The sequence below is a fragment of the Penicillium expansum genome (genome assembly GCF_000769745.1).
Source record: "Penicillium expansum strain MD-8 chromosome Unknown contig302, whole genome shotgun sequence".
In the NCBI taxonomy this organism is placed as follows: domain Eukaryota; kingdom Fungi; phylum Ascomycota; class Eurotiomycetes; order Eurotiales; family Aspergillaceae; genus Penicillium; species Penicillium expansum.
The window spans coordinates 1-135,633 of record NW_015971363.1 but is presented as its reverse complement, the minus strand read 5'-3'; the positions used below and the strand labels follow the sequence as shown (position 1 = coordinate 135,633).

Genomic DNA, 135,633 nt, shown 5'->3' with positions numbered 1-135,633 from the left:
GGTTATGATGGCGAGTGTCCACGATACACCAATCTGGTAGATTGATTTTCCATTGCTAATACGGGTCTCCAAGCAGGTGATCTGTTGACCTCCATTTTTGTATTTGAGCCTGAGACGAATCACTGCATCGATGTCGGGGACGCTGTAGGCGATCGCTATGACGTAACCGTTAATAAGAGCCACATTTTTGGGATCTTCGGGTCTTCGAAGCCCTGAAAGGGATTTCACCCATCAAGGAAGTGTAAACGAACATGGTATTTGCGAGAAAACACTGTCGCCCAGTGTTTGGGTGATTGTGGGAATTTGCAGTTCGATGGCTTTCATGGGACAAAATACCGACAAATCAAGACTGCACGGATCGAAGGTCTTGGTGAACGCTTTGTATCCGTACACCAAGAGGTCCACATCGATGAGCACATCTCCGGCCACTTCGGAGTAGCCATCAAAGATAATGCTTATGGACTTATTGCCTGGTGTTAATGCCGCATGAAAGTTGTTCACGGTCACTTCGGCACCGTCGGAACATTGTGTTAGCCCGGTGGCTTGTATGAGATCCTCTGCTTGTACAAGCTGAAGAGTCTGGAGGAGGACAAGGGTGAGAGCTCCGAAAAGGGAGCCATTCAGTTGCATGGCGACAAAACGAGTGAGTGTCAAAAGAGAAGATGGGAGTTGCTTTCTTTTTCTTTTCCTTGATTTTCCTGATATCATTCAACTCCACAGTACGACGTAAGCGCTCTGTGGAGCCAAGAGATCGCCCAGGGTCGCGCAATGAAACACAAGACTCTCAGGCAACCGCCATTCACACAGCGGATCAAACTGGGCTTTATTATGTGTGTGATGTACCCCGTACTCGTACTCCATATCCGTACATTAATCGTGATCAACAATGGCCTTCCCCTATTATTATATGGTACCTTGGTCATCCCAGCCTCTTGCCCCTCTACACTGCCCCAGCCTCCCAAGAGTCTGGATGATCATACAAATTGCAGAAAATCTCTATTTCGGCTTATTTTCGCAGTTTTTCCAGGCACAAGGCCCGGGAATCAGCTAATGCAACCTGAAAAACTCTTGGCCGCCACCGGTCAGCACGAGGCCCAGACTAGTTCCGCAAACAGCCATACAAACCTCTCGAGGTCAATATATCCTGAACTCTATCTTGAAGCAGATGGTCACAATTGACACATTCCACGGAAACACTTGGCTTAGAGTTTATGTTGTACACAATAAAGCGTTCGTCTGGTCTTTCCGCGAGCTTCCAGATTATCAGCAGATCGTTCCCCTTTTAGGAAACCTCAAAAGGATCTGATTTCCTAAATTTAGAATGGGTCATTGTTAAAACCACTCATGTCTCTTATTGGACAGTGTAAAACTGGTAATAATGTCCAACCAATAGAAATGATCTCACATCTGTAACTTAAGGGGGAAACTGCGATCTAGAGCTACCCCTTCCATTATTTTAATAAGACTATGGAGAAGACTAGACCACGCCAATGTGCTGCGAGAATTGATTGGGTATGTTTTTTTTTGGTACTCCGTACTCCCTCCGTATGTTGTACATATATTCAAGGCCCCGGATTTCAATCAACTTGGGTTCCTCCCACACATCGCTAGCATCAAAATATTTCAATCATGCGAAGTGGGGAAAGGAGACTTAAGCTCTATTTCTATTCGCTTGATTAATCAGACTTACAACTGACAATCCCTACGATCGCTCACGTCTATGTGAATATATACAAAGCCTAGCTTTCTGCTACGTACAACTTGGTGAAGCGAGACAGTTCATTCAAAAGATGCACTACGGAGTACAACAAATCGCCATACCCTCAAGTCAACTTCATTTGTCATTAGCGACAACATCAAATATCTATCGGAGGAATTGAGCACCATGAACTCCCATTATACCCGACATATCTCATTCGTCTTCAATATCATGTGGTGCTGATCTATACTCTGCAGGGCCATCTTGTGGCATGACGTAGCCACCAGCCCCAACTCTTAATCGAGAACGAACGGCAGCAAAGGGACGATCCGACGAGCTATTTACGCCAGGTGATATCATATTTAAACGGGGGTACGAATAAATGTCACTTGGTTGCCCAGCTCACTATGCATTGCTACAACACATTCGACCTGTCATCGCCAAGCGAACGAGGAATCGCCACCACAAAATCATTATACATGCTGTCATAGCAATGGCTGTGTCCTATGCCTATCATAAATCCCTCGTAGCCTTTCTCCGTCATCTTTTCAAACCAAGATTCCGCCTGAATTCAAAATCGATGAACCGTGTTTCTTCCCACGCGAATATGCAATGAAATGGGTATTGTCGCAACCAGAGCACTTTGTTTTATTACCACTGTCAAAATACAGGAGTTTGCTTATTAATCCGAGTTATTTTATACCCTACATTACGCGTGAGAATAATACTCAGTCGTTCTTCAATCTTCAAGGAACCAATTGTTTAGGCGTTACGGACCGCCCAATATTCACATGTTGCTGCGCTCCACCGATAATTGATTCGTGTTTTTCTTCTTCTAGATATGATGTTTACATATAAATAGAGATCTAGAGTGATAATATTCGGGCTTTTGAGACATTGAAGTANAGGGGGGGGGGGGGGGAGATCACCCAAAGACGGGCGAATAACTTGCGAACTTACGCATCGCTAACTACTCAACACTGGGTCAGCATACTGGATGTTTTTGTGCAAATTAAAAAATAAATCCATGAAAATGCACGTCAATCTATCCAGTGTCTATCATCTGTACAAGGCCCACAAGTAACTCTATATATATATCCCCATTCGTAACCGTATTGCAAACTTTCGTCTCTTTTCACCGCAAGGCTAAGCCCCAGGCGCAGCTGAACCACTGTTCTCCTCATGGTATGATGTCTGTTTAACATCGTTGCGGAACTGCTCCTCCTCTTCTGCGAGGGCAGCCTTGAGCATCTTGTTTGCTCTCCAGACGGGTTTGCAATCAAATAGGCGGTTGACATTCTCAAGAGGGATACCACTGGTCTCGGGGATGAGGAAAAAGGCGAAGAAGAATGCCAAGAATGACAGTGCAGCAAAGAAGAAGTACACGCCGTAGTGCATCTTGGCGAACATTTGTTCGGTGAAGCGAGAGATGAGGAAGTTAAAGAGCCAGTTGCTCGCAGTTGTGGCGGCCTGAGCCAAGGAACGGAAATTGGGGTCGAAGAATTCCTGATAGCTTGTTAGGAAAAGGTCAATTGAGGATGGTAATGGGCAACGACTTACGGAATTAATAACCCAAGGGGTACCATTCCAGGTAGGGGTGTAGACTGCAGTCCATAGGTAGAAGAAGACGATGGCCGCAATGCCTCCACCGTTCAGAGACGTGCTGGGGTTATCTTCGGGCTTGACAACACAGATGTAGGCACCGATGACCCACATACAGATCGATCCAGTCACGGCACCAACAAGGAGCAGATTGCGCCTTCCAAATTGGTCAACCAGGAACAGGAGCCACACGAAGGTCATAATGGCCTTAACAACACCGAAGATACCGGTCATCAGGTTAACGGTGTTGGAGTCGACACCGATCTAAGGAATATAAGTTAGCATCATTGATGAACAATTAGAAACGCATTAGATGAAGCGTAGTCATACCGATCTGAAAATGGTAGGCGAGTAATAGTTGATGGCATTGATACCAGATCCATTTTGCCAGAAGAAGAGCATGCAACCCAACATCAGACGGTACATGACGCTCTTGTTAGTGGCAAGAGCCTGGAAGGGCTTCCAGAAGCCAATACCGATAGTAGTCTTCTGATTTTCAAGAGCCTGGTCGATCGCAGCCACCTCTTCGGTGATATACATGTCGTCGGCTTCCAATTGGCGAATCCAGCAAAGATTATCCATCGCTTCGCGGCGACGGTCCTTGAGAAACAGCCAACGAGGAGATTCCTTGATCCACAAGGCACCCACGAAAAGCAAACCGGACGGGACGAGTTGAATGGCGAAGGGGATGATCCATTGTTCGTGGTCTTGAGGCATGTGTTGCTCAACACCATACTACCATGTCTGGTTAGCTTTGAATGCAAAGACGGCACGAGGGGAGACAAAGACCAGCGAGAGGGAGGGAGACGCACGTTAATCCAAAAACCTAACATTCCTCCTATCTGCCAGCCAAGCTCATACAGACCGACGAGCCGTCCTCGGATGGCAGGTGGCGATAGTTCGGAAAGATATATAGGGATGATATTCGAGGCTACGCCGGTACCCACACCGGACAGCACACGGCCAGCATACAGAATGCCCAGCCCTCGAGCACTGTTAGCACCGAGCTGTAGTCCAGCTCCGAGAAAGAACACGGTGGCAGCAACAGCCAAACTCCATTTGCGGCCGATAAAGTGACCGAGGGCGTATGTTCCCAGGGCGCCGAAAAAGGCACCAGCAATGAAAAGTGAGACGATGTTCTCGCTAATTAGACTTTGTTGTGTGGGAGACATCTCGTCGATGCCGAACTCCTTCCTGAAAGATGCGAGTGTGATAGTTGTACCGATGAAGGCGCTGGTATAACCGATCATATTGGAGCCACATGATGCAATGCCAGCGAGTGCATATACACGCCAGTTGTAAACGGACTTGGGCGTTGGCCGATCCTCCGCAAGTGTGAGGATGCCCATGGCTGAAGAGATGACAGCTCAAGCTGAGTGAGATAGGATAGTATAGAAGGTCAGGTTGAGACGACCCAAAAAAATTTGCTCGAGGGCAGATGGAGGAAAGGGAAAGTCAAAAGGTGGTAGAACGGGGCCCTAAGTAATACCCGCTGTCCTAATGGACTGTGGGTGTGGAAATTCCCCAACTATGCTCCCCACAGCACCGGTCGCCTAAAACCCCATAGACCGGGGCAATATAATATGGGGTTCAGATGTGAGGCTACCACACGACGATGATTAGTTGCATGAAGATTTCCACGAGTGGGAACATAGGCCGGGGTAGCGTTTTCCCCGGACGAAACATTCAGCCGGAAAATAAGCTTTATATAGAATCAATCCATAGAATCCAACGTATATCAAACTAGATGAGACCACCCTGAATTTCTTGTTTCCTTCTATTAATAGGGGTTTCTTGGGTGCAGTAGATGTTAGATATGTTTATAAAATGTAATTTTGCTCCTATAACGGAGACGAGTTTTGTGGGTTTAGCCATTTGAGTTGAATGGGGACGCCGGTGAGGCCCATCGCCCCAGTGATGGATTATTTTCTCTCTACGGAATAGCAGTGCAAGCTGTAGCAGTGGAGAGACTGGCACAGCGAAATCCCGCTTGTTAAGTGAATACCCCGTGATTTGTTTTCCCCAGTTAGTCTAGGAGATGCATGCAAATGCATATTGTCTACAGGGGGAGAACCCTTAACCATGTGTGGAGCCGGGGGTTTGCCGAGCTCTCGGGCAGGCAAATACTGCACACCGACGAGCGAAGCACACCGACGGTAAACGGAAGAAGGGATAAAAGTCTATTTCATCCCCGACTTCGGGACACTAACCGAAGTAAGTTAGACAAATATAAAAAATAAAGAAGAATTTTCGAATTTTCAACTGCATTTGGTACATACTGTGCTGATAGGAGGAATCCTTCAACTTGCATCATGGTTTATGCCTACTTGGAATCCAACACTCCCACAATATCCCCCGGAAGTGGCGGCTCATACCCCCACGTGCCCAGGATAGTACATTCCAAGGTTTGCACTAAACGTAACTCCGGGGTTTACATTGCAAGGGCCGTCGGGACTGGATTACCAACAAATAGATATATACGCGCGAACGGGCCGATCTAATAAAATTATACTATTACTACATAACCATGATGTTATCGCTGGTGGTTTTTAATGACAACCTTGTAAGGACTATACAAGCTCTTTTCGGCCCGGTTCCGGCTTGGAAGGAGGTCGTGGCGTTGCCGCCGAGCCCTTGGTACTAAACTGTCCCGACGATATCCCAGGGGCGTTCAAGAAATTGTGCTTTTGAATGCACAACTTATCGCCCAATGGTTTTCCCAATAACCTTGGTAAAATATCTGATACTCAATGGAGTTTGCTGTGCGTTTGTGGGTACCTGTCTTCCTTGATCCAAAAAATCCACAAATCAACTTTTCGCTATAAAATCGACAGGGGCGTACGTGGCGTGGGGGGAAAACGTATTTTGTAATATGGATTGCGGGGACATGCTCAGTTTGGCTGATCTTTCAGAAATGGGACCGTTACATACCTGAGGCCCCTTAGGACAGTGCAAAACCTCAGCATTTGATTTTATTGACTGGCATATTCTAGCAGTTCTATCCCCGAATTCTCTCATATTGCTTACCCTTTTGGTGGTAGCTTCCAAGACGAAAGCTTCTGCTGCTCCAAATTTCAATAGAGCTTCATTCCTCGTGTCAGCTATGAGGTGCAAGCCTTGAGTTGGTCTATGCCTGTATGGTAGTCACATGCTATCCAGAGAGTGGCACCCCGGGATAGTGTTTGGCCATGGGATAGTGTTTGGCCATGCAGCTTCCGCGGCGGCAGTTTCCAGACTTCTCGGCATACGATTTGTTCTAATTGTAACCCTTGGCACGGCTTACACCTAGCTTGGAAGCGATGTTGAACGTGGGCAGCATGAATTTGTTGGTCGCCCCTTTAGCAGATTTGGGGTATCCTTTTATGATTAGGACTCACTACCCTATTTATGCAGTCGCTATATTGCAGAAGCATCATGCCAAGAAGCTTTCGGATTTGGGTGATACCAAGATTCCAAGGCAGTTGCAAAGCATCGCGGATGGAACACCTCTCGGCGAGTGGTCCTGGATATCGAGAATATGAACGATACCAGTGTCTTGGAAGATCAGCTTGCTAGAGGAACCTTGAGTTCTATCGCATCAAATATTGTTTGTGTATAAATTGTCCATGAGTCATTGTTGTTTTAATTGGAAAGTTCCAAGGTTGGAAGGAATGATACCTGAGGCATAAATATGAACAATTGTTGCCTGAGGCAGAAACACGTGTCTTCAACCTTTGGCGCTTCTTCAAGTCACGCTATGTCAACACGAACCGCTTATATCTCCTTGGACCTAAAACGCTTGGTTGTCAAAGTGTGGTCGAGTGTCTCGGGAATTTTGTGGATACGCCGTCTCCCGGATCATGACCACATATAAAGCGGGGCATTATTTCCAGGCGAGTCTTATCGGTTGAAGACATGAGAATCTCAGCGCGTGTCTAGTAATTCGAAACACGGTGTGTGAAGATCAAGTTTGTTTTCCTAGATTGTAAATAGCTATATGAGCTAACCATGTCCCGACAGACCAGCAGAAAAGCAAACATTGGAAGGAAGAATAGAACGCCTTCTCGCTCATCAAGATGGAGAACCGAGTGTCTCTCGGCTCTATCCAGAAGGCCGTCTGGGACGGGCGCTTGCCACTAGAGATTGTTCTAGCTTCATCAGAGAGCCGAACCTTTGACAAGACGGATCCTTATCTTGTATGTCCGTTCAAGTACGCTTGATATGCACAAATGCTGACATCCATTGCTAGATCGCATATCCGCGCATCTCATACCTCCCCTCGCTGCTACCCAAGCTTCGAGCTTTCTTCTCAAATTTTTTGATAGAGCCAAATTCCCAGTCTCATGATGGCTGGTTTGAGTTTGAGGGTGTCCCTCTGAAGTGGCACTACCCAATCGGGCTGTTATTCGACCTCTATGCAGGAGCAGACCCAGCCTCGAAGGCCGCCGCCAGAAGTAATGAGTCTCCCGAGAGCGGGCCATCGCTACCCTGGCGTCTGATATTGCACTTTAGCGACTGGCCGGATGACCTTGTTCGGCTTGATGCTGATGGAATGGTCATGAATGACGCCTTCATAAATAGTGTGAAGGAGGCGGATTTCTTACGAAACGGTACAGCAAAAGGCATCATGAGTCTCTCAAAAGAAGACTCGTCTGGTCTTTGGAATGCAGTTCAAGAACGTACGTCAAGCATCTTGCATTCTGTGTAGAAATTTCTCTACTGCATCAATGATAGAGGCCATTCTAACGCGAAGAAACACAGTCGATCTTTCATCTTTTCAGCGCATATCAAATGTCCTTCTTCCTCAGCTCTCACAACCATTCCGCAACGTCCCGATCAGGATTTTTCTACCACTCCCATTAGATGCCGAGTCTTCTTCCCTTAAAGTGGTACAATCGCCGCTTCCTCCTTCGATTCCAGCATTGAGTATGCAGTCAAGTCAGATGTTGAGCTCGCGGAGCGGTTCCACCCTCCAACCTCAAACGGTCGGGACTGTTTTGCACACATTGCTACCGAATCTATTTCCCAGCCGGAGAACCCCTGTCCTTGCGAAGCCCGTATTACACGGTGCTGTGATACCCATGTCTGCTACAATCGAGGAGCTCGTGAGAAGCTCTGCTTATGGAGATGGGTGGGCATATCTAGTCGTTCGTATGATGGGCTGAGCCAACACGACAAGGCCCTGTCTATTTGGCAATACACCCGCAGAGCTTCTGCTTTCTTTGATTTCCACTATAAACTTTCATACCTATGATACTCATCGTCAAGAGCTACAAGGATACCCATTAAATCCACATAGACAGGCCTAAAGTAAGATAATTGGAGTTTTCCCAAGTTGTTAATGGTCTATACTGAACATGCTTTATATATACACGACTTGGGAGCACAACCAAGAATAAAAGAAATTTTAGTGAAATAAGACCATAGCGTAACTAAGAGCAACGCTAGCGCTATGCAGCGAGAGGACGTGAGTGAGAGAGCCAAAAAAAACAAAACAGACAAGGGGAATATAAGAGTAAAGACAAAAAGAGAGCGAAAATCAAAGAGCAGGATGTCGAATTAGTTGGTATATATCTTAACAAGAAGAAGAAACGATAGACGGAAGATCCAGGGAAGTGGTTGACGCTCTCGATCCCCAGATCGAGCAATCTTCACCTTCACCAACCAAAGTCGAGCCCGCTATCTCACCAACGTCAGATCCAATATCGACTGAGTCGATAGTTGTGGCTAGGCTCCTGCGCTGGTGCAATGCTGGTAGCGACTCCAGTCTACCTGCATTATCAAACCAAAGCACACTGGCTGGGTTTTTACGAGCCAAGTCTATTGCTGTCTGACCATCTCCTTTGACTTTGTCGTTGGTTGGTGTTTCCCCAGAGTCTTTGATTGAAGGATCCGCGCCTGCATCTAACAACATTTGGAAAAGACTATGGCGGCCTCGCTCCGCAGCTAGATGTAAAGGCGTTCTGCCGTCAGATGTCTTTGAATCAAGTGATGCACCATTCTTAATGAGCAGCAATACTAGCGACTCGCGTGGCATTTTGGCAGTCACTGCCATATGAAGTGCCGTCTCGGCCTTATGAGAAGCGGTTGGAGTGTTGATGTCAGCCCCGTGGGACAGGAGCAATGAAAGGAAAATGGCAGTCTTTTCAGAAAATGGATCTGGGGAGTTGAATGCATTGATTACAAGATGATGCAGAGGTGTCAAGCCGTTGCATGTTGTTGCCTTCGCACTGAAATTAAATTCCAGTAGTGTTTCGACAATGTCAAGACAGTCTTGGTTGAGAGGAGGCGTGATGTGAAGAAGAGTTTCTCCCTTGGCAGTTTGAACATCAAGTCTTGCCCCCTGGTCTACCAGGAACAAAAATATTGGTTTGTTTCCACATGCGGCGGCGGATTGTAATGGTGTGTAGCCTTGTGAGTTACAAGCCTCTATGTTTGCACCTTGTTCGAGTAGATGTGCTGCAATAGAAGTCGCAGAAGGTGAAGTTGCACGGGCTTGCTTGTGAAGCAAAGAGTCACCTTCGCTATCCCATGCATTGATGTCTGCCCCTCCAATTACCAGCAAATCAAATGCAACCCAATTACCCTCGGAAGCAGAGATTTGTAGCGCAGTAGTTCCTCGGGAAGAGCGGGTTTCTAATTGAGCGCCACGTTCCAGTAGAAGGGCCACAGCTTCACAATTGTCTGTTTTGCAAGCAAGTTGAAGGGCAGTCAAGCCGTCTCTGTTTAGCACGTTCACGCTAGCACCTTTCTCCAAAAGGAAAGCCAGAATACGTGGCCGTCTCAATTCCACTGCTATATGGAGCGCAGAGTTTCCAGTAACAGTGTTTTGAACATCCATGTCAAATCGACTTTTGATCAAAAGTGGAACGGTTGCTTCATCATGGGTTGTCCCAATAGCTAGCTGAAGAGCTGTCGCTCCCTGGTTGGTTGGTGTTCTCGAGTTGACTCGTCGGTGAAGCAAAAGCTTGATCAATTTCCGGTGTCCTTGTTCCCCGGCCATGTGTAAAATAGTTTTACCATTCTTACAAGTCGCATTAATGTTGGCTTTGGCATCAAGAAGCAATTCGGTCATTTCTTCATTGCCTTGATATACTGCACAATGCAGAGGAGTGATGCCAAGTTGATTATCACGGTCATTGAGGTCGGCGCCTTGTTCAATCAAGCGACTTGCCTTTGCAGTGATGCCAAAGTAAGCAAGCACGTGCAGAGAAGTCCAGTCGGGAAAATACTTTCCAAACCCCAACTGCTTCGGCAGTTCTAGTCCAAGAGTGCATGATTCTGTGCTGGGGGGTCGTCTCCAGCAAAGTTTGTTCAAGAATGCTCGAATAAGAACTTGTGTCGCCTGTTCATCTTCGCCAACTTCGCGGGCGTGGTTTCCCCAATAAGTTGTGGCATAGTCGAGCAGTTTTCCACGGGGCTTACGAGGGCTTGTTCCTTGATTGACGTAGCAATCATCAATCACTTCATCTGGGGTTATTATTGAGAGACAAACATCTGCAATATGGGCTTTGGCGGTTGGAAAGAATACTCGAGCTGCCGGTCCACTGAGGTATTCCTTAGCCGTCCCGTGGACCAAGTGAACCGTTCCATTCATGGCATCAATGGTCAGTAATCCGGCAGCTTCATAAAGTATGGTATGCGCAGAAAAAGATGACTCTTTTGAAGTGCCGTTGCCTTGTAGCTCAAAGCTTGCTGCGAAGGTTAACTCTGAAACAGTCAGAGGCCTCTGAGCATACAATGTCCAGTAAAGACAACGACTGGCGAAGGGGTTCTGGCTAACAATGCGGGTCATAGACTCGCCGTATGCATCGCTTAAACTCTCGGGTAGATGAAACAAAGACCTTTGTAGCAAGCTGCCATCATTGCACCGGGATAAAATATCAATTTGTAGCCGGGCCAACAAGAACCTAAGTCAAAATAGTAACACATTAGCAGGGAAATTCTTGAACGCCGAAAATCAATATTGCTGCAAGGGAGGTGAACTCTTACAAGCCATGTGACTTCTGAGCAACTTGCTGAACAACAGCAAACTTCAACTCAGGGGCGTATTGCTTCAACAAGGTGCTTAGTCCTCCATCTTGCTCAATGCGGGATGATGCGTATGTTTCAAGATCCCTACGGGTAGCCAAAACGGATATGTGCTCGTCCTTAGGTGCATATTTTGCTTCTCGTGTCGTGACAAGAAGTTGTGCATGATCCGGGAGTTTTTGAAGACGATTCAAAATCCGTTCCTTCTCCACGTGCATGTCGATTCCATCGATGACGAACATAACTCGCGAGAATCTGTTGACCTCGGCACGAATAGCATCTTGATATGTTTTTGCTGAAACCTTTCCCTCCGCAAAAGATTTGGAGTTGTACAATGAAGCAGAAGTGTGGGATGGTGTTCTTTTCCGATATACAAGCTGCGCAAGTATCTTGTCGAGGAAGCCTACGGAGCTTATGTTGTCATTTGTTTCATCATGGCCAAAAACAAAGACCACTGCCACATCTGAAGATGTGAATGCATTCTGCAGGCTATCGATGATGGTGGATCTAGAGCTGTGTTAAAATCTCAACCCTGTTTCATTTTGTGCTTGACTCACGCGAGGAATGTCTTTCCAGCGCCGGCTGTTAATCTGATTAGCTTTGGTTTCGATCTGAGTGCATCATTTGGAGGAATGAAGTACCTGGCCCAACGCAGTAAAGCGTTCTGCTGCAGCCAAAAAGCCACTTCGTATATGTATCATTGTTGAATATCCACTCGCATGTTCCTTTTTGTCGTCTATTGCAGAGGTCTGCCAGCCTCATGAAGCTCTTGGTAGTCATACGACTTGTGATATTGTGATAGTCCTCTGCTTTTGGTGTGCTGGCTTTTATTGAATCTGAAAAATTGAGGTTTAGCCAGAGAACCAATTTGAGGGACATACTTGCTCCAACTGACCGGAGTCCATCTCGTAGAATTGCCGGAGTACACTTCGGAGTTTTGTTTCGACCCGGGATTTCTCTCTGTGTAAAGGAATTGAGTTTAGTCTTGGTCTATAACCTGGGACAGTATAGGGACCGCTGGGCACCACATACCGAGACTCGGGTTGCATGGTCAAAATCATCATAACCTTGAAATGCTCCAATCTGGGAATGAAGGTGTTTTCCAACAAGCGCTTTCTGAAAGATCGAGCGCTGATTCCACCCGGCTGAAAATATATTTCGATTGACATAATCGTCGACTCGAAATAACGGGTCACTTCGTCAAGGTTACGCAGACGCGATGGATCCACGACCCATTTATCCTCCGACCAGTTTAGTTGGTCTTGAAGTCGACACAGCAGATCAAGAAGCTCACACATAATCAACATAGCTCGCTGTGCACCTTCTTGGGATTCTCTATTTCCACCGAGGCAACGCATGACTGCCCGGATGGACCGAGCAACTCGGGAAAGGCGAACCCGAATCACAGAGCGATCGATCATTATGGGAGGCTTCATGAACAAGAAAATGGATATATATATCAGAATAATGAAAACGCCAAAGGTGACATACACGCAGTCGGAGATACAGAGTAGACAGTGGAAAGAAAGCTGAGGCACGCGGTGTTAGTTTCGAAAAGGGCTGCGGAAACCCGGGGCAGGCTGTTAATTCCATAGAATTGTACCACTCCTAATGGAGTTAGCACATATTGTTGGACTTTGGAGGGGCCGAGTGACGAACCCCTGTATGAATTGTGATAGGAAAAATAAGCACAAAGAGATATGATAGCCGAAAGGGGATGTTCCTGTACGTTGTAGCGCCCACACCCACTGATGGCGCGACATGAAACATACTTTAGCGCCCCTACTTCGTGTTGCAAATAACTGTGGCCTATGAGGACAACTTTTATTACTCTTCGGGTCAAAGCAAGCAACACAACCTGAGCTGAAGCCAACATAATGGACTGGGGTGGAAAGGCGTTAGCGCCTGCATTTCAAAGTCTTCCAAAGTTGTCCACGGGGTGCGGGGCCCCGTCCAGTAACGATGATAGTTTAGCCGCTGGGACCTGTGATATGTGCACTTCCATGCATATCACACACTTGACCGCTACAAACGTCGAAATTGCAGAGAGACTAAGTTAATAATAGAGAAAACCACCACCCCTGTTACGTACAACATATGATGTATGTTGTATTTCCCTAGATCCGGCGTAGGAGGGGTAGATATCCGCAGACGAATGCCAGCATTCCCAGCCATCATTCTTAGTCATTTTCTCTTAGAATTTTGGAGATTATGCCTTATGCGAAATACTAGGAGTAAGACAAATTATTCTGGGATAGATGTACTTGGGATGTATTTATCGTTATGAATAAATTCTCAAGGCGACTAGGATAGCGCGAGCCTTCCACTGTCTGCCGGGTATTCCTCTCATTCTAACTAGTAGTCAAATAGATAACATAGACAAAGGAAATAAGGATAAAATGGCAGGATAAAGCAAAAGAAATTCGTGGTAACACATCGTTAAGTTCATAAAGTGCGGAAAAGAGTGCCACTCCTCTTGGTCATGCAACCACGGGTATCGCAAGTACAAAGAGCAAAAGGGAAAACAAAAGGAGTGAGAAATATTCAGACTTGCCGTGAAGGGCGCCAACAAAAAAAGATTTCATATCATATTGGCTCCATTGAAGGTGAGCTCAGCGCCACTGTCTCGACCACGCTTGAGAGCTTTGGCCAGCATAAGCTCTCGCATCCAGTCAATACGTTCCTCGCGTGATTTAACAGCAAAGTGGTGAGACTTCCCACTATTCAAAAACATGGTCTTGCGGTCAACAAAGCCGCTCCCATTTGGCGTGGGAATCAGGGAGAATGAGAAGGCCGACACATCCCGCGGGTTAGCACTGCGTTTGAGGACAGTCTTCCTGAATGCCGCCGTCAGCTTGGACCTCGACGCAAGTGAGGAGCAGGCTACTGCGTAGTCATCGACATCAATATACTCCAGCGCCTTTGAATTTGTATGAGTTAATGCATCATCGTCATGCATTAGGAGCTGTGTGCCCTTCAACGTAAAATGATGATCTTCCCAGTCATGGCATACCAATTTGGTCGTCTTCCGTTTCTTCATCCATCCACTGTGCGTTATGTCGTCTTCTCCACGTCTGTTGAAAGGGAACAAGGTATTGTTGCGCATTTGAGGTGGACGGGGTGTTCTTTGTAGGTCCTCTGGGGTTTCAATTGGACTCATGGCACGGCCCTCTTTTAGAGGGTCCATTGTGGCGACGTTCTGGATAGAAGGAGGTTGCCAAGTAGTCTCTGTCCTGGTTGAGAATGGCCGAGTGATTGGCTCCGCCGCAAGATATTTGTTATTTCCAAAACGCATATTTGGAGGCACTGATTGCGACTCCTCTCGTGCTACTGGCCCAATTTGAATTGCAGTTACTGGCACATCCACATCCACATCTGAAAATGGCGTTTCCGACCGATAGCAAGGATCGACTCGGTAGTAGTCTGCCGGTGAAGCTGCCACTTCACGGGAGATGAGTTCTTGTCCGCCAGGGACAGTGGGGCGATCATAGAAATGGTTTCTTCTGGACAGAATAGAAGGGGTGATAGTACGTAGGGCTGACATGTTTTCAGTGAAAATAGATCCATCGCTGGAATCGTGCATGCTCGGGATTCTGAGCTTGGGTAGGTGCCGAAGATGTTCAGCAAGTGTAGGTGTCACCTTTGCTGAATCGCAAGTCTCTGATCCAGGCGAGGAAAGCACTCCTCTAGAGGGGGTTGCAGATTGATTGGCTGTCTGCAATCGGTTGAGACTCTGGAAGTTCAAAAAGTTTCGCACATTCTCTTGAGGATCTCTAGGTTTTACGTCTTTTAATTTTTCCTGGGAAAGTTGGTAGGCGGATGGTTTACCGGGTCCCATTATATCCGAGGACGCGACGAGCGAGGGGGTAACTCCGGACTTCGGAGACTTGAGCAGGTTTGGGGCTGTCTTCGGATTTCCGGGGTCTCCTGCAACGATACAGCGAGAGCCGAAATGGTCGAATGGCAGATCTTGAGCGAGACGAGCAAGTCTGTCTTGTTGCCTTTGCCATTTGCCACATTCTTCACCCTTTGGGCATTGATGCAATTTGGGTAGAAGCTGTTCGATGGCAACAATAGAGACGGAATCACCAGGAACAAGGTCAGTTCTCTTGCGGGCATTGCCATCCGAGTGTTGGCGACGAGCCCGAGGCTTCACGTTACTTGCTTTTTTATCTGAAGTGGAGCAGGAGTGGTAGCTACTGCCTGAAATCACTGATGTTTTTCGAGTGGATGCCGCATCGCTAGAGACGCTCGAGTTGCGCGAGTGTGAAGAGGAAGTGTCTGTGCTAGTGAACACACCGCTGTCTCTAAGTTTTTTGATAGAGCTCATCACTTTGTGTCGCTTTCCAAAAGACACGATGTCAAGTTCTTTAAGATCTTCGGATTGAAGCTCTAGCAAAATAGAGCCGGAGATGTCGTTGGCCAAAAATGTATCCACGATATCATCTTCGAGCCCAAGACTTTGCATCCACATTACAACCTCTTCGGGTGTCCAGTCCTGGGGCCCAGTCCGACCAGATACTAGGGCCTGTCTAGCTATGGGTGTGGGCTGTTGGGGCTCAGGTGTTGGCCCCGACGAGCGGTTTGGAACTGGTGTATCCCTTCGGAAAGGGTCGAACTTTGAGGCTTTGTGATGATAAGGGCCCGTAGTACTAATGGGTGTTTGCTGGAACATTGGGTCGATGTCTGTGGTCGATTGGAGGTCAGACCCAGTAAACGACCCAAACAAATGAGGGCCACTTGGGCCTCGAACATGGTTGTCATCAATATGGAAATGGAAAGCTGTTAGTCCAGTCGAATTCGGGGTTGTAACATTGTCCGGGGTCGACACTGTGGATGTGCTCCCAGTTCCAAACTAAAGTGAGAAAGGATCAGTACTCATGTTCACAGCATAGTTCAAGACTCGAATGTCACTCACAGAAGCCACACTTCTCATTGGTGAGCTATCTGAGTAGCCATGGTACCCATCGTCCTCGAAAATCTCTGTCGCCTCCGAAAATGGCCGATGGATTGTGGTCTTTGGAGGGAAAAGTGGTAGGGGTTCCTCTTTCTGGTTCACTAGAAAGTTCATGTGATATGCATATTGTGTCTCCTTTCTTGTGTTAGATATTTGAGGTATTTTACAAGAGATCCAACCAAAACGAACCATATTGTTGCCGGAGGTCGGTCTAGTTCGAGTCGTGGCGCTAGACTTCGTACTGTTGGAAGTGAAATCACCAACAGTGGAATGACCAACCCAAAGGTCTTAATGAGACTGGGCAACTTGTGTTGGTAATTGCGGGGCCAAGTATTCAAGAACGCTAGAATAATATGATAATTGGGAACAAGGTCAAAAACGAGTAATTTGGGTGTTGGATGAGTTTATGTACCAAGTTATCACCTGGGAATTGTTACCTCTTCATCTGTGGGGCCAGTAAAATCGCTCGGTACTGAGTACTTCGGACGATTTCTCAAATTTAACGAATTACATTTGCAGCTCAGACAACAACTGGGGGGCATGGCTCAGCGGTAAGCACTGCGAGGCGCCCATGATGATGCATCTAGGTGGCCGACAAGCTAACCTGGGACACTAGCTTGGAAGGCTGGTGGTCAAAGACCCATATTTTCATTTAGTAGAACCGGGTTGGGCGAGATGCAACCCGGTTCACATCGAACCTGCATGAGGGGTTAAGTAAAGCGGGTGATGGCGGTCTGTGAGAGGCTACTCATCACGGCGCTACTGCTGTGACGACAATCTTGGCAACAATTCCACGGGCTGGGGAGACATCCCTAAGAATTCCTGGCGCGTAGAGGAGTTTCGGGTTCAGCTCTATAAATTGGTGGCATCTCCTCAATGGCTCAAGGGGCTTGGGGCCAAAATAAAGTCCATGGAAACAGGGGTGTTTGGCATACCAGTTTTCTTCGAGTTGGAACGCCTCAATTCGATAAGATAAAATGATCTGTTGGAAGCTTACATATGTACTCATAAACATTACCAGGAATTTCAGTGTATGTTCCCAAATTAGCTCCTTTGACAATATTAACTTGGATTTCTACCCAGTCAGGGATATGGCTCGGGAAGGATTCAAGTGGTCAACAGTCACACAATCACGCGTGCCCATCCGCCCATCACACTGCAGATCATTATTTCTTCGGACTGTCTTCCTAAAGCGATTAATTGGTCCATGGGAATATCGAGTTCCGTGCAATAATATATGGAACGGAGCAGGCTTCAAAAATTCTTGGATGGTCTTATGGAATATTAGTCTGTCACTTATTATTATTTTAAAAGAAATAAAAGGCAGCCCCCCCCCCAGGTGTATATAACAAAATTAAAATTATTGTACATTCGCATGCCTCGAGAACATCGCAGCGGAAACTATTCGGGTATAGCGCATTTCGATCTATTGAATTTGTAGGAGATCCGCCTCATGCGGTGGCTACCCCCCGTATTCTTGACCTCCCAAACTTGGGATCGGTCATTGTTCCAATCAATCTCCGTACTCCGTAGTAAACTGGATTCTCCTGGTCTCAGTTGAAATTGGATTCTCATTTCATTTCCTCTACGTACAAAATAGAAATTTCCCTACGTCGCTCTCTATCTATTCTATCAATGGCTTATGTGACAGTCCTACTTGAAGCCAAACTGAATCACACCGCGTGCTCATGCAGACCAGGCATTTGGCATACTCGGGCCAAGTTATTTACTCTCCATAACGTACTTTTATCCCAACCCTGTAACCCCCAAGCATATTTTAGCCTTGTGAGGCCGTGACATGGAGTGATATGATGAGATCTTTATTTGATCTAAGGTCGGACAAAGATTGAAGAAAGCAATGCTTTCTATATCTGGTCTGTGGCTGTAAATGCACTGTATGACTTCCCGTGTGAATCCAGTTGTGTTTGGAAATCCCCTTACTTCTCACTCAGCATAAGTGACTTGGTGGCGCCGGTGAGAAATGCACTCGATCAATCTTAAAAATATGTTCTTTCTATCACTGACCGCACTTTGATATTTCATTTGCATGCCCCGGTCTTTCGCCTCTTAATGAACAATGTGGCTCAGATGAAAATCTACATATTCGCGTGCATCAATTCTCGTCTTATATCACGTATAAGAACTGATTGTCAGGTGGAAATATTGTATTGTATTCCTCTGCGGGTGGGTCTTCCAGCCTTGCATGGTGTCATTATTCCATGTGTATCATGCAGAACTGTTTCCCCATCAACATCTAGGGCTCGCATATATAGTCCATTTTGCCCTTTTCAAGGAGGGCTCTAACCCACTTTTGCTGTTTGCATCTTGACTAGACACATGAATACGGGCAAGTAAACTCTTCGCCGATGAATATACAACATCCTCGTGGCCCAGGGTGCACGTGCCCATAGCACAGGTCATTTTGGGCCCATGTGATGACTTCTGGTATGCTAATGTTTGATTGGTCCGTGGATTATGCAGGTAGCCTCGAAATTTATCTTGGCAACGGTCTATATGCTGTGCTTAGGGCACGATTACAGATGCTTTGTTGTGTTAACTCTCACAGTAGCAACGCCTCTCTTGGAAAGGAACAATGTTGATTTTGGTTCTACTCAGATCCTTAGGCAAACGAATGTACTGGTATTTATTTGTACGAAGTACATATTAAATGTGCTCGTCATAATATAACTAGACGATAGTTCCTGGGAAGACAATAAGCCCAAACATCCTCTGGTATTTTATGGCCCAGCTTATTATCAAGTACCCAGACATGATGGTACCGATAGTAGTTTAACCCTGGGTGAGTATGAAGTGATACCTGGACGCAATCAAGACTACAATTCAATATGGGCCGGGGTCACAGCAGGCCAGCCTCAATTGGGTTGATCGACCCAATGCTCTCATAAAATATGCGTTATTCCATTACCCATAATTCAATGAATTATCGCGCAAACCGCGACTCATCATTTCCCTATTATTACTATATGTGTCTAAATTAAGCACATAAACAATCATGGCTAATCTGATTCATTCCAAATTTAGAAGAGTAAATTTAGTTGGAATCGAAGTACGGAGTAAATCCTTCGTACATACCTCGTAGGATCCGGATCAATGAGGACCTTGAAGGATACAGGCTCTACCTGGGGATATTGCCCTGATTACCCCGCTCCAATTGATACTAATTATGTCCACGGGTCATTTTATTTGTTTTTCGGCTGCTAATTATGAGACAATTAGTCTACAGTTTCCCCTAATAACTCCCCATCTAATTATTAATAGAACTTTTGAGGGATTTTACTCACCCGATCTATCAAAAATAGGGAATCATATGCTGTCTCATTTTCAAGAACAGCATAATTAACCTTAATTAAGGCGCTTAAGTGTTGCTAATTAAGGATCTTTGCTATAGATGTACCCTTATCACAGTCCGAGCGTCATCCTTGGCGCATTAGTGTTCCCCGTCCCTGCCCGGCCCGGGCCCACGGTTGGCTATGAGTCCACCGTTCTGCACGACACCGATGACACTAAAATTTAGTCGACCTTAGGGCTTATAATCAATCAGCGAATCAGGAGCTGAATTTAGAAGCTTGGCATGCAAGAGCTGCTTCTTCATCACAGTCTAAATCTGCATGGTGTTCACCAACCATTCAATTTTCGGCCAATACCATCCAATTGTGTCCAAATACCCCTACTAATTCGGGTTTAGTGTGGAAATTGCCTGACTCGCAAAGATGGGCTGGTCACCTATCATTCTGGCGGTATCGATTTTTCCAACTCCAACAAACCAACAACCCCGCTTTCTGTAAGCGTGGGAATATTCCAACACGAGTGAAATTTCGGATCTTGTTGGTTGGTTGTGACGTGTGAGAAAATGTTTGTATGTTGTAGAATTGGGATCATCTTTTGATGTTTTGTTAGCCAGATATAGTCTGTAAGTTTAACTGGCTGAAAGTCTCGACGTCGAAAAAGCAAAATTGAAGTGAGTTCTCGGTGAATAGCCTATCAGCGTTGGAATGTGCCGTGCCCAGAGTTGCACTAAGTGATAACTGAGGTGCTTGAGAGTTGGTGATTACCCCGAAAGAGTTGGGCACTAGCAGGGATAATTCGCAGGTCCGCTGTAACTCTCGTGCATCATGGGGCCCCCAGTCGTCCTACCAGAGATCACTATCTGGTAACTGCAGACGCCGCTCGAGAGGATCGGCCCTGGTTACCTATCGTCCGTCACTCTTTGTGCTTGCACCCCTGTCGCGTCCCAAATTTAGTTTGAGGACCCGGCCAACAACTCGTGCCTCGAAATTGATTTGCCGCTGGGGTTGTATTCCCCACCTAAAGTTCGCATATTCTTCCGACTCGAACTAGGCTCCTCTACCGCTTCCAACAAAATTAGAACCATGCATGCCAGGGCTGCTGATCGTAGCTCAGACATATAACTCGCCGCATCCGAGATCTCAAGATAAAAGATATCCTTTGTACCCGTCTCGAAGCAGTGTGTTTTCCAATTTGTTTCCATCTTCCATTATATTATATCCTTAATAGAGCCTATAAGCTGCCGGTTCAGCTTTGCCATTGCGCCGTCTGTTTAGTTGCGAATAAGGTGGCTGGTCCTCCTCATCAACTATATTATTCTTTCTTCGGCCGTGCCGCCCGCCCCGCCTTCAATTACTTCGATCGCTTTAGCCATTGATTGACCTTTGCTTATCGTCAATACTGGATATTGAGGATCATATTGCGAAAATGTCACTTTCAAACGCACCTGGTGTCGCTTGTACAAGCAACGTACATTCTCCTCCGGCGGAGATGCCTCTCAGTGGGCCGCGCGACAGGTCTGGACGATCGCACAAAAGATCTCGCTCTGGTATGAACATCCATAGTTGATGGTCTACTGTATTGTTTTGGTTATTAACATTGAAAATCTGCATAGGTTGCTTCACCTGTCGCCTCCGAAGAAAAAAGTGTGACGAAGGTCATCCCGCTTGCCAAGCCTGTGCGAACCTCTGCATCAAATGTGAATATAAACGACCCGTGTGGTGGAGCAATGCAGAGCAAAGAAGGCAACAAAAGGAGCGGATCAAGATTAAAATCAAGGAGACCAAGTCATTGGCGCGAAGTGGCTCCCTTCATGGTACGTCAGCTCAACTTTGATTAGTTTCAGTATCCGCCTACCAGGCTCTAACATCTTGCTCAGAACGTATGAACCACGCTCTCTCGTCGTCGCCAAGTTCTGGAGAAAACGACTTTAGCCGCCCTAACTATGCTGAGAGATATGATTCCAACCTCGCGGCGCACTTTTCGACTCCTGGATTCGTACCAATATCATATCCTTATGAAGTTGATGTCAGAACCGAACGCCAAACATTTGTGAACGATGTACCTCTGCGACATGACTCTTCGGTCTCAACCTTCAATGCGATGGGCCCGCCACAGCTTCACGCTACACTTCCCACTTTCCGGTCAGATGAATGGTTTCAAGAAGAATATTTTGACTCTTCCCGTCAATTCTCCCAGACAAATACATTCCTGGGTGGTCCAGGCGTTGGACAATCTCAGGCATCCTCCCTACAAGCCAGTATTCCTGTCAATGACTATGACCGGCCGCTTCTGGATCATTTCGTGGACAATGTCTTGCGTATGATTTTTCCAATCCTGGAGGTTCATCAGCGTGGCTCTGCACGAGCTCGGTCTGTTCTTCAGTCTCTGGAGACAAACAAGTCCTACTTCCATTGCTGTCTTAGTGTTGCTGCAATTCACCTCAAAACAACAAGTCGACTAAATGGTGAACAGATCGATCACGACATTATGCGTCATCGCTTTGAAGCCATTTCCGAGTTATGCAAATCTCTGAATAGGGATGCTGACCATGACCACATTCTGGATGCGACTCTTGCGATGATCTTCTTTCATTGCTCGGTTGGTGCGCCCGATGATTACCTCCCTGATATCCCCTGGAACGACCATTTCCAAGCTGCGTCAAACCTGGTCAGCAAACTGGATCTGACCAACAAAATGATTCCATGTGGTCCGATGCACACAGTACCCCCATTTAGCATGTCTTTAACCACCTGGATCGACATTCTGGGTGCCACAATGCTTGGGAAAACACCCCAGTTTGCTCACTCTTATCGCGCTAAGCACCTTAGTGGAACACCTTCTGGTCTCCGAGAACTCATGGGATGTGATGACCGTATTATGTACCTCATCTCTGAGGTTGCCTGTCTAGAAGCCCTCCAAATTGAGGGCCGCCTTGACTCTGCCGCTGTTTGCACACACATATCTGCTTTGGGCAGTCAATTGGAATACACAGAAGGTGCCGATACAACGCTAATGAGCCCGTACTCAGCGGAAACCGGGGCGATTCGCCCCGATGCGTTGACAAAAACTATGACTGCCATTTTCCGCCTTGCCGCCCGCATTTATCTCTGCGGCCTCATTCCTGGAAGTCATCGCAACCAGTCCAGCATTATTAATCTTGTCAATGCATTAACAGATGCCATGGCTTACATTCCAGCGGGGCCTTTTGGCTTTGATCGCTCTCTTGTTTGGCCACTTCTCATCGCTGGTGCTTTCTCTACTCCCTCCAGCTCATTCCGTCAAGTCTTGCATAATCGAGTGACTGCCTTGGGAGATCTTGGCGAATTGGGAAGCATTGGTCGCATGTACCAATTGTTGAATGATTACTGGCGGTTATCCGATGATCCTGTCAGTCCGTCCTTCCCTTCAGGACAGCACGCGCCCGAGGCAGGATATCAATTCGCGGAGACAAGGCAGAATGCTATCCCTTCTGCTCCTCTTTTGTCACCTGGCATGCGAGAAATCAAGAGGCAGCAGGTTCACTGGCGAGATGTCATGAACCGAAACGGCTGGCGCCATCTTCTGATTTGAATGTGTCGCAAGAGCAAGCTGCAATCTCCATGGTTTACGAGTTAAAGAGTTAGATGAATCAGTGGTTCCTCCCGGGCTCTTTCGCGATCTTGTTTATTGAAGAAATACTCGGATTTGCGTATATCCTACATAGTTGAGCGAAGAGTTGCTATTTTCGTTATTGTTTTCGGGCGTTTGCACCTTGCGTTGGATTATATCCCCTGACTGTCGCTTATGTGTTTTTGTGGCTTTTACGGGCATCGAATAGTAGTATACAGCTAGGTTAAATCAACTTTCTCTTCGGTATGGACTCGAGTTCTCTGTGTGTATTGTTCATACATTTCCTGGCTTCCAACGATCTCTCTTGAATTTCTTGCTCATTTGTCTCTGCGCTCATTCACTCTGCTGATCTAGAGATTAAATTAAAGATGTCCTCTTCTACTGACTCATGTCAATACCAAAATAAATATTCCTCAAGGGCAAGCGCCCGACCTCAACAGACAACATGACACCAAATCAATCCCACAACTCCCACAACTCCCACATTACCAGTCAGTATGGCCCGTTTCATAATGTGAGAAGCGCTCTTTGATAGTTATGTCCCCGACCAGCAGAGAACTTTGTGATTAGGTCAATGGGCGGTAAATGAACAAAAATAGCCTCCTATATTTGGGTTACGGCCATAGAAATGTCGAAAGCGATGCTCATCTGGCACTTGCATACTACCAGAGCAGATTTTGCGTCATGAAACAAGGGTCATGTCCTGCAACGATCCATTGTGGAGGTGAAGCATGTAAAGAGCCAAACATTGGATGATGCACGATGGTTCTTCAAAGGGTAGCATCAAGGGGCTGGTACTGGTGTAAACAAAGTCCTGCAGAACTGGTGTCTGCAGACTAACCGCTGCTCCAGGGAGGGTATGACTGGGCAATAATTGAAGCCACTGGCACCAGCGATTGATGAAACAATTGCTATGTTTACCCCGAGGTTTGTTCCGCTAGAGATTTGGCTGATTTGGGAATCCCACAGCTATTGGCACGTTGAGCTGGTCTGTTGTACAATATCGAGCCGCTAATGTCATGAATGCCGCGCGCTCTGATGGTAGCGAACCAGGAGGGGCGATGTGCCGCAAGTGCACGGTTGCTGAAGAAACCAAGCCGCCCGTCGACGCCGTCGCATAAAGAATATTTTGGGAATAGAGAAAGGCTGATGCTCTTGATTCAGAAGGCGCGCGATAATGCGGCCGTTGTTTTATCTCAAGCCTTCTTGGTTATAGAAGCGGTTATCATCTGCCTAGGTGGAGTTGCTGGTGTATATAATAAGACTCGAGTGTCCATCCTAATTCACTTGTCCATCGTTGTCAATACTCTTATTTTTTTCTTTAACTTGTCTTTCATCTGTTATCTTTCACCTTGCTGGTGTTCATTCATTCATTTTATTAACCAAGTGCTGGCCACTTGTATACTTTTTTCATCCAAACCAAACCATCCTTGAGGCTTGCAGTTTAATTGGGGGCGAATCTTCTCATTCTGCTCAGCCCCCTTTGTTAGTCTGTTTAGTCCCGACAGCAGGACTGGTGAGTCCTTCGGGGCCAAATACGCGATTGGCCACGCTAATCTGTTTTCGACTTAGTCGATCAACCGCGTATTGACTGATACCGTCCAGTACAGTACAGCTCTTACGGTTTTGTACAATACCGTCCACCTTTCGTGTCCTACTCTCCATATAGAAAAAGATCTCCTCGGCCCTCCTGAGTCTTTGCTTCTTGGTAAGACTTACTTATTTCACTCTTCGACCCTGTCTTCTCGATAATTATCCTGACCTTCGTCTCCAACTATACTCAGACATCTTGTCGTGTTTCTTTGATCAAGACGCGAGCGACCCGCTCTCGCCGATCCGCTCTCGCCCTCTGCTTGCGTCACTAGTACTTCCCTCCCAAGCAACCTACCTCAACCTTTCTGCGCTTTTTTTTCTCTTCCGACTTGCAAATACACCATTGAGCGAGATGCCGGTCCGAAAGCCTGATTTGCATCCGCTGAAGACGCCGAAGACCTTCATCTTTCCTTCAGAGATACACAAGGATTCCAAGACCCTCACCGTCGATGATATCAAGCGCGAAGATGGAAGCGCAACACCCATCACACCCCCACTGGCATACACCGATTTCCTCAACGCCTTGACACCGGTCTTCACAAGTCCTGTCAGCGCTGGAGGCTTTCCAAAAGTTTCAATCGAGAAAAGTCACCCGTCGCCAATTTCGCAGCCGTCTACGGCAACAAGTCCCGCACTCTCCTCCGGTGGGGATGTCAAGTTGCCTGACACGCCAACCATCTCCCTCCCACCCCCCTCCCCTTGCACTGTGAAGTCTGCCAAGGCCCCGCCTGCATTACGACGACTACGCATTCCCCAGTCACTCAAGCCATTTTCTTCAAAAGACTCCCCGCGAACTGCCACCCCGTGTAGTGCAACTCCGTACAGCGCGGGTCCCTATAGTGCGACCCAATGGAGCGCACTTCCTCGCAGTGCGGCCAGTCTTCGGTCGCCATTTTCCCCATCAGATTGGAAGCTCCGATATCTCGAGGCGCCGAAAAGTGCAACCACAAAGGCAGTCAGTGTCAGACAAGTCGTGACCCGCACGATTACATACAAGCGTACCCCGCTTGATCCCCCACCAAAGGGAAAGAGACGCAAGACTCAAGAATGTCGAGACGTTTGAGCTGGTATCTTGCTCTCCATTCATCATGTGCAGCGTTTTATCTTGATTTGATTTTATGTGCAATTTACGTTTCGGCTTTGGAGGCAAAGCGGTTCTTCAAAGATCCTTTGGGCTTTGAAAGCCATATCAGATACTCTTGCCTAATTTTGAAATCTATTAGTTGATCCTTGATGGCTCGACTTTGGCATATTCATTTATACAATCTGTTGTGAAAGTGAATTCCTTGCAAAGCGCCAGGGACAAGGGGAATTGGGGATACGGAGTTGGTTGGGTTTGAATTTACAATTATAGCGTTGTTGTTTGTGCGAGCGACATAGCAAAACTTAGTCTGGGAAACAAACTCGTGTTCTGTACTGTACTTTTCGTCATCGGAGGCTTCATTGGCAGCTTGGGGGAACACGATTTGGGCTCTGTTTTGTCTTGGCTCTTCTATATCAGGCGTCAACATTGGTCACTGGACCAATCTGGTAGCATTTACGGCGAATAAATTTTGGTGCATTCATGTCTTACTGCTTGTATTCTGTATATTTCTGTAAATTCCATTGGATAAAATCTGAAATTATACACCATAATAAATCACGAAAAAAATACATCGCCTTGATTGATGGTGTACGTCTCCAAAGTTAAATCATCTCTTAATACGGTACTTTTGTGTTATATGGAGGTCTATGAAGCTTAGTGTGAGAGCCTCATCTACCTGTGGGCTTGCCTCAGGTCGAGGCCTTGGGGCTCTGTGAGGCGGAGAATACCCTGCTCGAGTCTATCCTATCATGAGCTGATCCATCACCGACAACTCAATAGGGCTAATGTCCAGCCACATCCACGTGTCGTGTGCGTTCAACGGTAACTAATTATGAAGCAGGAAAATCCAACAAAGCATCAAACACCCGCGGGGAACAGGGGACAGGCCCACTAGCGTTGTGTCGGCTTACATTCTGATCTGGACAAGGGGGCTCTAGTGCGCTCACTGAATCTCGGAGATCTCATTATGACTGATCAAATGCAAATGCTCTAACGTATACATGTCTTTTTCATTACCTAGATTGTCAAGACATTGAAGCTACCTTCCATAGAAATCCCGCTGGTCCCGACTTCATAAGAATAGAGAAGTTCAAATACTAAGCTGTAATCCAATTGAAGTGTCTGGATGCACCTAGAGAGATTTTGTTATCATTGTATGACTTCACGGGACTCGTAGATAGACCCCTCCTTGTTAATCCGGCCCCCAGATCCTGGCGCCACGAAGAATATTTCAAAGATGCCTAGGGGACATTGAGCAGCCCGCTGAGGTTCATAGTATGGTTTAAAAGAATTTTTAAGGGCCTATACGATCTTTGTTGGCATGTTTCCTTGTTGAGGCTGAGAGCGCCAGGCGGTTAATTTCTTCCCGCCAAGTCAGCCCTCGGCCGCCACTGTCTGCCTTGCACCACACAACATACAAACTAGACATGTTAATGGACCAAATATCAAACACTGACTCGTAGGATTGTAGCTGCGGTGAGGCTCAGCGCATAGTCCCCAGCTTACAATATCCAGAGGTATAACTGTCTAGGCAGATGTATTTTGGTAAACAATTCAAACACAAAATTACACACCTACATACATCTAAATACATTGTATGTATCCTATGGCAATTAGATGAGACGAGTCGATCATAGCTTTCAAGGTTGAAGACACGGTTTACGCTATCATTTATTTTAATATTTTGATAGTCCCCCGCTTTTGAAAGACAGGAGATGGGGCAACTTTGAAAGTTATGAGTTTGCTTTTTGTATTCCGTGTTGCCCCTCCGTTAGTATAATGTCCCGTATCCGAAAGCGGGTTCAAAAATACCGAAGTATATGTACACCCATGTTCACCTTGATACTACAACTTCGATTCCATACATTCACCTTAAGTCAATTGAGTAATTATAATACATACAAAAATATTAAAGCTAATTCTAAATAAATTGACTAGCAAATAATTAGTCTAATTGATATGGCCCCCATCTACGCTCGGTTCAAGTCTGTTGCTCAATACATATTGTTACTGAATGTATTCATACATACATGCTCTTACGCAGTGATCAAGGATTAGGATCAGACTCAATCACGACGCTTAGAAGCTTCCCTCCTCTTTTCACATCAACTTAAAGCAAGTGATAAGCTCAGCTATGACTGACCATTGAGAACCACAAGAGAACACCTGAATCATTTTACTCAAAGTTACTTGCGCGCTGTTTCACATATGGCTTTGTGCCCGGTGATATCCCTGCAACCTTTAAGCGCCTGCGCTATTCCATATTTGTACTAGAAGTCCACATTTGCGGGCTTGGAGCCCGTCGAGCCCCGCTGTTGACCACGGTTGGCTCCTCGAAGCCCCTTGCCCAGACCCACTGTGGTGTGGGTACCTAGGTTCCAGCCTCCAGGTATTTTGTCTGGTGTAACGTGGCAAGCTTGAGATATTATCGCTCCGTACTCCGTACGGAGTACGGAATACAGAGATACATATCACAGTCAAAATCTAGCTCAATTTAACTTCACGTGGACTAGGCAGTGTCGAATAAGGTCAAAGAATCGCATAACTAGATTCCCATGGCTTGACACTAGCTGTATTGGTGGGCTTTTTCACAATGTCATCATTATACACGGAGTTCATATTCCCCCTTAGATAGTAGATAGCGCAGGGTACTCCATATCAACGGTGAGATTGATGATGGTGATGTCGGAGCAAAGGCTGGTGTGCCACCATGCAGTACCCTTGTAAGTACATACTGACCGTACTGTAGGTAGCGTGAAGACTCTTTTATTAGATGTCTATCTTAGGCTGCATGGTGAGGAAATGGGGATATTACAACCAATGATGACGAGGGAATAGGCGCTGTGGCTATCTGCATCAATTGACTAGCTTCCTTGGCCAGGCCGCGGTGCACCTGTGATCAAATATTTTACCTTTGCCAAGCGAATGTTCTAATTTTACCTTACAGCGGGAGTGAGGTTTAGCTTAATCCTGTAATGTTATTTTTGGAACTAGTTGGGACGCCAACTTCATATCACCCATAGTATTCCATACTCCCTATATATCAAACTATGTATCACAACTCTGGGATAGGCTGGCTAGCAAAGAAATGTCTGTTAATTTTACTTGATCCGTTTTTTTCTTTTCATTCCGATTGCTATACTATCAGTATTGTATTGCACACTACCCTATTAACCCGTGACAGCGGCAAAAGCTGATCAGCTTTTGACTTTCCGTAGCTCTTCATGGGGTTTTTTTTAGGGGTATCTTGTCCTGCTTTGTGCGCCAATCATTTCGAATATTCTCGGATCTGCCCGAACTTCTACCAGTAAGAGCTCCACGCCCTTGCGTGAGGAGTACCATCTATCCTTGAAAATCTATTCATAGGTGAGCCCCGTTCTTCGTCATGGGTGATTAAGGCCAATGTCCACCGTTCCAAGAATAGAACCCATCAAGTTATAATGCTTACTTCCTTCCATGTGGAGATATATTTGGCGCTCATCAGCTACTTCAGCCCTATGAAGAGATTCAATAGGCTTAACAGTGATGCCACGGAACATCCGAAGTGCATGCTATCTGCACCTCTGGTCAATCAATGTTTCTATTTCATTGGTTTAGGAAGGCGCGCCACGTTCAATCCCTTTGATCTCCGCTTTGAGGGGTTGAGGTTACTAAACTTAGCAATGAGGGGGTTCCGAATGCACATCTTCTGCCCTATACTACAGTTCCTGCGTCTTAGACGACGATCTATGCTACTATGCTTACTGAACCGACCAATTAAAGCATCAAGCTATGAATAGGTTGCATGTTCACTTTCACTAGTTCCATATCTCCTCAACTGACAAGTTACGCTGCTGCCGATTCCATCTTCCGTGAAACCGAATGACCAATCTACAGGTGTCTGATGCGCGAGCTATGTGACAGAACTGCAATGACGGATGCATCATTTCCAAAAATATCTCTTTCTGATGATTCTCCTCTTCTAATACACTCTTGGTGCGTATTTCCCCCAGTTGAAAGCCGTCCTCCATCTTTCTGTATGATACAGTATGATACAGACACCTTTGTTGACTCGGATGAAATCCTGATATGGAATAGAGAATCTAAATTAAGAGTCTCATCGGCGACATTATGCATGTTCGTCTACCTCGGAATCAGGACATATTGGAATGGGGTGGTACTAGTAACCTGGAGACAAAGATATCTTGCAGGCTTACTGCGTAGTCTACTCGCCGTTCACTCCGATCACACTAAGTATCCGGGACCCTTTTTTCCCCCTTTCAAGCTTATTTTGTTGCTGGCTTATGATATTTACAAGCTAATGATCCTTCTCTTTAGGTGACTCATATTCTATAACATATTGTACGGCTCGCTGCCGAATGAACTCACACTTTTGCGGTCAAAGATGCAAATATGATCATATCGAAGACGCTACAGGGATGAACTTGGACTCAAGCCATCTATTGGTGGTGGATATAAATAGAATGCATTTTCTATGCATGAGTGCGGGGTCTATCACACTCGCCTCGACCATGTGTCCTTACATGGAATGGGCCGCAAAACATGATCTATTTTTGCTGGTATCATGGCCCATTGAGGGATTTTTTCCCGGAGACTAATTTATTCTCTAGAACATAAAAGACCGGTTCCCCAATTGATAATAATTCTCAAAGAAGTTGGTTGTTATTGACTCTTGAATCGGTGCGGCCGATTTGGTTCTAAATATAGAGGCGGGGGAAACAAAGCCTGTGATGCGATGTGATGCGATTAATGTCTGTGACATGCCCCTGTACTCTGTGGCGAAGGTAGCGAATGACAACGGACAAAAGGCACCCTTGTTTAGATTGGTTGGGTATTCCACTTGAAGCGGGCAGGCAAAGGAAAATGGAGGGCGCATAGAGGGATTCCCAAAATCCCGTGATCGGCCCGTCTAAAGTCCTTCGTCCCTCATTCAGGTGCGGATTCGCTGCTTTCCCACTCAAATTGTTACTGTATCTCTTGTAATCCCTATCCCTTGAGCCGTGCGTCACCCTAAGCACCCTTCCGAGTCGATCGATTCCACATTCTGTGCACCGCCCACGCACAGAAAGCACGGTGTTTCTCTTCGATCTTGTCTATAGCCATGGCTCAAGCGCCCCGCACTTTCACACCAGACAGCGAGTTCGCTGAGCTCGAAACCCCCCATGCCCCCCAGGGTAGAAGTCTCTCAATAAATGCGTTGGCCCGGTTCGAATTCGAGGCAGGCAAGGGAAACGATGGCACTAAAATCCTGATGATTGAGTGGGAGGACGACGATCTCACTCGATCCATAACCGATGGGTCGTGGCATGTCTCTTGGGCCGGAAAGACTTCCATTCTGCCCGCCGATGAACGCCCTAGTGATAGCTTACGCCGCTTCTACTTCTTGCTCCCGCCCAATACCACCATCCCGCCTGTCGTTACGCTTTGCTATGAGCCGCGGTCCACCCCATCCAATACGACTGATTCCGCGGCCCCTCCGCCCTCCAAGCCGCAGGACTCTTTCCGCCTTAATCCCCTCCCTGCTATTTTCCCCCCTGAACTTGGTGCCACGGGGCGTGCAGCGGGCAAGAAGGGCGTGTTGCATACAATTTGGGCAAAGAAACGGCTTCGGGTTCTCGAGGCGGAGATTGCCGCTGAAACTCGCAACAACATTGAAGGAATTGCTCTGCACATGGCGATCCAAGAAAAGGAGTGGATCGAGGAAAACTTTGGAGTCGGGTCGCGTGCTATCGACTCGGTTTCCAGTAGCCATGACTCCGCGAATTCATCCTCCAACTATCCGGCCACACCGGTGTCGCCTATCAGCGGCAGGAAGCTGACCGACAAGCTCAAGGGACTCAAACTCCAGACAAGCGAGAAGGACCTGACCATGAATGATAGTATGTATTCTTGGTTCTAATTGCTACTATGTTTGATGTCAGTGAAACTAATCAAACTCAGGCTCAGCTCCTAATACCGCCCATCTTCTCTCGCCTCAATCCCCTGATGTTGCTGTCCCCTCGTTCAGCTCATTCCGTAACGTCACGCATGGGCACATCCACTCCATGCCGACACCAGATACCAATGCCACCCCAACTCCAAGCTCTCACATCAACCCCTCCGGACCCGAATCACTTAAGCCAGTTGCACTCTTCCCGCCCTCGGCTCTGCAGGAAGTGCAGAATAACAGCAGCCCCAACGGGTTTACAGCAATGGGCGCGGCGATGGGCGCAATCTCGTTCGCTCCGAGCAATGATTCGGGCGAGGAATTGTTCGCCAAGGCACTGAGCCCACGCTCACCGGATCTCCCTCGGAGCCCATTCTCATTCCGTTGAACTTGAATTTCTTATGCATGATATGATACCACACCATCTTTCACGACTTGCGCAATGATTCCCCTTCTGCGTTGCCAGACCATATGTCCACACTACATGCATCTATGATCATTTGTCTCTCTCTTCTGTTCTGTCCATACCTACGCCTCGGGCGCGTATTATGTCATATTCCTGAGTTTTCATCTGCTGTCATGTTTCTGTATGGACATGCCATAACATATCTATGGATCACATATGTACATAGGCGAATGTTGGATTCTATGAACCCCTCGAAAATTAAGAGAAAAAAAAAAGGCGTCTCCAATGATTTTCTTTGCAACAGCAAATCTCCATCTGCGTAGGCGACTAGTATAGAGAAAATAATAGCTACCAAGAGAAACAAGTAATCAGACGCAACCACCCCACACGTAGTAACCATATCCGTAAGACAAACACGAACGAAAGTAAGAGAAACATTCAACAACTCGAATCAGTTGCTCTTCTTATTACGCTGACTTCCCTGCCGACCCGACTTACCAGCAGTCGCAGTGGACGCACCGGAAGTCGTAGCAGTGGCAGTGGCGTCAGCGGACTCCTTCTCACTCTTCTTGCTAGTAGCAAAGGATTCATCTTCCTGCGCATCCTTGCGCTCCGCGTACCACTGTCCGGCCTGCAGAACCAAGATTCCAACGAGGACAAGCGCGAGAATAGTATTGCTAGCGGAGAGAACCTTGAGCGAGTCCTCGCGACCAAGGATCTGCTCGTTCTCGTCGGCGGAGGCAGCCAGCTCGGAGCCGTACTGGCCGGCAGAGGCGAGGCGCAGGCCCTTGACAATGTTGGCGATGTAGACTGTCACACCGCACATGTAGAGGACTAGCGACGCGCCGTCGAAGAGCATGTTTGATTCAGAGGGCTTGTAGAGCTTGGTGAGGAGGCCGGCGAGGCCGAGGAAGATTACGATGTGCAGGATGCGTGGGATGAGCGGGGGCGAGGCGTGCAGGAAGCGGAGGTGCGCTTCGAGATAGTCATAGTGCGCGGCCGGGGTCGTCACTGTAGACCACAGGATCGGGTAGTCGTAAGGGAAGAGGGAGAAGATAATGCCCAGGAAGAAACAGGTTGCTGGGTGGGCAGATTGGGTTAGCTCATTACAGTCTCGTGGCCTCTTTGCCGTTGGGGTGCTGAGAGATTGGCGATACGATAGACTTACGGCAGACGATGAGGAAAGTCGCGAACGACCCGCTTTTGAAGGCCATTGTGAAAATTGGAAAAGCAGAAGAAATTGGTTTGAGAGGGAAAAGAAGAAGACCAGGGGCAAGGCTGAAGTCCTACAGGTATCGCTAATCGCTAAGCGGGTGCCAAGCCCGGGGCCGAGAGATAAGGAGGTTTTTACAAATGGAAGTCCGAGCATTTGATGAGATTGAGATTGCAAAATTTGAACATTGGAATCTTTCATATGAGATTTGGGAATCGATTTTGATAAATAAGTGTATGATACAGATTTCAACGCCTTTAGCGCCGTTTCATAAATGATGCGAATAGTGGTATCTTCCAGAATATCCCGTAAATGCAAATGTACATAACAACATCATCGCTGGTATCGAGGCAATGACTCGTCTGCATGCGCCGTCCCGCCGACCAGCTGGTCGTCCTCATCAAAGACGGGCGCACTGGGCCCAGCGCTGGGTTCCTGGCTACTGGGCTCGCCTTGGGGTGCACTCGCCTGCTCCTGGAGTCGGTGACGCTCAAGCTCTTGTTTATCGTCCGCTGGTACACGTGGCTCACTGGGCCCAGCGTCGTTGGCAACCACGGTCTGTAAGGATTCCGCAGAGCGGACAGCATGCGGACCCCCGCTTGTATCTGGTGAAGGCACATGCTGGTAGTCTTGAAGATGATGATCATCTGGCAAAACCGGCGCGGTCGGGACCTCCATTGGTACTGTGGACGGCCCTGCCTCATCTTCATCGGGCGGTTGACTGGGTAAGAGAGCTTCTTCGTGACGTCGTACCCGTGTTTTCTCGTCAACGGGCTCCTCAACCTCTGGAGGCGGAACCATAGTGTCCATTGGCTGGAAATGTTCAGTGTATTCTTCAGGGTACTCCGCCCAGTCCGTCTCCTCGGGGAAATACCCCTCCTGTGTCCCATATTCCCCATTTGAGTGAGGCATTGGACTCGCCTCTGGCCACTCTTCCCCATCAACAGGGTTAAGTAGAATTGCAGATGCAGGAGGCGCCGTCTGTGACGTTATCGATTCCTCAGCTGTAGATGATTTACGTTTCGTCGCTTTCCCTCTTTGTGAATCACGCGTCCCAACCACGACTTCAAAGGCCACAGAGATCACGCCTTTTTCACGGCGGATTGAGTCCGTGTCTAAGATGTTGCCAGCCCAGTTGGCAGTAACGCCGCTCGAATCGGCCGGATTGAGGACCTGCCCACTGGGCGAAAACGTAGTACCACCGGAGACCATGTTGAAACGCGGGATGAAGCGATCTGGTGAGGTGATTTTGCCTCGTAGGTCCGTTACGACCTCCACATAGTACCGAAAATTGATCATGGCTCCCGGTACTCGCGTGATAGTTGGGAATGCGTCTTCGGGTATTCGGATCGAAGTCTTTACAATCGCAGTCATGGTACTTGGATCGACGATCAGCGGGGCGAATGTCTGCGACAAATCTTTGCGAAAAGTGCTGCTTGTCCGACTTGTTCCCAAAGTAAGTCCTCCAAGTCCCGTCCGCGATCGCGGATAGCAGTCTTCGTATACAGGCTTTTTCCCGGCTGCCGTGGTGCCGATGGGAATTGCAGGATGAAGGTCAATGCGACCTTGACGGTATAATGTGACCATGATTCCATGCGCACTGCGCACTTGTTTACAATGGTTGATCGTAACTGTGATGGGTAGGGTGTCGCCAGGGAGCACCCCGGCACGCAGAAGCTCAGCCTTTGCGGTGATGGTTTTATCGGAGATAGACGGGGTCGCACTGCGACCCTCGCTATTTTGTCCGCCCGTACTTGCGGATGAACTGGGATCGCTAGCGATTCGAAAGCTTTGGCTGCTTTCGCTAGGCCGGCTGGATGAACTGACATTGCTCGGTGAAGGGCTGAGCGGTGGTCTTGTATCTACGGATGGTGCCGCGCCACTTATAGGAGTATCGACCGAGGCTGTGTCCGGCCCTGGGGTTGCTTCGGAATTTGTTGACTTGGCTTTTCCCCTCGGTTTTGAGCGCCTTGAGATCGGTTCCAATGTAACTATACGAGCCCTGGGTGCAGGAAAGGGTGCGATGTCGATATTTTCTAGAAGATTAACCCGTCTTCGGCATGTGAGTGTAGGGTTCATGGTGGTCGGTCGGGTAAGGGTAGAGGTAAGTGAGTAGCCGATGATTCCGCGTTCAAACTGCAGTTGTCCATTTGATTAGCATATTTGGATAAAAAAGGAGGTCGCATCACTAAACGCACATTTATGCTGCTAGGAAGCGCATAAGGAGGAAGCCCCATCTCAAAGCGAAACTTGTAGATGCCCTCCTTCAAGCGTCCATCGCCACAGAGGACAACCTCATCTTCAAACAAGGTCGCTAATCCATTGCCCAAGTATTCTGCGCCTCGTCGGCCCCGCCCGGGTCCTAAGAATCCCAAGTCGGGGGTTGCTTCTCCTGCGGGAATCGCATTCTTGAACACTTTAACATAGCCGTGGAGACATACGACAATATGCGTGATGCGGACGGGTCGTACAACCGTCACAACGACGGTGCCTTTGATGATATCACCTGGGAAGTAGGAGCGCCATGGGTCATCCGGATCGATATAGAAGTCGGTGATGCCTCGATTTCTTTGACCGAGCGGGGAGCGAAACTTGGACAGGAGAGAGTTGCGATTCCGACTGGCCGGCAACGTAGGTTGGGTTGGAGGGTTGGCGGACATGACACACAGCCGCTGTTTACTGCATCTATACAAAACAACGTGGCAGGTGTGAGAGGAATGGGGATGATAAACTGCAACCGCTTCGGCACCGATCAGACAGACACGTCGGTATTATCTAGGGCAGCACGGGATGGCGGGGAATGGTCGGACAGATCAGTAGGCAGTCAGCCTACGTCAAGGAATCCAATCAAGCGACACAACAAGTATCAATCCTTTTGTCGAAGGGTTTGGCGTCCAGGACCGATGCACTGGACACGGTCTGATTTCAAAAGGCCCACAGAATGTATCCTCCACGCGCGAGAGAGGTTTCCCGGGTCCGAATAAAGGAATGGGGATTATGATCGAGGGCCACTGCACCACATTGTTTCTTGGGACATCGAAACGCGAGGCAGGATTTCGACGGTACCCCCGCCAGGAACTTGTAGCGTATCGGGATGCAAGGTCAGGTCGTAAGATAAGGGAAGTGGATATTGCCGGGAGAAATGAAAGGCTTGAAAGGGGCTAATAAGCCAATATCACGGGATACTGTGCTGCAGTCGAGAGTCTAGAACCGGATCGGGGGGTCGGGGAGTCGGAGACCGGGGGACAGAGAGGGTGAAAGGCGTGACTGGAGATGGCGCGAGATCCGGAATGTGGGACTCGAGAGAACGCACGAGCCAATATAGAGAGGATCAAAAGGCTTATACGGAGTAGTAGTTCAAAAATGGGGGGGAAGAGGAGATACAATAAAAGAGAAGGGGAGAGAGTGAGAGTCGGGAGTTCGCGATAAGCCTCCGAGAGAGGCGGAGAACGAACCAGATGGCTTTCGATTCGCGTGTCGCACGGTCAAGCTTCTCTTGGTGTCCAAGTGGCTCAACTAGTTTTTCCCCCCCTTTTTTTTCTGGGCAATTTTATGGATTATCACTTTTTTTTTTAGTCGGTACGGCATAAGGAAGAATAAATTTGACTCATGTTTCACATAATTTCCCCAAGGTTGCCATGTGCTAAGCAAACCTAAGCTTTTTCTCTACTCCGTAGTTTGCTGTAGTTCACAAAGACCCTCTCCGTCCACGTATTCGTCTCCATAACAGTCACGCAAGACACCCTCAACGAGGTGTCGATCTCCACTTGCTAATTTGCGCAAATACTCCTCTAGGATGTAGATATTATCAGTCCACTGCAGTGCTTGCTGTCGGAACCCCGCTAACTTCTCTCGGACCTGCTTGACATCCTTGCTATTGAGCGAATTGAGGGGTCCGGAGAGTTGGGCCTCTGTAGTCCGTACCCGATCGATTCCCACTTGGAGTTCAGCCTTTTTGGTCATGAGGAATTCTCTTTCGTGTTCCTCATCCGCCTCTTCCGCTCGGCATATGGTCTCAGCGACCAAACCCACTTCTATTTCGGCGTAAGACTTCCGGACTTTCTCCACCTCCATGGTCATCCGGCCCAACTGCTGCTCTTGTGCGTGTTTTTCATCGCTACTGAAACTCCAGTACCAATTTCCATTGCCGATCTTCTCCACTCGTAGTTGACCCTCATCAGTCAAAGCTTGAATGTATTCCTTGACCTGGATGCCATTGATGGATGCAATCGAGGGTAGGGTCTTCTCGAGGTCTTTGAGCGTGTGACAGGTTCCAGTGGCGCGGAGATGAGTCAAAATTAAGTCTTTTTTCTCGCTTTTGGTCAATTTGGGCTAGTGGTGCGTCAGTATGGAGTAGTCTCATTTAAATGATCCTAGACCCCCGGTGGAATATGCCAAAGCCACGTACCATCTTGCACGGACTGTCAAACGGGTTCAAAAAAGCTTATCAATCCACCGTTCACTCATTGGACAAATATGTGGCAGCTAAGCATTGGTGGAGGCGCAGTGATGAGTTCAAAGATCGGTAGTTCCCCTCCAGGGCTTGAGGAATTGCGTACCTGTCACGCAACCCTTGGAAACCCATGTGCCTGAGAGAATAGCTCATCTTCCATTTGACGCTTACATTTCCAATTCCAATGGTTTCTCTGTAGAATTACGCTTTTTTGCTTTTTTGCTTTTTTCTTTCTTTTTGAAAACTTTGTAAAATTATGACTCAGAAGACTACGAAGTACTGACGCTGCTCATGGCCTTATTGGGAGACTCAACACAAGGCTAGATTCACGCAAGGCTAGCTAAAGTCAGACCCAATCCAGCCAATTGCTGGAACGTCCTACTTGGGTTAGACATGTCAAGTGAGACAGGGTTCTGCTGCAACAGAAATGAAGCGTCACAACAAGATCTCGTCCCTGTCCCTGCAATAATTAAACCGAAGCTGCTGTAGGATACGCGGCATATCCAAGATTTTATTTTGACTCGGTGAGGGCTCTTGACACTCCTGTCAGCCGGCTAGACACTGGCTGGTTTAATCACCGCAAGTTCTCTCCCTGGAGGTATTACTCTGTGTATAGCTCCATTGAAGACCTTCGGTGTAGCAGGAGACACACAGGAAGGCGCAGCAAAATCGCTGTCTTACACATTAAAGTCTGACTTTTGCCTCTCTGCATGCCATATAGTGGTGGCAGGGACTGGGATATGTGCCGATGCCATGTGGAGCGTGGCTGTGCCACGGCAGTACATTGGGTGACCTGTTTCCCTTTCAAGCGGTTTGACTGAAGCTTTGCAAGATCGCGCGTAGCTTGATACAGCTGTAGGATTCAAAAGCCTCCGAGAAAACTCGGGCGCGGGATGGATGCAACCTGACACTTATCCAGTCATCGTCTTTCATCAATCTCGGTGTCGAAATCGGTTGTAACAGAAACAGAACGAGCCAATTTGCGCCGTTTTGATGTCTGACGGGCAATGCTGTTTGCTCGCTTCCGTCGTGCTGCTCGTGCTGCTGATTTACTTGTAGTGTCGCTCTCGAGGGCCGTCCTATCGTCCTCTTCCTCCGACAGCTCTTGTCCTTCAACCAGGGCCAGATCTCCGGTTTCTCCCAGTTCCTCCTTGGCCATCTCTTCGATCAGGATCCCCACCGCAAGCAATGCTGTCTCATCCATCGTCTGATGGTCATCTTTGCCGTTGTCTGCCGTAGCATATTCGTAATAGTCGGCCGCATAGGCATGTATCGTTTCAAGGAGGTCGGAGTTCGGGAGAGCTTGATCAGAGGGAAGATTTTCATGTGCAAAGTAAATTTTCTCCTCAGTTGATTCTGCCGGAATGTTCTGCTTGCGATATAGAAGCTCCTCTGGACGCAAACTTCGAGCATTTGCCAAGGCTGTGTCGCGGTATTGAGAAGCAACTGTACGGTGTGCGTGGACACCGCGGGGGTTGACACGACCTACTTGCAATTAGATTTCGTTCTTCTTGCTATATAACCTCGGCAAGCTTGGAAAACATACCAGCTACCGCATCATAGACGTTGGCGTGGCGTCTTGTGTGCCTCAAAGGCTTATCGTCCAGTTCTTCTTGCTTATCTTCGACTGACTCGACAAAGCTGTCTTCATCCAAGCCGGGTGACCTGGCAACAGACATACTTTAGGTTTGCCAGGAAGACCAATCAAGGTTTGGCAAATCAAACAGTGAAGTGCAGCTGATAGTGAACAAAGGTCGAGGGCCTCAAAGCTGCCAAATTCGATAAATGCGCCGGCGCAACTTTAATCCGGGGGGCCATGTCATAGTATCATTGAGTGCTCTCAACTTCACCATGCAAAAGCACTAGCGCTGATGAATGAATGAATTCCTATCTCCTTAACAGAGCCCTTGGGTCTGTAACTCCAAATGAATTTCATGTTGCTCAAACAACCCGGCTAGTGCACAACCTTGAGCCCGCTCCGGGGATACGGTTCTCCAGCCGCAGAGCAGCTGCGCCGACGGACCGGTCCGAAGACGATGTGGCGCCTTTAGATCAAGAGCTAGGTGCTACAGCGGAGGTATTTGCCCACAAGTCCGGCGTGAATTGTTTGGCTGTCGATCAGTTTGAGGGCCGATAGTGCGTGTGCAACCACTTAGCATCCGACAGTTGTCAATCTAACATGAGGGTAGTATGATATCGGGAGGTGCCGATCCATCAATTCATCTCTGGGACCTTGAATCAAGAGGCTCAGAGCTCGAACATGTTCACCAATCTTGCGCGTTCGTCAGCAAATCCTCCCACGCCGACGCGCATACACATGCGATTACCTCCCTCTCGATCTACCCGTTTGATCCCGTCCCATCAACGATATTCTCAACAGCACACGATGGTACACTAAAACTGTCGGCGCTACAATCGCCCTCTATCACACCCATCCATACATTCAACCTAGACTGTACACCATATTCACACTCGTTCTCCTCTCAGCCTGGGTCAACACTGCTCGTCGCAGTGGGCACATCTGAGCGGTCGGTGCGACTAGTAGACCTACGATCTGGACTATCGACACAAGGTCTACCGGGACACAATGGCGCAGTCTTATCAGTAGCATGGGCACCGCACCGACCGCATCTCCTAGCCTCTGCGTCGGTCGACAACCGAGTCATTATATTCGACGTGCGTCGCGGAGGTCACAACTCTGCCGTCGCTACCCTGGACATGGATGACCCAGTGGGACTAGTGGCCCCGGGAACTGGATCTGCACCGGTCTCATACGAGAGCCGTCCAGCCTTCTCCCGGCATGCCCGTGCCCACAATGGGCCTGTGACCGGAGTACGGTGGACCTCTAACGGCAGTCACATCGTGACGACGGGACAGGATTCCCGAATCAGAGTCTGGGACTCAGCGACAGGGGCCAATACACTTGTTCATTTCGGCCCTCGGGTCCGTAATAGCTCTTCCTCGCATCTAGCTGAACGAGCGCCCTTAATCGTGCCCAGAGGCTGCATGAATCCAGGACACGAAACATTACTATGGCCGAATTTCAATGAGCAGGATGATCGTGGTGAGATTTTTATGCTCGAGCTCCGCGAGGGGACACTCGTTAAGCGTCTCCGCGTCCCGGGTCTCACGGCTGGGTCGCAGAATTTCCGTGGTCGGTCGAGTGCCTTGAGCGCTGGACGTATTAATGATCTTGTCTGGCGAGGGAATGGCGCCTCGGGAGAGGGGATAGAGCTGTTCTCTGCGCACGGCGATGGAACGATCCGTACATGGGTATCTCGCGAACCGGACGGCGAACCCACTGAAACCGAGGAAGCAGCTCTGGCCGATCGCAAGAGGAAGCGAGATGTTCTGGACGAGATCTATCAAGGATTTCTCGGGCCTGGCCAAACCGCGCTACGGATTTGAAACGATTGAATAGCCCTACTCTACGCAGGAAGTCTAATAAGATTTTTCCGAATAGTATTGAATTGTTTTACATCTGACAAACGCCATTCATAACATCATGCACCAGATAGCGTGAGGTCAAAGAAAACCAGCCATCATTTCCGAAAAGCTGAAAGGTCTCATCAATGGTTGAGGAGACCCTCTACTCCTCCTGGTAGCGCTCAATCACACTCCGGCCATACTTGGAACGCTTGAAATCGCGAGTATCACCATGGCCAGCGTGGTGATTAGGGCCCATGTAGGCATGCTTGGCCTCGACGCCGGCCGGCATAGAGTCGCCCGTGCCGCTGATGACATCGCCGGACTCACCCACATCCCGAGTCGAGCGTGGCAAGTCGGTAGTGTTGTCAGCGACCATCGCTGTTGAAGGCTTGGCGATGCCTTCATTTTCGAAGCCGAGATTCTCGGCGCGCTGGTCTGGGCGTGGCACCGACGGGATGATATTCATGATGCCGGCATCGTTGGGCATGGATGTGCCTTGGGCAGCCATTTCCGAGAGAGTGCCGCCTTGGTGGGGGTCTTGCTGAACCATTTTGGGGGAGGTGGAAGTGGTTGGTGGTTTCTAAACGGTTTGATGTCCAGTGAAAGTTGAGACAATGGGGGATGAGTGAAGAATTTGGTTTGGGACGGCGTGGTTTGATTCAACTAGACCAGACTACACTGGTACTTTCTTATATTCTGCTCTGGGACTCAAGTCCTGTACTACTGGCACTGATGTCACAACGGTGGGCGTTGGCAACCCCAGGGATGATGGGCAATGATATCACACGGTATCGATTGGCTGTTCATATTAAACACATAGAACACATATAACAATACAATTAAGAATATACCGTCAAGTAACATGCATTACCAGGCAATGTTGGATATTGAAAGTCCATTTACCTGAAATTCATGTGGGCTTTGCTGTCAGAGCTTGAGGACAAACAGTGGCGAAACCATTGCCCACTTGTCATGAAGGGGATCTGGCCACCCTGCTGGAGTCTAGATGTTCGGGATCACGTACCACAAATTAAATCTGTGATGAGATTGAGTGTTGCACTGGTGATTATGAAACACTGCAAGTTACGATGTCAGAGGGCGGGTATCTAGGGGGTTGTGGTAGTTGTTACAGTTCAAGTGGGATAGTAGTGAAAAGCAAGCGAAAGTCAAGGCTTCAGGCTGTAAATGTATAATGTCCTTATGGGAACATTGGTCATTAAAATTGAGTCAAATGGGTGGGGTACAGAAATGTTGTACGGAAACAAATGGTTGTGAAGAAAACACAAAGGTCAGAAGCCATAACGAGTGACAAGAAACGAATGGTACACCAAAACACCTAGATCTGATTACAGACTATCTATAGGATGAAGGCGAGGACACCCATGGCAGCGGCAGCGGCCGTTACAATTCCCCCTGAGAGGCGAGCGGCACTACCTTGGAACATGATTCCGTGAGAGACAGAGGCCGAGGCGGACGAAGAAGGAGAAGCCTTTTGCTCGGCGGAGACGCCGGTGGGGATCATCTTGCCCATGCTGTTGGATGGGGTGGCCTTGGAGAAAGCGCCGTACGACGCAGGAGTAGCCATGGGGACATGCACAGCGATCTTGGAGTACGAGGGACGCTGGGCAGCATATGGGTCAGCTCCGGCGGAGGGCTGGAGGTAGCCGGCATATGGATCAGCACCAGTGGAGGGCTTGGTGTAACCGGAGTAGGAATCAACCCCAGTGGAGGAGGGCTTGGCGTAGCCGGCGTAAGGATCAGCCCCGGCAGACTGCTGAGGGTAACCGGAGTAGGAATCAGCCCCGGTAGAGGGCTCGGGGTAACCAGCGTAGGAATCAACCCCAGTGGAGGAGGGCTTGGGGTAGCCGTCGTAGGGATCAGCCCCGGCGGACTGCTGGGGGTAGCTGGGGTAAGGGACAGCTGCGGCAGAGTTCTGTGGATAGCTGCCGTAGACGGGGCTGGTGCCGGTAGAAGAGGCGGCCATGGGCACATGGGCGGGGATTAGGTTATCCGTGGGGGGGATGGCGTACGAGGGGTTCTCAGCGGCAGCGCTGGAGGGAGCGCGGGCTGGTGGAGCGTAGGCGTCAGCCCCGGCTGAGTGGGGTTGAGTGGCATAGCCAGGGATGGGATAGCCGTCGACAGCAGGAGCCGACTGATAGGCCACCTGGGTCACCTCCGCAGTTTTGTACTGGGTCTTGGTGACGGTGTGAACAACCTCATGCACCTGAGCAGCGCACTGAGGACCCTCGACCTTGTCCTCCGGGGAGTACTCAGCGGGACCGTCAGGGTGGACGTGGGTCCAGTCTCCCTTGATGGAGTGGTTGTCCTCATTGTGCTCATTCACACCAGTGGTAACGTCGATGCTGGTGGGAGCGGAGAAGCCACTGGCATCACTATCCCCAGACGGACCTCCAATAGCGGTACCACCTCCAACAGGGGTCTCACGGGTAGGAGCGTACGCACGTCGGCCGAAGGCAATGCTTCCAGCAGCAGGGCCGTTATTGTTGTTCTCCAACGAAGTGATCTCAGACTCGAACGTAGTGTGAGGCTCGTAGTGAGGCTCGTAGCTAGGGCTGTAGCTAGGGCTGTAGTGAGGCTCCGGGTGGTTCTCAAAGTGAGGTTCCGGGTGGTTCTCGAAGTGAGGCTCAGGGTGAGGTTCATAGTGAGGCTCGGAGTGAGGCGCATAGTGCGTCTCAGTGTGGGGCGCGAAGTGAGGCTCCGGGTGAGGCTCAATGTGAGGTGCGGGGCCGGCAGGGAATCCACGGCGACTGAAAGAGATGCTCCCGGCTGCAGGGCCGTTGTTGTTGTTCTTCAGCGAAGTGATCTCAGACTCGAACGTGGTGTGAGGCTCGTAGTGAGGCTCGTAGCTAGGGCTGTAGCTAGGGCTGTAGTGAGGCTCCGGGTGGTTCTCAAAGTGAGGCTCCGGGTGGTTCTCGAAGTGAGGCTCAGGGTGAGGTGCATAGTGAGGCTCGGAGTGAGGCGCATAGTGCGTCTCAGTGTGGGGCGCGAAGTGAGGCTCCGGGTGAGGCTCAATGTGAGGTGCGGGGCCAGCAGGGAATCCACGGCGACCGAAAGAGATGCTCCCAGCTGCAGGGCCGTTGTTGTTGTTCTTCAACGAAGTGAGCTCGTAATCGAAGGTAGTGTGAGGCTCATAGTGGGGCTCGTAGCTAGGGCTGTAGCTAGGGCTGTAGTGAGGCTCAGGGTGGTTCTCCACATGCGGCTCAGGGTGATTCTCAAAGTGAGGCTCCGGGTGAGGCTCGTAGTGAGGCTCGCTATGGGGCTCATAGTGTGACTCGGTGTGGGGCTCGCTATGGGGCTCATAGTGTGACTCGGTGTGGGGCTCGTAGTGCGGCTCCGGGTGAGGCTCGAAGTGAACAGGGGGCGGAGCACCACCGTGGCCAGGGGGGCCGTAGTTCTCGGAGCGACGGAAGGGAGCAAAAGCATGGGCGTGGGGTTGAGGGTAGATATCCTCACGCGTCACGCCGATGGAATGGTCATCCTCGTTGTGCTCAGTGACATCAGTTGAAGTCTCAATGTCAGTGGAAAAACTGAAGCTCTGGCCACCGTCGTTGCCAGAGGGACCACCAATGGCAGTGCCACCTGCGTGGGGACCAAAGCGCTTCGCATACCCCTCGGTAGGGGTGTTGAAGGCAGTGGAAGGCGGGCTAGCAGGGCCATGGTAGCCGCCACGAGGGGGTCCATTGAATTGAGGGGGAGGGTGCACGACGCCGTGAGCAGGAGGGTAAACGTGCTTGCTCTTGATGTTGATGGAGTGATCATCCTTGTTCTCATCTGCGACAGCGGTATTGAAAATACCCGTCACGGACAAATCGAAGCTCTGGCCCTCATCGTTGCCAGAGGGGCCACCAATGGCGGTTCCACCTGGAGCACTACGCTTTCCCTTGCCAAAGGGTCCCTTTCCAGGGGCTTGGGGGCCGCGGTAGCCAAATGGTACAGGTACCACTGGAGGGCGAGGGTACACATCCGTGTGCTTCAGCTTGATGGAGTGATCATCCTTGTTCCACTCGTTGACCTGTGTATCGGTCTTGATACTAGCAGAGTAGGGGCTGACAAATCCGCCATCGTTATCATTTCCAGAAGGTCCCCCAATAGCGGTACCGCCAGCCTGGGGATGGAAGTCATGCTCGTGCTGTGCATTGGATTAGCTTCAGCCGCAATACATGGAGAGGGAGAGGACATACACGTTCAGCAAACTTGGCCTGGGCAGCAACTGCCAGCAGCGCCACAGGGATTCCGCCGATGAAGCCCTTCATAACTGCGGTGCTTGAGTGATATTACTGTAAAAAGGTGAAAGTTCTTGCGCGTAGGTTAAAAGAGTGACTGGAAGCGAGTGCTACGGGAGCAGGATTAAAGAATGGCTCAATTGATAGAATCTTCTGCCTTAGAACAATGAATATTCACCTAGCTTGAGGAGATTTTCAGACCTTTAGTAGTTTCTTTGCATTCATGATCGCCAGCTCAACAAGCAGGCCGGAATGCCGTTGCATCAACAGGGACTACCACCTTGACATGAGGCCAAGCCGTAGGTAATACCATTAGAATGTCGCCAAGAATGAAAAACAACACCAACAGCTGAGAAAAAAACGCCCCTCGATCCTGGTCAGATCGTAAACAGCTGCCATACAATCCCTAGAAAGGTGGTGATGTTGCATTCCACGGGATTAGAGGGATAGATCACCACCTGGGCAGGGAACCACGGCATTCAGAGATCAAGCAACCCCCTTGTCTGATCCGGGACATTTTGTTTTGACAAATTTGCATACGCCATTCAGAAGTGATGCCATAGTCATGTGAGACTCCTCCCTCCTCCTAAACAGACTGAAGTATGGACGATCTTGGTACAGTCCTTCTTCATTCGGGTTGGGCTAAGGCTAAACCACCGTGCGACCGGACAACATGGATTCCCAGTTATGTCAGTCAATGACTTAAATCCGAATGGCAAGTTATGCACACATGAGCCTGGCTCAGTCGTCAATGTTACAAAAAGAACCTTGCGCAGTGACGCTAAGCCTTGTAGCATTTGTGCAGTTTTTACACTCGATCCGTTCTTACTATTTAAAATCTACTCGAGGCCCTCACATGCATCGATGCGTTGGTCGCTACTCTCGCTTTCAACTCCAACAGAGTTGAAGCGAAGGAATGTGTCCCGTCTTCGACATTCAAATCCCACCGCCCTCACTGAAGAGGACCCAGAGGGGAAACGAACTTCCTATCGAGGATCATCTATCTCCTGAGCCGATCAGTCCCGTAAGACCGAAGTCCGTAGGACCGAAGGCAACACATCGTCGTGGGATTGTCATAAGACAGGACAATGGTCGTGGCAGGCTCAGTTGCTTTTTTTCGATGAAAAAGAAAAGAAAAAGGAGGAAGGGGCCGAAAAGTTTGCGGTCTTTTATAGCGCTAGTGGGGTCTCGGGTCGGATTTACAATTTCCCTCTCGGCGCCGTGGTCGGTCCGAGCCGGTTTACGTTATAGCCTGCGCTCTAAGGCTCTATATCACACCTCATGTACTCCGTACTGTCGTATTCAGATGAACAGGGGGGAAAAAGCAATAACTTATAGGATATGATACAACACTTCCAACTAGCTCCATGACTGGTCTAATCCAATACCCGCGAGATCCTGATCAAACAGGACTTTGACACTACTGTGGATGAGTGAGATAACTTCCAATTAAGAATAACGATTGCTCCTCCCAGACTCCAGCTCTCCATAACATCCAAAGAGAAAGAAGAAACAAAAAGGGTGAACTAGTTTAGGTAAGAGGAGTTCATGATGTGAAACACAACGAATGATCGGCTTGTTTGTTGCTCTGAATCAAAAGTGGTAAAATAGTAACCGGAACCTTGGATGTCCTATTAGCAATGAATCCAAGCCAGTGGGCAAAAAAGAGACTCGAAGAACTCACTTATCCCCCAGCTGCCGTTTTTTCGGCACTGGCTTTCCAACCTGCTCCTCCCACCGCCGCAGTGATGCCCAATGCAATCGCAATCATCGTCCCCACTGTCACAACTGCCACAACTGCCTTTAATGCCATCCGTTGTTTGTTACTCAAAGTCTGCAACCATGTCAAAGGTTTGTTCTCTTCCTCCCACAACTTCGACCTTCGAGGACTGTCGGTTCGGCAGCTAGCGTATGGGCCCAAGCTTTCCAGGTCTCTCAATTGGCTTCTCCGATTGGCATTCTTTGTTTCGAAGGTGAGTTGTTCGTATGAGATAGTTGGACTTGAATGCGGATAGAAAGGCGAGCATGGCTTTGCACCGATCGATGGGTCAAATTCCTGGCTGTGATCCCCAGGCGAAGATGTAATGGAGCATCGTGGGGGCGCGATCTTAGGCGTTGTTGGGATTTTCTCGTCCGTAGTTTTGATCGATGCAGCCACCTGGGCCCCAATTACCCCAAGTCCGTGTAAACTCATAGCGATGTGTCGATGTGGCTGGAAGGGTGGACAGCAAATTCCCAAATCAAAAGATCTTGGAGAGTGACCTCTTCAGGCTTTTTCTCTTTGACTTGGATCGTTGTACTGGGCGTGGTTCTTTGACCTTGGGTGCTGGTGTTATGATTGCCTCAACGGGAATGGCGACAGTCGAGACACCGCCGTACATAAACAATCCCGTATCAACCTGGAATGCGCTCCAAGTCCAGGCGGACCGCGGCAGTTTCATCACTCGGACTGATCACAATAAGGAATATAGTAATTTAAAATTGTAGCGGGACGAATCTGTGCCCGCCAAAAGGATAATTTGATATAAATTGGAATGGGTGGTGGTTTCCTCTTGGAGCGCACTCAGACGGTTTTGGGGCAACTTCACCGTAACAACAGAGTCTGGATTTTCCTTAAGGGGTCCTAGGTACATTCGGGAACACCCTGTAGTGAAATGAATTATTCCTCCAGGGATGCAAGGCCTCCATTGGCCTAAAGGCTGTTTTTCACCCCTAGATTGGTTTCTCATACCCCTCTGAGCATTCCCACTCCCTTTATAGTGTAAATGATCTTCTCCTGCAGCAAAATCAACCCTACTATTGGTAAATCTTTGCTTGCACAGCATTCTTATCGGTCGATCATGCACTCCCCTGTTCCACGTCCTTTCTTCATAGGCCCTGTTTGTAACCCTGTCTCCCACTTCAGTATGTAGATTTTACCCTAGCATATGAAGACAATATGTTTTGTGGTACAGAGTACATGTCGGTGGGACGGATTACGGGGCGACAGGGGTGTATTCAAAATCGGGGGGTACCTCGATCATTCTATCTCAACATAGTCGCAGACCGTATGTCGTATGTAGGTCACATCTTGAATGTGCATGGTTACAAACTACACGACATTTTACAATTCACACCGGCAGGGCTTGCTCCAGTAAATTAGGTGGCATAACCACAGCCGTATATTATCGATTCGAAAATCAATTCTAGGAAAACTTAATGTTGATATTGTTGAGTCGATGTATATCCGCCTTCCACCCGGGGACGCAACTAAAGCTTACCTGAAAGCTAGAAAGATCGGCTACAACTGATTCGACTACCTAACAATATATGTCTTTTTTTTAATGAACTGTAGAAGTGATATTTAATTTCTTTGTCTGGGCGCTTTTATATGAGAGGCATGTTAAGCTGTAGCAAATATATATAATCGATAATGATGTACTCCGTATATCTTGACATGGTTCTTGCGACAAATATAGAACAAAGTACAAACAAAACAAACGTATGTCCAACTTGAATGGCTTGAATGCGTTTCAAACTCATAGCAGATTGGAAAGATGTATTGATCCCATAAAAATATATTCATTCATCAGTTCACTTGTGGTATTGACATCTACCCGCCTAAGAACCTCGATGTATCTTCGAATAGCACTCAAATACCCAAGAATATATAATCTACTGCCACCCACCTGGATCATGTCAATAGCTAACAGAAAGGTAGCCAGATAGAGACATTTTGTACTTCGGCCAATCAAGCTTCTTATTGGACTTGACTCTGCCTATAACATTTGAATATGAGGTTTCACGCATCAGGCGAATGTTTGGAGTAACACCAGCAAAGAATACCCCATGATCAAGCCAGCTAGTTCCCATAGTGACCTCAGGATGCAGCCTAGCTTGCTGCTAACTAACTACTAAGCCAGTACTACCATGAAAGATGGACTACAATATTGAGTTTTAGCGTAACAAGTCTCCAGAAATAGGCCGTCCTCACCTTAAATTATCGCGCCACGGTAATTAACCGACCGCAGTTGTTCTTAAAATCGCCTTAAAAGGGAACAAAGACTAGATCAACACACCACAACCCTTTCTTCCAGTCCACAGTGAATAATATCAAAATGTATGCCCAATATGCACAGGAAGGAATATGCATACGGAGCTGCCACGAGATGCGATGTTTATCTTGCAAGAATGGGGTAATATAAGACAAATATATCTTCAATAAACGATAGCCGCTATGACAGAAGAGGCAAGTGCGAAGGTTTCTAGAAGACAGCAAAAAATCGTTAACCCTAGATCCGTTGTGGTTAAGGCAAAAAAAAAAAAGACCACGAGCACCCGAAAATACAATTGTTAGAATTTAAATGTCCCCTTATTCAACATATGACAGCAAATAGGTTCAGTAATAATATAGATTATAGTATGCTCTAAATCTGTTGAGGCTGGTGCCTTGGGCCAATAGGGCCCCCTTCCCTCTCTCTCCTGCTAAAAATTACCCCAGGGTTATCATCTCGCCAATGTTTTATCTTTGTCTCGATTGCCCGAGTGTGCTTTTCGTCTTTCTGGTAGGATGAAACCTTAAGTGCAGTGGAGCACGCCTCCGTCATGTGTATGGCAATTCTATTCAAATCAGTTTCCAAACATAACAATGCAACTCATCGAGTGACATACCGCAGGTACTTCAGAGGTTGTCGAAGGAGCATCGGTACTTGTTGCAGTAGGAGTTGGCTGACTAGTCGCAGCCTCAGAGGTCGTTTGATCAGCATGGGATTCATCATGATCATGCTTATGTTGGACACCTGGACAACCAGTTCCCGGCACAGCAATGTCGTAAGCATATACCTCTAGTGCAAAGTACTGAAGAGTCTCCGAGTCATGCGTTGACAGCGTCGCATTTTCTATCGCCTGGTCAATGACCTCTTCGTATCCGTCTGCAAAATGGTCTATATAGTTTTGTCCAAAGGCAGGAACATGATATAGGCGGTGTAGAAGATCAGCGGCCCAGAAGGTGTTGGTCTCAGATTCCGAGACTGTATATCCAAGACCACACATGGTTGAGAGAGAACGACGAGTTTCGTAGCTCAAGTCGCAGATGACTGTCTCATCCGTACCATTTTCGCCTCGCCAGTGTCCGGCCCAGCCTATTTGGTTGAGATATTTAGTATATCATCTCTCACATAGAGCAGTTTTAATTACCTTCATTATCACAATTTCCATCCGGGTTGTCACATCGAAACAAAATGTCGTTCTTGTCCCCGTTGACGACGATATCAAATGCCCCGATGGCTTCCATGGATGGGCGATCACCGAAATACTTCCTGTAGATCTCACTCTCGTTTCTCCATCTCAAGATATGGTCCCGAGCATGAGAAGCGAGAGTAATAGTATCGTTGAGACCTTGCTCAATCTGGCGACGCTGGGTTGCATTGCAGCTTGAATGGATAGGAAATTGATTCACACCACCGGTGTTCCAGGGTTGGGCCTGAGAGAAGGGCTGGGATTTATTTCCTTCGGAGCTCTCGGGGGTGGGGAGAGCAGCAGCAATTGCTGCAGAGAGAATGAGGTTGAGCAAAAGCATTTTTGTTATAATCGAGGCAAATTGCTTGATTGCGTGAAAACTATAGAAGCAGATTTCCAGTGACGGTAGGAGCAGCTTTTATATCAATTTTTACAAGGTTCCCAAAGCTTCTATACACGATGATTTTAGTTTTTCTCAACTGTTTGCCAAGTGTGGCTTTTGTTGTGCTCATCTTCTCCGTGTCTACGGATAATCCAATCCACGCAAACACCCAGGAGAGAAAGCGGGATGTTTTCTCCATCTTTCTCGGTACACGGATCATGCAACCTACCAAGAGGGGACCTTGAGAGCTTCTTCCATCAGTTCTCTCGCTAGAAAAATTTTCTCTCCAGCAATCAGCGTAGAAAATCTCATATTGATGCCAAGACAAAGGCTCGGCGGAGGGTCGCCAAGATGCTTGGGCGGGAGTACCTTGAGAGCACAAGAATTGTGTAGGCGATATTCTCCGGAAAACATCCGAATTGGAAGTTCAGGCCTGCTCTTGGCGGAAAAGGTGGAAAGGTCTTCTACTTGGCATCGAGAACCTTGGGGGTGAGACACCTATGTATGGCTCTTGGTCCATATACCAAGCGACCTTTTAGAGAGGATTGCTCCCAGTATCCAGTGATTGAAAAAATCCTCACTCGTGGCATATTTCTTGCATCAACCCTAATTCCATATCCAATCCCGTCATTCTCATTTGCGAAAGGGTAGAGCACTAGCTTCATCATGCTCATTTTCACACCTTTCCTGATATCACTGGGCATTGCCAGGGTACATGCAGCCACGGCAACAACATCAGCACAAACATCATCTGTAACTGGTTGTCATACTCATGGCTCCAGCATTTACTGTATCGATGGAGAAGGCCACGAAGTTTTAGTTTCGGCCACATCTACCCCTACAACCGGAGTACCAGCACAATACACTGGGTGTCACTCTCACGGAAGCGAGTCGTAAGTCTACAGGTATTCATCTTTGTCACAGTATGCTAACCTACAAAACTCGAAGATATTGCATGGATGGAGATGGAAACGATGTTCTGATTCAAGAAGAAGAAACAGAAACCGAGAGCGGGACCGAAGACAGTCAAAGTGAAGATGCCCACGAGGAATCCTCAAGCGAAGCCACGCAAAATTGCCACTTCCATGCTGGCGTCGAGTAAGCTTATAACCTTTTCTTTCCAAATTTGTGCGTTATTGACTTTAGCCATTTCAGACACTGTGTGAGTGCAGGTGCATCAGAGGAACAGAGTACTCCGTCGTGTGGTATTCAAGCAAGAGACTACGACATCCCCCTAAGAATTGGCACATTATTTGTTGTCCTTGTCACCAGTTCAATTGGTGTCTTTGCCCCTATTCTCCTGATGAAACTTCCATTTGCCTCTATCAATGGGGTGGTCGCGACCGTCATCAAACAATTCGGAACTGGCATCATCATCGCCACAGGTTTCATTCATGTAAGTAATCTAGGCCTTGACAGATGTACCACTTGCTCACTGTTTTTTCCTTAGCTTTATACACATGCAAACCTTATGTTTACCAACGAGTGTTTGGGAGAACTTGAGTACGAAGCGACTACCTCCGCCGTAGTCGTGGCGGGTATCTTCATTGCTTTCTTGCTGGAATTCATTGGCCACAGGATTATCGTTGCTCGCAACAGCAAAAATAGCCCCGCAGAAGCCATACCGTCCGAGTCCGAATCTCAGCAAACACAACAGAAGGGACAGCATGACCACTCTTCGGACCAACAGCAACAGCCCACGGTGGCTTGCCTTGGGCATAGCCACGGCTCATTCGATCTTACCGGACCCAACAGCAAGTTTTCGGTCATGGTCATGGAGGCGGGTATACTTTTCCACAGTATCTTGATCGGCCTCACTCTGGTTGTTGCTGGCGACTCATTCTACAAGACTCTTCTGGTGGTGATTGTGTTCCATCAATTCTTCGAAGGTTTGGCACTCGGTGCTCGTATTGCAGTGCTACCGGGAGCTGTATTCCCTTCCAAAGCGTCTATGGCGGCAGCATTTGCCTTGATCACACCCATTGGTATGGCTATTGGGCTTGGTGTTCTTCACACCTTCAATGGTAACTCGAGGGGCACTTTGATTGCACTAGGAACATTAGACGCTCTGTCTGCTGGTATCCTGGTGTGGGTTGGTGTCGTCGATATGTGGGCGCGTGACTGGGTCATTGAGGGAGGTGAAATGTTGGATGCGAAATTGAGAAAAGTTTTGACCGGTGGTATTTCCTTAGTCAGCGGGCTAGTTTTGATGGGATTGCTAGGAAAATGGGCCTGATTATAAGGGCGCCATGGCTACTCGTCTCCTTCCGAGGTCTTCTTTTATAAATAAATAGTAACTTGTTTCTGAGAACTGAGACCCCAGGCATAATAAGCGGCTCACCTAGGCCTTTCACTCCTCATACTTCGTATTCAATCTGAATTCCGGGCTATCGCTTCGCATGCGTTTCTCGAAGCATTAAGCAACACCTTAGTCCTCTCGTTCTCTGATAATGGGCATGACCCGAGAAAGCTTGAAGCTACCTAATGCACGAAGGCTTATGATATGATCTCCGACTGCTTTCCAGCCACGATCCTCGGGTGTACCAGGGGCCATCCCGAGCAGGGGCATGCATGTGGGCGGAAGCTGCACTTCCGTCCGTAGTGTCGTATACTCAGAACGGTCCAATTTATGGAAATTAGTAAATAAATGAACTTAAAATAACCAATCGAATTGTGCGAGGGTCAAAACAAACAGAACGCACACTCTGTCCGAGAATTAGGAGAGAGAAATGTCGATTGGAAAAGAAATTGACTCTTAAAAAGCTGAGCTCATAAAAGCTATATTCGATTATTTCCACCATCTCGCGCACACTTCTAAGTCAAAGATGACAGTTATCGAAATGCTTGAGATTCAAATTCTGCTAATCAAGTCATGTATGTTACTCAATCTCCCTGTGTATCTGCGTTAATGAACGGTATCGGCCCTGGAAAATTAATCACAGCCTTATTCTTTGGACTTGGGGTTGCGAATCATGCAATATAACTGGGCGTGCATCAGTCATTTAATAGGGATCATTCCAGACAAGAGGGCATACCTTGCAAACGTCCCCTCCATCCACGCATTCAATCTCCTTGACCAATTCAAAGCCCATCTTCTCATAAATACCCACGTTTGGATACCCCTTGGAGCTCTCAAGGTAGCATGGCATATTCTCCTGATCGGCCTTCTCCATGACATTCTCCATGAGCTTCTTTCCCACTCCCATGCCACGCGCCTCTGAATCAACACAGACGACATTGCAGAAATAGTAGCCACGGGGGTCCTGCCAGATGGCATCATGCGCAGTTTGCTGCACCTGCTTCCAAATCCAATACCGGTGCACATTCAGACCACCACGACCAAGGAATCGGATATTGTTGATGAGCTGGCGGAAGGAAAGAAGCCAGTTCTGTGCCCAAACTGACCAGGGTTGTGTCATGGAAGGCGCTTGTGGCGAGTACCACCAAGCAACACCAACCACAGTACCGGCTGGTAGGCGGATCTCGCCATCGCTCTTGCTTTCATTTGCGGCGCGAGTTATCTTGGCGACAGAAATGGGGCAACCGCAGTTGATACCATATCGGAGATGAGCAGCGAGGGAAGCTGCGTTTCGTTGGATGTTAAACTGTTAGACCCTGTTATTACTTGATTCGATATCCACTTCGTTTTGTTTCACTGTTTTTTCCCCTTCTTTTTTTTTCTTTTTTGGTATGTCTTTCTCAAAGCCACAGCGAAATCTTCGGAGGCATTTCTGGCGGAAAAAGATATTTCATACCTTTGATGGATCATCAAACGCCCAGCGAAAATAGGGATCGTCGGCGAACGCTTTCTGCACACAGTCTACAGCCTCAGGTATGTCGGTTTGAGCCAGCGGGACGATTTCGATTGACATTGTTCTTGTTCTTGGCTTGTCACTACGTTTTTTTTTGGACAGCGACAATTGTTTTAGCGAACGGGTTTAGACGTCCGGGTACTTTTTCTACTGGCTCTGCGAATAGCTTGACACAGAGATATAGTATAAGAATGCCAATGAAGCCGTTGGGGACAGTGAGAGATAAAGACAACCGCCATCTAAGTAGAATTGAAGTGGTGATGGTCCACGAGTAGATGCAGGAAAAGGTGAGGGAAGCGAGATCTTTGTTTATTGTAGGGGTGTCAGCAATCGAGGAAATAATGGGTAGAAAGTCACTCTCCAGGGATGAGGAAGGGGTTCATATAGCTGAGCTCTATGATGATCCCCGGGGCCACTTGATTACAATTGATTGTCCCGCTTATCTTATTCTCGGCGTACATTCCAATGTTCCAGGGTTGCATGTCGCTAGCCCTTCTAGGAAGCTCCACCCGGAACAAGTACATATGCGCTGTGGAGGTGTTGCACAGCGTCCCTCCATTCAGACCAACGCCTAGTCGTGGCCCCGGCAGTAACCGCGACTAGACGAGTCTAATACAGACCACATGACTATATATACAGTTCTAGCATGCACATAGTATAAATACCGTTGATGTGCTCGAATTGTCGATCTCATCAACGCGGGGGGACAGGCTCGTACATACTGGATCATGTGGAGAAGCTAATCTTCAGCTAGTCTTAATCAGGCAGGTCGTTGCGTCATTGGCTCAAGTAACTGTGGGGCGTGTCAGGCTTATCAGTTCAGCCTGGAGAACTGATAAGAGATAGTCATAATTAAAGTCAAGTACGGAGTACAGATGGAGTTGACCTTGTTTGGATCTTCATTTAAAGTCTCGTAGTGTGTAGTTTATTGTAGTTTATTTGATGACTCCATTATAGTTCAGGAACCATTTCCAAGGCAAGTACACAGTACAGCTAAGCAACGGAAAATGATTCCACCCGAATCTTGGAAATCGTGAACTAGGTGAGTAAAACCATGAAAATTGGAGCAAATGAGAAATACATGTCTAAATTTATTCCTGTATTATGCAGTGTATACAAGAATTTGATCTTGCATAACTAGAAAAAAGAATCATGAGTCCTGAGTGGAACACATTGTGGAAGTGATCTAGGACATTTTAAACCAGAGGCAAGATTCCTATTGATAGACTTGACGGCAATTAACATCTATCAATCCTTTGGAAAGATGCAATAGCAAAAATAAAGCAAAATATTTACACATATTGGTTTTTACACCTGCCTAGCAGTTCATCCTTTGTTTGACACATGATCACCTGCGTTTTTTCTTGCCTGGTTTAACTATTCCCATTCCTTATGCTTTGTGCTTTCTCTTTGTTTATCGAGTCCATCAATTTGACGCACGAATTCAAAATATTATGAAAGTTCTAAGATCTCGTATTTCCGACAAGAGGCCTACACCGAGGTTGGATTTGGCGTTGCAACTGTTTTGGGAACTGTGCCCAGTCTCTCAGTATTCTGACTCCTATGCAACTGTGAAAAATTCTATCGCTCTCTCTCTGGAATCGAAAACCTATAATTATTATCCCCTGCCATTCACCACATTCCCTCTTTTAATAGGATATAAATAGTGTCTTTGTGAGTCGCCCAGAGGCGAAGGGTTTCTTTCTTGACGAAACATAACTAGGAGTCTTCCGAAATGTAGTCAAAGGTTCGATATTCTTTTTCTTCCCTTTGTCAAATAAATCAGCCAGGAAATCGAATCAGCGCCAAATCTACTCCATACAACGGCATAAATAATTCCAATCCCCACCACCTTCTCAAGTTCTTATGCAAACATAACCCGCAGACATTCACGGAAAACACATCGGTTTCTGCATCATCGAACAATTCGGTTATCTGCTTGTAACTTGTTTGTCCGGGAATCGTCAACAGATTTCGCTTCCAAGTCACACTTCAACCAGATTCTCCGTGACCAGTCTGATATTCGCCTACGATGCCTCGTCATGATCTTGAGCGTGTGCTAGCCGATGATCCCTACAACGAGCGGCGTATTTTCGTTCTGTCATGTGTGCATGATTCAATCTACTACCTTCGCCATGGACCACATCGTCGTAACGATGTCATTTCCACTTTACAGGAGGAGATTCTTGGCGAAATTGGTATTGCGATCTCAAGCGCAGTTGTGGAACGTGATCCCCAGTTTGAGAGGTTGTGTCGTAACCTTGAGCTCGTTGTGCCAATCTCTATCAGGATTCTCAGAAAGCATAACGACCGGGAGAGCGATGAAGACGTTGCTGATGATCTCATCAGCTGCATCCCCACCGTTTTGCAACAACCTACTCAATGGGACCCGGAAGTCGAAGAGATTTCTGACGAGGAGGAGTTTGAGCGGCAAAACAAAAATAGACGTCGTCACCGTCATTGATAGGCGTGGCTTTCTAGGAGGCGGAAATCAAGCATGAGCTGTACGCCTGAAAGGGGTTTGGGGGATTTCGGTTCTAGTGCACTTGCTGTTACTTCTATGTTCCAATCTATGTTTTGGCTTTAGAGAAGACAACCCAATGATAGCATACTCTCCTTGTTGGTCACATAACACAAGTGGTTTCTTCCAAGGTCCCTTCTATACGCCGTTCAATATAAGCGCTGGTCACATGTATTTTCTGATGATCGCTCTGCCAACTAAATGGATTCGAGGGAGTGGATCGTAATTTGCCACAAGCAACGTATCGTAAACTTCATGTCTTACGTGTATCAGTGTTCTATTCTAGCAGAGGTTCTAGTGGTTACACTTAGAAACAAATCCATTAAACACCAGCAACATCATATTACCACCAAATACATTAAACTATTTTTAACCCGTCAGAAAAACTAACAAAAATTGGCAATAACCAAGCCGATCTAAAATTGACCAATAGACAACCAACCAATATCCTAGTCAACTCTCCCCAATTCAACCAAGCAATCTAAGCAACACGATTCCGTCCACGATGAAAGCGAGGCAGGAAAGCGGGTGCAGGCTCGGTGGCAGTCTCAGTCGCAATGCGGGTGAGGTTCACCGCACTAGTCGTTGTATTCGAAACAACAGTCGTGTTAGTGAAGTGGGCCGTTGCTGTCGTGTTGTTTAATATCTGTCGACGAACAACATCCGGGTTGATTACTGCTCGTGGAGTCACACGCGGACCCCCTGGCGTTCCAGGGGACACAAATACAGATGTTGTAGGCAAAGTCACGAGGGTAGCTGGTGTGGTGGGCAAGCCTGTGGTGACTGTATGTCCTCTAGTGGTGGTTGGTATGAGAGGCGTTGATGTTCGGGTCTGGGTCTGGGTCTGAGTCAGGGTGTTGGTGGTGGTTCTGGTGGATGGTCCTGTCGGGCTGCCAGTTGGGGAGCCGGTTGGGGAGCCAGTTGGGCTACCAGTTGGAGTGCCAGTTGGAGTGCCAGTTGGGGTTCCAGTTGGGGAGACTACGCCAGTAGTGGTCGTTGGAGCTGTCGGGGTACCAGTTGGGGAGCCGGTTGGAGACACTCCGCCAGTACCTTCTCCAGGAGTTCCAGTGGGGCAAGGACAACCTGTTGTTACAGAGCCCAAGCTTGGACCAGATGTAACAGTGACGGTGGCGGTGCTCACTATAGCAACAGGACAAGTGACCGTCACCGGGATCACCGTCGTCTCCTGAGATGTGGAAGGAGTGGGACAAGCCGTTGGTCCAACGGTGGTAGTAGTAGGACAAGCCGTCGGTCCGACAGTTTCAGTAATAACGCTGGGGGATGGGCAAGTAGTCACACCACCGCCGCCAGTGGGAGAAGTAAGAGTGGTGGTTGGGTGCGCACTGGTAGTGGGAGTAGTTTCAGTGACTGGAGGAGCAGGTCCGGTTGTTGTGGTAGCACCGCCAGTCGGGGAAGTTCCAGTGGCACCAGTAGGAACGCCGCCAGTTGGGGTAGCAGTTGTACCTCCGCCACCGGGCGAAGTGCCGCCTTAAGTACCAGAGTAAGAAAAGGTATCTTCAGAAAATAAAGTAGTAGTTTACTCACCTCCACCACCAGGGACTGTAGTACCACCTCCACCGCTAGGGACTGTAGTGCCACCACCTCCTCCAGGGACTGTAGTTCCGCCTCCGCCGCCAGGGACTGTAGTACCGCCACCTCCTCCAGGGACTGTAGTACCACCATCTCCACCAGGAGCTGTAGTACCGCCACCTCCGCCGGGGACTGTAGTGGTCTCAGCCTTCGGACCATGTGTCGTAGCTAACTCCTCGGTCAAGACAGAAAGCAGCGAGCTCTCAAGTCCAGGATGATTGTGGCGCTCCTGCAAGCCAAAGTCACGCTCTTCTCGACGACGATCCTCAAGAGCGGGCTGTTCTAGCGCCACATCCGGGACAGCCACGACACTCTGCACGAGAGTCCAGCAGGCCAGCAGAATCAAGCATCTTGTTAGAAACATGATTCGGACCAACGCACGTATATGCAGGGCGACAAAGCAAATGTGGCCGCTTTAGGGAGAACTGAGGCCAATGCAAGTTCGCCAGTGGTTCCAGGTGTTGTCGGTTGAATTGATAATAGAAGATAATTCTACGTTCAGGCCTCCTTGGATAGAAAGAGCAAGATTAGCAACAAAGTAAATGCTCACCAGATGAGTTGAAGAAACGTGAATGGAAAGCAAAGTCTCGGGTTGAAAATGAGGTTAGGTAGGGGATGCGAGCATAACGTCGTATATGTAGTGAGAAGGTTGGAAAACTCAATGGTGATGGATGGATGAACATTCGATGTCATCACGGCGACAGGATTGGCCAGGGGTGATGTCGATGTTTGTTCTTTGGATAAACTTTCTACGTCTTTATAGTTTCCATGGTAAGAGCTGAGTCTGCACCTATTGGAAATCATTCCCAGTGATGAAATCCATGGCTGGATAAGGTACAGAGGTATCATTGTGACTGGATGGTTACATAGATCCGGTGCCTGTCGGATATCTTATGCGACGTGTTCTGCCCTATTCAGCCCTACTAGGAACCTGAACCTGAGTTACCAAAATCTATACTTTTTTATATTGCCCCGATGGCGGCAAATCGTTTTATTTCGAACCATCAGTTCGATTAGGAAATTTATTTGTACGGCTGAAGGGCCGAACCGATGTCGGAAACGTTATCCGATTGGGTGATGAAACTGTAGAATATCACAGATTGATAAATATTGATAAATATAGACATTAGTAGAAGCTATGTATAACAAATCACTCGGTCATGAACGCTGGATAACAAAATGCAAGTCGAAGGAGGAAAAAGGAACTTTTCTATCTGAGCCCATCTTTGAAATCGTGAAATCGTGTCGAGATTACCAGATCAACCAGCGTCGGAGTCCCGGATACCGAATCCATAAATTTAATAGATCGCGAGAGGGTGACGCCAGCCAACTTGAATGACCTTTACGGAAGTACAACATGCCAGACCAGCCGCATAGCAACAGACAGTAAAGGTAATAAGGCCCCAGTAGGATCCATTGCAGCGTGCCAGGATCTCGCCTGCAATGGGGATTCCGGTGAGAGTGCTGGTGGCAAAAAGTATGTCAGTTATGGATACGCAGGTGACATCACAAAGGGGAAAAAGCACTCACCCGAAGCTCACTACGGTATAGGCAGTTGCGTAATACCGGCCATAGTTCTCAGTTTTGCAGAGTTGGCCAACGCAGACTGGCGTCAGGCTAATATTACTGCCACTTGAGAATCCAAAAAGAGCAGCGTAAACGATCAGCAGAGGCAAACTATCACCGGCAGGAAGCCACAGGCAGGCGTTACAGAGCACGCAGAGCGCTACCGTTGCGATCAAAGTGTTGAAGCGGCCAAGGAAATCAGCAAAGAAGCCGGGTAGCCATCGCCCAAAGAATGAGCCGGCATTCAAGATGGCAATGACCTGGTACGAGAACTTGGTGGAGAAACCGTGGTCGAGGGCGTAGGATGAGATGTAGCTAATTGGCACGAAAAGACCCCACTCAATAAAGAAGACGCTGGCGGTAGTAAGTACGAATCGCGGGTCTCGGAATATGCGGAAGTCAGGAAGCACGTTCTCCTTGGAAAATGGCTTCTGCGGGAGTCGAGACCTGATCAAGAGATTTGCGATTGATAGCGCAATTAGGCAAATCAACGCGACAACCCGAGTGGCCCAGGCCCATCCGATCTTGGGGAAGAGGTCTTCTAGAATGAGAGGGAAAACAATGCCCCCGACAGAGCCACCAGTGGCAGCAATTCCAGTTGCGACTCCACGTTTCTCGTAGAAATAGTGTCCAATCGACGAGATCGCCGGTGTGAAAATGAGCGAGGCTCCCACTCCACCCAGTACACCGATTACCAGCATGAAGTGCCAGTATTGGGTGCAGAAGCCGAGAAGGATGATCATAGCCATTTCAACTACGGAACCCGCAAAGACGAGAAGGCGTGGGCCTCGAGCATCAAAGATGGGACCGATTTGCACTCCACAAAAGAAAGTGAGAAAGGCAAACATTCCAAAAATCCAACCATTGGTTCCTGAGCTGTATTCCTTCAGTTGGTGGGTTTGGACATATGCTTGGAAAGTGCCAATGGTGTTAACCAGGCCCAGAGAGCCAAAGAGACCGAGGAAGCTGCCCAGCACTACCAACCATGCTTCGAGGCCCCCCTCCGGGTAGGTGTTCCCTTCAGCGTCTGTGGTCACTCGACTAACAGGGTCTCTTCTGGCTGATCTTTGAGACGGTGCCACGGTAGATGCTGTCCGATATACATCCTCCGGGCTGGGATCTTCCTCCGGTGCAGCCTCCGTGTCAAATTTCCCATTGCCCATGTGAGCGATAGTCTTCTCGTCAAAGGGTGTTGTGATGCTCTGGTTGGTGTTCACAATATCAAATGCATGATCGAGGGTCTTGTTGTTGGCAGACCCGACATTGGTGGACATTCTATGTGGAAAGAGCAGTTATTATATTCTCCACTTGCATTAAGAATGAAGGAATTCCTATGAAGTTCAGAATCGTGTGAGGTCTGAGAAGTTTGAAGTAGGGGAGTTATATTCTCCGTATTAGCAATCAACCTTCGAAATAGTCATATGCAAAAGTGCCTAGGCCTAAGAATTCTCCACGGAATTATTCCCATTGGGTTCAAGTGTCATAGTAAAGGCGTGAAAATTTCGGGGGTGGGTGATCATTGGGCAGGGAAGGAAGTGGATCTACAACATATTGTCAACCCGAACACCTTGGAGACTACCGAGTACAACGCAGTGTGTACTATGTACATCGTACTGCTCTATACCGACTAGATGGGGAATTTTAGACCTACACAATCTTGGTTGTTTTCAGCGAAACATATTACTGTTGACATACATCACTAAAATTTCTCTTTGACAAATAATCATCCTGATTTATCTAGATTTATCGGCTACGGGTATGACAGCAGTTCAGCATAGTGGCCAAATTCCGAACTTCCGAACTCCCGAACTCCGTGAGACTATTTGACTCCCGGCACAATACGAAGCGCTATACGGAGTGCCTACTTCTGGGCATAGCATCAACAGCTCATATGTATACATGGATCAGCTTGTATTTGAGTATATATAACTTCGCTTCAAACAAAACAAGAAAAACAGAGGTTTGAATTAACGTGCGGACAATTTCAAAAACATAAATTAGATAGAAACCCCACGGATGACAGGCAGATATATATAACTGCGACAATGATTTAAAATTTTTTTATCAAGTATCATCAGCTATTGAATTTAGATATATTCAATATAGTCCTCTAATGTTACAACTCGGAAAGCGTATGGAATGTCTAATATTTCCAAAAACCTGAAAGTCTTTGATGGTGTAGAACCCTGTACGCCGAGTAGTTTCCAGCAAGAACTTATTTATAGGCTTATGTTACATTAAAGGACAGCCTCTTCCATCAAATTGGGCTTGTGGTTTAGTGGTATAATACTCCCTTAGCATGGGAGTGGTCCGGGGTTCGATTCCCCGCGAGTCCATTTTTTTTCATATTTTGCGTTTCTTAACGTAAGTTACTACGTCATATGAAAATACATTCGAAGACACTTTTTTGTGTTTAGAAAGACCCAAGTACATATATCAACATATCACCGATACATTAAAATCACATTGGTTGATACTCAGCAAAAAGGGGGGCCTGTTAGAGAAAACAAGTCCTAAGATTTCCAAGCCAGTGCGAAGCATTCTGGAAAGCTTGGCATGCTTAACATCTATACTTTAGAGCTGCGGGAACCTCGGCTCAGGTACAACGATCGTCTTGTTCCTGTGATCATTTGGCAGTGTTCCCTGACATGCCGAATCAGGTAGGAAGAAGGCAGTCAGGTGATGTACACACACGATATTTTGGCCGAGGAGTCGTATAACATACAGAGTACAGAGTACTCCATACAACATTTGAATTATTAAGAGGATTTCTCACCTATCAAACCGTTACAACCGTTGCAGGCCGATTGCCCTCACACGATGTTTAGCCAGGATAAGAAGCATGCCAGACCAATTGCGAATTGCGAGTTGCCCCCGCTTTTTACACACGGATTTTATTATCCCAAAGTGACAGATAACCGTCGATCTCACCGGAATCCGTCGCTCATCCGGCCCTAATGATAGCTGTGCATAGAGTGGCCGAACTCTTGCAGCAATCATTTATGATATTATATTGCCCCTATAATTATCCAACACTGATAAAACCATTAGAACACAACTACTCTGTAGATCAGGGACAAAGAAGTACAACACATGCAGCAGCAAGATTCACAGACGATCTTTCCTTTCTGGGGTTGACCCCGGGATGACCGAAGAAATCGATATCAGTGGAGACCTACTATCGAGCAAGGGATTCCAAGATTGCGCCCAGGTGGCGCAGAAGAAGCATCCCCCGGCCTGCAGCTATGCATTTCTTCCAATCATTCGATTGGAATCACCCGGTTTGTTCAGGTGGCTATTTATTAATTTAAACGGACCTACCGAGTACTCCGTACACGATCAGGGGCTACTGGTGGCTTTCTGGGGGTAGTATATAGCTGCGTCCCCTCCTCGGGAATAATACGTAGACACATCCCATCTCCCTCCTGGCCCACCCACACCGATCCAGGATGTTACTCAAATCGGTCCTGACATCTGCTCTCCTAGCCCTTTCGCTGGGATCAGATCTTGCGACCGCTTCTAAACATGGACGCTTTGCAGAGATAGCCCGTGCACCACAGGAGAAGGCTAAGCGGGTAGTTGAGGCTCGTAGCCAGAAATCTCACAAATCGGACAAGGATTACCGCTTCTTGAGCAAGAATACTAAGAGTGAGTGTCGTGTTATATCATTGTCAGCAGCAAAAATCCTAATAGACCCATAGAGTACCTGGTGGACTCCCTGCCGGATGTTCCATTTGATATCGGCGAGATGTATTCTGGTCTGGTGCCAATTGATATGGACAATAAAACCAGATCGCTCTTTTTCATCTTCCAGCCTACCATCAACGCGCCTGTAGATGAAGTAACCATCTGGCTCAACGGTGGCCCTGGATGTAGTTCGATGGAGAGTTTCCTACAAGAGACCGGTCGGTTCATCTGGCAGCCCGGTACTTTTGCCCCGGTGGAGAACCCTTATGCTTGGGTTAACCTGACCAACGTGCTGTGGTGAGTACTTATAATGCACACGAACCCAAAAACTTGTTAACATTTCGCAGGGTCGACCAGCCTATCGGAACAGGTTATTCCGTCGGCACACCAACTGCTATTTCGCAAGAGGAGACAGCACAGGACTTTGTCAAATTCTTCAAGAACTTCCAGACAATCTTTGGAATTAAGAACTTCAAGATCTATGTCACTGGTGAGAGTTATGCTGGACGTTATGTGCCCTACATCTCAGCTGCGATGCTCGACGAAAAAGACAAGGAGTATTTCGATCTAGATGGTGAGATACCACGAATATTCAAAAAGCTGGGATGCAAACTCTGACTATTTACCAAGGTGCGCTGGCATACGACCCGTGCATTGGCCAGTTCGACACTGTGCAGGAAGAGTTGCCCGTTGTGCCCTTCGTCCACGCAAATGCAAACCTGTTCAGCTTCAACGAATCGTTCATGGTGGAGCTCGACAAGAAGCACAAATCCTGCGGATACGAGGAGTTCATCGACAAGTACCTCACTTTCCCGCCACCCGGAGTTCAGCCGCCCTTGCTAGGCAGCACCTTGCCCGACGAGTGTGATCTGTTTACCCTCGTCAACAATGAAATCATGCACATGAACCCATGCTTCGACATCTACGAAATCAACCAGATGTGCCCACTCCTCTGGGACGTTCTCGCCTTCCCCACCTCTCTCGACTACAAAGCACCTGGAGCCAGCGTCTACTTCGATCGCGCAGATGTCAAGAAGGCACTGCACGCACCCAAGGGCACCTGGAGTGGATGTTCCCTCGAGCCCGTGTACGTCGATGGTAGCTCCGGCCCGGAGCAAGAAGGTGACATCTCGGCGAACCCGATCGAGCATGTCTTGCCGCAGGTTATCGAGGCTACTAACCGCGTTCTCATTGCAAACGGTGACCTGGACATGGTCATCCTCACCAACGGCACGCTCCTGGCCATCCAAAATATGACCTGGAACGGCAATCTCGGTTTCCAGAATAAGCCTAACAAGCCCATCGATATCAAAATTCCGGATCTCATGTACGCCAAGGTCTTTGCAGAGAATGGTGAAACTGGTATCGATGGCCCTCAGGGTGTCATGGGTGTTCAGCACTATGAGCGTGGCCTGATGTGGGCTCAGAGTTTCCAGTCTGGTCACATGCAACCGCAGTACCAGCCTCGCGTGGCCTTCCGTCACCTTGAATGGCTGCTCAGACGCACCGAGGAGCTCTAGTTTCTTATTCGCAAAGAGGATTCCCCACATATGCCCATCCGGTGATGGTTTACCGGGTGAGTGAATGAATCTTGGCGACGAGGGATTGATGTATGTCTTTCTATTTGCCGAACGAAATGATGGTGTTTGGGTTGTTGTACAAAGTGAGAGGGCCCATACGAATGATTGCCATGAACGCCTAATATCGTCCCCGGTTAGGGCTTCATTATGTATAGAATTAAGTATCGGTGGGCCTATGATCTGCTTCATATGTTAGTCTTACACACGATATAACGCAATTAATGGACTTTGGTTTATTTTAAGTGTGCCCAAGCTTGGTGCAAAAGTATTTGTAATCTCCTGCAGCGTCCTACAACCGTATAGCAGGTCTTTTTAGCAGGTCTTTTTGGATATATGTGAAGGACTTTGTGCAACAGACTTTTCTTTGTATAATCGGGGATATAACGTAATGGACTGGTCTAATAAAATGAATTAAGTCAAGGGAAAAGATACCTCTGGACTTTATGGTTCCTGGACTTCCCAGTTTCCGGATTGACTTTCCACTCTGTAAGTAAGCAAATAGCCGAGAGCCAAGCGGAGAACATCAGTTGCCGACAAGCAAGGACTGTACCGTACGGCAGAACACCGGGTCCCAAAATGGCAGTAATTTACCCGGGAAGTGTGTGCCTGGAACCTGGGAAGGTTACGGGATGTTACAGGAGGCTACAGAAGTATTCAAGGACTGTGATTGGTCGGAAGTAATGGCGAATTTTCCTGATCTGAATGCGGCATAGATGTGCCTCCGCCAAGACTCATGCCCTTCAACGTTGGTGAGTTCAATCTTTTCTTGCTATACAATGTTGGATTAGATTTTTGGAGTTTAGAAAGATCCGGGACTGTTGTTATACTGTAGAAATTTAAAAACAAAACAAAACTATGTTGAATATCTTGGGAAAGAGGCAAGAAGATCAAAGTGCAGGGGTAACGTTCAGAGCACGCATGCGGTTTCTTGATCTCATTACTTTGCCCCAAATAAGAGTAGTGAGAGGGTACTCCGTACGGAGTACAAATAAAGTGGTCTTACTGCGAAAATTTTCTTGGTGGATCGTAGAGGCCAATGGGGTCTCGTCTCAGGTACTGAGTCAAATTTGTCCATTATTTCAAGTTTTCAACACTTTCTGATGTATTCTTTCTACAAATGTTGCACACGATATGCCGATATTTATATGGGGCCAACTGAGCTCTGCATACGGGATATCCATATAGGTATAATTGTAGAATAGATAAAGACCCTTGAGGCTGAACAGTGTATGTCGGATTTGCCTTGGTGGCGTTCAATTCTAGATCGGAAGAACATAGAAGGACCGTGCTACCAAGTAAACGCAGCCAACGTCAGCCACTGACGGGTCTCTAAGGTTTCCGTTTAAGCTATTCCCTGTGCGGCTGTGAATTATTAACCAAGGTCAACAATTTTATTAATATAATACGTCTGTGTACTCCATACGGAGCACGGTGTACGCTATAGTGGAACCTCATTTTTTTGGGGTCCAAAGGACCGCCCTTGGATTCTGCCGGTACTGCCGGTCATAAAATATGACTGTTTGAATCAGCTAATCTTGAGATGTTACATATGTAAGTAGGGGATGTGATTTAACTATAGAAGCCAAAACTGTGAGAAACCAAGGGAGACAGGTAATATGTATTGTCAAGTGTCCAGGTCAGATATATACCTATTGGCAGTGCATTTATAGGCGGTAGATGGTAGGGCGGTGTCTAAGCCGAAAACATGAAGTCCAACTTGGTGCCAAGCACTCCGTACAACATGTGCACTTGCCGAGGGAAACCGAGGGAATATGTTCAGATGCATGGAGTACAACACACTCCGTAAAGAACCCGAACCCCAGTTCCGGCCCCGATCCAGTCCTTTTTCCAGTATTCGAATTACCAATATCAGCACACCTTTTTCTTGCAGTCCCGCTTTTCGGCGGCCAATTATGACATCTCGTACTATAGAACCATTTGGTAATATAATAAAATATGGAAAGAAGAGGAAAAAAAAGAGAAAATAATAAAAAAGAAGGAAGCATCTTGCCTATCCTTGGGATGCCCCCAATAGTATATAGCAACTCTACAATCCCACCTCACTTCCGTTTTTCTCTTCTTTCCTCTTCTGTCAATTCCTAAACTTCCCGTCGATACCTCTCAACCCATCTTGGACAAGGTATAGCTACCCTTAGCTTGCCTTAATTCATTCACATATCTTGCTAGAGCTCCGTCTCTTAGCTTCTATCTTATATCCCCGTGGCAGAACTTCTGTTTCACGCTCTTGGATCATTTCTATTATTCATCACCACCTTGTGAAAAGAAATCTATTTCAAAGGCCAATTCCGAGGTACTTCAGATTTGCTCTTCAGTAGCAAGCGATCTTGCATCACCCTGGCGACAAAGATTTCATCGACAACGACAAGCCCACCTGCAAGCCCTAACAGCAGTATATATCGACCATTGTCCTTGCGCCACTTTCGTCCCACAGTGAATTACCCCGGATTCACGATATAAGACCCTATTGCAGCTCCCCACATCTGTAGATCCACCTTCAGCCTCTCACGAAATCCCCAGCGACACTTGAACGGAATAGAACGTGCGAAAAGCGACATATTCAACAGACAGCGGCAAATCCCAGGCAGTTGAAAATTATATATTCCAAAGCGCCATATATATCCGCCATTATGGGATTCCAAAAATTTAACCCCTTCAAAAGGGATAGTCCGAACCTCCCCAACGTTGTCATTCCACTCGCCAATGCACCTGCCCAACCCCTCTCAGAAAAGACAGACAAGGAGCCCAGCGAGAGCTTGGATGGCGCGTCTTCCTCGGAGAACGGTGCCGCAGGCCCCAAGGATTCAACTCATCTGACCCTCGAAGGCCTTCGTGCAGAAATCGAGTCTGATGTTTCCACTTCTACCCATGACTCTGCCTATGACCGTATGTTCATTCCGCATTTTTCGCACTGGCCCCGGTGTGCAAACTTCAGGCAATTAGATTTTTGATCTAACCCGACGAGACAGGCAAGGCAAAGGTGATCAACAGAGCCCTGCAAGATATCGGCATGGGTCGGTATCAGTGGGAACTGTTCTTCCTTTGTGGTTTTGGTTGGACAGCAGACAACCTTTGGCTTCAGGTAGGATATTAAAATCAAATGAACCACAGGGATAAAATCTAACCATATGTAGGGAGTTGCCCTGACACTGACACCTATCTCCTACGAATTTGGACTCTCCGATACGTGGGTGCGTTTCACTACTTGCGCTCTATTCTTGGGTCTCTGCATTGGTGCCTCATTCTGGGGTATTGCCTCTGATATTGTTGGCCGTCGTCTTGCTTTCAACGCCACCCTGTTCCTGGCTGGTACCTTTGGTCTGGCTGCTGGCGGTGGTCCCACTTGGATTGGGTAAGTCTTTGCGAAAACAACGGATTTGTATCTTTCGCTAATCATGGATGCAGAACATGTGCTCTGTTTGCTTGCTTGGGTCTTGGTGTGGGTGGTAACCTACCTGTGGATGGTGCCCTTTTCCTGGAGTTCCTCCCCTTCGTCTCCGGCAACATGTTGACCATGTTGAGTGTCTGGTGGCCCGTTGGCCAGCTAATTGGCAGTCTGCTTGCGTGGGCTTTCATCCCCAACTTCAGCTGCAGTAGCCGTGAAGGTTGCACCAAGGAGAACAACATGGGCTGGCGCTACTTGGTCCTCACTCTGGGTGCCATCACTTTTGTTATGTTTATCCTGCGTTTCTTCTTCTTCCACCTATACGAGTCACCCAAGTTCCTGCTCTCCCGTGGCCGCCAGGAAGAAGCCGTTGCCTCTATTCATGGAATTGCCCACAAGAACGGCACCAAGACCTGGTTGACCAGCGAAATCCTCAACGAAATCGGTGGTCATGCCGAGGTACACGAAAAAGAGACAGGGCTCACTTACACTCAAATCCTGGGCCGCCTCTTCTCCAAATTCTCAATGGAGCGCATTGCGCCCCTGTTTGCCAACAAGCGCATGGGTTGGAATACCGCCCTGCTCTGGTTCTGCTGGGCCACCATCGGTATGGGGTATCCTCTCTTCAACGCTTTCTTGCCGCAATACCTCTCCCAGTCCGGCGGCGAGACCAACTCGAACTACACCACCTACCGCAATTACGCCATCACCTCCATTGTTGGTCTTCCTGGCTCCTTTTTGGCTTGCTGGACAGTTGAGCTCAAGTATATTGGTCGTAAGGGCACAATGGCCATCTCCACCCTGATCACCGGTGTGTTGCTGTTCTGCTTCACTGCATCCACAAACTCCGACATCCAGCTCCTGTGCAGTTGTCTTGAGGCCTTCTTCCAAAACATCATGTACGGTGTCCTGTTCGCCTATACCCCCGAGACCTTCCCCGCCCCCAACCGCGGTACTGGCACAGGTATCTCCAGCTGCTTGAACCGTATCACTGGTCTCTGTGCTCCCCTTGTTGCCATCTATGCCGGCAGTGCGAACCCCAACGCGCCTATCTATGCGTCCGGCGCGTTGATTCTGGCTTCGTTTGTGGCTATGTGTCTCCTTCCCATCGAGACTCGGGGCAGACAAACTCTTTAAGAAGCAGTGGGTCAAACCTCTTGTTTCAGTTTGCCAAAAACGTCTTGCATACTGTCGATTTTCACACAGCCTTCTGCTTGTGTTGGAAAATGCAAGATGAGAACAAGACTCAAAAAAAGGACAGCACCTCCATATATCATGGATCCGTCCCCTTGCCATTGCGATCTGAATGATTCGACCAATGGATTGACACGTGCTCAAAGCACCTGGGGAACATATGGACCGGATAGAGTGTTGTCGTCATATATCATAATCCAGTGACCATTCTCAGGTGGCCTCTGAACTTGAACATACATTAGATACCAATCAAGATACCAAGTTTGTGTTTTTTCTCTCTTGACTTCGAGTTAGATTTCGATGTTGTACATTCTTTCGAATAAGAACCCGTGCGATTAGCTACACATGTCTCATGAACGGCATCAAGTGCTTGGCTTCCAAGAAGCCACCACCGGCCTATGTTTACATATGTACGAATGAAAATAGCCCTGAGTGCTCAGGCTACGAGAGAACGTCCAGATAGACTAGCACAGGAATAGGCTCGTGGCATCAGGACAAAATGAAAGGAACAGTTGGAGACTGCTACTGAAAGGAAGATTGTATGAAAGATATGAAATATTCCAAGGTTGAAACCTTGGAGTGTTGGAAAATATGCTTAGCGAATCCTTAACAAATATGAATGGACATAATCCCTATGATAGCGACAGCAAAAAGAAAAGAAACGACTATGAAGAACTCCATTCCAGTCCAAGCAAGCTCCCCGATAACTCAAGAAAGCGAAAAAGAAAAGTCACTTCATCCATTTTCCAATCGTGACTATGTAGCGTGCAGGTTCCTCGCCGGGACCTATCCAATAACGCACAGAGAGCTAAAAAAGAAGAAAAGAAAATTGCCATGAAAGAAAACCCAGAGAGAAAAAAAAGTCCCAGTGAAAATATCGCTCATCAACAAAGTGCAAATAAGTTATGAAGACATCACATCATGGCCCTGATGGAAGAAATACATCCTGTCTATGCCACCGGTTGATTACGACGGCCACGCTTCTCAAGCAATGTGGAACCGTTCAAAGTAAGCTCAAACGGCTGCTGATGCTTGCGAATAGAAATCTTTGCAGCACTAGCGACAGCGGCGTCATGCATCCCGTAGCCCTGTTTGGGCTTTGGCTGGTGGGGTGGTTGTCGTGCCTGTGCGGCGCTGCTTTGGGCGCCGAGGTTCGTAGATCGAAGCTTGGCTTCCATTCCGGCCATTTCCCCTTGGTTCTTGGCCACCTTGGCTGGTGGTTGGCCTCCGAGACGGTGGCTGTATTCCGGCTCATCGTCATAATCTTCGTTGAGAGCACCCAGTGCCGACTGGAATCCAGCCGTGCCACCGCGGTTGGTTTGACGTGCATTTGCGCGGCGCTTTCCTTCCTCTTCTTGTCTGTGCACTGCGTAACCGACATCAAAGACTTCACGGAGGTTGAAAGCGCCTGGAGACCGGAAGTCCATGCGGCGGTCTGCTGTGACGGATGGCTGATCGAGGAAGCGGGCACTGGCAGGTTGGTAGGGCCCGTGTTCAGCGCTGGCGGAGTCGAGTTGCTGGGGGCCTTTCTCGGGGGTCTGGAGGTAGGGTGTTGCTAGAGGGGGTGCATCTGCGGCGGCGGTAGTCTCCTCGTCGGTACCCTGTATCCAGGGGTGTGCGAGGAACTCTTTAATGGTGAACCGCTTCTCGGGGTCCACGGTGAGGAGATGCGAGATCAGATCCTGCGCCGACTTGGAAATATCATCCCACCAGGGTGACAAAAAGGTGTATTGGCCGCGTGCCACCTTCTCGGTAAGGACTTGGATGCTCTCGTCATAGAACGGAGGGAACCCACAAAGAAGTGTGTAGAGCACACAACCCATGGCCCACATGTCTACACTTTTGGAGTAACGCTCATCCTTGACGATTTCTGGGGCTGTATATCCGACGGTACCGCACGGTGTCATCGTCTGGCTGTCCCAAATCACCTTGGACAGACCGAAGTCTGCAAGCTTGATCTTGCCAATACCACCCGCACCAACTCCAGGGATGAATTCTCCCTCATCTTCTTTGTCTTCGTCCCCTGGCTGTTGAGGTTTGGGATTCTTGCTGGGAACGTTGGGAATTGGATAGAACAGGAGATTTTCCGGTTTGATGTCACTTTGAAAAGATGTTAGCTTCTATAAGAGCAATTTAAGTGACGGGCTGACAAACCGATGAACGACACCTGAGGTCTCGTGTAGATATTCAATCGCTTCCGCAACCTGGCGAATGACGTGACGGCTAAGATTTTCGCTGAAATACGTCAAACGGACAATCTGGTGGAATAATTCACCGCCGGGGCAGAGTTCGAGGACGATGTAGTAGTATTGCCGAGACTCAGAGAAATCGATCAATTTGACGATGTTTGGATGGTCGAGATTGCGCATAATTTGAACCTCTTTGAGGATATTTGCCCGCTATTAAATACTAGAGTCAGCAATGACGAAATAAGATGCGCAGCTATGCACAAAGACAGTAGCAATGCCATAAGACAGTATATATCATTTCGCCGGCAGACGCAAGTCACCATTGCCAATCGAGTGTCAGGAAAGAATTGTTTGCGCACCTCCGACGCCTTGGGGACTTTTTTGACCGTTGGATAGTGAGGATCGTTCTACCGAACGTATTGGCCATGTGTATAGACATTTTGGAAACCATGTGACCACGAGGAAACGAAAACACAAACACCACAGGGAAATGAAGAAGAAAGGCATCTTGCGACAGAACCTACCTGATTGCTATTCATTTCAAATTTGCGAACGACCTTGATAGCCACCTCGCCATATTCCGTGGTCGAATCCTTGGCACGATAAACGTTACTGAAAGCGCCGTCACCCATCTTCTCCACCAAGATCCAGCGCTCTAGACCGGGGTATTTAGGCATCTTTGATCGGTTCAAGTTCTCCTCTGCCACTAGACGTTCAATTTCGACAGAGCGATCGTGTCTGACCTGAGAATCAGGTTTGTGGAGGGCATTGGCTCGGCCTTCAGGGCCAAAAGCCTCGAGAGCAGGTGAATATTGGCCTATCGGTTGGCGCTGTGGCTCTGCATGGATGGTGGAAACATCGGTCGTCGGCTCAGAATGAGGGGTGACAAGGCGGGCCTGCTTGCCATGCCGAATGAAGTTCTTGATATTCTGTATTGTACTCATGATATCAAAGAAGAATCGTGATTCATAAGCGGGTGTCTAGGTTGGTTTCGAAGAGGAATGGAAAATAGAGAGATAGAGGGAAAACGATGTCGGCGATTGAAGGGATTTTCAAGGTGTGGAAGCGTTTCAGACAAGTTGAAGAATGGATTTACCCCACTGGAGGACTGTGTTAATCACAAAACAAGAAAAATAGAGAGAAAATCAAGACCACAAAGCTACAGATCAAGAGAAAAAAAAGGAGAGAGAGAAAGGAGATGATGGCGGGGGAGAGCTATGACGAAATGAGAGATCTTTCCTTGCGATGTCATCTGCCAAGACCCGACAGTCCTCCTGGTTCGACCTCTCGGGACGTCATGGTACACGCCACTGATCCACTGTGGTAATGAGCAAATCTATATTCCATTTCTTCATGTTGCATAGTATCGTAGGATATCCTTTCTTTCAAAGCATTTACCCCAGAGAGACTACAGATCAGACACCCGAGACTACTGACCACTGACCATAGGCCAGATAGAGACTAGAGATTAGAGACTCCCAACGCCTAAGTATAGGTCACTCTCTAATTTCTGGGAACATATCTAGAATACCACCTTATCAAGATAATCTTTCACACAAAATGCTGGTTTGACCTGATTCCAAAGGTCTTAGAACCCTGGATTTTGTGGGGATTGATATCGTCATCACCCGTTGCCACATGCTTGGAATTATTGGAACTGTAGGAATTCCAGATTCACATTGCTCTTCGCCTACTCTGTGTTGTCATTCTGAGAATATGCGCTAAGCGTTGAGTCTTCTATTTGTACGGAGAGCCCTGAGACGAAGATGTAGATCTCAGCTCTTCCCTGGAATGCTTTATATGCGAAACCAAACATACCAACCTTGGAAGTGAGGAGTGTGCAAATGTATGAGATGGACCCCTATTTATGTACAATATGGAATTCTCAGGAACTGACAGATTCAATTTGGCCGACTCCACAGTAGATCAAGTCATATAAGAGAAAATATTGAGTCTAATAGGTGCATATATCATAGCCCTGGTCGTACCTAACGCTATGCTTGGTAACTATCCAGAAATTGGCTGACAGCCCTTCAGCCCTTCAGCTCCGAGGGCTAGCACTGCCAGATTGAACTATCCCTCCTGCTAATATCAGTCTCACTCATGGAGTCTATCCTACTTAATAGATGCATACTCATTATAGTGCGTTATGTAATAATGAGACCATAGGCTTATCATTCTCATCATTTCCCATCACATAACTGTGGAATCTACTGTTTCAACCATCGGATCAACCCCAATTCTTGGGTGACCGCGGAACTATACAAGTATTAGACTCTTCACTAACTCATGCTCCTTTACAAATATAAGAGCTCTGATATGCAGTGGATACACAGACTCAATGGCGTGAATAGATGGCAAATAGAAAATTTCCACGTAGGGTAGAGACATAAACCCCATTCTGCCATTCTGGTTTTCGTGAGTCTACCATCTTCTCATCCTTAAAGTAGTCGCAGTTCAATATCAACTGGATCTACGCTTTCAAATACAGGTTCATGTACCTGAAACGAGAGTTACCGAATAAGAGGATACGTCCCTTTATATATCTAGGAGAGATCAGTCAAGTATAAAGTGTCGATTTTGTTATGGAAGTTAGAATAGGAGTCAGAAATGAGTTGTATGAAATATCAGTTACAAAGCTATCCTTTATTACTATCTATGCTATGGTGCCACGATAAACTATGTGTGGTGGGTTTCTTGCGATCCATAGTCCTTCATTCGTGCTCCGAAATAAAGATGTGCATCTTGTTCCTCCCAGGACTGGAATGTATGTATGTTTGAGACCTGCATCAAGGGCCAAACATGCTAAGTAAGGGCCGCGGTAGAGACATGAGATCTCAAGCCACCCTATCTCCGAGGAATACTTCGTATTCAATTTCGAGTCTCCATATTATTCCGATTTCTAGATCAGGTCGAGCATATACATCGCACATTGTAGGATGCAGTAACTAACCACTGATGCACACTCAAGAATGAATGTATATCACTAAACTAGCCCTAGGAAGAGACCAATTTCAGGCTATGGTAAGATTGGACTGATAGGACCCTCATATCTAGAAGGTAGTGTGATGAATCTGCAGTGTGATCAGTTTGATAAAGTCTCAATGAAATGAGGCTACAAGGCATCAATATTACCTGAATAGGAAACAGGCGCTAATCGGCGGGAAATAGTGGCGCGAAAGCAACCGGACACCCTTCGTCACATCATTCACCCTTTCATGCGAGTTTTTTTATGAACAGTGTACGGAGTATTTCTTTTCTAAATCTTTTATCCTATGTTATTTGAATTTTATTCTTTATTGCCTCATACTTAGCTGAAACACGGTGATAAGAGGACTTGAGACTAGACTTCCCAGCCACTTGCCAAAATCGACCATCCCCACCCTAACAGCTCATATTGCATAGAGACACGTCGAGGCAGAGTCTTCATCTGTGAAAGCACATACCCATGCCCAATACTCCGCACTGAATCGTTGCTTGTCCTCTGTGACGGACTCGAATGCACCTCGGACGATCGGCTCCCCCCTGCATCATACAGAGACAAAGCAAAGCCTTTGCGCTTTAGGATCCGTTGACTTCGAACAATTGGTCGCATCTTGGTCGCGAAGTGCTCGCGCGCGATGCGACCCTTCCGACACTCTGAACGACACATCCTACTCAGTACTATGATACCTAAAGGTATCTAAACGTTAATCGAATTCACAAAAGCGACCGTGGATGCTTCAGGTCTCCGTGGGTGCATTGTTTTTGAGATGCTGGGCGTGGATGTGATGGGGTCATCGGAGGATTTGCAAGCATTTGAACGCCCGCTCCTAAGGTCTCACAAGACGCTCCCTCGGCGGGGTGTAATCGTTCCTAGTATTGAAGTCATCCAACCGGTCTCCCCGGATCAGAATGGGAGACACACTGCGACGCCGTCGCTTCCTTTGACACCCCCGGGTGTAGGCCACGAAGAACTCGTGCTTGACGAACGAACACCCCGGAAAATGAATTCTTCTCTGTCAGACATACCAACATCTGGGATGTTGACCCCTCGCCGTTCCTCTAAGCCTCCAACCCCGGATGTGACGCCTCCTCGAACAAACTCGAATAAGCGACCTACCTTGAACCAGTCTAATAATTTCTCTTCGTCGTCTCGAGCTGACTCATTCCAAACGGCTTTGGAGAATATCTCATCGGAAGAAGATATGGACACCCCGGTTCGCATGTCTCAGACCACGACCCAGACACCAAAACAAAGGAGGCAGCCATCAAAGCCACCTACTTCAAATGGATATCTTCCACAATTTCCAAATATAAAACGATCTCCGCCATCTCCTTCTCAACAACATAGCGAAAGTGAAGGTGACACCGGCTTCGAGTCTTTTGATGGGCATTGGGCCGCAAACCCGATCGATGGGTCGCCAACACCGTTAGCTGGAAAGCGAAAGTCTGCACAGAACCACACTCAATTAGCTTATAACTCAACCCCCGAGAGAGATGTGTTGGATGTAAAGCACCTACATGCCTCTTTGATGAGGGAAAAAAGTCGGCGGGACCGTGTCAATGGTGCGCATGAAGTCAAAGCAAGTACCTCAATGGAGCAATTCCGTGAGAATATTGGGTCGTCATCACCGGAGGGCCTAGCAAGATCCAGTGGACCAGATGCCCGTCCTTTGTCGGTCATCTCCTCAACATCCACCGTTGAGGCTATGATAATCGACTCCCCCAAACGAGCCCAGCGAATGCTCCGGCATACCGAAAAGAGAAGCTCTCTGCGGTCTGCCAGCTCTCCCATTACAAGGTCTGAGCGTACGTCTTATGGCTCGATCCCTGAATCCCAACACCGCCTGATTCACAAGGCCGCTCGCATTTCTGATCAGGATGTTCAAAGCGGCGGAACATCCGAGATGTCGTTCTCGGCCAAGACTAGCAACAGTGCCATACAGCCCAACATCGAAACTATCAACGTGGTGGTCATACCGGAGAGAAGTTCGTCTCTCAGGTCCCGTCCTAACAGTCATGCTTCTTCCAAACTGGGTTCTCACCGATCAAATCGTCGTCCTCCGACAGCATCAACGGGCCGCACAAATATCCCAGAGCAGAAGAAACGCATCGTCTCTGATTCAGTGTCGACTCGATCTCGCAAGACTGATTCCAGGGGTTGTGCCATGGGGCCGCCTGTCATTCCACCCCGGGCCTCATCGCTTTCTGCGCCGACGAGTCGGAACAATTCTCGCGCGACTTCTCTCACTTCCAATAGCCTGCGAAGTCGCCCCTCGGAGCGCCCCGCCATACCGCACCGAAGCTCGTCGCTTTCTGCACCAACGAGTCGAAACAATTCTCGTGCAACTTCCCTAACTTCCGACAGCCTACGAAGCCATAACTTAGCCATTGACCTCGAGGTGCAAAAGCGTCGTGAGCATCAACCGGTGTCCCCGCCTCGTCAGAACGGTTTGGCTTCGCCCGACCGCCGTAGCCTACTCGAGGCTCCCAATATGCACACCCTCTTTGCTAGTTCCGATGATATGGCAACCCTGCGTCCTCCATCTTTGCCTTTCACCCAAGGCTCGATTCCATCGTATTCACCGGGGCCTATCGAGATCCAAGAGGCTACAGCCGTCAGTCTGTTCGCACACAACAATCACTCACTACTGCTTGTTGACCCCCGGGTACAAGCCCCCTCAAGGGCCCCTTTCCAAGCGCTTGAAATTTCTTATGATTTTCCCCAACCGCCTCGAACACCCGACAATCCATCGCAAACAGCAACGTTCAATGTCGACTCGCCTTTGACGAACCCGCGCCCTCCACCCAAGCCCCCATCCACCAGACCTCTTCCTCCACTTCCATTACATGACGCCCAAGATGAAAACAAAGGCCTTGGTCGACGATGGAACTCCGTCCGTCGTACGTGGAGCGCACGCCCTCGGTCAGATTCATTCAACACCATAGCGCGGTCATTCTCCATGAAATCGGCTAAGAACCGAACCGCAGGAATGGAAATTGATAGTCGTCTATATCCGTTCTGGCGGCCCCGCCCATTCTGGGAAGGCGTATCCGGATCCCCAGAGAAAGAGTCCTCGCCGACGCGGGAAGCTTTGCCGCGCCGCGCCGAATCATTGATCGTAAACAACTCTCTGGGCCTGCCACAGCGGCGCATCATCTTCGACGGCCCGCCTGCCTTGGCGCGCCGCAGCCCAGAAATGAAACGCTTGTTCAATGGAATGACTAGCAACGGTAGCTTGGTTGATCAAGGCATGTTCCGAACAGGATCCCCATTAAACTCGACTCGCTTCCGGTCTCTCTCTCGCTGGGGACTGCGGTTCCAGTCGATGTCGTTGCGTAATGTGCGGAATCGCATGCGACGTGTGCGCCAGCGACGAGACGAGAGAAAAAGGGCTATCCGGAGGGAAATCCTCAAGCAGAGTATCGGTGGCCCTGTTTACGTGGCATCTAGTGCTACAGCTGAGGTGGCTATGAGATGACTTAAATGATGTCCCTTTTCCCGTTCCTTCTCTGCTCTTCCCATATTTATGATTGGATATGTTTCACGCATTTCAAACACTTGCCCGACGATTTCACGATGCATTTGCTTTTTTTTTTGGTTTTTTTGAAATTGCTTCGATGTCCTAGATGATCTTTTGATATGAGATCTATGATGATTATGAACTATGAACCCATGATGATGACTCCACTGTTTTTGCTCCTTCGTCTCAACTTTTGTTGGTTTCTCACATGTACCATTAACTTATTCTGTTTACTGCTAGCATACATCCGTATCGAAATTCCAACCTGTTCATCAGTCCTAGACTGAATAAGGGTTCCAAGCTGCCCCTTGCTTGCACGTTGTGTGACTTTGAGATGGCCTACGAATCAATAGTCTCTTGGCTCTAGGGCTAGATGTAAATGAGACCATTAAGTAATGTATCGATAGACGAGGACACACCTGGGTGTACTTTATGAAAGCAAGACCAAGAGATTCTAGAAAAGAACTAAGGATATTAAACGAATAGTGAAGCCTGGGTGTTTTACAAAGCAGTCGGCTGGCTATTCAAATGGTCATATAAGGTCTATTAACCAAACATGGGGTATCTAGAAAACATTCAACTCAAAGTAAACCCATCAAGATCAATGCCTACCACCCCAGTAGACATTTCCTCTCCCCCTTCCCCTCTTCCCACGCCCGCGTACACTCGAGCGGCCCCGAATAGCCATAGACCCATACTCCGTTTCACGCTCCACTCGCTGTCTCATCCGTTCTACCGATTCCTCTTCCCGATCCTCCCCTGAGCCCGGTTCTTCTTTTATTGACTGTGCTGCTAATCTCTCGCGGCCATGTTTGAGCATCGCTTCCCAAGTCGGTGGGTCGAGGAAGGGCTGTGGCGGCATAGAGAATGACACTTCAAAGCACGGGGCCTGGGGCTCGTAGTCTTCTTCGTCTTCAGATGAGCTTTTATTATGCCCACTTAAACTTGTGGACTTGTTTCTTTCTTTGGTAGCCTCTTCGTATGATTTTTTTATGCTCGTCTCTGCGGGCATGGCGCTAGGATTGAGGACTTTGTATACTGTGGGGCCTGGCTTGTTGGTTCGTGAGGGTAGAAGAGCGCGCTTATATGGGATGAGTAGAGGTCGGGATTTCTGGGAGGAAGTCGATGACGCCATGATTTCGAACCCACTTCAGGTATGTAGGGAAAAAGGATGAAGAGGTGAAGTTGGAACAGTTGGAGATAGCGGAGTCGAGATCTTATCAGCTTATCGGATAGAGTTGTAAGGCGCCAAGGCAACATTGGAATCTAACTACAACATATACTACATAGTTAACTAGTTATGTATCTTTGTTTCGATATTATTATCACAAGAATATTCGGCCGCGTTTGCGGCCTTGGGATGTCTTTTTAGCGGTCTTTTTAAATGTCTTTTGAGACGTTTGTGAAGGTGGTAAAAAAAGCATAGTTTGTGCAAGAGACTTTTCTATGTATAACCTTCAACTACATACATTATTTGAGATAATATGAATGTGTCCCGGCTGAAACATGACCAGAATTCTACCTAATTCCATTGACTTGCATTCATATACCCCGCCTCACCCCCTGAGATATCCTTACTAGCGCTTGCGCAGAGCAATTTTCAGCCCGAAGTTGGGCACGTAAAACTCCTCGAATGAAAGCGAGCCAGTCAAGGGCAGGGAATCCGAATTAGGTAGGAGTATGTCATACTGATTCAGGATATGCGCTAAAGCGAGCTTCATGAGTGCGCTAGCCATCCATCGTCCAGGGCTACAAACACGAGCAACAGTCAGCCGATAGGATCCGGGCGGTTGGATTTGAAACTAGAGTATGAAAATAAAAAGGGCCAGGCAGAAACAAGACTTACCAGGCATGTGCGCCCATTCCAAAAACCATATAGTCAGGGCCCAGGTCGACTAGCCGGGAGTTCTTGGCTCCAGCTGCTGCACGCTTTACGAACCGGAACCCGTCGAACGCGTCGGGGTTCGCATAGTGCTCACTGCGTCGTTGTATGATTCCGCTTGGAACCGCAACATGAGAGCCCTGCTTGAGTGTGACACCTGTTTTATTCCATACTTGATCAGCTCAATGTTTCCTTGGTAGCTTGGTAGTGTGTGTGCGAGAACAAACCGTTGGAAAGTTTGAGGTCACTAATACAGACCCGATGGGCAGAGACTAATATCCATGTTATTGCATTAGCCATGCAAAATTCTCATGGATAATAGCATATAGACGCACGTGCTGAAGGGGGGTGTAGTCGCTGGCACTCCTTCAAGAAGCTATCCATCAAAACCATGCCATCACAGGCTGGAACAGTTGGTCCCATTCCAGAGAAAATCCGATCAATTTCCTCCCGCAGGGGTGCAATATACTCGGGCCGTCGAGCTAACTCCACAAGGGCACCGTAGAGTCCCTATTGGTGGTTAGTTTAGTAGACTGCAGGACTATGACATGCGTACGGAGCACTTGCATAGGACGTGGTGTAGATAAAGGCAAATTGGAGAAGCAACATTTCGCCTATTACCTCTGCATATGTCCATCGCTCCCGAAGAACACTGCTCTCATACAACCATTGGAAAATTTCAACCTGTAGATTGTTCAGTCACAGTGTCATTTGAGGGAGGGGAGGCGGGGAGGCGGGGATACCGGATTGTCCGAGTCATCGAGATTGGTCTCGCTGGGCTCGTTGCCACGGAATATCTCGGCGTGATATTCTGCTGCACGTGCATCGAAGTGCTTGAGCATAATCTTACGCGAGGTGTGCATATCCCAACTAGTCCCAAGAGTGGCGAGGCGGCCGATGAGCCCCCCAATGTAGCTATGTGTGTCTTAGTTCACGGAACATGAAATCAATGAAGCATTTCACTCACGGTTTCAGGAACTCTGGAACAAGGAATTGTACACGAGTGGTCACTATCATCCCAAGAATGTGGTCCTTGACAGCTTTAAGGTATTCCTCATTCTGAGAAAGCCGCGAGCCGACAAGAGCAAAGCTGCCACTGCGGGCTACGATCGAGTATGCCAAATCAAAGCAGCCGACGTTGCATTCTGGTTGAAGGCATGAGAGACTAACCGGGCTATGAGGTCGCCAAAACTTACCCCCATCTTTGAAGTCTAGGGTCTGCAAATGCGAGATAATTGCCTGATTCATAGCAGGCATATACCGATGCAGGTGCTTGTAAACCGTGGCACGAATCAAACCAGGCGTAGTCTTAGCAATTTTCGGCCATCCCATCCCTTTAGGGAAATAGCCAGGCATAACATGGGAGACTTGGAGAAGCTATATAATATTTGTTAGCCCAAACTTAGAGAATCCTCCCGAAAGCCCTACCTGATCAATCCATGGCTCGGGGGATACAAGAGTACTCCGTTTATTCCTCAGTTCTTCAATCAACTCCGGCTGGCATAATATGACCTGACCAAAGCGGAATGTCCGTGGTATTTCGAACAAGCCATTTGCGAATTGTTCATAGCCCTTCTTTATCAAACTGGGCCCGTCCACGACAAACTTGTACTGCTGATATAAGATCGAGAAATAGTCTTTGCATGCAGGGAAAGGAACGTGGCTCTGGCGGTTCACCAAATTGTATCAGCATCTTGTGAGTTTGTACTTTGGTCAGCTTTTAANGGGGGGGGGGGGGGGGGGGGGGGGGGTCACCAACATTAGCTATGAGACAGGAAGTAAAAACTAAAGCGGCCGCAACCACTGAGCAAAAGAGAAAGGAAACAAGTAGGCATAGCACTACAGCCGAAACACGAGGTTCCACCTCGGTCCAACTGAGGATGTAAAGGAAACCCATTTTATTCTAAAGAAGCAATGGGAAAGAAAAGAAATAGACAAGAAGGGGTCAGGATGACCGAGATTATATAGGCTTCGTCCAGGAAAAAGGATCAGATGAGAGAAAAGCAATAATATCACATTACAGTATTAGGTTGAAATTGCTTCTACGGAGCGAATCTGTGCTCGCAAAAAGAAGAGACAAAAATAACTCGGTGTGATATACGCACATAATGTACCGGACTTTATAATTGCATGAGGCCACTCTCTGACGCATCTGTTTTCAGACAGGATTTTGGGCCAAATAGCATCATATTGGAAAGGAGTATAGCACTGTATTGGAAATGAATCAAGGACATCGTACAAGGAACCCATAATAAATATAGACGGACATAGAAAGAACATGTAAAGATGAACAAACTCCCTGGCAAGTATCAGCGATCGAATGTGTGGTATAATGATACAAGCAGACAACGCAAGCCACGCCCGCATAAAAAAAGAAAAGAAAAGAAAAGAAAAGAAAAGAAAAGAAAAAGGGCGGCAATAATGCCAAGAAAATATTAGGCCAGTCTATGCGATACCCTGGGATTCAATTCCACCCATTGTAGAGTATGAATAAGGCAAGTCTACCAGGCCGTCAAGCAGCCAGTTCAACGGATCGAAGACTTCATAATTGGGTTCAATGAAGCCACTTGGAAGTCCGTTAGATTGGGTGGTGGATGGTTGGATCCCAAGACTAGCTTGGGATAGCAGGGGGGCCGGGGCAAGGCTTGGGTCATTCCCAGACATTCCAGGTGTCATTGTAGATGCGTGTACAGGGCCGACAGATGAAGTGGCCGAAGAATCGGCCGCCGAGTCGGGATTGGTTGGATTTTTCAGATAGGCTAAAATCAAAGGTTAGTGACTTTTTATTTATACCTGAGAGTTCGAAGGGATACTGACCTTCAATATTTCTGCCCTTAGTCCTAGCATCCTCCCGCCAGCGCCACACAGAGTCGAAAAGCAGAGACATGCTCATTCGGCAACGTACTTTAAGTCGCAGAGAGTCGTCAACGTCGGTACTATTATTAGCCCGCTGAGTCGCTCCTCCCAATCTCCACATCTGGGCCAACACTTCAGCAAGCCGTTCGGGCAGGTCGTTGCTGGACGCGGATACCCCACGGATGGCCCAGATTGTACGGTTGAAAAGGTTCTTGGTGTATTCCATGTCTATGTGAGAGGCGAAGAAGCTCTTGCAAAGCTTCAGAAGAGTGCAGCCGGCAGCAACCATCATCTGATAGACATAGTATGGGGTGTAAGAGAGGACCGGGCCAACCTCGGTCTCGAGGTTCAGGACAACCTCGAGGAATGATGTTGTTGCGACATATAGAGATAAGACGCGTTCGCGGTAATTTTTAGTGGTTGGCTCATCGAAGAATGCCGAAAGGTGCAAATGAAGGTTAGCCGCACGGAGGAACAAGTCAGTAATACCTAAAAATCGTTAGCCAGACATTCAAATATCCCCACTTGAACTTCAGAAACTTACAGTCATTCTGCGGTTTAAGCTGTTCTTCCAGCTCCTCAAAGTCTCGCGACAGAAACGCAATCATTGTTGAGCGTTCATGGTCGCTAGTTAAACCAACAGGATCGCGTCGATTTGTGTAAAGCGCTCGGGTGACCCTGTCACAAAATTTCTCGATCTCCAATCTGGGCCTTATATCTTCAGGAAGCTTGAAGTTCGGGTCTAGCGAATCACTTGAGGATAATGTCCAGTCGTAAAGAGTAGATGATGGCTGTCCATAGCCGGTAGAAACTCTGCGAAGTAGAACGTGAGACAAAGGCGAGCAGTAATTGACCATGGTTTTGTACATACCTTTGAGCAACAACATTGCAAATCGCCCAAGTTCGCACCTTGTCTCTCAATTCATCCTCGATCAGTTCCACTCGGAATTTACTAAAGTCCTGAGTGTGAGAAGGCCGATGGAGACCAAGCTGCATAGCAACCTGCACCATCATTCCACATAGCATAAAGGTCGGATCTGTCGAGGTGCTGCTTGTGGGGAACGGCCATGAGCATAGTAGAGCGAGAGCCTTCACAACATGGTAGCTTTGAGGGATGTCTGCTAGAGTGCTCCAGACCAGCCGGGTGACAGGACCAGCGAGAGAATTCAGCAAATTCGAATCGCCTTGATATCGTCGTGCACCGACACTGAGGATTGTCCAGAAAAGCAATGAAGAGGAATTATGATAATCATCAGGAGTCTGATTTCGGTCCAAAAATGGAAGGAATGGGTGGTAGTATGTGAAGAATCTGACAGGAACAAGTTAGATCAATCGAAGAGATTTGGGCGACGGGGATGAGGACTCACATATTAAACAGCTCTGCCACTTTCTCGGGAACAACCATAACATCCTCAATTCGTCTGATTTGTCCACCGTTCCTCATGAAGTTAGTACCATCAAAGCCCGAACGAAGGTCCAGGAGGGACGCAACAGCTTCTTGAGACCCCATGTACTGATCTGCGGACATGGCTGATGGGGTTTGATAGACTGCAGGACTGACTTGACTCGATTCTTGCTTGGGTGTCAATTGTCCTGCGGTCAACGCTTGTTGCTGTGACATTCCAGGGACTGGTTGGCCAGTAGCAATCTGCTTCCTAAGCTCCATTATTTCCCTCTCCATTTCCGCATTGCGGCTGCGCTTCCCAACACGCTTGAAGTTTGACTCAATTTTACAATCGAGCCTCAGTCGACGGCATCGCGAACAATCGGTCCATGGGTCTTGAATGACATCGCATCGGAGCTGTCGCAATCCGAAGAAGTTAGTCAAACTGGACAATCCCAAGGACTTTACGGTAATATGCTAAACCTACCTTCTGTTGTCGACATTCATTGCAAGCGCGCTTCACTGGCTGACGTCTCTTCTCCTCGCGCGCATCATTGTCATCCATATCCTCGATACTCCCCGGAGAACTGTCGATCCCCGCAATGGTCATATTGCGTTTGCGACCATGCACGCCATCGGCGGCAACTGAGACAGGCAACTGATTTACACCCGCCATTACGGGACTGGTGCCAATAGAAGCATTATCAATGGTCGCAATCGGTTCAAGAGTTTGGGCCTGGCCCTCTCTGATGCCGCTCGATCGCCCGAGAGAAGCCAGGCTGAATGACGTTTTTGCTGATCGTAATCGGTTTTAGACAGTGGGAGAGATCCGGACAGGTTCGCAGACACACAGTTTAGGTCTTGATCCGGGCGGTTTGGTATGGTATGGTTATTTCTTTTTCCTTCTTGTCTTTTTCCAATAAAACCTTCTCAACTTTCTTGTTCTCACTCGGTGAGCGCACTTCTTCCGGGAGCCTCGATGAGTCAGCACAGAGGGGCATATCACCTGACCGGATATACTTTTATTCCACACGTGATCTTGAATCGGCTTTCTAGCACGTGACCGGTGATGAGCTGTACATTTTATCGCTTTTTCATAGTTATACGGAGAACTGTACAGAGTACAAGCATTTGAAAAAGGCACTAGAAAGACACTAGAAACTTTGTGCACAACATCCAATGCACTGCGCATCTCCGCACAGCCTTGGGCGCGGACTGGAGCCACTAAGGCAGTAAGGCAGTGCATTCGCGCCCGGTTTTACCCCGTGTCCAATCCAGTATGCGATTAAGAAAAAAACGTTCTCAGACTATTGGCTTAGAAGGTAAATGAATACGAACGTTCCATTAATTTACGAAGATCTTTGTATATTCCCGTATCTACGGAGTATTTTGTGGAGGCTTGGGCAAATGTGGTTTAGATTTCAATCCTTCAGGGCAATTACTGTTGATTATTGCATTTCGTCGATCCCATTCTGGGGGGCTATGAAAGGTCAAGAAGTCGGATAAAAACCTCGTGCTGACTTTCATTTGTCTGTACTCAGATACCAATGAGATACCTGGTGTTTATCATCAAAAACCAATATAAAGGACCACCGGGCCACCCGTGGACACGTCTCAGACTTGACTCAACAACACTTACACCTTGCATACTTCCTCTATAAAACACCAACATGGGTGTGTCAACGGATAAAAGTTCCAAAGAGGCACCCCATCAATCTGAAGCTATCGGCAAATCTTCTGATGAACGACCACCTTCCTATTCGGCCAATCAGGTTGAGCAGCCGCCACTAGAACTGCCACCACTGGATCTGAGTTCCCAACCACCTGCTTCAACTACCGTCACTCGCGACCAGTGTGTTGTACATCTCAAGTTTCTGGCTGTGCTCGCAGATCTGCGAGATGCTATCTCGAGTGATGACGGGCTCTTTGGTATCCTTGACGCCGAAGCTGAACAATTTCCGAATGAACTAAATGAAGCACGGGCTCGTATTCGCGAAAAGCGCTGGGCGGTATATACAGCGCGTGCGGTCGAGCGATATACCAAGTGGTGGTCTACTGGGCTCCCCCGGTCAAGACCGATGGCAACTATTAATGACTTGGAGTCTATCGACTACGAAAGCATCCTTAAGTGTGGTACTATAGTTGCATGGAGCACGGAAAATTTACCCCCGCTGGGTAAGTATATTGATTCTGAGGCAAAAACGCGGTTGACTAATTCCTCTATAGATATCTTGATGGTCTGGCATGCTCATTCGTTGAATCCCCGGAACTTCCTTGAGGATTGCATTCGATACGGCAAGATGAGCACCTGGGTGACAGGATTTCCGTGGGAAGCGATAGATCGCGGTATCGACAACCACACGATGGAGTATACAGTTTCCGAACAAGCCCAGCAGCTGTTCGAGCAGAAACTGAACTTCAAGTGGAACAATTTACACGATCCGCCGACCAAGAATGTCAAATGTCACTGCTGTGGATGGGCGAACGCTGTCCCGTGGACAGAAGCTCGGTTTGGGGGACTCGTTGCCTACGCCTACAAATTTAGCAGTGGCTATGCCGATTATTCATTTGAAGTGAAATGCTTCAGCTGTGAACACATAATCGATCATGGCCGGCTCAAGGTGGCAAAGTTTCGAAAAGACCTTGAAGCAGCTCTTGACAAAGACCTACCTATGCCCGGGTCGTTTACCAATCTTTATGGAATCCCCGAGGGGGGCTCAACTGCTACTGCCGATCCTAGGGCCTTCCGCGACATGCTATTCCCCACACGAGTCGTCCAGGCTGCTAGAAAGGGCTTGTTGCATCTCACTGATGGTCGAGTGGATATGTGTCAGAATGTCACCCAGCTGAGAGACCAACTCGAGACGAAGCTACGCGACACAAATCTTTTGTGGAAAGCACATGGTGTCTATCTTAAAAGTCTCCAGTACTCCGAGAAGATCCAATTCCGAAGAATGATGTCTCGATACTGGGATAACCTCGGTCCCTTCGCGCTAGATCTTGTAGGCGCTGTTATTAGACAAGGCACCTTCGTGGATAAAATGGACAAAATCGACTGGCTACACTCGCCGACAGTCTTCAACACCATGGACCGGTTGATCAAAAAGTACGAGGTGTTCTTCCAGATTATGATCGAAAACCCAGACAAGATGGCCGTTCCCACACTGGACGTCGACCTGGCCTGGCACACACACCAACTCAGTCCATCGCGATACTACAAATACAGCACGTCACAGGTAAAACTTGGTAGTACCCGTATGTTCATTGACCACGACGACAAAGTCGACGAGGGAAAACTCTCCGACGGCTTTGCCTGGACCAGCAAGATGTACCGCCGTATCACCGACGGCGGAATATACAGCGAATGCACCTGCTGGTACTGCGAAGCAACACGAACACCAGACCTGTATAGCCGGTTGATCACTGTTGGCTCAGCCTCTCGCGCTCGAACCGCTGCAGACCTTTTGCACGACCGTCCCGATATCTCGTCTGACCCAAACAAGAATCCACACATCTCTTCACATAACGCCGTCCGGCCAACAAACGAGTACCACCGGTCTGAGTGGCGTAAATCTCTGCAACGTGCGCGTCTACAGAGCAACTACCAAAAGGCTGCCCGGCGTGCAGAGAAGCGCCGCCAACGATCCGGCTCCAAATCTTCTGCTTCTCAGGGCGACGCTTATCCATACTACCTGCCTTATGCATATGGTTACCCCATTGTGGTGCCATACTATGGACCGTATATGATGGACCCGTCCATCAACTGCGATTCATACGCGTGTAACCCTGGCTGCATGAATGTTACTGCAGGTGCTGCTGGGAACTGTTGTGCTGGCACGTGTGGTAAGTTATTCCTACGCCATTTTAGAAGCATTGAGTGAAACTAACTTGTCAAAAGGTGGTACCGTAGCCTCAGGTGGCTGTGCGGGAGGCAGTGGTAGTGGAGGATGTGGTAAGTCTCTTCATGAACCTCGACTGCAATGGATGCTGATGTGTTCTCTATACAGGCGGATCAAGTGGCGCCTGCGGAGGATCCAGCGGTGGCGGTGGTGGTGGTAGGTTTTCTTTATTGCATTCTAGACCGCATTACATACTGACTCAGTTATTTAGATGGCGGCGGCGGTGGCGGCGGTGGTTGCGGAGGAGGAGGGGGAGGAGGAGGCTGTGGTGGAGGTGGCTGTTGATTCAGAGAACGATTGCGAATACCCCCCTTCGTTTTTGTTGTTTTTGCTCTTTTTTACTTATTGTTTGATTGTTTTTTTGACTGCTTAGTGAATTGGCTGATAGAGTCATGCTTATTGCTCAACAGTCCATCCATAGTACATATATAACCTTCTTGGTTGAGGCCTCATACCAACGCCTTTGCAACCGTCTCCTGTTATACCCTCTCGATTGTAATGTCCAAACATATTATCTCTTCTCCGATGCTTCTGATCTCAGCTCTCCATTATGACCTGCAATGCTGATATGCACGCCCTGTGACTAGATGACCAACATGGGACTTCTTGGACTAGCCTTTCAGTTGCTAACTATACTTGGTGTTGAGCGCTTTCAAAGTTATTACCTCGCTACTATATCTCTTACATCTTTGATGTCTCTTAATGAGGAGCAATACCCGATGCGTCGGACCCATACGCTACCTGGGAGGAAGCCTTTCTGATTGATACATGGCAAACATTATACCACCACCCATCTTGGGCAAGAGAGATCGATTTTGACCTGGGATCGGTGAATGTCACATGGATGGTTGGCTTGGCACATCCTAGCACCTAGAATAAGGCATTGGAACATACTTCAATCGTTGGCAAGAATTAATATGCCGGATTCTGTAATGATTTATCTAAAAGAGGCAACAGAAGAATACCTATAAGAAGTTTAACTTATACTACATACTTTATTTTGATCAGATTCCCTTTTACTTGGATATCCTACATCCTACATTTCAACCTATGACGAAACATTCGAAAAAAATATGGACCTTTACCCCATAGTGGGTCTTGAATTCCCCGCTTATGATGTACAGGTACATAGACAGATATGGAAATGACTTATAGATCTACATTTTGAAACAATTAAATAGTACGTTCATGAGATATATTCATTGTATGTCCCGTCCGAGGATTTGAGTACACAAGAGGGAAAGTGAGAGACCATAGGTGAGGAGATACAGAAGAGTGTGGGCAAGGAGACGGAGAGAAAAGAATGGACGAGATACACAGGTGGGAAAAGTAGGGAAGCGGATCGTAGAATTTGTGGGTTTGGTATATATGTGCGAGGTGAGAGGCCAAAACAGAACAAAAAAAGACAAACGAGAAGCATAGAGGACATGAAAGTGGTATGTCATGTCCCTATGGATATAAGTATTTGATGGGGATAAATATGCGCGGGCCAAACGGAGTAGGCCATTTATGGGGGTTTCCAGAATAAGCTGTGGCAAAAACAAAACACAAAGAAAAAAGCACAAAGCGGGCCAAGGAGGACATGATTGATACATGGGATCTCAAAAGGTAGTGAAAAAAGGTCCCGAGAATTGTGAAACACTCCGTTGAGAAAAGACCTTTGAACAATTGTTGGACATTGGCTCTATTCTCCATCTGGAGTGGTTGTAAACATGTAAACAAGAAGGTTCAAAAAATTCGCTCAAGCTCGTACATGAGATCGTGAAGGGGTCGTGGTTCGGCATGCGCCGATTTGACCCAAGGACTGGCTCGCAGGCGCGCAAGCGCGGAGGCTGGGAGATTTATTCTTCCATGTGACCAAAGACACCCCCATCGTCGTCATCGGCTGGCGCAGAGCGGTTACCAAAGTCCACATCGGCGTTACGACGTTGACGGGATTTCTGCGCCTCGTCGCCACCTGTCCGGACTTCGCGCTCATCCGACACCTTGTACGACAGCGACGGGTTGAGCGACCGGGACAAGAAGATATTGGCCTCGGAGTCTCGGCGAGCGGCCTCCTCTGTGGGGCGCGATTGAGGGGAGTGGAGACCCTGGTTGCTCGGGTGGCTGCTTGAGTCCAAGTAGCGCGCCGGCAGTGGAGGCACTGGTGGCACGTCCGGAGTCATGGAAACAGGCCCTGTGCGAGGAGTCCCGAAATTGCACAGGCCGATGGCCGCGGCAAGATCGGCCTCATCATCCTCGTGTAACCGTGTATCTGCAGTTGAGGGACGGGTATCGATGCTCGAGTGGCGGAAGTGAGAGAAGCTTGGGGAGTGCAGTGGAGCACTATCGTTGTACGAGCTGGAGGGAATGGACTGGTAGGAACGAGAGAAACCGGAGGCGTTGCTGACGCTGGGGCGTTTGGTCCACTGTGCCGGCACACCCGACATCTCGAAATCGTCGTCTTCCTCCGAGTCCATCGGGGGTGGCGTGGTCTCAACGGAACTGATGCCATCCCTCATTTCTGACAGGGCGTCCGGTGATCCAGACGACAATTCCGACTCCAACTCCAACTCGGCGGACTCATCGGGTGGATCATCGTGGTTCATGGTAACCAAAACGGAGGCGGCCTCCAGCAGTTGAACCTGCTGATGCTTGGAGATGAGAAGCTTCGAAGTAACGGACCATGCTGGGTCGTGTTCCCACCTAAGATACCACGAAAAAAACACGTCAATTAATTGTTGCGGAAAGGGGTAGAAGAAAGGGGAGCAGCGATGAAGGGGGAGTTGAATAACCACGAGGGCGACCTGCACAGAGCCGACATGGTGCATATCCCCGATCGAGCTAGAAGAAGACGGCCGAGCGGTAGGGGGGATACACACATATGCTTAGACAAGCAGCTGCCATGCTTATACCCTTTCCCGCAGCGATCGCAACGTATGGCCGTCGAAGCACGCTTCCCTTCGGTCTTGAGTTGGGCACCCTCGCTGGCTCGGCGGTTCCGGTTTTTGGGCTTGCTATCGGAGTGGTCCGATCCCGGAGAGTCTTTGCGGGCGACCGGTGACTCCTGGCTAGGGCTGTTGATGCTGCGGGAGAGGTAGGAGCTGAAGCCAGATACATTTCCGATGGAGCCAGATTCCAGTCCCTTGCGGCCTGCTAGGCTCCGGCGGTGCGCACCCATAGGGAGCGAGGTAGCCTCTCCGCCCTCCATGGAGGCGGCGACTGCGGCGGCAGCATTGGCAGCGGCGGTGGTCACACTCTTTCGGCGAGTTACACGGTGGTTTGGATTGAGGGCACCTAGCGAGATCGAATGCGCGTGATGCCGCTGGCTAGTATTGGGGAGAGGACGCGACATGGACAATTCCTGTGAATGGCCAAAGGGGGCGCTNCAAAAAAAAAAAAAAAAAAAATGAGGCGGAAATGCTAGCCACCTACCTTGAATGAGGCCATGGTAAAAATTGAGGGGAAGCTTCCAATGGAATTGACAACCCTCTAGGACACGAGTTGCCCCCAATTCAATGAAGGTGAAATAAGGCGGAGTTGCGGGTCCGAGATGTATAGGCAGAGGAGAGCAATGAATGCGAGAAGAAGAGGAAATGAAGATAGAGAATGAGAGCGAATAAAGAAAAAAAGGTGAGGGAATCCAGAAAAAAGAAAGGTGGAAGGGGAAAAAAAAAGAGGAGAAAGAAGGAGAGAAAGAGTCAGGGCCGGTATGAGCCAAAATCGCTCAGGTTTGCGGGGGCCTTTCCCTTTGAGCATGCGGGGGGGAGCGATCACCGGTCACACATACGAGTTTAGTATTTTATTGCTAATATATTTGAAGATATCTATGCCCTTTGGATTGTATTATTGTCTATACTGGATAATGTTATATTCTATGTTCCCTGAGCATGCCCTATATTGTGTGTTATATCAGTATGTGTGTGTGTGTGTGTCGCAATGCCTCTGATGCGATAGCAGAGTGGATCCACTTATCCGAATAAAACATGTTGTTAATTGTAACAATCAATTGAATTCTGGTGAATTTGGATGGCGAATGTTGGGCATAATCAGGGCTTAAATATCATATTTGGTAATATGTCTTAATATCTCGCCTTGCTCGGATGGCGTTCCGTACAGGGGAAGGGTCGGCTCCCTGGTTCTGAAGGATAGTCCCATGGGTCCAGGCTCAACTGCCTATAAAATAATTATAACCCAATTCTTTGACAATATGGTCTTTATATGGATGCACATAGTCTCGGAATATAAGTAAACACATTTGCTTAAGATTAAAAAAAAAAAAAAAACCTACAGTTGCCTGACGATCAACTAGGGTCACAAGATGGCACAGCTGGACTCCGGATTCAAGTACCAATCAGGTCACTTGGTTCGGACCCGGGTAATGACGAATGTGTGTTGATAGGAGATGCCCATAAGTACTTGAACTAGTGACTTGGAAAGTACCGCTTGGCCATGTATCGACCAGATCACCTGCATAGCATCGACCGGTCTAGTGCTTGGAAGAGGGTGGATGAGGTGGGGCCAATGATGTCATTTGGAGGGCTTAGTCAAAGATATCACCTGATACACTCCTAACTAATACGGATATAATCTTATATAATTTCCCTTATATACATGTGCAGTACTCCGTACTCCGTACTCCGTCCACGAGTATAAATAACTAAGAATCTCTTTTCCTGTGGCAAAGAGGAATTGTGGCTTATCACCTAACCCAGGACGGTCCAAGGCGGCAACACTGGAGGGCCCGAGCCTCCCGGGGGCCAGATGTTAGGTAATCGCTCAGGTCACCATATTCTTACGATCAGGTCGCGCCATCTCGTACGCTAACGCCTGCAGGAGAGGATCATCACTCCGACCGTCACACTATCCTCTCGCGCACGAGCACTTGGGAATTATTTTTGGCGCCCTTCAGAGTAGGAACCCCCTGATATTTCTTGTTTCTGGCACATTCCTAGGTTCCTGGCCCGTCTTTAACTATTGATTGACCTGCGGCTGAGACACTCGGGACATTCTTCTTGTCGGCATTATTGGGTTAGAAAGTTGCATTGTTGTCGATCCAATTATTAGAGCTATCAAGAGCTATCATAGCTGCTGAAATTATTTCTCAATCGTTTTATAAAGATAAGACATTTTAATCTGCCCAGAGAATCTCATACAACATATGTTCCATGCTCCATTATTACATGACGTGGTCGGACCTCCAGGGCTGTACAACATCCATAGTAAGCCGGAATCTCACCTAATCTACCAAACTGTCAAACAATGCAAACATATTTTGGGAACTGTGAAGAAACCCTTATCATCAAAATACCCGATAAGAAATAAAGATTGGGCAGATCTCGGATGGATCCATCGCAATAAAGTGGCATAATAGGTCAATTGACTTTTCAATCATATAAACTTTCGACGTCTACTTTGTACTTCCTGCATACCAGATCCAATATCCCATAAACTTACTCAAAAATCCCTCGCAAGCCGCAGCAATGCTCCATTCCCGTCTACGGCCTCTCCCCCGCCGTCACCACCCCACCAACACACCCAGCGCCCCAGCACCAGAATTTCAAAACGGAGACGTCGACAATGAGGTCGACGAATCAGCCGAAGACCTCTTCGGTTCATTCCTCCCCCACCTCTTCCCAGATGACGCACCTTCCTTCCACGGTGACCCAGGCCAACACCTCCTCTACAGCTCCCCGCGCTATGGCGACCTCAATATTATGGTCCCCAGCTACCCGAGCTCAAGCAGCAAACGCTCTGAGGAGATCGCCGCAGGTCTAGCCAAGCCAGATGGATCCGTGAACGAGGTTGACGAGGGACGCAAGCTCTTTGCGCATTTCCTCTGGAGCGCAGCGATGGTCGTTGCAGAGGGTGTCGAGCAAGCGGACACACCCACCGCCCCAGGCGAAACAGAGACAGAAACCCAGATCGAAAACCGGGAGCTGTGGAGTATCAAGGGCGAGAGTATGCTCGAGTTGGGCGCTGGTAAGTGGCAGTTCATATCTCATTTGCATTCGTTACAGCTTACACTGTACTCCACCAACCCCCCAACCAACCCAAACTGACGCATTGATATGTATAGGCGCCGCCCTTCCCTCAGTAATCTGTGCCCTAGCCGGCGCCTCAAAGGTCGTGGCAACCGACCACCCCTCCTCGCCTGCATTCAGCGGCGCAATCGCTTTCAATATAGACCACAACCTATCCAAACGCACGCCTGAGGTCGCGGGAGAAGTGTCAATGCACCCACACGAATGGGGCGTGTTAAATGACTCCTTCGCGACGGCGAATAAGGGGGTCTTCACGCGCATTGTCGCGGCGGATTGTTTCTGGATGCGCTCGCAGCATGAGAACCTTGCGCGCACGATGCAGTGGTTCCTTGCGCCGGGTGGAAAGGTGTGGGTCGTTGCTGGGTTCCATACGGGGCGGGCGATTGTTGCCGGGTTCTTTGAGACGGTTCTTGAGAATGGGTTTGTGGTTGAGAGCATTTATGAGAGGGATTTGGTTGCGAGGTTGGAGGATGGGGGTGAGATTCGCAGGGAGTGGACTCCGGTTAGGGAAGGGGAGGGTACGGAGAATCAGAAGAGGTGGTGTGTTATTGCTGTTTTGAAGAGGAAGGGGGAGTAGGGTTGTGAGTTGTGGTTATGATAATGCATTTTCGAGCGATATCTCATTTCCCTTGCATGATGAGATTATGAGCATAAAATAGATGGGTACAGATTATATGGGAATGATATATGAGTTTGGCTTGGAATGATTGAAATATCTCAGTATATTCAGTATATCTGCACTTCCACCGTCTTTTTTTTGCTTGGGGGTATAGTTCGCATAGTGTTCCGTGTCCACTCAAGTATCAAGCATCCCCAAGTCTCTGGAAACACACTGTACAAACTCCTTGCCCCTCATGTCCTCCAAAACGGAACCGAGGATACTCAACACGGCCCCAAACCGCCAACCGATCCCCGCTCGTGCGATCACCAGTGAACCAATGCACCAGCTCTTCCTCAGTCCAATTACAGGTAGTAACAATCAAGAACCCACCACGCCGCACTAAGCGCCGCGCGATATCAGGGTACCTCTCACAGACACGGGTGGTCTTCGCATCATCAGATAGCGAGACAGCATCGAACGTGCCCTTGTCAAGCACGATATCAAAGCCTCCTTCTTGGTAAGGGAACCAGGGGAGTTTTTCCTCAGAGGAAGAGGAGGGTGATACCTCGAGACCCGTCTCAGAGAGAAGAGCCTTAGAGCCGAGGATATCCCACTCCTCGAACTGGATGGAAGTTTCTTGTTCCGGCATGTCATTGGATCCAGCCTCTACCTCGGTTTCAGCCTCGGCCTCTGCTTCCTCTTCGTCATCAGATTCATCCTCATCTTCAGAATCACTGCGATAAGCCGAATGCCCTTTCACACGCTGTAACTCTCTCGCAAGCTCAACACTCTGGCGCGAGTAATCGACGCCAACAAGACGTCCTTTATAACCGCCCCTCTTCCTAAGCAGCGCAAGCATACTCCCATTTCCAGTACCAAGATCTAGAACACTTGGCTGGCGGGAGCCTTTCTTGTGCACTGTATTGCGCGGCGACAAGGGGAAGGACTTGCGCGTGAGGAAGTGGAGGACTTTTTGCGGGGCATTGTGTTCGGAGAACCAGGATGTGCCGGGGTCGTCTTCTTCATTTAGGTCGGAAGTGGTGGATGCGGCATCGTCGTCATTTTGGTCTGAGTTGTTATTGGCATTGGGGTCATTATTGGGAGCTTCGTGGGAGATGTGGGCTAGCGTGCGCGCGTAGTAGGATTCCCAGCTAGGTTTGGATTGTTAGTTTGCATTTGAAGAATTGGCTTAAATATTAAACGCAGTTTTATAAATCAATTGGACTACCAATTGATCCATTGCTGCATTCGTTGTGGCTGATTCACTGTATACAACACTTATGGAGGGGCAGAGCGGGGTTCATGGATTCCCCATCCTTGCGTCCAGCAAAGGACGAGGGTGTAGCTGAGAAGGACACATACTAATCTTTTGTGCCCAGCTCGCTGGGCGAGAGGTATGCCGGGTGAGATTCTTCAGCCATTGTCGCGAGCGTGGAGAGGATGCGCGAGGGAAAATTTGGGTTGGAGGTGTTCTCGGGGCTTATCGCTATCTCCGTTCTAATCAACAAACAGCCTGAAGCCACGACGGTTGGATCCACTAGGACTATTAGAACTAGACTTAATGCCATGTGTGTTTACAGCTTTACGAGAAACAATTGAAGCTTAACACCCATCTCTATTGTGAGAATGCGCAAATGGGCTATTATTTATCACGCCACCCGTCAACCATAATCCAAGCATGTCGTGAATTCCGAGAGGAACCAAGCACCTTCACCACACGAATGCTGAACACAAAAAGAAAGGCGCAAAAGGAAGGGCCTTGTATGAGTGGCAAGATGGAAAGATAGGAGAGTGACACGAAATAACCAAGCGGAAGTGAGACAAAAGCCAAGGGAAACAAGAGAAACCCAAAAGAGATAGGACCCTCCGATAATAGTACAGGTACCAGGCCGAAATGAATCAGACGGGTCTGTTTCGATCTTTCAAGGCCTGGCCTTGGTATCAAAATTCGTCCGTTTTGGACACCCGAGACGCCGGTGGTAAAGAAAAGAGAGAAAGAAGTTCAAACGATGGTGACCAGTAATGGCATTGGCAAGACCCGTAGGTTCAAATGACAAAAAGAGATATGCAGTAAGTATGCAAGTTGGAAAAAAAATAGCGATGAGCGACAGCAAAGCCTGCTTTGGTCATGAGTATCATCAAGGCAGTCATCTGATTGAGATGAGTGGAAGAAATTAATAAATGAGAATAGAAGGGTTGCATTGACTCCGGGGCCTCGTATCTCGTGCCCCGGGGGTGAGCAGATGGTCTTCAAATCAGAAAAGAGACATGGGAAAATAGGTCGGGTCGTGGAATCGTTTCAAGCCCGGTCTCGAAAGACACAAGGCAGAGAAATCACAAGAATTCATCAATGGATCTCATGATCAGAGGCTCGCCGCCGGATGGGGGCGAGCGGGGGTCTGCCGGTTCGGCGGCGAACCCCATGGCGTGGGGAATGGGGGGTGAGAATAGGGCTGCGGAGCGATCAATACGGTGGAATGATCGCGGTGCCACAGGAGCTGGTGAGAAGAATTCGTTTGTCCTCGGCGAGAACAAATCACCGCTGGAGTCTGGCGCATCACGTACAAATACACGGGACTGAACAAGCGGGTCATAGCTGCTAACGCTACGCGGCAACCCTCGTAGCCGGCCCGCGGCAGGTCCCACGGACTGGAACTTCTGCCGGAATGGGAGGGGCCGGGGGGATAGACTCCGCTTGGGCGAGTAGGACTTGAATTTCGTGTATGTACCGTCGTCGCTCGTAGTGGGACGCATCGAGCTCGTTTCTGGGATTGAGAGGCAGCTAACCGAAGGTGCCTGTGACAGTCCGCGGAACGATGGTCGGCTTGATTCGTTAGACGCTGGGCGCTCAGCTCGTGCAACCTGAGGTTCTGAGCTTCGTCGACCGGTTTGGACGAACCACTCCTGAGGTGGGGGCTTTGAGGTAGATCCCCGCAACAATTTAGAGCGGAAGTCTGTGAGCTGGTAGATGAGACTCATGTTCGGGCCAACCCACTGGCTGCGTCCCTTGACTGCTTCGTACATCGAGTTGAAATCCAGGTGTCGGTTTTTATATAATCCGTAGGCAATCACCAGCGACGCTGAGCGACTGGCGCCCAGTTGACAATGCACGAGGACTTTCTTTCCTTCAGCGATCCGATCGTCAATCAGCTCACAAAGCGGGAGTAGGTCTTCAAGAATTTCGGAGTTATGGTCCCAACCGACATGGAGGTACTCCGGTCCTAGTGATATGGGACTTTCGGTTGTAGGAGTTGGCGACTCGGAATCCGAGGGCTGGAATTCCCATGCAGACTTGAAGGATATTTCTGAAATCGCGGTCTGGGGCTCGCCGCGGGAGAAGCGTTTCGAGGCCATGGAGGCGTTCCGCCATGTGCTCATCACTGTATCATTCCGCTCGTCCTTGCTAGTACTGAACGGGTTCACCACTTCCTTGGCGACGTTGATCACCACGTCAAATTTGGACGCTTCTTCTGCTGTTGGTTCTAGATACAGGTAGACACCAGAGTCGTGAATCCGGATGGGCCCATCGGGATAGCCACGATCCTTCTTGCGAGTCGACTCGCGCGAGTCGAGATGGTCATCCTCTTCTTCTAGGCCATCGAGAACACGCCGAGAGAAGCCAGATCCATCAACCGGCTTCAAGGTGACAGGGGACGCAGGATCCTCGGCAGACGCGCTAGAAAAACGGCGCGGGGCATGTGGCATTAGCCGGGGAAGCTGCATACCCCCCCGCGGGGCAAACGAAGGCGATGCAATTGACGCAAGCGAAGGCGAGGATTCTGCGTGGCGCAGGGATGGAGTTGGTGGCACGGCATCAGTGGCGATGGCGGAGAACGGTTTATTGAATGTGGGGGTCTGGATGGTAAGATTGGCGGCGCGTCGCCTCGTGCTCTTGCTCTTGGAAGGGATCGGGATGGGAGATGGCGGGGCATCGAAGTGGTGTTTTGACGTTGTCTCCACTACCGATGCTGTAGCGATAGGTGGGCGAGACTGCGATGGGGGCGGCATTCGCAATGACAAATTCTTAAGGTTGCGCGCCCGCCGATTTGGGGAGTCTGGGCGCGTGTTAGGAGGGGTCGGCTCGGACAGGCGCGGTTCGGCGACAGGCGCAAGGCGTGGAGGAAGCTCCGCGGGCCGTGTGGAAGGCATGAACTTTGGGTATGAGACGGGCATGGCAGAGGGAGATTCTGGGGACGAGCTCGGAGAGATGTCACCCCCGCCGGGCGAATCAAAGGGCGAGATGGTGGTGGTCGGAGAGGACTCGGTTGATACCGAGTTCACGGATGAAACACTTTCGCGGTGGGGGGAAGGAAGTAGGCGTGTATTGACCGGGACATGGGTTGGGTATTGAAGAGGGTGGATGGTGTTTGCTTCTTCTTTGTATCGCGGAAGGGGACCACCAAATACCGACATGAAAGACGGAAATGAGTCCGGAAAGGACGCCTGGCTAGTTTGCACTGGCATTGTCCGAATCGACACTGTGGGAAAAGGAAGTTCCTTTCAATTCGGCTCTTGAGAGAGGACTAGAATGGAACTCGAGATTGAAGATACACTTGCTGCCTGCGCAAATGGAGTCTCCATGGGGAAGGGTGTTAGCTTTGAATCTAGGGCAGCTGAAATGCAAGGGCTTGAGACTAATGATCCGGGCGATCATGCATATCACAAGGGGAAAGGCATCCACACGATGTACGATGTCATGAAGGAGTGGGAACAAGTGGAAACTGTAATAAAGAGGTTGGATATGAGAAGGGTGTCCACATACCAGATCACAAGGGTATGTGTATTTCTTTCCAGTATGAGAGAAGGAATATGAAGGAATGACTAGATATTCAAAGATCAAAGAGCAAAGAGCAAAGATGAAAGATTCCAAGGGTAAATGTTCCAAAGTCTAAGATCAAAGAAATCAAATAATAAAAAGTTTCAGAAGTGTAAAGTGTATAGGGATAGAGTTGTTGAAAGCGTATAGAATCAAAGCGGTTCCTCCAGGGAAAAGGATAAAAAAAAAGATAAAAGTCGAATAGATGTAGAAAGGGAAAAAGGAAAAGAAAAAGGAAGAGTATACGGGTTTTTGGACCCTTTGTGTTTTTATTTAGAGATTGGATTTCAAGTGTACGGAGTACATTAGTATGTACATTTTGTAACATACAATACTTCGTAACTAAAAAAAAATATTATAAAAGAAAAAAAAAAGAAAAAGAGGGGATCCAGAGTTGGTGTTGGGGGGATAAAACCAATCACTGCCTTATGCTCTAAATTTAGCCGCCCTGGAATGTTTAGTCGGCGTCAAACCAAGGTAAATGAGAGGCTCGAGAGTGTGCCTCTTCCCACCTTAGTTGTATATTATTCTCTATGTTATACATGATTACAGGTATTTTCATCTTGAATCGAAACTGATTCTAATTCTTTCTGATTCTCTACTCCATGCGGAGTACGGAGTACTTCGTATAGAGTAGAGGAATAATACTTGCTCAGGTCCCACATAGTCCCACAGCTGAGTTATGTTCCTTAAAGTTGGATAAGATTGACAATCCCCGTGCAACTATCTGTTACTCTGTTACACACAGTAATGCACAAACGGCTCAGGACCGAGATGACAAGGGGGGAAGACATGGAGACGGGATATGGTGGAGATGTGCTGTGCGTAGTAACCCGAAATGGTGTTGATTTGATCAATTCCAATTCCAAATTCGCTTTCCCGTCTCTTGGTACAACGTATAGCTCCACTGTTTTTTTTTTCTACATATATGTTGTATACTCCGTATACTCCGTACTCCTACTTGAAGATAGTTTATCAAGCTTTAAAATCAATTCGAACGGTGGGCTGGCTGATCCATGGATGGTGTGGACATGATGCCATTGGACCATTCAACATTTTGGGGGCAACCCCCAAATAGAAATAAGGAGATATCTGATTGGATGATGTCAAGAGGAGAAGGCACAACCTGAAACCCCATGGATCTGGGTTTGGCGCTGTATGAAACACACCAAATTGGCACTAGTGGGAAACTAGTAGGTCTTGGCATTGCCCTCTAGATCGTGTTTGTGGCAATATCCAAACATGAGGGCTTTAATCTGCGGAGTATTCAATCTCATATACGGAGTACTCCGTAAAAGATGCCCAGATGTACTCCGTACTCGTAGATAGTATATTACATCAGCTGGGGTTATACCCATGGAGGCTGAGGAGAATTATTGAAGCTTGAGGTCCACTACTCCGTACTCCGTTTGGTTTCGGGGAATGACGAGTGATCGGCCTTTTCCACGTGGGTTGTCGTAATGATCCTGAAACTGGATCTTCAGCTTGCGATGTACCGAGTCTGGAGAGGATATTCCCACAGTATGTTTCCTCCTGTAAAAATCTGGTTTTGAGGCAGAAAAGTTCCAGATAGATGGTCCCCTTCTTCTCACATTCATAAACGATCCTACAACGTAAGGAAACTCCAGATGTTTCACATGAACTTGCTGCTAAATATAAATGTCCCGAATTGCGACATGAGCAGCTTACAACATAGGAAACTTGTTTTGCATTCTTGTGTTTCAAACTTGAAGGACGCTTTCCATTGGTTTGTGGCGTACAAGGACAGCTTGTTCAATTAAACTACTCTGCACCGGTCAATCCCTAATCTCATCTTTTATTATTGATACATGTGCTCCGTACAGATATCTAGATGGCAAATGGCACAGTTTACTGACCAGCCGTGGCAATATTAAGCTCTGCAGAGTATTCCCCAAATAGATATGTGTTTAATGATCAATCTAAACAAAGTACCGAGTTGGTCCACCTATTCTGTACTAAATATATGCCTACGTAGTGGATTGCAACAATATGCCCGTAACAATGCATTTGTCCAATGGCTAAGTGGCAGTGCCAGGTTGAAGGATTCGACCTGATCACTGCACTATACATGGATCGAGACGAGGCGTTCTGTGGGATTCCACATTGAGTGATATTGACGAGACGCCAAAATATACAAAAGTACTCAATACTCCGCACAAGGATAGATATCACTAAATAAGCCCCTTTATTGGCATGGCCTTGCTTGTCTCCTCCCTAAGTATAGCCCATGTTCTAATGATTAACCAAAAGTAATAAAAAGTACCTAACTAGTCACTAGTCACAGTCCATAGATGCTCCAAGGTTGAGGCCAGGCTGCACTACTCCATACTTCACCACTTAATTGACCCTGGGAGGTAGGATATTTAATAGCAAGACTAACATGCACCCAGAGGGGGTTTCCCCCCCCCCTAGCTCAAGCTGCCCGCTTTGTATCTCATTGTGCATTTTGGTGGGGATCGAAAGCAGCGCACCAGAATAGAACGTTTGCCACCACATTCAACTTGACATACCTATCAAGTGTCTCCACACAATTCAAACCTTGTCGCTATTGTAGGCTTTCTTCCATTCCCAGGTTGACTGGCATTGGGAAATGGAGCAATGGAATGGTTGTATGCCAAAGTGACTAGTGTGGTCTGCGAGATGTCCAACTAGATGTGCATTTGATCAAGACATACGGAGTACTCCGTAACTATATGTAGATGTTATATGTTGTAGACCAAGTATACTACATGAAGAACAACCCGAATAGAGCAGTTTGTTTTGAAACGGGTCTGTGGAATTTAATTTGTTTCGAAGTAACCATGGTCTTTGCTGGATGAACCATGGTTCAATGCTTTGTTTTTTTTTGTCTTTTTTCTTTCTTTTTTCCCTTCTTTTCCCTTCTCCGAGGTCACTTTCTTACTTCTTACATACTAAGTTGCCATGTTACTACATTAGTATATACTTATGTTTCGGATTTTATTTAGAAGATAGTAATGGAGATTAGCACCTACAGAGTACATAACTAGTACATAGTATCATCTAGCACGTCGGGTCTACTTAGGCCTTCCCCAAGTTATCTTATACGAAGAAAACAAAATCAAGTTTTAAATAGAAAAGGGCTCGTCAATATTGAAATTTTCCCACAGTGTATACCCACCAATATTCTTTCTGACAGGTCAAGTCCACAAGTCCTTACTGACATCCTGCAATGACTATGAACTGTGCATATTTCCAATCCGTCGGAACTATACAATTCTAAGTTTCCCCAGAATTGTCTTAGGAACATTTCACACAAAAGGTACTACTATATAGTACTTCACCGTACTCTGTGTACTCTGTACACCGTACAGAGTACCGAAGTACACGATGGCTGCAGGTTCCCGTGACCATTTGCAGCCCAACCAGGTCAATCAGCGTCGTGACTATGACCGTGACCAGCATTTCCAACAATCCCGACATTTTCCTCACTCGCGTTCTTTGTCGTTGCACACTCGCTTCGATGGCCCCACCGATGAAACACCCAATCTAACCACCAAACGCTCCTTATTGCACCGCGCCCGGCGATCCGTCCTAAGCTTCAGCTCACCCAGCCCCCAAGCTTCTGAATCCCCCCATGCTTCGAAGAGGCCCAGACAGGACGAAATACACCAAGATCGCCCTGATGTGAAGAGAACCATGCCATCAAGTCTGGCTTATTCTGGAGCGACCAGAACCCTAAATGACAATGTTCGCTCTCTTAACGGCTCTCTAAACGGTACGCCCCGGGGGATCGAGGACAAGTCCTCGATGGACGAGAGCCGCCCAAAGAACGAGGATGTGTTCCTAAATATCGCGAGAGCTGATTCCGGCCGTCGCGACTCGATAGGTCGCTCAGATTTTAGACGGGTAAGTGAGAATAACACAGGTCTTGAGCCGATCGCATTCCGGATCGCTCTGGCGTTCATCGACCGTGGCATCCGCTTTAACTCCTTTTTGCGACTTCCCCGATAGCTAACGAGAACATATGGAATAGTCACGGCTTGGTTATTCCAGCCAAAGTCTACGGTCGCCAGCAACAGAACAAACCCCCTCACCCGATCAGCGGTATAGCAATATCGACAGCCCCTTGCATTTCCAAAACGATTCCCCCACTGCCCCCTACAGCTCCATCCACACTCCGGCGTCATCCGCCCATCCTCTAGACGACTCAAATCGCTTCCGCTACAGTAGCTTGGGATCCGGCGCGCGATCCGTTGTCGGCGTTCCACGAAGCCGCTTTAGCCGCACAAGCCCGGAGACTTCACCGCGCGCACCTTCTGCTGCTGAGGAGAAGGAGCGCCGGGCCTCTCTCAACGATCCGCGCATCAATCGCCATTCGGGACTCTCTACAATCAGAAGTAGTCGGCAACCGTCTGGCTCTGAAGTGACCGGGCGACCGCGCGCCGATACAGAACGATCGCGCCCTGATGGAACCGAGTCGACATTGTCCACCACGGCCCCATCCACTGTCTGGGACGAATTGGATGATCTCAAAGATCGGATCAAGAAGCTGGAAGTGACTGGGAAGCTGCCTCCCTCGTCTTCTGCGGCGATGTACACCCCTACCAATGAGAGACCGCGGACTGCAAACACCGCCATTACCACCCTATCCTCCTCCCCCAAGCGACGCCGCAATACCAGCGTCTCAGCTGCAGATACCGAACAGAGCCCGGTGCATCCGATTCTGCAATCCGCATTGGCCAAGGCCAAAGATGTCTTGAGCGGTGACGTGTACACCTCCCTCGAAGCGACTATAACCGATGCTTTAAATCTTTCCACCGCGTTGGGCGTCAATGCCGCTCCGTCGGGCACCTTCTCTGCCGTGAATGGAGGATACACCTCACCTGAACGACATGCTCGCCGCAAAGCGGACAGTGTATGCCGCAGCCTGACCGAGCTTTGTCTAGCCTTGACGGATGAGCAGCTAAAGAGTGCCCAACCGTCGTCGAGCCGCGAGACAGGCGTGCAGCCCCAATTATCGAATAGTATGGGGGTCGATGCTCGTATGTCCATACCAACGTATCAGCGAAATGGGAACCTGGAGCCCGAAGGAGTTGAACGGCGCCATAGCACGAATCGCATCTCCAGTCGCCTTGACGCACGCCGAGCATCCATGGTCAATGCCAGCCCTGGAAACACGACAGATGTGAAGCAGAGTCCAACCCAATCTCCCGGCATGTCCAACCCAGCCAGCCGTCTCAATCGCATGTCAAGTTCCCTCCGCAGCCGCAGGCTGACCATTGGCGAGGAGAGCGGAGAGACTGAAAACCCACTTAGTCGTTCGGTCTCCAGAGCCAATACAGAGATTGGTACACCGCTTCCTGCGCAAGCCATACCCCCTCCTAGGCAACGATTCTCCCAAGGTCACACCCTGTCCCGCTCCATTTCCGGTGTGCAGCAGGACCAGAGCGGCATTGCATACTCCCCCCGCTCCCCGCAATACCAATCACAATACCAACCGTCACAACTCCCCCAGCCGCAGGTGCAGTCTTCAGTGCCTCGGACACCGACTCTCTCATCTAGCCTCTCATTCCGCCGAAGCTACATGAACCCTGCTACGTACACCCCCGCGACATCCCGCTCCAACATCCAGGCTGGGTCTCGCCGTTACGGCCTAACGCCTAGCTTCTCTTCCAACAATATACAGGTATCTCCTGTCGAAGAAAGCCTGCGCTCGCCCCAAATGGAACCCTCCCAGACCAGAATTTCGACCCCATCGAGCAAAGTAGCAACCAGCTACACGCCAATCCAAACCCCACGACTGCGAACGAACAGCTTGGGGGCGCGGAGATTCGGTCTTCGAAACCGTGTCCCGGCCACCCCCAACAATGTAAACCTCGACGACAGCATCGATTAACGTCCACACCTCTTATATCATCCATGCATGCCAGCCGTCGACATGTCCGATTACGTCACCCTCAACCCTTTTACGCAGCGACCCCGCATCTGATCCTGTTTCTTTCGGACATCTGCTTTGACATCGGCGTTCTCGTTCTATCTTTTGAAAGAACATTGCTTGTTATATGCATGTCTCACCAGTCAGCACGGCAGTTGGAAGTTTTACCTTCTGTCCACGGTCCCACACACCATTGCGCTATGCATTCTAACGAATCTCCTCTGTGTATTTGATTTGAGAAGAAACCACACCCATCACGCTGCCAGCACATCACCCATCCTATTCTATGTTTACATTTTTTGTGTGATATTTCTCTGCGGGGAATATCTCTCACAGCAAAGACACACCATCTCCCCACCATAGACTATCAACATGTCTACTGGTGGTTGTGTCAAATTCATGTACAAAACCTACCATTGGCGGCGTCTCTTGTCCATAATACTCTACCGGGTGGCACTTTTTCATTTGTGTATTCCGCCCTAGGGGTTTCATGTCACTTTATCTTTCCTTGTTTTTCCTTTTTTCATGTTTATTCTTTTGTCTGCATCTTATTTCTTGCGGGCACGTGTTTGTATTTAGGTCTGTTGCCCGCAGGCTGGTCTTTTCTCTTATCTCCTTTGTCCGTGAGTCACAGATGAGTATTTAATGATTGAATGGAATGAAATGAGATATTCAAGAGCTTTCTTGATAATTTTATTGTTTTATAGTAATACATACTCTATACAAGGAGGTACCATTCATGATGGCATAAGCGTACTGCCAAGGTCAGAGCCATTCACCGGAAGTACGTTGAGCTTTGGGTTGAGTGAGTAGCCACCATACTCCTCAGTGTCATGGATTTCAAACACAGTCAAAGATCCAAATCAACATTTCGGCCGAATCTTAATGATTTTACCTATATTGATATGTCGCATTGCGTACATATAAATGTTGACTGAGCTCTCATCACATTAGCAACAATGTATTCAGCCACTAAGACTGATATGCTAGTTGAACTTAGTTGCATAGCTATTCCTCAGTCTTGCCCCAACGCGATTGAAGATAATAGGCATTCCAACCATTGCAAGGGTTATAAACCCAAGCAACGAGTTCCCCCAGCCATAACCAAGTGTCCGGTACATATCAGGTCCAGCAAGCGGCAAAAGCGCGCCAACAAGAGATCGAGAGACTGTTAGCGCTGCTATTCCTGACGCTGCATATCGCGGATACGAGTCAATGATGTACGTATGCAATGTGCCAAAAATGCCAACCAGGCCGACAGCGAAGGGGAAAAGACCGATGATGGGCACGATCCAGTGTGTTTTAGCCTGTAGTGACCAGCCATACCAGAAGAATGAGACTGGAACAGACAAGGCAAAGACTACACAGAGTGGCAGGCGCATCTCTGGCTCGAAGACACCTCCATTGCGGGCTTTGAGACGAATGATGGCTCTGTCACTCAATATTGCGAAGACAAGCTGTCCAAACAGGAACCCTGAACCAAGCCCAATGTAGGCTAGCCCACTGGTCTCGAGGCTCCAGTGATAGGTCTCTCTGAAGGCGTTTGTGACGGTTGTGAGAAGGAGATAGAGGCAGCCGTAGACTGTGGCGATATATACAGCGATGATCGACACGATGGGCGAGCGGAACAAAAGCTGGAATGGAGTGGCTAGACCGCGTAGCGAAAATATTCCTTTGCGTTTGCGGCTCTCGGCTTTCGGATCTTTTGCTTTGTCGTAGTAGCTGCGGAGATCAGAACGGCCCAGCTCTTTCTGCAGGGATACTGTTTTGCGACGTAATAGAGTAACAGGGTTTGTCTCTCGGTTGAACAACATAACGAAGAGTGTAAACGAGCCGCCTGCAATGACAAGAACCCAGAAAATCTAATTCACATCAGTTAGTTGTGATCGAAGCATGAAACAAAGAAAGTGGATTATTGCTAACCCATCTCCACCCTGCTCTTTGTGCAATGAAGCCACCGCAAAGAGGCCCAAGGACAGGCCCCAAGAGAGGCCCAGCGCCGAATATTGACATGGCCATACCGCGCTGTTCGGGTTCGAACAAGTCTGACACAACCCCACCCCCAATAGTCAAGCATGCAGAACCTCCAATTCCTGTAAGAACCCTGAAGCATATCAATGCGGAGAGGTTCGGTGCAAGTGCACAGCCAACATGGAAGAGGACGAAAAAAGAGGTGGAAATATTGAGAATGATTCTCCGCCCATATATCTCGCTCAATGGCGACAGAAACAATGGACCGACCTTGGAAACTTTGTCAGGGAATCGGTTATTGTATATTGATATGGGATTTTACTCACACCGTAGCCAAACAGATAGGATGTCACACCAAGGGATCCCAGAATAGACGATGTGTTGTCGAACTCGCGATCCGCATCTGCCACACCAGGTGCAAATAATGAAGATGCGAAGGGACTGATAGAAGAAGATGAGCTAGTCAGATTTCTGCCTCTTTTGTGCCAGAAGAATAGGCGTGCACCTACCTGATGAAAGTGATCATGCTGACGAGCACAAGAAGAAACCATTTCCTAGCTACAGGGTAATTTCTGATGTAACGATCAGATCAGCAATTTCATGGCCCAGACATGCACATCCAACTCACTTTGGATTTAACGGATCATCTTGATCCTCCCATCCCACAATGCCTTGGTCAAGGTCTGTGACAGGATATCTATCACTGTTTTTGATGGGCAGCTCCTGGGCATTGTCTTAGCATACATCTATCTCTAAAATATGGTGGTTCTACTCACAGCTTCTGCCTTTTCTTCGTCCTGTTCTATCATTATGAGAATGCAGGATTGATGGTACCGCGGTCTAAGCAATCACTCGAGAAGGAAGGACGATGAGATGGGGAAAAAACAAAGGAAAAAGGCAAGAATCAACTGTTTGAACGAAGCGAATGGTGATCAACAACCTTTATGGTGTCTGCCATAATGGCTTTTTTTTCTTCTCTCTCGTGGTAGTAGATATAACAGAACCACATACATAGTAAGTACTTCGGGGCCAGGAAATCCCGCTCTGGGGGTTAGCGCCATATCGAAACAGTCAAGATACTCGACAAAATCCGAGTCTAACCTGAATCACGGAGAATAACAACCAATCAACGACCAGACGGAGTTTACCCTTATCTCCAGTATGGTCGAACATCCGAAAACAGATATCCTTATAGACTCGAGTACATATATACCTTTAGTATGGCCTAGAAATACGAAATGAAGTTTCTAAATTCATATATTCTGTGCCCTTCAAATCCATTAGTTCTTATCTTTTCTTGACACGATGGCAAGCCAAGCATGCTGTAACACTCCCCCCAAAGGAGAGCCAGCCGTTGTATCGGAGGATCAAATCGATCAAGCGGCAGGAGTTAACCTGTGTGCGTACAGCTTTTCGATTATATATGTCTTAGTGTTAACTAACGTTTCTACACGCAGACGTGTTCGGTGATCGGAAAGCCAAGCGAGGTGTGGTGCTTGTGTACGATATCTTCGGACTCTACCCACAGACCAAGCAAGGAGCAGCGCTCCTTGCGAAGGAATTAGACTGTCTGGTTATCATTCCAGACTTCTTCAATGGAGAAGCAGCGAATATTGAATGGGTGGGGATGGATACTGCCGAAAAAAGAGACAATATGATGGGGTTCTTTGCGAACAAAGCAAGCCCTGAAAAGAATCTAGCAACCCTCTACTCCGTCACGAATGAGACCAAGAGTCTCTATGCCACCGTTGAAAAATGGGCTGTTTTAGGATTATGCTGGGGTGGAAAGGTAAGAATCTTCATTTGCGCCAACAGAGGAAGGCCTCGGAGAATATAAATTTACTAAAAGATACTTACTACCTAGCTCGCTGCATTGGCTTCTACTGATCAGACGCCGTTTGTGGCCTCTGGTCAAACCCACCCTGCGTGAGTCGCATAGTTTTGTCCTGACTTGGAGGTCCACCGATCGCTGACAGCTTGCTTAGGCTTCTCGACATAGCAGATGCTAGACGCATGGCCATACCGCACATCTGTCTAGTTTCCCCCGATGAACCTGCAGACATCCTCAACCCGTATAAGGAAGCATTGCCGGACCACTCCGAGTTTGAGCTATACGGTACGATGTTCCATGGGTGGATGGGAGCACGAGCAAACCTTGAGGACGAGAAGAATCTCCTAGAGTTTACTAGAGGGTAAGTAATTTCGCATGGCATATTTGGTTTCCTTTTCTCACAATGTGCAGATATAAGCAGGTGGCCGCCTTTTTCAAGCGATGGCTATAAGGCACTTTGTCTTCAACACACACGCACAGCTTAAATTGATTTGGGAAAAGAGAGCTGCGTTTGGAAGTTAGAATATATTTAGATCCCAGCAAGATGCAGCCATTTGTAAAATTTAGACATGTGCGGACAGAGTAATCACTGGGGTATGAAAACTTGATGATCCACTGTGGCATCTCGGATTTAACGGGAATAAACTGTCTACTCTCCCTTTTTCTCGTACAAGACTTCAAGTCGAGGAATAGACCTCGATTATGGCGTTTAAAGGGCCTCCAAAGACCACAATTTCCAATGATTCAAATAATCAATATCATTGTTCCCAGTTTTCGATGGCCAGCGGTCAAACCATCACCTCTGCAGCCCAGACTGCAAGAGGCGATATCGACCGAAAGAAGAGGTCATGCGAATCATGTCGCCAGCGGAAGATCAAATGTGACAGAGGAAATCCATGCAGCAAATGCGTAAGATCATTCCAAGGTAAGCTAGGAAGTTTAAAAGTTGAGTGCATTCGATGAGACTGATTTGCCTAAGATTGCATCTACCTCAAGCCTCCTCGAAGGCAAAAGAAGCCACGGGTTTCTTCCGATCGGATAGTCTTCCTCGAAAACAGGTTGAGGGCCATGGAGTCATTTCTACCGCTAGCACCGGCAATGTCTTCAACGGTTGCAGTCCCGACAGTAACAGCGCCCATCAGCTCATATCAATATCCCGCTACCCCTAGCCCAGATAACAATAGCAACGTCACCCAGCCAGAAATAAGAAAATACGGGGCAGCTTACCACACCATTAAACAAGGAGAAATTGAGTTCCAAGGTCAATCTGGAGATCGGACATTTTTTCAAGACCTCAAGACAAAGCTGAGTGATTGGGATGGCGGTGAAACATGCAGTCAACTTCTTCCAGACATGTCCTTGTCAGGATTCTTTGAGCCCAACAGACGAATATCAGATCAAGTCACTTTGCCCACGAAAGAATTAGCAAGGAAACTGGTGGATGCAGCCTTGGATGCGCAGATACTGCTGCCTATCATACATCGACCAAGCTTTGATGTTTCCTTCAACTTGGTCTATTCCCTTGACAGATCAGAATATGGCAAAAGGGAGGTGCTGTTCTTGCCACTGCTGTACGCAGTACTCGCCTATGGCTGTTTGCTCATTGAATCAGACTCGGAAAATCAAGAGAGCCACGAAATGATCTCAAAGGGGTATGTTCTATCAAGTGTGCCACGATACCTTCGACCGGTGACTTACATTCCGACAGTTCAGAATATTTTTCCAAAAGCAGGCAACTGCAGGATATCGCGAATTGTCGAGATCTTGTCTCTCTTCAAGCCATCGTCTTCATGAATCTGTTCCTTCTCACCACGAACCGAAGCTCGACCTGTTACACCTATCTCTGTACTTCACTGTCAATTGCGGTTCGAATGGGCCTTCATCGGTCCCTCAAGACAGACCAGGACCTGATCTCTCAAGAAATCAGCAAGAGGTTATTTTGGGCTTTATGGCTGCTTGTCAATGATGTCAGCTCCTGCTGCGGCATGCCAAGGCTTTTGAGTGATAGCGATATAGACCAGGAATTCCCAAGAGAGGCCAACGATGTTTACATCACAAGCAGAAATATATCGATGCAGCCACAAAGTGAAATCTGCTATATTTCCGGTGCAAATGCCTCCTATCGACTTCACATGATTCGAGATAAGGTGACAAGGCAAATGTATCCTGTTAAGCCCCTGGGCCATGACCAGCTACATGATTCGACAGCACACGCTGCAAATCTCGAAAAAGTACGCGAAACTGAAGATGATCTCAAGAAATGGGCCAATAGCATACCCCGAGGGTACCTGCTAGGCACATGTTACAGAGAACCGAGACTACTAAGGTAAAAGTACTTAGCGCTACCTTTCCGCTCGTCACTGATCTTTTCTGTTCTAGGGCTCAGTATATGCTCTGTATTTCTTATGCTTACGTTCATCTCTATCTCTATCGGCCCTCTCTACAATACACGCTCAGGAATCCAGAGCAAAGTCCTTTTGCCTGTGAAGACTCGTCTTGTTATGCCATCGCATGCGTCCAGGCTAGCCAAAATATCGTACTACTATGTGAAGACATGTATAAGCGAGGCCTTTTAAGGGGAGGCAACTGGCCAGCTATACGCATGCTGTGCAGTGCCATCGTGACGCTCTTCTACATTATAATTGCTTCCCGAGGCTCATACCAACCAGATTTCTTGTTCAAAAGCTTGGCAATTGGGATGAAGCTATTGGACCAGCTGGCGAAGCAAAGCTACCCTGCTAGTCGGTTCAAAGTCATACTCGTGGTGAGTCAAGCGCCTACTTCCGTGCCATGTATATCTACGCCTTTTCTGACGCTTATCGAAGACCATGGTCTCGACCCTCCCGGAAGATCTACAAAAGGTTCGCGACAGGTTGCTGAACTTTGATTCCGAGGCCCCAAATGTGCTTTCAAATGAAAGACCTGAACACAATCGCAACCTTTCTAATGACTCATACACTGCATCGCTCGCAGGGATTGTATTTTCAGCGAGGCCCGATTCTCGCTTAAGAAGGCCCAGTCTCCTTCCGTTGACTGCTGGCTTTATGAAGCAATCCGACGGGGGCTTTCATAAATCGGACCTCGCGGGAGAGAATGATCAGAATCTTCAGTCGGGTCAGACATTGTCTTCCCCAATGAATGAAACGACTGAGTGGGCTACAATCGAACCCAAGATACAAACCACAGAATTCAATGATCCTGAAAGCCAAAGTCACCAGTCGCACCATCAAACTCCCGATTTACCGGCCCAGCCTGCTACAGAAGGTAGTCGGTCCTCACATATACCCAATGTGACTGCTCCGGAGTCCGCTGACCAACATTGGCAAGCTCAACCCTTTAGCCTTCGCCAAGATGGTTATGTGAGCGTGGACAATGGTTTTGATATAAGCAACACCGAGCACTCGGAAATTAACGAGGAGCCGTTGGCGGGTATGTTCAATACTGGGGGGTTGGATCTTGGAGACATAGATGATTTTTTCGATTTTGGAAGCTGGTTTTAGACAGGGTCACGTCGACGAACTAGAAGTTCAAAAATTTAGACGAAATTACTATAGCAATATAAGAATACGCTATTTCCTAGCCTTCGCTCATAGGAACTAGTAGGCAATAGTACGGTTACCGCCGGAGCACTTGAAAGAATGGCGAGGTGAGATAGAATTGAATGGGTCGATCAGCCTAAATATTGGGGAGAGCGATCAAGTTGCCCAGTGAGCCACTCGGGCCGTCACTTAGATTACATATTGTAGTAGAGTATAAATTTCTGGCATCTTACCAGCTAAAGTGGTCTTATCATGGAGCAGTTGGACAGACCAACCATCCGTAAAGATATCGTAGTCAATAAATCGAACGGTCCATCTGCAGAGGATATATAAGAAACCACTTTCTTTCTGGAGTATTTCATGGATTCAGACAATGGTAATGTCCTATTGATATTCAACACCAGATATTCATATTTGAGAACAGGCAAAGCATTACGCAAAGAGGAGACACATGAAAGAAGGGCTATTAGGAGACAAGAAGCGTTTTTTTATTATTTAGAGATTTCGTTTTCAAGTGTCAAGATACACCACAGTAAGGAGAGGGTAGGGTTGGTAAAAGGTGGTAGCATTGCAGGAAGTCAGGGATAGGAAGGGAACAAGAACAGGATACATAAGTCGAGGAGATAAGAGTAGAGGAAAGACAAGGATCAATATACGCCGCCAGCTACAAGCTGGCGGCATACAAGGTGGAACGAGGACAAGGAGGAGGTAGAGACTGGGATGGTGGGCGGAGAGGTCTGTGGTTCAGGAATCGGGATAAAGACGGATTAGGGACATCACGGTGACAGTTCAGCTGGATGTGGGGAAGCGAGGGAGGCGATGGAGGTGTGAGGCTGTTGTGATTGACAAAGTTGAGGGTTAGGATCGAGAGACATTCGGGTTGCGATTCAATTCAACGCACAATTGGTCAATGAAGACCACACAGACTTGGTATCTAATACGCATGTGTACCCTCCATGCATCGCAGTGAACTTTTGCCTTTTTTGTGAATAAGAGCGACATGTGGTGAGGCTAGAACCTCAAAAAAGAGCCGAAGAAGATCAAGAGAGAAAGAAGACCTGAAGCAATTGGAATGAAATAGAGGAATAAAAAGGAAATAAAAGAAGCGCTAGCACATGACCGCCGCTGATCGTGACCGACAAGTCTCCAAGGAAGTCGTAAGGTCAGAGAACACAAAGGAGTCCTGCTAGGACCGTCTCATCCGCACACACATACACATACCAGGAGTGATCCCGGGGAATTTACTCCTGGGGAAGCTGGCTGCGGCGAGTCTTCTCGGCTTCCAGGTTCTCATAGAGAAGGTACAGGGCCTTTTCGTTGGCCTGAGCACTTCCCATGATAGTGAACATGCGCTCGCCGGTCTCGTCATGAGGAGCCTTGGCGATGGAAATCCGAGCGCCAGAGCTTCGGCGAATCTCTGTGATCTTGGTTCCGCCCCGGCCGATGATGCATCCAACCATGTCCGCAGGAATGCTGATGTTCTGGGTCTGGATCTCTTCGCCATCTTCGGTAACCAGGGGGTAGCCGCGGTTTCCAGCATCGGAGTTGGATCGGCGGTTGTAGCTACCGTCGCTAAAGTCGGCGCCGTTGCCGGTACGGTTATACTGACGGCTGTTGGTGTTGCTTTGGTAGCCATTTCCAGCCGGGGGGTTGTTGTTGAGGGGCTGCGAGCCGCTGAGAGAAGCGCGCACGGCGGGGTTGTACAGAACAGTACCGGTGCCACGCTGCCAGTCGTCAAGAAGACACTTGCCGATTTCCCAGATGGCCTTCTCGATGCCCTCGGGGGTACCCTGGACCTCGACAATGCGCTCTGTGGACTGGGGGAGCATTTCCTTCTGCGCAACCATCCGAACACCCGATGCATCCTGGATGTGCTTGATCTTCAGACCCTGTCGTCCAATGATGGTACCCATCTGGTTGTGGGAGATCAGAAGGCGAACGGCTGGAGAAAGTTAGAACAAGCTCGGATCTGAATGAGAATTTGCGGACTCTCTGTATGGTTTCCTTAAACTCCCCATACAGAATAACGAGTCCAAATCAAGATATCGAGGGCGATAGAAAAGAAAAAAGATATCACTTACGGTGGGTCCCATTGTTAGAGACAATGCCACCCATGCCCATCTGCGGGGCACCTTCCAAAAGACCCTTTGCCACGATCGCATAGGCGCGAGCAAGCGAGCGCAATTGACCAGTAACCGTCAGGACACGGTCGTGAACACCAGGAACTACCTTGCTCACACCGGCCTTGACACCGGTCTCGTCGCGGAGATCGGCAACGTTCTTGCCAGCCTTGCCGATGATGACACCAGCTTCCTTAGAGGAAACAATAGCACGCAGAGTCAACTCAGCGATAGCATACTCCTCCTCGGTCTTGAGAGGGGCCTCAAGGTCACCCTGATCGGCAAGGTTGTCGTTGAAGTTGTCGGTCATGGGCTCGTCCACGACAGTGGTTTGGTGAATCTCGGTGGAATCCATTTTTGTCGGTAATCGATGAAAGTGGGAGAAGCGGTTGAGCGGTTTGAAAGGGACAAGTGAATGGCGGGGGAGAGGGTTTCTTTAAGACCGTACGGTCGCGAGATGCGGACGGTAGAGACTTCACACTCAAATGTGGCAAAGGTCAGTTTTGTAATAGAGGCAGAAAGAGGTGCGCATGAGATACGCAACTATGCGCGAATTCTCAAATAAGGCAACCCGAATAAGATCAAGCTAGAAAGAGAGAGGACTCACAGAAGAGGGAGATAGGAAGTGGAGAAATGGATGGGAGGGGAAAACGGCAGAATCTCGGATCAAGAGAGGGAGAAGAAAGATGAATAGGACAAGCACCTGATGAGAGAAAGGGACGAGGAGAAGAGAGGGGGAGAAAGAAAGGGAAGAAGGTGAGGAGAAGAGAGATGGGGGGAATGGTGAAAGAGTGAAGTCCAAGTGGTGGATGAGGGTGTTTTGCTTTAAGCGGAGAACCCGAGTATGAAAATCTGCCTCTTTTTTCCTTTTTTCTTTAGACCTCATTCTTTCTTTAATCTATATATTTTTTTTTTATTTCTACTCTTATATTGTTCTTTTTCCCCTATTTAATATTACCTGGTCATTACTGATCAGCCTGGAATATCACCTTTTGGACCTGCATCTTGTTGAATAGGTCATAGCCCTCCACTGCCTGCGAGAGCGGCATGATCTTATCAGTCATGAAGCTATTTACTGGTTAGCACTAATATATCAGTCATATATAGCCATGACCACACTCACCCAAGCTTATGTTGGTTCTTCTTGAGCACCTCAAGAGCTCGAGGAGCAACAGACCGAACAGGGCATCGCCCCATCTGGACAGTGAGGTTCTTGGAATAGGCATCATTGCCGTCCCAAGGAATCTGAGTATCTTATTAGCAACAATACTAAAACCAAAATTCAGATCTACTTACCTCTCCATTGTGGACACCAACACTGCTAAGAGTTCCCCAAGGCCGCAGAAGTTCGAAGCCAGTGCGCAAAGCAGGACTCAACCCGACGACTTCGATGACAGCATCGGCACCACGTCCATTTGTCAGCTCCTGAACACGCTTGTCCAGACCAGCCCGATCGAGCTGGAAATTCCACGGCTCAGCACCGAGAGACTTGGCAAGCTCCAGTCTCGACGGGACTGAGTCAACTGCCAGGATATGCTTGGGCTTGTACTCTAGAGCATTGATGAGCGCACAGAGACCAACAGGTCCACATCCAATCAGGACGACTGTCTGTTCAGCAATCTGCTCCGGGGTTGAGTTCTTGAATGCATTGTTGGCCGCAAACCAGCCGGTGGGGAAGATATCTCCCATGAGCACCAGATACTTCTCGTCAACGCCCTCGGGGGCTTTCATGACGGAACCGTCAGCATTTGGGATTCGAGCCTGTGTAGTCGTAATATCAGCATGCAGAGCAAAAGCCATAGTATGTTTAGAGAACCCACGTATTCAGCCTGTCCACCGTCCAAGCTGTCGCATCCAAAAAGACTGTTCTTATCACAGCGAGAAGACCACCCTTGCTTGCAGTAGAAGCATTCGCCGCTATCATGATGTCAGCGCAACGTTCGTACAGTTTCAATGCAAAAAGAGCTTCCAGTGAGCATGCAACTTACCAGGAAGTAGTAAATGCAGTGACAACCCGGTCACCCTTCTGGAGAGTCTTGACGGCGCTGCCCATCTCAACGACCTCGCCCACAAACTCATGACCCATGACGAATCCTGTTCCTGCAGGCTCCACGCCACGGAACATGTGCAACTCACTATAGAATATTACGAAAATTAGCACTACTATCCTTATCGCAAAATAAGTATACAACATAGATCGATCTCACCTTCCACAAAGCGCAGTATATCCCACCTTGACTACAATATCCTCCGGGTTCTGCACCTTGGGAATAGGCCTCTGCTCCACAGCGACCTTATAGGGGCCGTGAAACACGACCGCCTGCATCATACCAGAATCTGAGGGAGTGGGAGTCATCCTGACGATGGTCAATTTTCAATCTTTTTACGGAGAAATCCGGCAGTTGAAGTATGACACCTACTTTGGGGGTTTGGTGGGGGAAGTCGGAGTTGGTATTGCCTACTCCGTACAAGGATAGTGGATATTTCAAGCAGAATTTCCTCAATGTCGAACGATCAGATTCCAGACGGATCCGAATGGGTTAAAAAGAAATCTATTGACTAATTTCTCCAGTCTCGGGCTTCTGTGCGAATCACTTAGTGGGGCTGGTACACGATGCCCACCTACGGCTGGTTAGTCTCCACTGGAAGCGCCGAAAATAGGATATAGATGGAGATGGCTGCTTTTCCAGTAAGGTTCAGTTCTATACGATGTATGTGTTTGCAGATATAGAGAGAATAGCTCCGGGAGGGGGATTCCAGATACTCCAAGCAGGCCATCAACTCTTATAGATGGTGGATGCTATGTGGGAGAGAGATGAACTGTCAAAATGTATTCCAAAGACGCACCGCAAAGGCTGAGTGGCACCCAAGTCCTGCTCTGCAAATGCGTAGCTAGTTCCAGTTCCATTGGGCCCACAGAACCCGAACAAAGAAAAGCATATACTCCTTATGACGCCTTTCGCAAACACCAAAGCTGAGAAAGGGAAAACAAAACAAGCAAGAATCAGTCTTGAAAAGCACAAAAATACAAGAATGCTCAGAAAATGCAATCCAACCCTTATCATAAAATCGAGAACCGGCCTGTCATGTGCATGAATCGAAGATCAAGGTCAACACACATGAGGGCCATCGCACGAGTGGAAGGTATTCTCCCTCCCACTAACAAACGACGCAGAATAGTTCCTCCTCAAGAATGAACTTTCCCTCCTTGTATTTCTCACTGTTCTCATATGCCTTGTCGTACTTCCATCCTACCGTTTCCTTGCACTGCCTGCAGGCGATGTCACGCACGATATGTCGACCTGTCGTCATGCTGCGCTCTACAGCTTCCCCTTGTGTGACGTTGACGACTTTATTGAAGAGGTATGCTTTCCCGTGCTGGCCTCGGAAGTTCTATGGAGTCGAAAGTCATGGGTCAGCAACATGATACTTATAGCAGGAAGTGTGCAAGAGGAATAGGATTTGGAGAGGTCTCGTACCCGACTCATGATATCATTAAAGTCTGCCAAATGAGTCTTGCATCCCTTACAACCAAAGATCTTATTGGCAGTCAAGTAGACGTTGTATGAGAGGCCCATGGTGGCTGTAGTTATGCGGTTATTCCCGGACAAGCGGAGGATGCGGTTCTGTGGATATCTGAGATGGCAGTCGAGGTCCTGAGAGGTGAGTTCGAAGCAGCTGAGAGCTGACACTTGGATCTAGAGGGGGGATATGCGGTCCGTTTATTGACAAGGGGCAGAGTGTTTGTCTGCTTTCTTCGATATGGAGTGAATGGCCCCGCCCTCGCTTCGACTTGGGAGGACCTATGCTGCAGTCCTGCTGTTGACCTCCTTAACGGGTTTCTTTGAGACTTTATGTTCTGGCAAATGCAGGGTTTCTCGATTTATGGCAAAATATCCCTGGCCCTTGTAGAGGGTCTATGGAAAGAGGAGAGGAAGTGTCGTCGGACTTCACAGCCCTGGAGCTGACGTGTAGACGATAAGCCGATAAGCGGATCGGAAGGAGATTCGGGATTCACAGAGACAGTAGGGCAGCGGGTTGAAGGCCTCTTCAGAAAGATCTCAGGGTGTACAGAGGTTTCAAAGTTCAAGGGAGCCTGAGCTCGGAGGCTTTAAGTCACTCTCTCTTAAGGCCCCGCACTGGTCCTGGATCGTCTCAAACCTTGGAGGACATCCCGAGCTTCCTTTGTCACGAGTTTGTACTTCACTTGACATGTCTACAAAGTAGATCCATTACAGGGAATATACGAGAGTCCACTACTCCACTACGGATTAATTAGAGGCAAATTGTTTTTGGGGTAATCATCAATTCAGAATCCCTGTACATAAGGCGCCGGTAACATGCGCTCCTCCAAATGTGCTCAAATGACCAAATTACATGTCTGGATCAGCTGCATTCTATTTTTTTACAGAAAGTCCCTTCACATCTCTCTGCTTCACTCGTAGTCCTTCACGTAACGACCTGGCAATTCAACGTCCCACATGGGTCGCTCCACCACGGCAACTTCCAGCATCCCACTCGGGCTCTGGTCGTCGGAACCGTCATCCGACAAGGTGTTGAGAGGTACGATGCCGAGGATATCACGGTATTTATAGGTGTGCCACCACCGACGTGTAGGCTGAGCTGAGGCACCATTAACCTCCACCAGCTGCTTCTTCGGGGTATCGCCAGCGTTCTTCTTTGATCCCTTGTGTGTGATTTCAATTTCGACCGCAGCTCCATCTCCACGTCGTAGACGGGCGAGGGTTGTCTCATTGGTGGCTGCAAAGGTCTCGTCGAACTCGTAGGCCTCGTCATCTTCGCCTGCGACACGGGGACGTTCCTTGTCCAACGAGATCCATTCTCCCTGGGATTCATCACTGCCAACGATCTTGCGGACCTTGGTGCCAAAGTGGACATCCATCTGTGACTGGGGAATTCGGTCACCGGCACCAGTGTTGTGTTTCCTCCGCTCGTCTTCATCGTCGTCGAGGGCTTCGCGCTTGCGCTTCGATGCCTTGGCAAGCTGACCCGCGGTCTTGCCCTCTTCGGTCCCAGCTTCAGCCTCCTCGGGGGAGGGGAAGTCTTGGAGCAGATCGAACATCCACAACCAAGAAGCTCCGTAGAGCCAGAGGCGCTCGCGGCCCTCAAAGAGGTCCCACATGCAGCCCATAGCTCGGTCCTTCACGCCTCGGAACTCTGCGGGGAGGTATGCCTTGGGATTGCGTCGGGACCAGTCGGACAGTTTACCATCTCGAGCATCAAATTCGATGAGCTGGTGCTCACTTGTGAGAACCATCAGCCGGTCTTCGCCAGACTGAGGCGTGGCATTGGCGAGAAGCTTTTGTGTGGGGGCAGACTTGGGACGGAAGGACAACAAAGTGATTCCGGACTTCATGCGAGGGATTGGTGATTCGGTCGCAGCGGTAGTCCAGCGCTCGCCCTCAATCACAACATCCTCATCCTCATCATCCGATGAATCATCGTCAGACTCCGAGGCTCCGCTACGTTTGATCGCACTGTTTGCGGATCCTGTCGCTGTGCCCAGCACCCAGGTGTCAACACAACCAGAGATATCACCGCTCGCCAGAACCTTGCTGTCATCTGAAAATACCACAGATCGTATCGTTCGCTCGTAGTCACCCAATGTTCCGTGAGATGCCTTTTCGTGTCGGACATGACGTGTGGCTCTCTTGAGCTTTGCGAACTGTGGCACCACCTGAGGCTTCTCATTAGATGCGGAGGCTGGCTGGATTCTTGCCATGTAAATGTCGCTGTTGGGGCGAACAATTGAAAGCCATCGGCCGTCGGAGGAAATGGTCACAAGGCGAGCACCTTCATCGGAAAGCGCCTTGGGTACGTCAATCTTCTGGATGCGCAGAGCGCCCTTCTCATCACCCTTTCTCCGGCGGAGAGAAAAGAGCTTGACCTCGGAAATAGTCGCAACAGCGAGCGTCTTGCCATCCGAGGACAGCATCGCCGATGAGATGTTTTCCTCACCCTGGATAAGAACCTTACCAACAAGTCTGTGCCGTTGACCATCAATGTTCTCGTGCAAAGAAGCAGGGCCTCGAGACACACGCCACAAGCTCACTTCTCTGTCCCAGAAACTCATAACCAAACGAGACGATGGCGAGGAGGTGAGCTGAGGAATCTGCGGGAGACTCGAAAGCTTGCGGTGGTGTTCCTTTCCGAATTCACGAAGGGGAAGAACGATCGGTGTTGCGTCGGGACCTTTGAACGAAACAGTTAGCATGGCTAGAACACCTCAAATCCATGGTGGGCCAAGGTTAACATACCTCCAGACACAGCGATACTGATATCCTTTGTCTCGTAGACAGCGAATGTCTTGACGTCGTGGGTGTGGTAGCGGCGATGCATGATCTCAGCCCAGCGACCCTTCTTGTCGCCCTTCTCTCCCTCCTTCTTGCGGTAGACTACCGTCCTCTGGTCGGCACCACCACTGACAACAGTGTCTCCGTTGGCACTCACTGCGATATCAAGAGTATCGGCAAGATGGCCCTGTATCCGTTGAACAAGGGAATAGTTCTTTGCATCCCAGAACCGAATTTCACCAGCCGAGTCACCGGAAACGATCGTGCCATCTGGCAGACATTTTACCGACCAAACCAACAATTCTTTCGGGCCACCAGTGGGTCCTTTGCCCAGAGAGATTGTGCGCAGCATCTGACCGGTGCGAATATCAAAGAGACGGATAGAACTATCAGCATAACCTGCGACGATGGTGTTGCGGTTCTGGAAGGTAACGCTCAGGACGCGCGCTCTTTTCGTTGAGGGACGCATCAGACGCAAAAATTTAAGCTCATTATCGGCAGTGGACAAGATGACAATTGACCCATCCGCACATCCTGCGGCGAGGTGCTGACCCGTGTACTCGCCCTCGGCGGGAGGAAGCACCTTTCCATCTTTGCCCTTGGTCGCCTGCCAGCGAGGCTGCGCAGCAAGACACCAGATCTCTCCATAGTTTCCACTAGAGTGGCGCAGCGGACGGCCATTCTCAAGATCCCATTCGGTGACGGCCGTGGAGTATCCAATGCTAAACAGACGCAACTTTCCCGGTAATTTGGTGCCATCGGGCCCATCCTCCTGGGGATCCAGGGTCCATGCAAGTCCTTCGATGCTTCTATCCTTGCCTCCACGCATAACAGTCTCCTGGAACCAGGCGCCGCGCATCGGGTTCCATATTTCAATATCACCGTTCGCTCGACCGATCGCGAGTCGGAGGGTGGGTACGCCACGTCCAGCTAGGTCTGCTGACGGGGGATGCGAGAATGCAAGTGCATTGATCGCCTGTGGGTTGTAAGAAACGAAACGGCAACGGTGGATATCCATGATTGAAGATGTGGGCTTCGAAGCCAGAGAGCTCGTTTCGGATGGTTTTGAAGGGTGTGCAAATCAGAAATGGGGGTGCTGAAGATCAATTCAGAAATAATTCAGCTCAGGCTGTAAAACCAGCCTTTAGACAGTCATCTCTTAAACACAAAGGGGTGATTATAACGTGGTGCCAAAGCTTTCCTTGCGACTGTTGCGCTGCCGCTTTTTTTTTCTGTAGATAATTTTTAGCGGCCGGAATATCTTGACTAGTCGGGTATGTTTCCCCGAAATCACGTGTGGAGCATCGAATATCATAGTGCCTTACGAATCAGGCCACAATAGACACAAGAACATCCATGAGAAGAGCAAACAATAACGATGGTATATCTCTGTGGCCATGGATTTTTCCGTCAGTTGGATGTGGCCTTAGTTGCTTCGATGTCTCAGTTGAAATGCGAGTGTCTCCTGACGCCGATGAGCACCTAGGTACATGTCAAGGCCTCTGATTCATGTTGAAGTATACGCTTGCACAGGACCATATTGACACAGTGTGGTCGTTAATTTAAATGGTACATAGATAACAGCCACTATATATCCAATGCGCCTTACTTGCCCAGCAAAATAAAGGAGTTTTCGAACGTAATATTTGTGCAACACCACGAACGTTGTGGGATATCTTCAAATTCCCTATTGCAGCTCACCGTCACAGAAAGAAATGAGTGAATCGCAAATTGACCAACCGATAACAAGCGGTCAATGACTCTACCATCCATGATCCACCCACATATTGATGAGGAAGCAATTACTGATCAAGAAACTGACTTGGTCGTGTTGCAGTCTAGATCAGGGGTGTGCAGCGGCACCATTGGATACCCGAGCAAGTTTCCTCAGTGTAAAGTAAACATTCGGGCTGTAGCCCAGTTTTAAATTTCAGTGGCGTGGCATGAACTGCATTGTGCTCTTCGAGACCATTGTATATGGACATTACCATGCCAGATGTAAGGGAGCCAGCGGGAAATCTGCACCAAAAATGCAGGCTCAGCTGAATATGTCAGCGCAAGTAGACAAATTGAGCCACGAGCAAGGCAGACTGCAACCAATAGTAACATGCAATTGCGAATGGGTGCGACAGACCCCTATCAGTATCTCTCTCGACAAAGAGTACTCCGTAGAGAGAGACGGTTCCATCGACAGGCTGCCACGTCAGAAGCAACCATCATCTTTTAGCTTGTCATAGTCCGTTGTGGCTGATTTGAGAGCAACCCGTTATGCTTGCTTATGTATCGGACTCCTGGGATACTTGCACATAAACACTCTGATAGGCCATGGTGATACTTGGCTCTGCAATAGAAACCCCACATCTAATCGCTATGACAACATATCACTGGATGAGTATGAACGAGCTAAAAGACAGGGGAGGCTGAGATGGATTGGCACATCGTCATTGGACGATCTCGAATCAAAATACGGATAAGGCAAACTCGGTCAGGCCGGTGTATGACATCTGCTGCGGGGGGCCTGATGAAGCAGTTCAAATGAACCCTGAGTCTTGCGCAATCTCGAGTGTGTTTTATTTCCATGCCGTCACGAAATATTCGATTTCAAGGAAAAATAGCCTTCATTGTGCGGGTTGCATGGCGGGATTCCACTTGGTTACAGGCAACAGCTGCGGGGGTGGCTATTGGCGACACCCCTGTCAGCATGGGCTCGGACCCAGCTTCGGGCGCATTGGATCGATAGTTTACTTAGGTTTGCTGATATCAGGGAACATACACTTGTCCTGTCATTTCATTGATTTGGTTGATCACGTTCGTGTTGTTTTTTTGGTACAAAGTAACCTTTGATCCGGTTATCCTCCGGACTTTTGGTTGGCTTGGAGGGAATTGCCGCAACCCCGGCTCATCGAACTCAATTAGATTGTATCCCGTGTGTTTGTGCTTGCTCTATTTTCATAAGAGGCTGGTGCAAGCTAGATCCACATATGCGTATTGTATCCAGCTGAGATGGACCGCGATCTTTGAGGACATCCCGTCTACGGTGGAACTCTTCGGCAGAGCCGATAGTTACTCCGTTGTGTGTTGTACATTGCACCTAGGCGACATGAATGATATTATTTGTCAAGCCGGTAGCCCCTAATTGCGCCTCGTGAAATCGCGTGCTGCTGCACCGGAGATGGCGAGGTCATAGACAGGGCTAGTGAACTTATGTCGTAGTTCACGATTGGTCCTAATTTAGCTTCCATCGCACCTTCCCCATTGGACCCTACTTAGTAAGACCGAGCGCATCTAGCCTGGAGCCCAGTGCTTGGATTTGCCTCGGATAAAAAAAGGTACCGGATCGGCAACATAAACAATAATGACAATCCGAAGTCCAAAGTGATGAGCACGAGAGTTTGCTGGGATTCGCGCCAAGATGGAAAGCAAATTGTCTCGTTAAAAGGTGACCGAGCGGCCGACTGCATGTGCCTCTTCCAGGCCCACTGTAGAAGGAAAATCAAACCATTCCCTCGTTTTGAGATATATTGACGGAGAACTGCAATTGATTGTACTCTTTGTTGCACAAACTTTGGTACGGAGTAGATTGCACTCTAAAGCGAACGCGCAATACAGAAAGTAGGAAGTGTGGGACGCGAGCCTAGAAATGACGGCATAGACTAAACTATGCCGAGTACCACTAAGGTATGTTGTACTAAAAGAGTAATTCGTATTCTTGTGCAGGAAGTTGTTTCATAAGCGTTCCATAGGGTTGAGTTCAAAAGGTTCGCATTCAGTTACCGTGTAAAGTACTCGGTACAAGGCGTGCAAAATCAATTTATCCTCTTTCGGACAGACTTAGAGGTACGTTTGTATGAGTATGTTGTACAGTAACCGGTACATTGAAATTGTAAAGCTTCAAAGTGGATCTTTTTTCTTTCCTTACACTACGGGTATTCTCCACTCCGTTTTATGCCCTAAGCCCCGTCAGGTTTAGCGACGTAATGAACAGCCATGCAGCTCCAATTACATTTGCTATCTGGAAGAACTCTTGCTAGAGAGATATGAAATAGAATAACTTAATTGGGCCAATTGAATCAATCTGAGAGCATTCAATGCTATCCTGTGGTCCTTGTCTCTAAATATGGCCTGATTATAAGAGACATTGTGGCGATTTCAAATTGAATTGAAAGAAAGCTAAAGAAAAGGGGCGGGGAATAGGGGAGTGAAAAAAACAGCCTAACCATGGATTGAGCCTCCGCTGCCCCAGTCAAGCTGTGTGTGCTGAACCATTCCTAAAAGGGATTGTCTCGAATCTCCGATCCGGTCCGCGTGGTTGATAATAATTAGCATCGCCCTTATTCGCGGTGGAGCTTCGAGATTACATATGTAAAATGCGAGGTCAAACTGATTCACGGCTGCCTTGAGAATGCTTGTTCGTATCAATGTGTCTAGAAGTGAAAATCCCACGGAAGCACGCGAATGACTATCCTACGGAGGTAATTTCAATATTCGGAAATTAGGTGTACGTAAATCCGAGGCACTGCTTTATACGGAGTACTAGTTGCAGGGTTGCAGTATTTACGAACCTTTCATATGAACTTCATGCACCTCGTCAACTACCCAGAAAACTCCTCCAGCTTAAGGATTAAGAAGAAGAAAAACCTGCGCAGGCTCCACTAAACACTCAAAAACCCTTTGTGACATTTATATAACTCCCCGCAGAGGGGCCACGAAACATCAATTTTTCACCGGTCAAGAATGCAATTTTTTGCCCGATACATACGGAAATAAATATGTATGTGGGATTTCGCTACAACATACGTCCCCGAAGAGTCTCCGTGATTCAATATATTTCAATGTCCGAACAGAAATCCGGTTTCGATACAATAATAGCTTAAGATCTATCTAAACAGTATTTAAACATCCAAGTTTAGTTGCCTAGCAAATACAGCGATAAACGATTATAGCCACTAAAAACGAGAACAGAGCCACAAAGTTCAACCTCTTTGTGCGTACGGTATCCGCACTGTCCGACAACAGCCACAACCCCGCCACTTCTTCTTTTCACATCTAGAAGGACGGTGGAGCGGGAAACCATCGAACATGGCGGGGCGGAAGAGAACATGAGCTTGCACATACAACCTATGTAAACGTATATTGGAACCACGTTGCAATGGACGCCGGACGGTGAACAGGAAAGAAAAAAAACGGTGGAGATTTCGATCTTTTCCTAATAGTACCATGGTTGATATATCCCGGCACGGGCCTGGGATAACCGTTGTTAAAGGTGGAGTTTTGGTTACGTCCACGGGTACTGCGTACTCGGAATTTGCGAGAATTCCATGGTTCAGCGGGCGTGTGATGTCGGAGGGCATTAATTTGGGAACGGATCCATCTGCGAGGCGAGAAAAAAAAAAGATCGGATCCCACACTTACGTTTTTATCGGGTTCTTTGCTAGGTTTTTCTGTGGGCTGTATAATACTAGGGTGTTTTGTGTAGACTACTGCAAGTCTCGGGAATTGGTCTCTAAATACTCTGTACGGAGTATGGAATGTATCGATATGGGATATCAAGTATGGATTAGATAGTGCTTGTATTGTGTGTATAAAAGGCGCATAGTATCCACTTGGAAATAACCACCCTATGTTGTACACATCAGTTGCCAGTGATAATGTTTGATGCAGAACATGTAACTGGTACATGATTTGATGAGATATCTAATATCCAGTCCACACCGCTCTCTAACAAACGAGTAATGTCTGCGAAAGAGCATTGATCTACATTGGAAGCGGAAATCTGAGATGATGGCTTGACGCCTTCTGATTAAGCCAATGAACTCCCTGTGTACGGAGTAGTAAATACAATATGTATAGCGGAAGGATCCTCCCCTTGCAGAAAGAAATATACACATCAAAGGCTGCAAGTGAAATAAGCAACGTGGAGGGAAATCGAAGGGTTATATTACTGTCTCTTGATTTGCAGGGTCACAAGCAAGGGAAACCACATCTATATACCGCGCCCCATCCGGGCGAGATCTTGCAGCAACCGGGTAAACCAACCGATGTCAGGTTATTTAAGTTTTTCGCATGCATAGACAAGTGAACACCTCCTTGAAGACTTGACTTGTATTGCTAGGTGTTTGCCAACGAGGCTTTACTTACCAATCACTTGGCAAACAAGGATCAAAGACCCCTTAGATTTACTCAAGCGCTTCTATCATGCAATTCCCTATCTAAAGAACCATGTTAAGCAAAATGTCTGTGTTTAAAATAGCTAAGAGGTTCAAGCTCACACCCAAAAATAGATCAAATTGCAACTTATCCGCTACGGGAAGCTACAGCGTCCGGGGCCAATAGACGTGTCAGGCCAGATCCAGACTCAAATTATGCCCATCGCCATATGCGCGCGCTTTAACCTTACCCTTATCCCCTAGACTGCTTCATGCTGTCGGTACTTGAAACATGGGGCGAGACACGAGTCAGGAGACAAAAATGGCAACACCGAAATGCCGATTTGCAAGGCTCATCTTCCCCTTTTCAGAAGGTACAGTACTGCGCCGGCTGGGCGCATCGGAAGCACATCGGTCAGGTACTAGTTTCCAAGCCATCCGGGCAAGCTCAGTGGACACATGTAGAGTACCTTTTACTGACTAAGTAAGTGCTAGTTTGATCCTGAGACTGTGCGCGGCTGCAGTGGGATGTGCCCCATTGCGACCACGTAATTGCTGCATGGGCCTAGTCTATCGACGGAGCCCCTTTTTCCTTTACAACATACGATGATCGTTTTAGTCCAATAGTTTCTTCTAGTTTGCCTTTCTAAGATAATTTATGAGACCTGACGGAGTACGGAGTACTTTGTACCTAGGTGGGTGAGACAGAATCCCAATGTTCTTTGATATTATTGCTTTTTGCTGGGTAGTACAGGTCATCCCCGCCATTTTGGGGCGAACTACCTAAGTAGGCAACAGTAGTATACAAAATGAGGTACATAGTGCCATCCACTGACATGGATAATATATGCAAATTAACTACGGAGTAGAATCCCGGTTTCCACAAGTACATAAGTAGGCATTTGCCTAAAATGAGAGTGTTTGAATAGGGGTATCTGAACTTGATTGACGCGATACATGGTGCCAGACTCCATCAAGGTAAAAGGCGTCCACAGGTATGAGGCCTAGGCGTGTTCCTCTTATGCAGCTGACATATTATTCAGAATGAAGAGGTACTTCATGCAATCATCTAGATTACACTTTATTATGATCAAAGCCTTGGCGATTAATTTAACTGGTATGATACAACAAAAGTCCCTGGCATGCTATGAGATGCGAATTTCCAACAAGAATCTAGATTTGCAGACCAAGTGTGTTTGTGATCTGCTTCTGCATATTAGCCGTGTCTATCATTCAGATTTCTCATTTGAGAGTCCCTTGCTTTGCTACGTTGTACAGTCCCGACAGCACCCTTTAATGGCCATCGCTTATCTATTGCCCCCTTTCTTTCCCTGTTAGTCTTGCACGAGGCGGGAAAACTCCGTTGTCGATAGGGAGATCATTGCTTCGGCAACTGTCATCCCCGGTTTCAATGAAAAGCGCCAACGAATGATTCGAGCTGCATTCTTTGAACAAATTAAGCAAGTGAAACGTACGGATCCACTACTCAGTGCTGGATGTAGACCCTTATGCGCTGTCGTATATCAAGCTGCATTACTCCGTTTTCCGGGGTCGTATAGACCGATCAATTGTATCCGTTTACTTCCTGTACATGTCATTGAGAAACGGCCGAGTCGCATGATGATCGATATTTCTCTGTGGATATGCGATCAATTGAGTGACTGAGGTTAATCCCTGAGGGGCCTTACAGAGCGCTCTCATTGAACTTGTCTATTGTAAGGGGATGAAGTAAGGGGAGATAGTTAAAATCTCCGAGTCGCAATTGTGGAGAGCAACAGGCATATGATTCGCAGAGATTAACCTGGAGAATTTACGCGTCCAGTAAAGAGTGGCATTCTCACGGCTAAACCAGTCAATCCTGATGAGTCGAGACGTCTACAAACCTTATCTCGGGTCGAGAAGCTGGGGACAAATCAAGTGCATCTCCAGTGGTGTCACAGGCGGCAGGTGCCGTAGGGATGAGTTGTACTTTGTACAAGAAAACTAAATTACATACGAGTGAATCAAAACAGGAATGGATTAATTAAATTCGAAAAGAGAAGATTTGGGAAACGTGGAGGCCCAATTACGGAGAACCTGCTTTTGCGACCGGAAACCGAACCTTGGAAATATCCCCACATGGACTCGCAGAAGTGAGATCCAAGACAAAGGAGGCTCGGGTTATCGATTTAGAAAAGCCCAGCTGAGGTACGGAGTACGGAGTACGCGAATGGGGAAACACGCGAGATGAAGTCAACAGGGCAATCCCAGGCTTCTGGACCAGTCAGTGCAGGTTGCAGGAGACCCTGGGACGCGCGACCGTATCGGAGGCTTTCGTACGGAGTAAGAGGCAGAGCCACCCCAGCCCATTGCAGCACTAGTAACCAAGGTGCTGGATGACGAGCCAACAATGGCTGAGGATAGGCCTTTAATACTTGTCGATCAGGAGCTTTTTTTTTTCGGGGCCGGAACTGTCGTTTTGGGCCCCGATTATGTTGTTATTTTATTTCTTTATTTGTCTTTTAGAATAGGAAAATGCAGTGATAGAATTTCGGAGAATTCTATGTCTAATCTATTCAAAAATGTATTGAGATGAAAATGTAGGAAATGGGTTGAAAAGGTTGAATTGTCTCGGTAGCGACGGAGATCTCTCCACCGTCGAAGAAACTCCTTCAAATTACTAGTTCGGGAAAAATGACTGGGTCGCGGCATACGGTTGAAAACGCAATATTCGAGTTTCAAAAGTTATATGCAGGACACATCGGATTTCTGGAAAAACTATGGAGTATGTAGAATCTAGAATATTGATGCTCGAGTAATTGAAGTAATTTTGGTTTATTCAATAGTTAAACAGTGTATATTCTCTGAATATTCTCTGAATATCCTAATTTGGTATCTCTGTCCGTGTACCTGTATCTGTGCCTGTACCTGTTCCCAGGTTTGAAACCTCCCAAGTTCGAAATCGTAACTACAGTTTCAAGCCGTTTTTGCAGGTTTCAACTCCTGTCTTATGTCCTTGCAGAGAAGCCCTAGTTACCTATCAAAATTACCGATCCCCTGGGGATTACATTGTAAATTATGGAAACTGTAAATTGGAAATTTACTGTACGGAGTACGCTGTACGCTGTACGGTTAACCTTCAGCCTCCACTCTGTGTCTCGTGGATTACCATACAACCAGCTCTGTATCTCCGTGTCTTCTCAGCTTCTTAACCTCTTCCTTTTCCTTCCTTCTCTTCCCACACCCGCCTGGAGAGAGAAAGTCAAAACCCTCCTCCTTGTACCTCTCTCCTTCTCTTCTTCATACCCTTTTCTCTTCCCCTTTTTTCCCCCTCCCCCCTGCCAATCTTGCGGAGACCCTAGAGTCTGGTCTACTGGCTGAGTTACGGTTCGACGACATTCCAGTCGACGCAATCTCATTCAGCCCGCTGCACTAGCACTCAAGTCAAGTCGATTTTACCTTCGCACTTGATCTTCCAATTCGACGTTTGTTAACTCAAACGGCGATCCCTCGTCCTTGTCCGCCCGGTGCCTCCCTGATCCTCGGACTTTGACGATTTGGACCCTCCTGTTCCAGCTCCTGCCGGTTAGACGAGCGACAGCGTAGGAAACCCATTCAGGTTGACTTTTTGTTGATACGAATTCGTTTTCGGTATCAGATTGACATTGAGCTTCAAAACTTGGGTAAGTAAGAAATTCCTTTTTTTTTGTGCTTTGAGGTGTGCATGGTGTCAAGGTCGGAACGCCCCAATGGATAGACGAGCAACGGATACTCGAAATTTCTCAACATGAGCCAAGAGATTGAATAAATTTCCACACGAAAAAAAAATTCCTTTCCATCGTGCATGAAAAATTGGCCCACCAAGCATAATCATGATATGGTCTCAAGGCCATGTCCAAGCATCCAACAGCCCCACCCTCATATACCTCCGATTTTGCATCATTTCCCACTCGAAACAACACACGGCGAGAGTCAGATATGGAGATAATGGTTTATTGAGCGATGAGGGTTGCCGTCCATGCAGGCGGGAAATTATATTCTCAAATACAATTGTGGAATGCATATCTTTCTGCTTGACATGCAATGTCTCGCCAGGGTCCAACCAGGTCTTCTGACTGCTTCTATATCTCCCGGCGTGGGAATATTTCAGGGGTTGATGAAAATCCTATACTCTTACTGGACATGCCGGATGCTGGGGCGACGATCAGGCTGCGGCACCACATACCTCATTGCACTTAATTGTTAACTGGCGTCAATTGTTGATTGACAATGTTCTTGGGATCGTTGACTGCTGCAAATGCACTGTGAACGAATATGACTGACATTGTTGCCTATTCTAGAACTTGTTCATTTGGATCTTTGATATAAACCCACTTGTCTCCCAACGTGGACTTCATTCTTGAATCACTAGCACTTCTTCCATCTAAGAAACTCTTATCAGTCTCTTTACTGAGCCTTGTTCATTCAACTCGTTAATTCGTGAAGTGTGAGTTCTAAACATCCCGTTACCAAGACATCCCCCTGATGATTGTGACCCCCTTCATAGGGTTATTCTCCTTCACTCCACATTCCGCAACACTAGCCTAGGGGTGAAGACGTTGACTCGTACTCATCTCTTCGTTGGTATCCAACAGAATCCTATTCACCGGATCATTCCTGCCTAGATGCCAGTCTTGCCGTCACGGTAAGGGTTGCATTGTGCCCTCTGCCCGAAGGCTCTTTTCTGGGTTAGTATTTCTCCGAAGGAGTGATGACCCTTCCTGTCTCTTGGATGAATATCACCATACATCTCTACATTCTACCTCGTCGTGCTTTTATGCTTTTCCTCTCTCACGCTCTCTTGCTTTCCCGTCACTCGGACGTTACAATCTTTTAATTCTTTCTTTTTACACCGGCCTCCGCTAATACTAATTCCTTTCAGCCTTACCTTTCGAAGACTTCCTCCTCGGATCTCCCGGTCTCCTTTTCCCAGCATTCGAACTATTGCTTCACGCTGATCCATTCATTAATCGTTACAACTCTTCCGTCGTTCATTCTTCCAATACACTAATACCACGACTGTCACTCTCTTAATTCCGTCGTTGCCTGATAGACCCGTTCTTCAGGCTTCCTTTCATTGAAACTCGGCAAACCAAGCTCATACATCAACTTGTGCTTCATACTTCGGTCGATCCAAGTACTTCCGCAACCATGGATTATCATCGCAACTACCGTCCTTGCCCCACCTTTTTTGTGGAAGAAGAATACGGCATGGAAAGTCGCATTCGGCAAGAACGGCAGGCGAAGCAGGAGCATGACAAGCAGGTGGCTCGTGAGCGTCAATATGTTATGGCGGATGAGCTGTCTAATCTCACAAGTGAGCAGCTTCGGGAGGATGTCCTGAGCCACATGTTGGAAATGGATGTGAGTTTGACCGGATACATTTATTTCCAAAGTTCCACGTTGCTAACCTAACCATCGCATAGACCCAAACCCTACCCGACGTCGAGTCCATTGATATCCAAACCGAGATCCAGTGGTTCATGCGACCATACCTTCTTGACTTCTTGATCGAGGCCCACACTGCGTTCCAGCTTTTGCCATCTACCTTGTTCTTGGCGATCAACCTTTTGGACCGATACTGCTCCAAGCGTGTGGTCTACAAGCGCCACTATCAACTGGTTGGCTGTGCAGCTCTGCTCATCGCGGCCAAGTACAATGACAAGAAGGACCGTGTTCCCACTATCAAGGAGTTGAAGTCGATGTGCTGCTCTCTTTACGACGACGATATGTTCACCCAAATGGAATGGCATGTCCTTCAAACTCTTGGCTGGTCCATTGGACACCCGACTGTGGATGCTTTCTTGCAGCATGCTGTTTTAGATGATCCTTACGACCCCGAGGTGGAACACATGGCTCTATACATCCTGGAGATTGCCTTGTTCCACCGGGACTTTGTCGCCAAGCTGTCATCTGAGCTTGCTCGTGCCGCTCTTGCACTGTCGCGCTGCATTCTTAACCGACCGCAGCCCCGTCACACGCATTGGTCATCGCAATATGACTCGATGACCCTTGTTGCCTTGTCTCAACAGTTGCACCAGCCCTCCACCGTGGTCGCCCGCAAGTACGCTTCCGCTCACTACTCTCGGGTATCGAAGGTCATGGAACACTTCCTCAACCGTCAGGCTTCGTTGGCAACCTACGCCCGTTGCACCCCTCCGGTCGAGACTCCTATTGAGTCCAAGCCGTACAATGGGGAGATTGGTCTTGCTACCCCTCAGAAGTCTCAGCAGTTGACAGCTATTCCTCATGGCTACCTCACCCCTCCCATCACACCGGACAACGAGGCGCTTGTGCATGCCCATGCACAAATGGCGAATCACGATATGACCCGCGGAATGCCCACTGTCCACCATGGCTGTTCCCCTTCCCCCGCACCATCCACTGAGATGCAATACATGAACAGCGAAGCATACCAGCAACAGCAGGAGGCCATGTACATGGCTCAGCAAGCAGCGCTCCAGCAGTTCCCTCTGGCACCTACCCACATGGGTATCAGCCAGACCTATCAGGGTGGGATGTAAAAGAAACGACGGAACGAACAGCAGTCCAAATGATCTTTGGTCATTGCGTATATTTCCAGCACTTCATTTCATTTCTCTCATCTTCATAGAATGACTCCAAGGAGCATCCGATTCCGCATTGATTCACCTCGATATCTCATCTTAATACTCAATGCGCCACACCAGCTGTCGACCTGTGCCATATCCCCCGAACTCCACTGCATCCACTTTCGTCCTTTACGCTTTGCATTCGGCTCTGGTTCCGCGGAATCAGAGTCGAGACCAGCCCTTCACTTCCTGTTCCAAAAATTGCATACCCATTTGCTCCCTATACCCATTAGTCTTGGGTCATCAGTTGCACTTGATTTAACCATCTAGCATTGCGAGCGCGAGCCATGTTGATTTATTTGTTTCAAGAATACATTTTGCTGTTTTCAACTCCCCTCGTCATATTAACTTCTCTTCTATCTGTCAAGGAATACCACGCACCCTTGACACCTTGTATTTCTGCGCGCCAATCGGTGCTGCGTTTTTGATATCCCCACCCCCTTACCATACACGATCCTTTGCAGTATAGCTGCCTTCCCAATCGCGCCCCCAACCCCCACGCCTTCGCCCTCGAAAATTCCCCC

The 135,633-nt window shown here is 48.2% G+C and overlaps 47 protein-coding genes across 47 annotated transcripts in view; 21 read left to right on the top strand and 26 right to left on the bottom strand.

Moving 5' to 3' along the window:
* PEX2_089830 (transient receptor potential ion channel family protein) overlaps positions 1–630 on the bottom strand; it is a gene marked incomplete at both ends in the record, with an annotated part of 2,091 nt that extends 1,461 nt beyond the window's left edge. Inside the window, 2 exons of the mRNA XM_016746253.1 lie at positions 1–155; positions 252–630. The exon at positions 1–155 is cut by the window's left edge and continues 1,461 nt beyond it. Coding sequence (XP_016597273.1) covers positions 1–155; positions 252–630 — 534 coding nt within the window. The remainder of the gene's footprint in view (positions 156–251) is intronic.
* A 2,215-nt stretch (positions 631–2,845) lies between these two features.
* On the bottom strand, positions 2,846–4,650 carry PEX2_089820 (sugar porter family MFS transporter; the record flags this gene model as incomplete). The annotated part of the gene is made up of 4 exons (XM_016746252.1): positions 2,846–3,205; positions 3,260–3,565; positions 3,632–4,036; positions 4,114–4,650. 4 exons carry the CDS (start codon positions 4,648–4,650, stop codon positions 2,846–2,848), a joined length of 1,608 nt encoding a protein of 535 aa, XP_016597272.1.
* A 2,706-nt stretch (positions 4,651–7,356) lies between these two features.
* Positions 7,357–8,445, top strand: PEX2_089810 (autophagy protein 5; the record flags this gene model as incomplete). Its single annotated transcript, XM_016746251.1, has 3 exons — positions 7,357–7,476; positions 7,530–7,959; positions 8,015–8,445. The coding sequence occupies 3 exons, from the start codon at positions 7,357–7,359 to the stop codon at positions 8,443–8,445; spliced, it is 981 nt and encodes a 326-aa protein (XP_016597271.1).
* Positions 8,446–8,855: 410 nt separating this feature from the next.
* PEX2_089800 (NACHT and Ankyrin domain protein) lies at positions 8,856–12,669 on the bottom strand (the record flags this gene model as incomplete). Its single annotated transcript, XM_016746250.1, has 6 exons — positions 8,856–11,190; positions 11,273–11,818; positions 11,869–11,893; positions 11,953–12,147; positions 12,207–12,271; positions 12,344–12,669. The coding sequence occupies 6 exons, from the start codon at positions 12,667–12,669 to the stop codon at positions 8,856–8,858; spliced, it is 3,492 nt and encodes a 1,163-aa protein (XP_016597270.1).
* Positions 12,670–13,892: 1,223 nt separating this feature from the next.
* PEX2_089790 (SAM and PH domain-containing protein) lies at positions 13,893–16,382 on the bottom strand (the record flags this gene model as incomplete). The annotated part of the gene is made up of 2 exons (XM_016746249.1): positions 13,893–16,166; positions 16,230–16,382. The coding sequence occupies 2 exons, from the start codon at positions 16,380–16,382 to the stop codon at positions 13,893–13,895; spliced, it is 2,427 nt and encodes an 808-aa protein (XP_016597269.1).
* Positions 16,383–21,458: 5,076 nt separating this feature from the next.
* On the top strand, positions 21,459–23,147 carry PEX2_089780 (fungal specific transcription factor domain-containing protein; the record flags this gene model as incomplete). Its single annotated transcript, XM_016746248.1, has 1 exon — positions 21,459–23,147. One exon carries the CDS (start codon positions 21,459–21,461, stop codon positions 23,145–23,147), a length of 1,689 nt encoding a protein of 562 aa, XP_016597268.1.
* Positions 23,148–25,131: 1,984 nt separating this feature from the next.
* Positions 25,132–25,842, top strand: PEX2_089770 (uncharacterized protein; the record flags this gene model as incomplete). Its single annotated transcript, XM_016746247.1, has 1 exon — positions 25,132–25,842. One exon carries the CDS (start codon positions 25,132–25,134, stop codon positions 25,840–25,842), a length of 711 nt encoding a protein of 236 aa, XP_016597267.1.
* Positions 25,843–30,964: 5,122 nt separating this feature from the next.
* On the top strand, positions 30,965–32,177 carry PEX2_089760 (uncharacterized protein; the record flags this gene model as incomplete). Its single annotated transcript, XM_016746246.1, has 2 exons — positions 30,965–31,742; positions 31,804–32,177. The coding sequence occupies 2 exons, from the start codon at positions 30,965–30,967 to the stop codon at positions 32,175–32,177; spliced, it is 1,152 nt and encodes a 383-aa protein (XP_016597266.1).
* Positions 32,178–32,646: 469 nt separating this feature from the next.
* On the bottom strand, positions 32,647–33,409 carry PEX2_089750 (putative secretory component protein shr3; the record flags this gene model as incomplete). The annotated part of the gene is made up of 2 exons (XM_016746245.1): positions 32,647–33,275; positions 33,364–33,409. 2 exons carry the CDS (start codon positions 33,407–33,409, stop codon positions 32,647–32,649), a joined length of 675 nt encoding a protein of 224 aa, XP_016597265.1.
* A 332-nt stretch (positions 33,410–33,741) lies between these two features.
* rim8 (pH response protein PalF) lies at positions 33,742–36,068 on the bottom strand (the record flags this gene model as incomplete). The annotated part of the gene is made up of 2 exons (XM_016746244.1): positions 33,742–35,544; positions 35,607–36,068. 2 exons carry the CDS (start codon positions 36,066–36,068, stop codon positions 33,742–33,744), a joined length of 2,265 nt encoding a protein of 754 aa, XP_016597264.1.
* Positions 36,069–37,074: 1,006 nt separating this feature from the next.
* PEX2_089730 (putative GAJ protein) lies at positions 37,075–37,819 on the bottom strand (the record flags this gene model as incomplete). Its single annotated transcript, XM_016746243.1, has 2 exons — positions 37,075–37,740; positions 37,817–37,819. The coding sequence occupies 2 exons, from the start codon at positions 37,817–37,819 to the stop codon at positions 37,075–37,077; spliced, it is 669 nt and encodes a 222-aa protein (XP_016597263.1).
* Positions 37,820–38,780: 961 nt separating this feature from the next.
* On the bottom strand, positions 38,781–39,540 carry PEX2_089720 (uncharacterized protein; the record flags this gene model as incomplete). The annotated part of the gene is made up of 2 exons (XM_016746242.1): positions 38,781–39,346; positions 39,408–39,540. 2 exons carry the CDS (start codon positions 39,538–39,540, stop codon positions 38,781–38,783), a joined length of 699 nt encoding a protein of 232 aa, XP_016597262.1.
* A 200-nt stretch (positions 39,541–39,740) lies between these two features.
* On the top strand, positions 39,741–41,269 carry PEX2_089710 (WD repeat protein; the record flags this gene model as incomplete). The annotated part of the gene is made up of 2 exons (XM_016746241.1): positions 39,741–39,997; positions 40,051–41,269. 2 exons carry the CDS (start codon positions 39,741–39,743, stop codon positions 41,267–41,269), a joined length of 1,476 nt encoding a protein of 491 aa, XP_016597261.1.
* A 181-nt stretch (positions 41,270–41,450) lies between these two features.
* Positions 41,451–41,840, bottom strand: PEX2_089700 (uncharacterized protein; the record flags this gene model as incomplete). The annotated part of the gene is made up of 1 exon (XM_016746240.1): positions 41,451–41,840. One exon carries the CDS (start codon positions 41,838–41,840, stop codon positions 41,451–41,453), a length of 390 nt encoding a protein of 129 aa, XP_016597260.1.
* Positions 41,841–42,647: 807 nt separating this feature from the next.
* On the bottom strand, positions 42,648–45,564 carry CweA (uncharacterized protein; the record flags this gene model as incomplete). The annotated part of the gene is made up of 2 exons (XM_016746239.1): positions 42,648–45,440; positions 45,493–45,564. The coding sequence occupies 2 exons, from the start codon at positions 45,562–45,564 to the stop codon at positions 42,648–42,650; spliced, it is 2,865 nt and encodes a 954-aa protein (XP_016597259.1).
* A 1,654-nt stretch (positions 45,565–47,218) lies between these two features.
* Positions 47,219–47,728, bottom strand: PEX2_089680 (uncharacterized protein; the record flags this gene model as incomplete). Its single annotated transcript, XM_016746238.1, has 1 exon — positions 47,219–47,728. The coding sequence occupies one exon, from the start codon at positions 47,726–47,728 to the stop codon at positions 47,219–47,221; it is 510 nt and encodes a 169-aa protein (XP_016597258.1).
* Positions 47,729–50,091: 2,363 nt separating this feature from the next.
* aspf2 (major allergen Asp F2) lies at positions 50,092–51,091 on the bottom strand (the record flags this gene model as incomplete). Its single annotated transcript, XM_016746237.1, has 3 exons — positions 50,092–50,133; positions 50,185–50,654; positions 50,710–51,091. The coding sequence occupies 3 exons, from the start codon at positions 51,089–51,091 to the stop codon at positions 50,092–50,094; spliced, it is 894 nt and encodes a 297-aa protein (XP_016597257.1).
* A 997-nt stretch (positions 51,092–52,088) lies between these two features.
* zrfC (putative ZIP Zinc transporter) lies at positions 52,089–53,369 on the top strand (the record flags this gene model as incomplete). The annotated part of the gene is made up of 3 exons (XM_016746236.1): positions 52,089–52,231; positions 52,289–52,529; positions 52,584–53,369. 3 exons carry the CDS (start codon positions 52,089–52,091, stop codon positions 53,367–53,369), a joined length of 1,170 nt encoding a protein of 389 aa, XP_016597256.1.
* Positions 53,370–54,077: 708 nt separating this feature from the next.
* PEX2_089650 (GNAT family N-acetyltransferase) lies at positions 54,078–55,005 on the bottom strand (the record flags this gene model as incomplete). The annotated part of the gene is made up of 3 exons (XM_016746235.1): positions 54,078–54,116; positions 54,169–54,738; positions 54,889–55,005. The coding sequence occupies 3 exons, from the start codon at positions 55,003–55,005 to the stop codon at positions 54,078–54,080; spliced, it is 726 nt and encodes a 241-aa protein (XP_016597255.1).
* A 1,972-nt stretch (positions 55,006–56,977) lies between these two features.
* Positions 56,978–57,409, top strand: PEX2_089640 (uncharacterized protein; the record flags this gene model as incomplete). Its single annotated transcript, XM_016746234.1, has 1 exon — positions 56,978–57,409. The coding sequence occupies one exon, from the start codon at positions 56,978–56,980 to the stop codon at positions 57,407–57,409; it is 432 nt and encodes a 143-aa protein (XP_016597254.1).
* Positions 57,410–57,947: 538 nt separating this feature from the next.
* On the bottom strand, positions 57,948–61,896 carry PEX2_089630 (MCT family MFS transporter; the record flags this gene model as incomplete). Its single annotated transcript, XM_016746233.1, has 4 exons — positions 57,948–58,954; positions 59,012–59,369; positions 60,442–60,520; positions 60,587–61,896. The coding sequence occupies 4 exons, from the start codon at positions 61,894–61,896 to the stop codon at positions 57,948–57,950; spliced, it is 2,754 nt and encodes a 917-aa protein (XP_016597253.1).
* A 2,175-nt stretch (positions 61,897–64,071) lies between these two features.
* On the top strand, positions 64,072–65,829 carry sxa2 (putative pheromone processing carboxypeptidase (Sxa2); the record flags this gene model as incomplete). The annotated part of the gene is made up of 4 exons (XM_016746232.1): positions 64,072–64,270; positions 64,324–64,606; positions 64,657–64,883; positions 64,940–65,829. 4 exons carry the CDS (start codon positions 64,072–64,074, stop codon positions 65,827–65,829), a joined length of 1,599 nt encoding a protein of 532 aa, XP_016597252.1.
* Positions 65,830–68,537: 2,708 nt separating this feature from the next.
* On the top strand, positions 68,538–70,429 carry PEX2_089610 (Major facilitator superfamily domain, general substrate transporter; the record flags this gene model as incomplete). The annotated part of the gene is made up of 4 exons (XM_016746231.1): positions 68,538–68,793; positions 68,877–68,989; positions 69,042–69,259; positions 69,313–70,429. The coding sequence occupies 4 exons, from the start codon at positions 68,538–68,540 to the stop codon at positions 70,427–70,429; spliced, it is 1,704 nt and encodes a 567-aa protein (XP_016597251.1).
* A 1,007-nt stretch (positions 70,430–71,436) lies between these two features.
* Positions 71,437–73,619, bottom strand: PEX2_089600 (serine/threonine-protein kinase; the record flags this gene model as incomplete). The annotated part of the gene is made up of 3 exons (XM_016746230.1): positions 71,437–72,586; positions 72,641–72,885; positions 73,200–73,619. 3 exons carry the CDS (start codon positions 73,617–73,619, stop codon positions 71,437–71,439), a joined length of 1,815 nt encoding a protein of 604 aa, XP_016597250.1.
* Positions 73,620–73,676: 57 nt separating this feature from the next.
* PEX2_089590 (uncharacterized protein) lies at positions 73,677–73,877 on the top strand (the record flags this gene model as incomplete). Its single annotated transcript, XM_016746229.1, has 1 exon — positions 73,677–73,877. One exon carries the CDS (start codon positions 73,677–73,679, stop codon positions 73,875–73,877), a length of 201 nt encoding a protein of 66 aa, XP_016597249.1.
* Positions 73,878–76,427: 2,550 nt separating this feature from the next.
* On the top strand, positions 76,428–79,139 carry PEX2_089580 (uncharacterized protein; the record flags this gene model as incomplete). Its single annotated transcript, XM_016746228.1, has 1 exon — positions 76,428–79,139. One exon carries the CDS (start codon positions 76,428–76,430, stop codon positions 79,137–79,139), a length of 2,712 nt encoding a protein of 903 aa, XP_016597248.1.
* A 643-nt stretch (positions 79,140–79,782) lies between these two features.
* On the bottom strand, positions 79,783–80,316 carry PEX2_089570 (uncharacterized protein; the record flags this gene model as incomplete). The annotated part of the gene is made up of 1 exon (XM_016746227.1): positions 79,783–80,316. One exon carries the CDS (start codon positions 80,314–80,316, stop codon positions 79,783–79,785), a length of 534 nt encoding a protein of 177 aa, XP_016597247.1.
* Positions 80,317–80,758: 442 nt separating this feature from the next.
* On the bottom strand, positions 80,759–82,419 carry PEX2_089560 (cytochrome P450; the record flags this gene model as incomplete). The annotated part of the gene is made up of 8 exons (XM_016746226.1): positions 80,759–80,930; positions 81,028–81,220; positions 81,291–81,335; positions 81,399–81,573; positions 81,685–81,747; positions 81,807–81,978; positions 82,031–82,208; positions 82,260–82,419. 8 exons carry the CDS (start codon positions 82,417–82,419, stop codon positions 80,759–80,761), a joined length of 1,158 nt encoding a protein of 385 aa, XP_016597246.1.
* Positions 82,420–83,508: 1,089 nt separating this feature from the next.
* Positions 83,509–85,979, bottom strand: PEX2_089550 (putative C6 transcription factor (Leu3); the record flags this gene model as incomplete). Its single annotated transcript, XM_016746225.1, has 6 exons — positions 83,509–83,822; positions 83,881–84,408; positions 84,464–84,732; positions 84,791–85,228; positions 85,287–85,720; positions 85,791–85,979. 6 exons carry the CDS (start codon positions 85,977–85,979, stop codon positions 83,509–83,511), a joined length of 2,172 nt encoding a protein of 723 aa, XP_016597245.1.
* Positions 85,980–86,973: 994 nt separating this feature from the next.
* Positions 86,974–89,487, top strand: PEX2_089540 (uncharacterized protein; the record flags this gene model as incomplete). Its single annotated transcript, XM_016746224.1, has 5 exons — positions 86,974–87,478; positions 87,530–89,146; positions 89,202–89,255; positions 89,311–89,358; positions 89,414–89,487. The coding sequence occupies 5 exons, from the start codon at positions 86,974–86,976 to the stop codon at positions 89,485–89,487; spliced, it is 2,298 nt and encodes a 765-aa protein (XP_016597244.1).
* A 1,556-nt stretch (positions 89,488–91,043) lies between these two features.
* On the bottom strand, positions 91,044–92,536 carry PEX2_089530 (putative C2H2 finger domain protein; the record flags this gene model as incomplete). The annotated part of the gene is made up of 2 exons (XM_016746223.1): positions 91,044–92,025; positions 92,097–92,536. 2 exons carry the CDS (start codon positions 92,534–92,536, stop codon positions 91,044–91,046), a joined length of 1,422 nt encoding a protein of 473 aa, XP_016597243.1.
* Positions 92,537–94,664: 2,128 nt separating this feature from the next.
* On the top strand, positions 94,665–95,802 carry PEX2_089520 (putative nicotinamide N-methyltransferase; the record flags this gene model as incomplete). The annotated part of the gene is made up of 2 exons (XM_016746222.1): positions 94,665–95,163; positions 95,261–95,802. 2 exons carry the CDS (start codon positions 94,665–94,667, stop codon positions 95,800–95,802), a joined length of 1,041 nt encoding a protein of 346 aa, XP_016597242.1.
* A 226-nt stretch (positions 95,803–96,028) lies between these two features.
* On the bottom strand, positions 96,029–97,247 carry PEX2_089510 (putative S-adenosylmethionine-dependent methyltransferase; the record flags this gene model as incomplete). The annotated part of the gene is made up of 2 exons (XM_016746221.1): positions 96,029–96,977; positions 97,189–97,247. 2 exons carry the CDS (start codon positions 97,245–97,247, stop codon positions 96,029–96,031), a joined length of 1,008 nt encoding a protein of 335 aa, XP_016597241.1.
* A 913-nt stretch (positions 97,248–98,160) lies between these two features.
* dspD (putative protein-tyrosine phosphatase) lies at positions 98,161–100,290 on the bottom strand (the record flags this gene model as incomplete). Its single annotated transcript, XM_016746220.1, has 1 exon — positions 98,161–100,290. One exon carries the CDS (start codon positions 100,288–100,290, stop codon positions 98,161–98,163), a length of 2,130 nt encoding a protein of 709 aa, XP_016597240.1.
* Positions 100,291–102,015: 1,725 nt separating this feature from the next.
* On the bottom strand, positions 102,016–102,240 carry PEX2_089490 (uncharacterized protein; the record flags this gene model as incomplete). Its single annotated transcript, XM_016746219.1, has 1 exon — positions 102,016–102,240. The coding sequence occupies one exon, from the start codon at positions 102,238–102,240 to the stop codon at positions 102,016–102,018; it is 225 nt and encodes a 74-aa protein (XP_016597239.1).
* Positions 102,241–104,011: 1,771 nt separating this feature from the next.
* Positions 104,012–106,520, top strand: PEX2_089480 (putative LPXTG-motif cell wall anchor domain protein; the record flags this gene model as incomplete). The annotated part of the gene is made up of 2 exons (XM_016746218.1): positions 104,012–104,530; positions 104,658–106,520. 2 exons carry the CDS (start codon positions 104,012–104,014, stop codon positions 106,518–106,520), a joined length of 2,382 nt encoding a protein of 793 aa, XP_016597238.1.
* A 1,025-nt stretch (positions 106,521–107,545) lies between these two features.
* PEX2_089470 (MFS transporter) lies at positions 107,546–109,339 on the bottom strand (the record flags this gene model as incomplete). The annotated part of the gene is made up of 6 exons (XM_016746217.1): positions 107,546–108,421; positions 108,483–108,800; positions 108,857–108,971; positions 109,040–109,102; positions 109,159–109,253; positions 109,307–109,339. 6 exons carry the CDS (start codon positions 109,337–109,339, stop codon positions 107,546–107,548), a joined length of 1,500 nt encoding a protein of 499 aa, XP_016597237.1.
* Positions 109,340–109,835: 496 nt separating this feature from the next.
* Positions 109,836–110,812, top strand: PEX2_089460 (dienelactone hydrolase family protein; the record flags this gene model as incomplete). The annotated part of the gene is made up of 5 exons (XM_016746216.1): positions 109,836–109,929; positions 109,988–110,319; positions 110,395–110,456; positions 110,516–110,722; positions 110,773–110,812. 5 exons carry the CDS (start codon positions 109,836–109,838, stop codon positions 110,810–110,812), a joined length of 735 nt encoding a protein of 244 aa, XP_016597236.1.
* A 508-nt stretch (positions 110,813–111,320) lies between these two features.
* Positions 111,321–111,530, top strand: PEX2_089450 (uncharacterized protein; the record flags this gene model as incomplete). Its single annotated transcript, XM_016746215.1, has 1 exon — positions 111,321–111,530. One exon carries the CDS (start codon positions 111,321–111,323, stop codon positions 111,528–111,530), a length of 210 nt encoding a protein of 69 aa, XP_016597235.1.
* A 469-nt stretch (positions 111,531–111,999) lies between these two features.
* Positions 112,000–113,861, top strand: PEX2_089440 (fungal specific transcription factor domain-containing protein; the record flags this gene model as incomplete). Its single annotated transcript, XM_016746214.1, has 4 exons — positions 112,000–112,013; positions 112,070–112,645; positions 112,975–113,125; positions 113,187–113,861. The coding sequence occupies 4 exons, from the start codon at positions 112,000–112,002 to the stop codon at positions 113,859–113,861; spliced, it is 1,416 nt and encodes a 471-aa protein (XP_016597234.1).
* Positions 113,862–115,141: 1,280 nt separating this feature from the next.
* Positions 115,142–116,375, bottom strand: PEX2_089430 (KH domain-containing protein; the record flags this gene model as incomplete). The annotated part of the gene is made up of 2 exons (XM_016746213.1): positions 115,142–115,842; positions 115,982–116,375. The coding sequence occupies 2 exons, from the start codon at positions 116,373–116,375 to the stop codon at positions 115,142–115,144; spliced, it is 1,095 nt and encodes a 364-aa protein (XP_016597233.1).
* A 610-nt stretch (positions 116,376–116,985) lies between these two features.
* On the bottom strand, positions 116,986–119,598 carry PEX2_089420 (Alcohol dehydrogenase superfamily, zinc-type; the record flags this gene model as incomplete). Its single annotated transcript, XM_016746212.1, has 9 exons — positions 116,986–117,088; positions 117,144–117,265; positions 117,317–117,781; positions 117,841–117,937; positions 118,009–118,155; positions 118,228–118,377; positions 118,868–118,897; positions 119,187–119,413; positions 119,500–119,598. The coding sequence occupies 9 exons, from the start codon at positions 119,596–119,598 to the stop codon at positions 116,986–116,988; spliced, it is 1,440 nt and encodes a 479-aa protein (XP_016597232.1).
* Positions 119,599–120,455: 857 nt separating this feature from the next.
* ura7 (small subunit rRNA maturation protein UTP4) lies at positions 120,456–123,352 on the bottom strand (the record flags this gene model as incomplete). Its single annotated transcript, XM_016746211.1, has 2 exons — positions 120,456–122,233; positions 122,299–123,352. The coding sequence occupies 2 exons, from the start codon at positions 123,350–123,352 to the stop codon at positions 120,456–120,458; spliced, it is 2,832 nt and encodes a 943-aa protein (XP_016597231.1).
* An 8-nt stretch (positions 123,353–123,360) lies between these two features.
* On the top strand, positions 123,361–124,808 carry PEX2_089400 (uncharacterized protein; the record flags this gene model as incomplete). The annotated part of the gene is made up of 4 exons (XM_016746210.1): positions 123,361–123,507; positions 124,130–124,246; positions 124,302–124,515; positions 124,657–124,808. 4 exons carry the CDS (start codon positions 123,361–123,363, stop codon positions 124,806–124,808), a joined length of 630 nt encoding a protein of 209 aa, XP_016597230.1.
* Positions 124,809–124,912: 104 nt separating this feature from the next.
* On the top strand, positions 124,913–125,074 carry PEX2_089390 (uncharacterized protein; the record flags this gene model as incomplete). Its single annotated transcript, XM_016746209.1, has 1 exon — positions 124,913–125,074. One exon carries the CDS (start codon positions 124,913–124,915, stop codon positions 125,072–125,074), a length of 162 nt encoding a protein of 53 aa, XP_016597229.1.
* Positions 125,075–132,728: 7,654 nt separating this feature from the next.
* Positions 132,729–133,532, top strand: PEX2_089380 (uncharacterized protein; the record flags this gene model as incomplete). Its single annotated transcript, XM_016746208.1, has 5 exons — positions 132,729–132,763; positions 132,901–132,945; positions 133,006–133,082; positions 133,124–133,186; positions 133,381–133,532. 5 exons carry the CDS (start codon positions 132,729–132,731, stop codon positions 133,530–133,532), a joined length of 372 nt encoding a protein of 123 aa, XP_016597228.1.
* Positions 133,533–133,649: 117 nt separating this feature from the next.
* PEX2_089370 (Cyclin, N-terminal) lies at positions 133,650–135,022 on the top strand (the record flags this gene model as incomplete). The annotated part of the gene is made up of 2 exons (XM_016746207.1): positions 133,650–133,862; positions 133,925–135,022. 2 exons carry the CDS (start codon positions 133,650–133,652, stop codon positions 135,020–135,022), a joined length of 1,311 nt encoding a protein of 436 aa, XP_016597227.1.
* Positions 135,023–135,633: the final 611 nt, after the last annotated feature.